At 36.9% G+C, this 144,179-nt stretch overlaps 4 protein-coding genes across 9 annotated transcripts in view; 2 read left to right on the plus strand and 2 right to left on the minus strand.

Moving 5' to 3' along the window:
* Positions 1–8,442: 8,442 nt before the first annotated feature.
* Positions 8,443–27,126, minus strand: LOC140149236 (uncharacterized). Of its 2 annotated transcripts, none has more exons than XM_072171464.1 (14): positions 26,964–27,126; positions 22,567–22,853; positions 21,787–21,957; positions 21,223–21,313; positions 20,531–20,614; positions 20,067–20,168; positions 19,566–19,703; positions 18,733–18,951; positions 18,198–18,269; positions 17,449–17,523; positions 16,786–17,007; positions 15,684–15,971; positions 14,066–14,288; positions 8,443–13,361 (listed from the first exon to the last, which is right to left on the minus strand). In XM_072171464.1, exons 2-14 carry the CDS (start codon positions 22,815–22,817, stop codon positions 11,200–11,202), a joined length of 4,098 nt encoding a protein of 1,365 aa, XP_072027565.1. In that variant the 5' UTR covers positions 22,818–22,853; positions 26,964–27,126; the 3' UTR covers positions 8,443–11,199. The 2 variants fall into 2 exon arrangements, with proteins under 2 accessions (XP_072027565.1, XP_072027564.1); XM_072171463.1 differs by having other exon boundaries at positions 8,443–13,364.
* Positions 27,127–27,665: 539 nt separating this feature from the next.
* LOC140149237 (uncharacterized) lies at positions 27,666–50,932 on the plus strand. Of its 2 annotated transcripts, none has more exons than XM_072171465.1 (13): positions 27,666–27,838; positions 36,137–36,246; positions 39,279–39,509; positions 39,692–40,443; positions 40,848–41,466; positions 42,396–42,585; positions 43,783–43,948; positions 44,376–44,445; positions 45,079–45,213; positions 46,085–46,155; positions 46,499–46,663; positions 48,181–48,314; positions 48,971–50,932. In XM_072171465.1, the coding sequence occupies exons 2-13, from the start codon at positions 36,144–36,146 to the stop codon at positions 50,928–50,930; spliced, it is 4,596 nt and encodes a 1,531-aa protein (XP_072027566.1). In that variant the 5' UTR covers positions 27,666–27,838; positions 36,137–36,143; the 3' UTR covers positions 50,931–50,932. The 2 variants fall into 2 exon arrangements, with proteins under 2 accessions (XP_072027566.1, XP_072027567.1); XM_072171466.1 differs by having other exon boundaries at positions 42,420–42,585.
* A 12,562-nt stretch (positions 50,933–63,494) lies between these two features.
* Positions 63,495–114,495, minus strand: LOC140149238 (exocyst complex component 6B-like). Of its 4 annotated transcripts, none has more exons than XM_072171468.1 (19): positions 114,356–114,495; positions 110,970–111,135; positions 98,844–98,982; positions 96,399–96,444; positions 94,444–94,648; positions 86,509–86,628; positions 85,771–85,923; positions 85,150–85,196; positions 84,801–84,921; positions 84,402–84,473; positions 83,703–83,800; positions 82,984–83,004; positions 79,770–79,875; positions 79,285–79,506; positions 78,657–78,736; positions 76,461–76,695; positions 72,802–72,943; positions 70,794–70,980; positions 63,495–68,855 (listed from the first exon to the last, which is right to left on the minus strand). In XM_072171468.1, the coding sequence occupies exons 1-19, from the start codon at positions 114,493–114,495 to the stop codon at positions 68,714–68,716; spliced, it is 2,442 nt and encodes an 813-aa protein (XP_072027569.1). In that variant the 3' UTR covers positions 63,495–68,713. The 4 variants fall into 4 exon arrangements, with proteins under 4 accessions (XP_072027569.1, XP_072027568.1, XP_072027571.1 ...); XM_072171467.1 differs by lacking the exon at positions 114,356–114,495 and adding an exon at positions 113,048–113,938; XM_072171470.1 differs by lacking the exon at positions 82,984–83,004.
* A 4,269-nt stretch (positions 114,496–118,764) lies between these two features.
* The window catches only part of LOC140149240 (adipose-secreted signaling protein-like), a 148,943-nt gene continuing 123,528 nt past the window's right edge, over positions 118,765–144,179 (plus strand). Inside the window, exons 1-2 of the mRNA XM_072171471.1 lie at positions 118,765–119,181; positions 120,408–120,662. Coding sequence (XP_072027572.1) covers positions 118,893–119,181; positions 120,408–120,662 — 544 coding nt within the window. The 5' untranslated portion in view covers positions 118,765–118,892. The remainder of the gene's footprint in view (positions 119,182–120,407; positions 120,663–144,179) is intronic.

Consider the following 144,179-nt stretch of genomic DNA (forward strand, 5'->3'; position numbering starts at 1 on the left):
TATCTACTGAAGATCGTAGCGCATAAAGATGCTATCTACTGAGGAGAGTAGTACATACAAATGATATGTACTGAAAATAGTAGCACATAGAGATGCTATCTACAGAAGACAGTAGTGCATAAAGATGCTATCTACTGAAGATCGTAGCGCATAAAGATGCTATCCACTGAAGATAGTAGCGTATAAAGATGCTATCTACAGAAGAGAGTAGTGCATAAAGATGCTATCTACTGAAGATAGTAGTGCATCTACTGAAGATAGAAGTGCATTAAGAGCATGTATACCCCATACACACAACAAGGCAATCATATAGAACTATATTGAAGTATTATTGAAACACCTAAACTGTTTTAGATTTTACCACGTTTTGCTCTACCAACATTTATTATAATAATAATAGTACCACATGTGTTTTTTTTTTTTTTTTCAATAATAATCTTTTACATAATAGGTACCACTTGTTTACATTTTCAGTATAAGTAATTAAACACTCAGCAGTGTTAACCATTTGAAACTTCTCTGGCATTTTTGATCATATAACTGAAGTAACAGACACACCTGTAAGGCAATAAGTCAAAGAAAACCAGTGCTTTTAAGAAAGCAGGTATATCTGTCAGATTTAATTTATTTGAATCCATCAAAATGTGCTGAAATCCCTCCTAACGATGTTGATGGCTCAACCATTTATGTTTTAATCTGAAGCAATCATCACAATTATGAATAGCAGGAATTTAAATACAATTGGAGCAGTTATAGCTGAATATATATCTTGCTACCATGCTATATTTTACGTTTTTAACCAGATGTTACCATTAGAATGGGTTTATGAAACGGGAGCGGATTATTACAGAAAATAGAACTTATTTCCGAGAATTATATTGCTAGTCAATTCATATGTTACCAAAGCCTCCCTAAGATATGTGTTTCACGATTTAGCCCTCCTATCATGATCCTAACTTTACCATCCATCCGTCGTTTTATAATAGATTTTCGTATCATATTCAAGCAAATCGGTTGTGTCGAGTCTAGAGTATCACATCTATATTATAAAGCTTCTAAGCAATTCTCAAAGCGATAGGTTTTGCTGTCAGCAAGCCAGCGCATCTTCTTGTCCCTTAGAGAAATATTTCCATCGTACTATGTTCCTGATTATGGCACTTTTATTAGTTTGTAGGGGGTACTCTGCATGTTAACACACCTAAAGATGCACTGGTGACATTAAAAACAGAATTCTAGCGAACTCAAGTGAAGCAGTCTCTAAGTAACATGAAATCCTTTAAGATGTATTACATTATCCATATTACGATAGGCGATGCGACTCGAAAAATGTCGTTATTACTATTTGATAAAAATGCTGTCGATAATATACATATTTCATATTGAATAATTTAAAAGCCGGTGTCAAATTGAAAGCATTTTTCGATCACTTCTAAGTCATTCCTTTAATATCTCTGAGGCATGTATCCCCAAACAAAATAGCACGAAACACCCATGTTTCAATCGGGTTTCCGTGTGCTGACACTCACAGTTTCAAAACACTTACCCTCTGAAGAAGCCACCAAATTTGCAGGTGAGTTTATATTCGAGGAAATATTATATAGACGCTCGGAGAAGAAATATTTGCTCTGCTCCTCTGGAGTAAGCCTCTAGGCCACCAGTGGCCCAGATAAAGCTATTGACTAGATGCTAAGGAAACATTGAGGAACCAAAATGCTATCATGTGTGCACATATCACCTCATATTTACCACTAATGAGACGAGTACCTAATAAACTCTGCCCTACTTATTTAAAACAAAGTGAGCTTATACACCTTTGCTTTCTAATCTAATCATCCTGGTAAAGATATGATTGTCAAACAATTGAGTTCATTCACTTCACGCTGTAAGAAACGAATTTTCTTGACTCAATTATGTATAATGTAATGATAATTGTATGCCTCGTAGATTATGCAAGGTTGTCACGATGCCAGTGGATGACAGCAAGCTTGCTTGTTTCTTCTAGTATATATAGGCCTATTATTTCCATAAAATCATAACAAAAAACAGCAAAAGACATCATAAATAGTTTTTAACAAAAATGTACCATCGCGTTACGGATGGTATGGCTGGAAGGCAAAAGTGGCCAGAAAGTTAGCCGTCCCCTAAAACTCATATATGAAGTTTTCAAGAAAATGAAACACAACCAAAACACGACAAGAACATCGAATACACAGTGCTGTCACCCATATACCACGTACACATATTAAACTCACAACCCCATACTCCTAACCCAGAAACCGCGTATGCCGGGAACCGCGAAAGCCGAGAACCGCGAAAGTTTAGAGAAGATTTTGAAGTTTTCCTATTTTTGCTGAACCATGAAATGGTATCAGCCTATATGAGTGAATGTTACTAGCTTACTTACTAGCTTACTTACTAGCTTACTTACTAGCTTACTAACTAACCATTTGGTCTTAAATGGACATATCTCTAAATGCCACGAAGGTATGACCCCATGAGTGGTGTCATATGAAAGAGGAAAACATAAAGAATATAATAAAAATATTTCCAAACGTCAGAGGTCATCCTGGGGTCACAGGGGTCAAAAAAGGTCATTTTAACCGAAAATGCTCCGATTGAGCTCAAATTTAAATGCAATGATCCTTATGACATTCTAAACATGTTTAAAACATTTAAAAATTTATTTAAGGTCATTAAGGGGTTATAAAGGGGTCAAAGGTCACGGTTTTCAAAATGCTCCAATTGAGCTGAAATTTAAATGCAATGATCCTTATGACATTGTAAACATTTAAAAATATTTTAAAATTCATTTAAGGTCATTAAGGGGTCACAAAGGGGTCAAAGGTCAAGTTTTTCAAAATGCTCCAATTGAGCTGAAATTTATATGCAATGATCCTTATGACATTCTAAACATTTTAAAATATTTTGAAATTCATTTAAGGTCATTAAGGGCCAATAAAGGGGTCAAATGTCAAGTTTTAAAAATGCTTCAATTGAGCTGAAATTTAAATGCAATGATGACAGTGGTATAGGCCTACCACGATATACTGCCGAAGCCACATGGTTCAGCTATGGTGCGGTTATCGCTCTAGTTATCTAAAGAAGTTAGAGTATGGGACCACGAATGACACGTGCGGCTTTCTTGTTTTTGGTTTAAGAGTCGCTTCCGTGTCTTTTCTTGTAGTCAAGAATATCAGAACGTTTGATAGAATAATTAACCAATGAAGAAGACATCTCATTTACGAACGTACCTATTTCTCATGTGTGCTTGTATACCAGTTAAAACGATATAATTAGCAAACAATGACCCTATGTAATTATTATAACGGGTAGGCCTATTTGCTATTATAAGCCCATTTTTAAAGTTTTACCGTTTTGGTAAGTTTTACAAGCATTTCTCGTAGGCCTAAAAGAATTCAAGTAGGGCGAGATTAAATCAATTCGAGTAATTTAGATGCAGTGGTTATATCATTGACAAATAGCGTAAAAACAAGTGGGTCAAAAATCGAACCTTGCGATACACCGCGTAAAATATCTCTTGGTTTTGGTTCTGAGATATAAAAAAAACACCCAAAAAGCACATTATTTTCTGTTGCTTAGATAATTTCGGAACCAGTCTAACACAATACCGCGAAAGCCATTGATAGTGCTCTAATTTATGTAGGAGTATATCATGATCGATTGTATCAAAGGCTTTAGGCAAGTCCAGGAATATTCCAATGGTCGTTTCATTTTTTTCCTACTGCAGCAGTAATTTTGTCTCCTATTTGCTGGAGAGGAAAGACGAGGACGTTTCCTTAACTTTTAAATCTTGACGATTACGTTTCCCTCATACAGTTGTTATTTGTATTTCTATATTTCGATAAACTTCCTCCTTAGCTCCTCTTGACAGTGTTTTATATATGGCTGGTGTGCTGGTGCAACAGTCACACTTATAAAGTATTTCTCAAGGATATCCTATTGCTTACATTACAACCTTCCCAGCAGGATGTTGTTTTAACACAGATGAAACCCTCCAGCTAGTTTACCTAAAACAAATGGTAAAATAAACCTCGACGTACACAGGTGATTTGTAACACACGATGTCTTGATTAGTTTATGACGTGGCCTTAATTGGCGTGTCTGCTGCAACCCCTCTCTCTTTGCAACCATGTCTTTCATTTGATTCGCTTGTAGGATTGGTTTGTAGGACTAGTGTTGTCCTGCACGTGTATAACGCTCCACCACAATAACTTGCTACGTTTAGATTCGGATCCGAACGGCCCCAGGAAGCTCCAGGAACCGGCTTTACATCGATCGAATCATGCACACAGTCCAATTTACTGTCCCGATTGCTATCATTCGGATTTTTCTTCTGGACCCAAATTAGCTTTTTCGATATTTAAAGCGTAGGTAAAACCCGGCAAATTCAAAAGACTTGACCCACTTCGTGCAGCGATTGCGTCCGACATGCCTCTAAAACGCTAATCCAATTTTGGGTATATATACCATTGATTGATCTGTAATCAAGAACTACATCAAGTTTAATATTGGACAGAATGGCACCTAATTTATGTGACAACTATATGTTAAAGATTTATACTCTTACTTAAGATAGACTTCTAAAACAATTAAGATTCCTTCAATTGTTTGACTACGAGCATTCATAGGATGTGCATGGGTCAGCATGAAGAGCCCAAATCTAAATGTTTGCTTCTTGTCGGCTGCCGATCATATGAATATTACCGTGGCTGTATATGACATTTGGACGAAGCCTAATTGGATTCAGAATGGAGTGCAAAACATGAATTCATGAATAGCTTGATATCAGCACAGCAATAGCCATGATCACAGCTGGTACGCTTGTGCATAATAGCAATGGTAAACAATAATCGCAGAACCTAGATAAAATTAACCATTACATTGCTTTAAGGATTGATAAAAAATTGATTTGCATGCTTTATACGAGTGAGACTATTTTCCTCCAGTGACATCGCCATGATAATGCATTAGTAAAATATGTATCTAGACTAAATTATTACAAAAACATGTGTCATGTATCAAAAAGATGCAAATCAGAAATCAGAATGATCTAACATGTCAAAGACGTAGAGTGAGCAAATAAGTGTTATCTTAGGTAGATAGCAAATGCAAACGTAATAACGCAACGGACATCCCGAGCTATTCCGCTCATAAAAACCGCGTTAACCATGCTACCGAGTTTATAAAAGCTCATCAACCACCAGAAAAGATACGAGTCATCAGATTTACCCATGTTATGAATATGTAGACTTATGGTGTATGTTGTCTTTAGAACATTTTTTCTTCTGGTGCGTTGGTTTCTTTAGTAAAGATGGCAACTTCTAACCTTGCTCCTCCGTTGAGATCATAAATCTATGTTGCTTGTACCCGGCGATTGTACTATTACATTTTGACACTGCCTTACGGGGAGGATTTTAACCAATCTTAAGTGTGATGATCAGATGGTGGATTATAGTAATCTGTATTCGTCATATTATGCCGAAATCATGATTTATGATAATTATGATCGCATCATTTAATATGTTACTGGAGAGCACTGTAGTCAGCAATTGTGTGAAAATTGAATTATTCAACCATTTTTATGTTTATCTTTTATCAGATAAAATAAGAGCTGATTTTGGTCTGACAAGATAAGATTAGATTAGATTAGATTTGATAAGATAACGGAACATATACTCGCAGCACGTCATTTACGCAAAATAACGTTAACTAAAACTTTAAAACCATCGATGTTGATAAAGCATTATAAGCGGACAGATAGTCAACAGTATACACTTATCCAAGAGAAAAACTGTACAACTGTGTACAATGACGACGTCAGGTGTTTTCAGTCCAGGCATGCTGGTATGAGTTTTGCAACAAATCTCTCTATTTTGGTTGGACGGCGGGCGGGTAGGCCTGCGGGCACAAGTGAACTTTAACTGACAGTGGTGGAAGCTTACTCATTCGCTCGATTTGTCAGAGAGGCGTTTGCCCTTTTATATCACTGTTAAAATGCCACGAAATCGCTCAGATCGTGTATATTTCCTAATCTAAAACTAAATCTATTGTCGAATTTAAATAGACTTAGGGAAAAACACCCCGAGATTTGACTGGTAAACGTTAAAAGCGACTTGATGACAAGATCATAAAAATACAGTTTCATGAAAGTAATACTTGCAGCATTTCAAAGTTATTATTTCTGTTAGATCGTGAAACTCGCAAAATAATATATATGAAGCTATTTATTTTTAACAAATCAGGCATTACAAAGATTCATATCTCGTAAATTTTGCATACCATGAATGCGCAATATTTAGTAATTCTCATTAGGGCGTTAAAACATCAGCCCCAGCCACACCCTTGCACATCAAACGACTTGCTCTTGCAATGCTATACAATCAACTTAATTTTATTTTTTCAATCAAATCGACTAGCAATACATCAGCTCGCAATCAACCATTTTGACTTTGTTAATGCATGGTTAATGATGACATTTGCATGGTATGTAAGAAATCGTAGCTTATATTGCAGCGAGCTAGTTGAATAGCTGGCACGCTAGCTAGCACGTCTGATTGAGCCAATGAGCAATAGGTCAAGGTGTATTGGATGTATTGATTGCAGTCGGTACAGGTGTTTGTACAGAATTGGCTGCAAAACAATATTCACAACAGCTACAAGCTTTGCTAGAAAACACAAATCAATTATACGGGGTGCTGTTGACGATGCAATTTATGTATTAATATTTAATTGAATAAGTGTTGTGAATAAGCGTTCGAGCAACCTATCACCACAACAAACTAAAAACAGAAACAGTCGCATCTCGTCATCAATAATTGCACCCTTTGTCTTTGTTGCTAAAGACATGCTTCTCGATGTAGTCCTATTTTTATTTAGTTTCCAGCGCCTTTTTACGCTGATAGCACCGATATTGTGATTCGTGAAACATTGATCAATTGACGCCAGAATTGAATGACTGTATTCAAGATTACAACTTTTCATTCACATCAGCAAATGTAAGCTTTAACCGGGCTTAAAAACATCATTAGTTCGTTAAATTATGAAATATAACATAAATGACATAACCAAGTACTATTCACAAGCACGAGAGGAACTTTGGAGAAGACACAAGTCTTTCGTTACACGCACCACCTTGTATTATGTTCTCACATCGAATCAAAACACTTGCCTTTGTTACACACCTGGAGAACATCGTTTTCTTTTTTATTGTGTGTCAAACCAAAAATGTCATCATGCAAGTATGGAGGGAGTTAAGAAAAACATAACCCAGGGGTTTTAATTATCAAATTGAAACATGTCTTTTCCTGTGGATATATCTTGGGAATGGACCACCCTAGATATTATTAGCCAAAACAGCCGGTGGATATTCAGAGCCTGTAGCGAGTTTTTCGCCCCAACTCATTTGAATTCCAAATCGTCAAGCTATTATTCATCACTGGCAAAAAAATTATAGATCGAAAAATAATTTAAGAACGAGTTGGCGATAGCTTGTCTCATCTTTTGTTAGCTTTCATAGTGCTTTCTATCACGTGATTTGATGTGAATAATGATGCACAGTTTATAGAGAGTTGATATCAGTCGTGTAGCATTGGAATATGATGAAAAATATTGTAGTCATGTTTCATGAGTTTTAATTCCCATGTTATTCGCACATCTGACGTCTTTTGTCTCGCTTTACAATTTAATGATCAAAACAAGTCTCACATAATGCAATTATTATATTCAGATTTCATAATGCAGCTTCATCAAATATCCAAAACGTGACATGAAAAATATCATATCCACTATGATAATAGATTTCACAGTGATTGATCACAATTTACAATACTTCCTTCAAATTCCAAAACGAAACGCTACCATGTTTAAAATAAATGATGTAAAAAATAAGCTTGCATATTTGAAAAGGCAGTGTGCTACAAGCTGTATTAAAATGATTGGTACCCATCAATTTCAAGTAATTATGGGCAAGACTGATTAAAATGCAACATAAGATCAACCAAATATACACATAAATATTAGAAAAAGTGATAAAACTGTCAATTATGGTTATTTCAAGAGTATCCAATGTTACATTGGGAAAAAGCAGGTTTGTTCAAGAAACATTAACACAGACAGGTACCAATCATTTTGATACAGCCTGTACTATATATGTAGAATCCTTCAAGTTTGTACGTCTTGTCCAAAGTAAAACTTAGAATGTCTTATTTGTGTGAAATGTGTGCAGGTGTGTGGGTGTCTGGGTGTTTTCACAATTTTCGGTACTCATTCATTTTTTCCTTGTATAACAGTCTCATATTGCCATCATGACTACTAGAGTGCATGTAATAAAGGTGGGGCTAAATAGGTACAATATGGTAAAAAAAACACCCCCACTGAGCACAACAGAATAACTGATTTGAGAGAAGTACACACACAAGTGGCTATTTGTCTCCTCATAGAGGAAAGTATCTTCATCATGAACAAACCAACATTTACAGAATCATACTGTACAGTTTCTGAAACACTTCAAATTCCATTAAATTGTGAACTGATTTTTCCAAATTAATATTTTATGATGGAATTTTGAAATTCTACTCATAATTATTTCAGGTTTAGAAAGATGTTGAGAAAATGTCCTGAAGTACATTTTCTTACAGTTTTTATACAGGTGCACCAGTTTAATTCCTATTTATGTAAAAAAAGGTTCTTAATCTTTTTCCAAGTTCAAAATGTACATATAAAAAAGTAATATTTCTTTCCCTGTAATGTGCTGGGTAATAGAATAGCAAAATTCATAATCAACATTTACTCATGTATAAAATTCCACACAAATAAAACACCTTTGGTGATTATTTGCATGTTTTAGAATATTATTGTCTGTTTATTCTCAGCTAGGAGTGAAATAAGAATTAACATTTAGCAACATATTAAATTTTTCTAGCTTTTTTCATTCACACTTTTCCAATATAGGTTCTTGCCCCTTGATATGTAGTACACAAGTGGGCAAAATGACAATGTTATATCAAAGCTGCTGAACGATGCAGTTACAAACATGACATTTACAGTGCTTTATTTGCACAATTATTACTTGATATAACTGAAGTTACTCCATTACCAGTGAAAAGAACTGCAAGTCATGACATAAACATTATACAATGAGGGTTTTTTTCACCAGAATAATAGAAAAATTTCTGCTAATGTAATTATAAGTCAAATTGACAACCATGTTTAGTGTGTTAAGTCAGATATCACAAAATCAAACCAATATAAAAAGGCAAAAATAGCAAGTGGATTTTTTCCACACAATTCACAGAAAAAAAGTCGTCTTATTACATATACTGCGCCAATAAAGTATCCTTACACTTAGAAAAATAATCACAATTTTAAAACTGAACAATATTGGGGTAAATTTGTTTTTTTAATAGATGCACTATTTAATCCTGCACATTATGACACCACATTGAATCCAATGTGACCTCAAGAAGTAAAGTTATAAGCAATTGAATAGACAAAGTGTTATTTAAAGCAGTTTTTACCTCTCTGTACTTTTCATAACTTATATTTTATTTGTCAGTTCTTTTGTTTCAGTTTTCTTTTGTTCCTTTTGTTTTAAATTAAAGCCACGCATAAATTAGCCATTCACCACTCTCAAACCAGATGTCTAGTCTGTGGAGTTTTGAATAGGCCAGTTTGTCACTTTTAAAACAAGACCTTCGTCTAATCAAATGCTTGTAACTTTGCTTCTGGAAGTCATATTGGATTCAATGTGGTGGCATAATGTGCAGGATTAGATAGTGCATCTACTAAAAAAAACAAATTTACCCCAATATTGTTCAGTTTGGAAATTGCGATTATTTTTTCAAGTGTAAGGATACTTTATTGGTGCAGTATATATCCAACTTGATAATGGGTGTTGTTGTTTTTGTTTCAATTACTTAAACTTCCTTGTCCAATTTCAACTTTAATGCAATACAAGTTCATCCCTTCCTATTTGCCAATGTTTCTTTTAAAAATGCCTGCACACTGCACTTATCATAGTAATTTGAAAGGTGTGAAAGTAAAAAAGGATAAAAAGATATTCATGTATTCTCACAACAGATTAGACAAAAATAAATTCAATTCAAATGCAATCTCAATGCTAATAGAAAGCAACTTAAACTTCTACGATACTAAAATTTGGTACACTCACTGGAGCGCTTCCATCGGCTCAAACAGCATCTTCAGTGGATGTTATTGCTCTGAAGATTTGTTGTTGCTAGTGATGTTTAGATACCTGATGACCTCAAAGGTCTAGATAACATTAAACAAGATGTTGTGGTGCCCCATGATTGGAGGAGGGGTAGGAGGTTATCCCAGACATGGTCAATGTCAAACCCTTTGTCACGGTTTAGTCCAGGTATTTTGGACTCCCTCTCCAACACCTATACAATTTACCAATCAATCTGGTGTCCTTTGCCCAACAACTTCTTGTTTGATGTCATCAACACGTGTGACATCATCCACGGTACCTCAACATCACTAGCAACAACAAATTTTCAGAGTAATAACATTTAGCTGAAACATCCGATTGACCTGGTGAAAGCCCTCTGGTGAGTGCACTAAATGTTAGTAGCATAGAAGTTAAATTTGCTTTCTATTTACATTTCATATCACTACATATGAATATACATCATTATAATTTCAATGCTGTTTGCAAGGCAAACACAAAACCCATTTCAGCCACATCAGGGTAAACAATGGTACAGATGTGGTCCTGTTAATAAGTTGTGGATGAAATATGTTATGTTGTAGAATGCTCATTCTCAATGATGACACTAGTACATACTATAAAAATTATGTAGTATACAAAAACTATGCCATAAAATGACAAGTAGTCTAGTATAGAACTCTTCCTAGGATCGTATTATCTACATATAACTTCTGTCTTGACAACTGTGCTTGGTTTGTACAGTGATCTCTTCACATGACATAATGGTGACAATGTTTTATAATCTTGCATAATAATGTTTGAACATAAACCTTTTGTAAATATGGTAGAGCAGTATACAGGTATGGCAATTGTACACTTACCCCATCCAAGCTGGAAAATGGGTTAAGAAAACCAATTACTTCACACAAAGTAGGAAATTCAATCAGAATATAATACAGTCATAATATACAAGTTTGACAGTCTAATGTTGACAATGTGTAGTCTAGAGTTTACTCTGTGTAGTCCGAGTATTGCTTAGGAGCTCTCACTCTCCTCGTTCTTGTTGATGTAAATGGTGACAGAGAGGGCAGATTAGTTTTACTTGCCACACTTGAGGCAGGATTTTTAGCATCAACATTGATAGCATCATCACCTGATGTACCAGCCTCATCTGATGCAGAGGTGACAGGGGTTGCTGGTGAAGATGCTGTTACCGTCGTAGATGGTGATTTACCAGAGTCACTCCCTGGGGATGAGTCTTGTGTGAGATCAATCACAGGAGTAGGTGTACGAGGTGTGGGTGAGCTTTGCTCCAGTTCTTTTCGTACCATCTTGGAAATCAATGTCTCTGGTTCACGACGTAATGTTACCATCCTGACCCCAGGAACCTGTTTGCCCATGCCCCCTGTGCTTACTGTTGGTGTTTTAATAAAAGTGCTACCAGAAGCTACAGCTGGTTTAACAGCACTTTGTGTTGATGTTAGGATACCAGTCCTTGATGGTGTACTACCTGACTGAGAGGATTTGGTGCTTACTGCTTGTGGACTTTGTGTGGTTATGACAATATTGGAAGAATTACCAGACATTGCTAAAGCACTCTTTATAGCTGCCAGGGTATTGGCTAGATTCTGTGTTCCACTTGTGCTTCCCCCTGTTGTATAGATCACTCCAGGTTTTTTGCTTGACATTGCGATGCGTAACGCAGTGGCGTCACTTCTACCACTTGTTGTTGTCTGGGTGGGACCCTTAGTCATTGGTGATGTGGTAGTAGCAGCACTTAGCTTGCCCAGGCCAGGCATGGTTGCAGAGGTGCTCTTTTCAGTGCCTGATGTTGGTTTGGTTGTAACTGTTCCCGTTTTCAGCTTTTGTTGTCCCGCTTGAGTCCTTGCCAGTAAATTCTGTTCTAAACTGGTCAAGTTTATTCCGGAGATTTTAGCTTTCTCTAAATCTTTCAGGATTTTGGCCTGAGTGACCTTGACACCACTTGGGGTAACATTGGACACAGAAATAGTTGTCAATGGGAAGTCATGATACTGAAGTTTCTGTATAGCCTGCACTTGGGCCTCTCGTTCTTGTTCCAACTTCCTCGCAGATAATGCAGTTTGGGAACTACCTCTTTGTTCTCGAGTTAATTGTTGCTGCGCAGCAACAAAGCGTTGGAAATTAATATCTGCAGACATTTTTCCTCCCGACGACGTTTGACCTGCCTGTGCTCGTACATACCCAACAGTAGTAGGTCCTTTAGTGCTTGGTATACTCTTGGTATTAGGAATGCTTTTTGGAACAGGTAGTGGTATGGTGATCCCCCGACTACTAGTAGTGGTAGTAGTAGGAGACACCATCCTAGCATCTGTTGACAAAGGTGGTGGCTGAGACTTTGACACTGTGTATGTAGTTGTTCCTTGTGCAGCCCTTACTTGAGATGCCTTTGATGCATTAGCACTAGCACCAAGCAGTAAGCTTGACACTGTTGGTGCCAAACTTGCTACAGATGGGCTGAGACCCGAGGAAGATGATACAGCTGTAGATGGAGTGGACACATTTGCACCTGTAGTGCTCTGTGGGTGTGTGGTATGTACAGTGTATCTTGTTCCTTTCCCACTACTTGTGAATACTGAAGAAGATGCTGCTAAGCTTTGTACAGCTGATAACTGTGCTGGTGTCAACCCACCTGTGTAAATCAACCCTTTTCCTTGTCCAGGAGCTTTGGCTATTTCTTTAGCTAAAATCCCTTCCAACATACCACTGATAGTCGGGCTCAGGGGACTAGTGACGGGCTCTGATGGGTTCCCACGCTGCACATTAAAACTTAATCCTTGCAAAAGTCCACTGTGAGAGATGTGAGATGGCAACACACCAAGCTGCTGAAGCTGGGCTAAGGTCTTGCTACTGCTCAGCAATGTTGGACTACTTGATGACCCCATCACTGTCGGGGCAATACTACCTGGCGTTAGGATGCCGGATGTGTTAGTTCCTGATAAGGCAATCATACCAGGAAGTTGACCCATCCCGATGGTGCCAGTGGGAGTAGTAGGAGATGGAGTGCTTGGTTTAGGTGTTGGCAGGTCAGAGTCTGCTGCAGGTGCATTAGTTGAGAGACGAATGTGCTTGGAAATTGGACCTGGTGATGGGCTGGAACTATGGCGACGCTTTAGAGCAAGACCATGGCTCACTGCTGGGAAATGAATAAAAACAAAATACTCATGGTCAAGAATACAGATTAAGATTTGCTATAAAGAGTACAATGATATAGTAAACAAAAGTAAACAACCTCCCTTCCACATTGAAAGTCACATTTTGAAAGTCAAATATTAGAGATTGATTTCATACATATGCACCATCAACATTATTCAGCTATTAATCCAATGAAGAATCATACATACAGAAGGGTTCAAGGGACTGTACATATCTTGGATGATTTGGGAATGAGAACACACCGACACAATGCAGTCATGAATACTGGTCTTGAAAAAGTAACGCTGAAACAGGTTGACCAATGCAAAGCCAAAGCGTAGTGAGCATAATTCTCGCAGATCACGGCGAGGTTTTTTTAAATACGAAAACACAGGAAATAAAAACACTGAAATACGCAGAAAGGCTGAGAATTTTCATGCCTGACAATAAGGAAGAAACGTAAATCCTCTGAAATCATCGGAAACAAGAGTCCTATACCTATTACTCCCTCTAGCTACCATCCTCTGAGTACTGACCTTTTGAGGACTTATTCTGAATAACTGATTTTATGCAGCCTTGGTATGAAAACAGATGACTTTTAGACTTCAAACATTTTCATCATTTTCCAGGTCCTCAGAAATATATGCAATGCAAGGTGTGTGGGTGTACACGTGTGGGGGTGTGTGGGTGTGATCATCTTACCTTCCATAGGTGTCTTTGTACCCTCCTTTGGTTCTCCTATAACAGGTGCATGACCCACCATAGATGCCAAATAATGAGCATATTGACTGCTGAATGCTGCTGCACTGCCTTTAGTTGTCTTAATCATACCTGGTCTGATTGCAGGTGGTGGTGATATGGCACCAATACTATCGGGATGAGGTTCTTTTGGAGTCTTAGGTGTACTTGGTAAGCTGGATACACCCTGTAAGACAGCAAATTTAACCAACTGTATTAATGACAATGATGTGTTACTTGTTGAAAGGGTTACATGTTGACAGGCTGTGGACAAAAGCCACATTTCATACAGAGTTCTATTGTGCATCAGCACCTGGTTACATAAAGTGTAGATGGATATTATATTAATACCTGATGGTTCACGTATTACTCATAAATATTAAATTACAAACCACATCCACACTCTGGTTTGAATGTGGAGGCCTTGCGCTTGCCTGCTAATACATATTGTATCCTGTCACTTGATGCCTGTTATGACAAGCATCACCATGTAGTGGTTTGACACTTACGGCTAAATATAACTTGTAGTGAAGCTAACACCTGTACAATATAAAGAGGGTCATTTCACATGCACAATGTTTTGCCATTATACTTGTCACATTTCCCATCACAACTTTCAGAAATCCATCAGATAGGTTCCAAAGTATACATTTAATATCCACCAGACATTCAACCAATGATATAAAAGTCAATAATGAAATTGAGATATAGACAAAATATGATTTATAAAAGTTGGTACCTTTGCAACTAAGTATGTCACGACTGTGAGGATTTTGACATCAGTAAGAGAAGGTACTGGGCAAGTTAGTAATGGTATAATGAAAGACAAAGATAAAGACAATTTATCACGTCTGACGTCATTTGTCAATCAAACTCAAGCACGGTTTGTTTACAAGTGTCGTGATGATGACTTGCTGAACGCGGGTTTATAACCGGGCGCCGTATTGTTAATTTTGCACCTTGAAACATGCAAACCATCTCAAAAGTTAGGTCTTTATAGTAGGAAACTTTCTTAACCGAAGGCACCATGTCCACAATGCCTAGAAAAGCTGCTTTTTGCCTTGTAAAAGTACATAATTTTTTGCCATTTGCTGCTATTCCTTTTCTCCGATCAGCACCAGATAGATCGGTCTTCCTTTTACACGCTGATTAACCTGTGTAAACCAATCTTGGATCGTAATTGACAGTGACATCAGACGCGATAAATTGTTTTTATCTCTGTCTTTAATTATAATAATTCAATTTTCACAATGTCTGACTTTGGTGTGATTGGATCAGATCTTGTCACATATGTATCACTTCAAACCAATTCCTTGTTGAACAACGGACTGTAAATTAAACTTTGTTCAACCTGTAAATTGGCAATATTTTGCGTTTTTGTTACTGCATGCGTCAATAAAGTCCAATTTTACGCTCACCTATATTCACAAAAGCGGGCACCAGTCACACATTCCGCAAAGGGCACTTAGCATAGGTGTGCTGCACCCAACTGCGTGCATGCCTTTCAATATCAATCCACAATATTTTGAGTCTCCCAACTTACAGGTTGTACAGAGTATAGCTAAAGTCCCTAGTGACCTACCTCAAGTGAAGGTGTCGCCGGCCTTGATTTCTTACTGCTGCTTGATCTAGGTGATTTCTTATCTTTTGATGACTTGCTAGTCTGTTTGCCAGGAGGCCTACCGATGGGTCTACCAGTTGCTCTCCCTTTGCTCTTCATCTCTGATGACAAGTCTCGTGAGACTTTTCGCTTCTTATCCTTATCTTTTTCCTTCTTCTTACGAGAATGATCTGCGGATGTGGGTTGTGGATCTGGGGTCGGGTTCATATGTGCTGTCATGACATTACACAGGAAGTCATTGATTTCATCCTGAAATGTACATAGTATAACATTAATGGTACAGATTATGGCTTCATTATATTGTGATCATATCTGTCAGAGGTTTGAACCAAAAGAACACATAAATGTTTCTGGAACTCAAAACCATTCTCTCACATATTTTGACATTTGTAGACAAATTTTTGATTCCATAATTTACCATACTCAAAACAAAATGACATCAGCTACGAATACACCAGACTCATTATAATTTGAGATGAATATAAGAAATTCTTTATCTCAACACTCTTTGTGATATCAAGGCTTCAGGTCAATATTGTTAAACTATTCACTCCATACTAGTTATGTTTTATTGTATTATTAGGACCCATGTGCTAAAACAAGATGATTGCAAGTAAAATGATAGACTTAAGTTTTGGCTTAATTTATTGGGCTTCATCCAGCAACTGCAGAATGAAGAGAAAGTCATCACTGGTGGGCAAATTTAGAAGCTATCTCTTATATGAGGGACCTGCGATTTCAATTATCGCATGAATGGGACTCATCAATAATCATCATATGAATAAACGTATGAATGGGACTCATCAATAATCACATACCTCGCACATTGACAAGCAACCAGTTTACAATATTCACTGACTTTCATATTATAAGTAAAAATATCATTCCAGCTCTTCACCAATCATAATTTGTAGCAGAATAAACACATCTTCTCATCATCCCTCATACCAAGTGGGCTACTAGTGACATGGCTTTCTATGCAGCCACCTGCATTTCTGGAACTCTCTAGCTGCTCATATTCGTCTCTCAAATGAGTTCCTTTTAATATGTTTGCCATACATACCTGTAAACACCTGTCCACCATACTCTGTGTAACACCTTCCATCATCTTCTTACTCTTAGTCATCCTGAGATTCTCATCAGCTCCTCCTACAATCACCATACTAGTCTCTGCTTTCATGCGTTCTCTCAGATTCTCTATATCATCTGGATTGCCAACGGTTGAATCTTGTCCAACAACAAACAAGGTAGGTGTCTTGCTTTCAAACAGCGGCTCTTCTACACCCTGTGGTATTCATGTACAGAATCATTAAACAACTACACCTTTCCATCAAATAGAAACAACATATTCTAAAGTTCTCTTGATCAAAGGTCCCCTCAGAAGATATATACACAATTCCAGGGGTACTCAACTTCAAGGGCATTGGGCAAGGCCAAACAATGGCACAGAGGACACCAAATTCTAAATACTGGTTAGAGGTTAATGGCCATGCACCAAGGCCTTCAAGTTGTGGCCCCTTAAAAATTGTATTCCCAATATACCAATAATACCAATATATGACCAATTTGAAGTTCAAAAGAATCATTTCTTACTTGCTATCAATAGGTAAAAAATCATGAGGGCCTTTGGGCATATTGTGGTTAGGTTCCTTGACACAATGTCTCCCCCCCCCCACTCACACTTTCATAAATACAAGCCCCACACAAATCATACTATGTATCTTACCCCTCTTCCTCCATCCACCCCAGTGAAAGGGAATCCAAGACATATCACAGCTGCTATGTGCTCAGTCAATGCAACCTGAGAAGGAAAGAACAGCAAATAAATAGTAACTCACTCTGGAATCAACAGTGCAAATGTCTCTAAAGTAAAAATACAATGCTTCAATTTATCTGAGTTATGTTGGCATTGTTGGCAAATTTGGTGCTGATAGCAGCCCTCCTAGTGCAAAGTGGTTCCTGACCTATGCTTGTCAATGTCTCATTATAATGATCATAATCCTTACCCAGTATGATGCAGCACTCTCTCTTCTGAATTGATTCAAGCTTGTACCACATATCAGAGTGCCATACTGGAACAGTATATTCAAGGACAGGTCTAATAATTACCCATGGACAATATGGTTAAATCTTCACTTGTGAGACCAGCTTGTTTGAGTTTTCTGACTATGAAAAATTTCTTATTGGCCTTGATAATTGTGTCATTGACATAGACATCCAATATGAGACAGACCATTTTGGAATGTAACCCAAGAAACTAGGGTTATACACTGTAATCAGTGTATAATATATAGCCCCAAGCCATCTGATTTGTGTGATAAAGTACAATACATGCTGGATGCAATGTCACAAAGTGCAGTGCAATATTTTATTGCCAGTTTTATTTTAATCATAAAAATAAATAATAGGTATGGTAATTTTATTCCTTTACTGCATTTAATCCTCACTTCACTGGATCTGTTGACAAATACTTACATGTGTACCAACCAATGCTCCTGTAGACCAGCCTATCAGCACAATAGGGCGGCTTGGAAAATGACTTTTCAGCTGAAAGTTAAACAAATAAAAAGACAGAAATGTAACATATCCTACACCAGAATCAACAGAGCATGGAAAGGTTTTAAATACAAAGGATTTTCAATACAAAAATAGTCAAACTCATTCCAACAGCTGGTGGCCAGTGGGTTCAAAGATTTCCCAATGGGTCCCGGAGGCAATCTACTGGATGCAATCAAATTGATGGGCCTAAATATGAACTTGGCCAATGGAATAAAATCTGATGACATCATGCCAATCTTAAGATTTGGATCAGGGCAGTGACAGCAGCTGATGATGCCTGAACTGAGGACAGTGACAGCAGCTGATGATGCCTAACTCAACGGAAGTATAGAATATTCTATAATCAACTAGTTTTTAGTAGAAGATTAGTTTCATATAATCCTGGTAAGTCACAACTGATTTCACATCAAATCTAGTCTTAACTAACCTCACTCTTACATCTTGTACCTACCTCAAGAACTTTAGTTTTGACAGCTCCAATCATATGTTCTAAACACTGTGCTACACTCATCCCAGCCCCTGCATTGGGTATGGGTACAGATACTGGTACCACTTTACCCAGATTAGATAACTGTGTTGTCCAAAACTTCATTCTACGTGACTGGGCAGCACCTGGCATGGCTGGACCACTTGGGGTCATCACTAGTATTGGAGCACCAGGCAACTTTTTCTGAAACAAAATAAGAATTGCAATTTTATTGTAAATTACATACTCATTATGGACATTTATAGGGCCAGGCCGGGGAAACAAAAGATGAAGTCAGGAAGTACAGGATATTATCATTAATCATTTTATTGAAATTTCAACAGTTCATTCATCCAATTTGTGCAAATTCACCTGAGATCAAAGGAAAAGGTCATGGTTAATGTTAAATGGTGATCGTCGGGTTTGCTCACACAGGGACACTCTCTACACTTCCTTATTTCTATTCTCACAGCATGCAACTAAATGTTAAACTGTCAAAAAAGTTAGTTAAGGAAAGCTTAGACTCTACCCTGGTTTTGTGTGCACCTCATGGAGGAACAAGTACTACCAGATTACACCACAAAGCTACACAACAAACCGTGATTCCTTTACTATACTTTCTTTCGGCAAGTCAGTGAGATCAATGCATTGATATAGCTGTTCGCATGGGTATCTTTATACACCTGGCTGTGTAGGGGTGCACTTGCTTCAAGCTAATGAAATGCGTACTGATGTCACATACTCACCGAAAGTAAACTTTTCTACAAATTGTTGAAGACTTCATGATTTGTTCTTACTACAGACAAGTTAAGACTTACCAGTTTATGCTGTGTAAGAACACCGACAGCAGGATCCCAAGGTCGTTTTAAAAGAAGTGTAAGAGCCTCAGAGCTGGCTTGGTTGCTATGGCGACTGGATGTAGACAAACTTATCATCTTATCAATCAGGGCTGGCACCTGTTAGAGGTAAACAAAAATACTATAAAGCCTATGTAACACTGAAATATTTTTGAACAGTGCCCTTCCCTCCGGCGATCCTTTCAACTAATCAGACTTCATTAGCATCTAGGGAATGTCTGTCAAGAACTCCATAAATTTTGCTAATAATTGATGGGCCTTGCAATGGCCACTCTACTGTTTGTTGGGGTAGTGCTACATAAGTACAACAGTGTCACATAGTCTTAATTTGATAATAATAAATCATTTTTTTAGTTGAACAAAGTCGGGCTACACAGCCTTTTTAACTTACTGTTTGTAAAGTTTCAGTTATTTTGTTAGGCACTAGGCTTGTGTCATTAGTGGTCATACTTAAAAAGTTACCTGTGATCGAAGAGTCTGTAGAATGTCCAGATAAATTGACAACATGTAAGAGCTTAAGTTTTCCACTAACACTCCATGCAACCATTGGGTGAGCTTCGGATCCTATAAATAGAAACATATTACATATTAATTAGTTATTGAGTTTAACTAGAGATTGGCATTAAGCTCAAAACTAAAGATTGTGACTTGTGTATCAGTATATCCAATTATTTTTCTTTTCTTTTCTTAAATATGTCTCACTCAAGATAGCAAATATAAATGATTTTAAAATAATGGAAACTGTAAGATAAAAAAATACAGATCTATTTATAAATGCTTTCAAGTCTAATAATACCTTTGAGTTTGAGACAAAAACCTTGAGCAACAAAGCAATCTAAGTAATGTTACTTGCTACTTTGGTAATATATGTTGCAAGTATAAACTCAACCTAATGGTGGACAGTCCATCTTGAATGCAATACCTACCCATCCAATAGAAGCCATTGTTCTCCTCACTTTCTTTGCACATTTGTCCAGATGAATTCTTCTGATGACAGGTTCATTAGGGTTCTGTGAAACAAGCAAAAATGATATTAAGATTTAAAAATTTCTGACAAACCAGATGTTGCTCAAAAAAATAATCTGAAGGATAATCAGTGGTTGCATGTGAACACAAACAAATCGTTGAAGGCTTAATCCATGGTTATGTGAAAAGGGATACCTAAATATCAAATACAAGTGAATAACGGTAAAAGGAACACTTATACAATGGAGACACTACTCCTGTCAAATGCCTTCCAATTCATTGAAGAACAGTGCATCATACAGTGAATCCAGCACAGCTCGTAAACCTTATTGTAAACCTAGCCCAATCAAATTGTACGGATTGTATCAAAATGATTGTTTACCCAACCATGTTTTGTTTTTTTAAAAGCCTGCCTTGTCCAAATTCCCCATTAGATCCCCTTGAAATGCTCAGACTTTTATGTATAAAGTATAATATCTGATCATTTCAAGCGAACCTTATGTGCATTTGAAGAGGCATGCTTTTCAAAAACACCAAAAAACAGATGGGTAAAAATCATTTTGATACAGCCTGTATGGTAGGGGCTCCTGATTTGTGCAATTCATTCTAATTCATAAACAATAAAACTCTTGTCTGGTTTCATCTTACTTACCCCTGCATTTGCCAGTCTTGCCAGCTTATCTGTTTCCAAGTGTTTCACCATCTTATTAAAGAGTTTACTCTGCTGTGCTGTCCAGCCAAATCTACATATTTTAAAAACAACAACAAGTCTAGTGTTAGCATTTGAGACTTTACCTTCAACCATCCAAGCTATATTGGACCATCAAAGAAAAGTTTGCATTATAATTGATCATGAAAAAGTCTATAAACTTATGAAAAGCATTTGCAAATAAAATCAAGCAAACTGTCTACTACTTTCAAACTTCGACAAACCAAATGGCACAAGTAAGAAAGTACAAATTTACACCCCTCTGGGTAAGTTGGTAACATATTTCCAAGGTTTATGTGCGAGTGTTTTTTTCTCCATGTCCTGTGTATGACCTTTGTCATGCTTTTATCCAGGATGTAGGGAAAATGACCTCCACAGGAACAGATCCTGGACACGCCGGTGGTTATGAAATTGCTTATTTGCAGTTTGCATGCACTTTTATTAAAATGAAATATTGTTTAATTCAGCAAGTTTGCATAATTCATAATCTGGCCTGTGCAGACATACCTTGTAACATTTTCCTCCCAATCCTCTTCACTCCTTTCTTCATCAGGATTTGCTCGTGCAAATGTGACGTGTCTCTCACATTCATTCATCACTGACTGGGCTCGCTGTATATCATATGCTATGGAGGTAGGTGGTAGCAAGGAAACAACATCTATGGGCATATCAGGCTCTCTGTAATAGTGTTATAAAAGCAACATTAATTTACCTCTGAGATATTTTCAACTTGATTTGGTGACAGGATACCATAATACATGTTAGTTTTGTTTGAAATATATTGAAAGGTTTGGAATTCGAGATGTCATCAATTAAAAAGAGACTGAACATTCAATGTCTTCATCTTGTCTTGTTCTGATTTTCAATTTTAATGCTTTTTAAAGGAGAGATATTATTTTGGCAAATTTTATAGTTTGAAACATTGCACATGAAAAGACATGCTTTGAATTGTACCAGGCAGACATGCACTAGACTTATACTGAATTACAAGTTTTGATGGGATACCACTATTTTGACATGTGAATTCTTCATCTGAGAGTAAATGATTTATTTTACATAAATTTGTTGAATAAGGTTGTATTTTCACTATGAAAATGGGAAAAATTAGTTCAACGAAAAAAAAGAAAAAAATAAGCAGTTGATTTTTAATTTTTTTAGGTCGGTCGAATGAGGCCAAACATGCACTTTTTATTGCCTTATAATCTATATTCACTTGAACATGTTTAATGGTATGTACTTTGTATTGACTACGGTAGAGATCTTTTACTTAATTTGAATATTGCTTACATCACATGCTGTCTCTCTGGTTTTAATCTCAATGTCCTTGGAACAAATAAAGTTCTTGCTGGTTTGGCATGACTAGCATCAGGATGTGCACACCATGGTCGTGAGTAGCTATGATCTAACATAACCACATCAAGTTCCCTATCACCAGCAGACAGTTGAAACAGGAATGACGATGTCATGCGTGAGCGTACACCTACGGCCTCAGGGCTAGAGCCCACAGGAGACCGGCCTGGTTTCTGTCGGCTAGCCATTGTATATTCTTCTCTGCCTTACACAGACAGTAAGATCTGGGAATAAATTGTAAACATAATTTGATTAGTGATTATTCCTTACAACTAAGTAAAGTTGTGATTTTAATTCTCCACCAGGTCGAAGGTCTGCTTTTCGCTATTACCTTGGGCAACATAACATTTATTGATGAGTGTGAAAAGAACGGGGGAAAAAAATTCAAAATTTATTTCTTTTCTATCAAAACACATTAAAAAACACCAAGATATATCAAATTAAAATAACAACAGGATGGAGGAAGTGCAACAAAAACTAAAAGCCTGAAACTGTTGCACCTCCTGTACAATACAAAAACATTAATTTTACAATAATGGCTACATTGATATCAATTTTCATATTTTTGAGATTAACAAGCAGACCGCCTAACGTGACTTATGCTATTTTGTGCAATTTGTATTGAAAGGCGATCAGTGCCAGTGGCTTGTGCGATGCTATATTGTGCGGATTACATTGCAAGGAGATCACTGGCTAGCGAGTTCACTGGCTAGCAGGGTTCACAGTTTGCTCTCAAATAAGGTTCTAGGTAACAAAAGGGTTGGGGATCTCATTTCTAACTCATAAACTATCACTAAATGTTTCGGAATTGAGGTCGGCTAAAAAGTAGACCGTTAGTTACATGTAGTACTTCCGGCGTGGTCTGTGCTGTGCAACTACATGACCTAGCGTACAACTAGGCAAGGAGAGCTAAAAATCAGTCTCCTAATATCAGACGCAAGTGTAAACACACAAGGTGACAAACAATCGCGCTGATTAGTAGGGAGTCCGGTGGATTTTTGAATTAATAAAACCCCAACAAATCACTGGTATCACTGTAAAGAGCATCAAAAAAGTAATGCAATGGTGCAAGAAGGAGATCACTGGCTTGCGTGACATTTTCTTGCAGTTTCTATTGCAAGCAGGGTTCACAGTTTGCTCTCAAATAAGGTTCTAGGTAACAAAAGGGTTGGGGATCTCATTTTTAACTCATGAACTATCACTAAATGTTTCGGAATTGAGGTCGGCTAAAAAGTAGACCGTTTCAGGGATTGTAATAATTGGTGTACATGTCACATTTTGAATAGTGTGTGAGAAGTGACCAAATTGGCTGTCAGCACGAGTGTTGGGTCTTACTCAGAAGATGTCACTGTCAGTGATGCCAACGCCGAGCCTTAGGCGCACAATTTGGCTACTTGGCGATCACTTGCCGCTACTCAAAAAGCATGCCGCTACTTGCCTAAAATTAGGCTACTTTTGCAAGTCTCAGGCCGCAGCTGTAATTTGATGTATTTTCCTTTCAATTTTATAGCCGATTTATAAAGGTTTTGTGTCTCTGAAGCTCCAATTTGCAATTACAATGGGTTTTGTGACCATTTATTGATCGGTCAGTAACTCCCCAGTAAGTACCGGAAGTTTCAAGGTCAAGTGCTTTTCCGCCCAATTGGGTGTTTTGCATTCTAAATTTGGGTAAATCCGCCCAAATATATATCCGGTATTGGGCGCCTTTTTGACAGCTTTAAAAATTGGGCTACTTGAGAATCCTTTACCGCAGCCTGGCGAGTCTATATACGTCGAACAACTGAATACATGCACAACGTACGGACCAATATATTTTTGTAAATATTTTAGGCCTATAACAAAATGTATATTTTCGTACAATTGTACAACTATCGTTTCTACCTATGACCTATAAAAGTTACCTGTTATCAAAGTGTCCGCAAAAAACTGGTCATCGCAAGTATCTTTGATGCTGAAAAGTCACGATATTCATGCAGGGACAGGCCGAAAACCTTACCTCGATCGTAAAATCCAGCCCATGCATGTCATAAATAATTCATTATTGTATTGTGTAAATGTCACTGATTGTGTCGACGTTGTTATTGCACCTGTTACAGCAGAAGTCATGCTGAATTTATACTCGATCGCTGGATCACCATGTGAATTCGCTTATTAAAAAAAAAAACCTCTACGACCAGGTTGTTAAGCATCGAGCACGCTGACTGGCTTAGCAAATATCCATTAATTCATACCGTAAAAGGCCGTCGCCTTCATTGATTGGCTAACGATTGCGATGAATGGTGTTTGCAACCAATCACAAAACGGGTTACAAATAAATAAAGGCGCCCATCGGAAATTTTGTGTGACGTCATGCCACGAGGTAGCGGAGGCTTCGCTTTTCTGCTAGCTTTAAAAGCGGCGAGTGGTATAAAGTCAGTTTCACAGCTGTGATTTATGGAGCATATCATAAAATCTCTGAGCACATACACAGTGGATTTGACAGATAAAAATGACATTTGCAATTCTGAGCAATGGGATTCCATGAAATTGAAGATTATGTAAGTTATTCTACAGGATCGGTAATAATTAACAGCTGGTCTGCAGTATTTGAAGTGCATATTGAGGTTTGTAAGTTTGTGACTTCGTACGTTATGTGCAATAGATATTACAGGAAGCTTAAATTGGCACGCTTTCCTGCAATTTGTCTGTCGCTTACGAAAGTTATTGGGAGTTCAGGGCACGTCACACCGAGTGTGACGTGACCTCGCTGGGCATAGCGAGTCTATGCGCCGCGCCTTGACACTGAAAAGTTTTGGCAACACTGGTCACTGTGTGTGTGTGAGTGTGACGAATGACCAATGACGTAGAAAAACATAGATCGCTGAGCTCGAACTGGTACGTTGCCGTTTCATTGACAATCACACACTGAATAAGCCATTATGAAATGAAGGGACCTAACAAAATCAGCATCAAATGCAACTAAAATGGGAACTGAATTTACCGTAGCATGTATGGATTAATAAAATTAAATAAATTACTTGTTTTAGCATATTCAACTTTACTGTGTACCATTTTTTTATCAAAAAATTGCTGAATAACAAAGGCAAGCACGCTCCTAAATCTAGTTCATTCGCCCGTTGCCATGAGGGCTCTACAGGAACGGCGATTGAAGGCGAAATTTCGAAAAGTGGTAGAGTTGTTTAGCGTGGCAACACTGGTGATATACCAGATTCAGGCGTGCTTGCCTTTATAATTCAGCAATTTTTTGATAAAATCAATGGTATACTGGGAAATTTAATGCGTTTTAATACAGGATTTGTTCAACTTTGTGTATTTATACAGCACCCAAACCGGGACCTAAACCGGCTTCACAAATTCGGCGAGCAGGGCACTCTATCCTTTCTACCTCATTGCGAATGACATAAACGTACACATGTCATGCTAGACACAGACTTTAAGGTACATATTTCGAGGTGCATAACAAACACCAAATTGGTGTCATAACAAACACCAAATTGGTGTCGATGACCTGACATGCATGCATTCTTTTGTCGAGAGTTCACACAGTGATGCCAACGCCGCGCCTTAGGCGCACAATTGGGCTACTTGGCGATCACTTGCCGCTACTCAAAAAAGCATGCCGCTACTTGTCTAAAATTGGGCTACTTTTGCCAGTCTCAGGCCGCGGCACTAATTTGAAGTATTTTCCTTTCAATTTAGCCGATTTAAAAGGTTTTGAGTCTTTGAAGCTCCAAATTGAAATTACAATGGGTTTTGTGACCATTTATTGATCGGTCAGTAACTTCCCAGTAAGTACCGGAAGTTTCAAAGTCAAGTGCTTTTCCGCCCAATTGGGTGTTTTGCGTTCTAAATTGGGTAAATCCGCCCAAATATCCGGTATTGGGCGCTTTTTTTGATGCTTAAAAATTGGGCTACTTGAGAATCCTTTACCGCGGCCTGGCGAGTCAATGCGCCGCGCCTTGACGCTGAAAAGTTTTGGCAACACTGAGTTCACATGGTCTTTCAATTTGTGCCGAGTGTCCTTGGCAGGCTTGACTATGCTTCACTTCAGTGGTCATGAAAGGATTCAATAGATAACCTCTGCCCCACTAATCCCCAGCTATTGTCTGAAATTGCACCTCGGAAGATATATTATAACAACTCAGTCCCTCAAATGATAGTCATATAACGACCAAAAGATAAATGACTGACTATCATTGAGGACCGAGTTCCGCAGTCTAATGTCATGCATGTATTGTATACAAAATAAATAACAACATGAACAAGTGAGTACCAATGGCCGATTCTAGTACTATAAATTCTAATTGTTTAGCCTTTATTTTGACAACTCTTACCTCAGTTGAGAACAGAAGTCTTCCTTGGCTTGTTAAGTTTTTAATTCAGTGATATACCAATAATTTTGACACGAATTAAAAGCTTCATAGCGTTTTTAATGTTCCCTTTCGGTAGGCTACTGTATGATAAACATGATCAACATTGCAATACACACATGTGATGACGCCTTGCAACACCTAATAAACCACCGCAACATAAAAAATAATTCTTATTCTTTGCATCTTTTTTCGCATATTTTTGACTAAACTCAGTAAAAAATATTCTTATTATTTTTAAAGTGCATTAAAATAGTGAAATTTAAAGCAGATTTTGCTCAAATATGATTTTTAGTTCTAGCGGATGAATAATCGTATTGTGAACATAATGGATCGAGGAGGTCAACAAACTATTACAGATTTACCATTTTTGCATGTGTATATGAATAATTTTGGTTCAATAAATATTTCATCTATAAGTTATATATAAAAAATATTACGCAATAAAAGACATATTCATAAAACATATAGCTATTTTGCCGAACCAATTAACATTATTTATGGTTAATATCTGTAAAATATAGAATGTTAAAAAAAAAAATCACCCCACCCCTCCTAAACCAACCTATACCTATAATGGAGTAATCCAGATACGCGGCTTTCATTTTTAATGAATATGACCCCGGAACCGATTAAAATTGACATGTGTGGAGTGAACCTGAGGTCGACGTCGAGTTGCAGAAATCGTGTGTGATTTGTGTCTGATTTTCTAAGTGAGGCAGCGTAAATGTCCACAAAATGCAGCATGATTTGTGTTCATGTTTTGTGTGTGTGAAAAGTGGAATTTGTTGGCTTACTCGATGAAGCTACCAGTAATTTTTCTGTGATACAGAAGACGGGTAAGCTTATCTTTTAAGTTTTCTGTTTAATATCATGCATCATCATGCAACATTCATAACCTCATTAATAAACGCGATGTGTGCGATCCAATTACATTTAGTTATTTGTGAAAACGCGAACGCAAATCGAGGTCATTAATATCTCACAATTGACCGCAAATTGCGTAATAGTTCCAATGTCGCACACAATTGACCGGCGTTTGCGTGTTGTTGTCGCGTCGAACAAACTGCTTGCGCTGCGCTGGCTGCCGTATTTGGATTAAGCGCTACCATATTTGCACAGATTGTGATACGCACTTTTGTTATTGGTCGTCATGTTTTCGCCTGATAGATTTCCGGAAAGGGAAGATGTAAAAATCATCTATTTTTATAAACTTTTGAGCAAAATTTTGTCTTATTTTGTAAGGTGAAGAGATTAAAGTGAGCGGTTATGAATGAGGTTAATAACTTTGCATCGGTAATATATGGGCATTGTGAAAATCTAAACATTTTGCTTTGGACCTCGGAATATCCTCGGGGCTCCGCCCTCGGGATATTCCTCGGTTCCAAAGGCAAAATGTTTAGATTTTTCACAATGCCTCCAAATAACCGATGCGCGCAGTTATTAACCTCTAAATCAACATGAGTCATGAGTTAATAAAATGCAACACATGAACTTCAACATGTGCATGTCGTGCATGCATGCATTTATGACATAGGCCCAGAGGAGAAAGAAAACAGAGCACGTACATCCAGTCAAAGTCTCAGCATCACCCGATAATGAGGGCCGATTGTTCCATGAGGTCGAAATGCGACAGGCAGGACTGCTACGCAATTACCGCGTATTTTCACTGTCTATCGCGTAATCGCGAAAGCATGCAATGATCTATTGCATATACGCGAAGGCACGCAGCGCAGGCGTGATTGTTAGACATGGCAATCGGCCCTCATGAACATGCAGAACTTACATCATACAATACACGGCACAGGGACTTTAACTGGCATGACTGGTGGTACGCTCTCTGTTTTCTTTCTCCTGGGTGAGGCTCTGTGGACAATTATCGATTGTCATGATTCTTATGTTTATATATAAATCATCTTTATTCAACATAAAGAAAAACACATATAAAGCCCAGATCTACTGCAACCCATTCCGGTTGCAGGCAAGGCAGGACAAAAATACAGACATTTAAATAAATAAACAAAGTTGGAAATACTCATGGCGGGAAGAAAAAGTTAAATAATTTCATTTACATTCCAAGATGTTTCATATCTGGCGATGAAAATGGAATAAGATGACATTAGCGCCGATTTAATCAACTGGGTCTTGAGATCAGAATACTTTGTGGGAAGATTGAGATCTTTTGACAGACGAGTCAGACTATTCTTGTTGTCGGCGTCAATGAAGCCTCTTGAGCCTACTTCAACAGCAACAAGTGAGCAACAGTACCCGGCGTTAGTGATGTCGGCAACCAGGGAAGAATAGCGATCAAGTTTGGTGTAATGAGCTTTACTGATGTTTGGTTCAAATGGTACAGACAACTCAAAGAGAATGACTCGCTTGGCAGAAGGCCAGTATAACACAATGTCCGGTTTTTGAGACGTGGAAATGATATTGGGTGGTATGGTCCCCCCTCCTATGGTATAATTTTCCAGATCGGCATAGATTTTAATATGAGAATTACGAAATGCCTCCGACTGTTGAAATGTGGAAAGAAAAATACGGATGAGGTTGTTGTGTCTCCATAGATACCTGTCCAGCATATTTTGGCAATTATTTAAAATGTGCAGGAGAGTACCTTTCCCCTGACAAAGGGGACAGCTGTCCGTAAGCCTTTTTCCCCATCTTTTCAAATTGGTGAATGATGGCAAGGAGTCTATGGAGGCATTGATTGCAAATTTAAGCACACCCTTTGGTAATGAAAACATAATGGATTTCCAAGACAGATCGGAATTACATGTTTCAAGCAGTTTCGGAAACTCCCCCTGGCTCAAGAGGGGCTCAACTACAGATTTCCAGCGGTTATCCGTCTCTTCCTTCAGGATCTTTTTAACATCAGGTTTGACCTTATTCCAAGGGGGGTTGACCCGGGCTCTAATAGCAAGTGCATGAACGTTTTCACACTGGTTGGTTATGGAAATTTTACGAGACCACGTAGATTCTCTGTTGAGCTTGAGGTCAAGAGCCAGGTTAGTAACTTCATCAGCTTTGCACCTAGATCTACTATATGATGCGGAATGAGCCTGGCGATAAACATCAGAAATGCGCTGGATGTTAAGCCCTCGGGACATATGGACCAGGGCAGTATTTGCACCATGTTTTGGAATCCCAAGCCATTTCTTAACATACTGCTCGGACATACGGTCTAAAAGCACAAGATTAGAATGGGTCAGGTCATGCACCGTAAGACAGAATCTCATGGAGGGGAGGCAGTAACGGGTATATATTGCCAGTTTATACTCATTGCGAATTAAAGTGGAGTCGAGTCAATATTATTTAATTTACTATAGAGCTGTGCATAGACATAATCATAAATTTCTTGTTCCTTTCCATGAAACGTTATCAGCGACCCGAGGAATTTTTGTGGGTCCTCATTAACGGTTTTCACGACATTTTCACCGATATGGAAATCAATCAGAGTTGGTTTGCCACCACATAAAGAGAGTGAAACGACATTTGGATGGTTTTAATGTGAGACCCATGCTGGTAGCCTTCGTATGAAGTTCGTTCATTATTTTTTGGTGTTGAATTTTGTTATTGGTGATGAGATTGAAATCGTCGGCATATGGGGTAGTGATGATTTTGGTTGTGTCCAAACAAAAGCCGGTCTTCTCACGCATGGTTTCCAGGTATTCGAGCAATGGGTTGAAACACATGAGAAAAATAACGGGGGACAAAGGATCGCCTTGGATGTCCCCTCTTGAATTTAAATGGTAAAGAATTCCAGTTGGGGCCTTGGACGTGGCCGTTAAGGTTGGAATAGAGATTAGTAACATAGGACTGGACATTCTCGGGAGCTGACAGCGTTCCCATGGAGTGAGTAATGAGATCATGGCTTACACTGCGAAGGCATCAGCCAAATCGAAAAAAGCGTAATATGTACAGTCTTCTTCCGGTTTTGGCATAAGAGATTGTTTCTTGCAATACTTGATTATGTTCAATACATCCGCTTACTCCTGAAGAAACGCTTTCTGGATCAAGGGGTCTATGTACAGGTTAGTAGTCAGATATGAGCCTAATCGCTCAGCTGACGACTTGGTGGAAAACCTTCGCAATGCAAGAAGTAAGCGAAATCATCCGGAAATTTTCCGGTTTGTCAGTTCGCCCGGCTTTATGAATAAGCACTACCTTGGATTGAGACCAAGACTCGGAGGAAGAGGGTCAACCAGAAGCATTTTGGTAACAATGGTGGCCAAAAGATGGTGAGTAGACGGGAGATGCTTGAGCATCCCATACATAAGACCATCATCACCGGGTGCTGAGGTTTTCTTCGTCCGGAGAATGTTTTTGACATCCTTAGGTTTGATAACAGACATATTGAATGAAATGTACGAGTCATCTTTAACTGGAAGGTTCGGGAACCATGAAAGTTGGGTAAGGTCGAGTGTCACTTGTTGAGAATATTTATTTGGGAAGTATGTGTCGGCAACATCTTTGGTAAAAGTTGGTCGGGCGTTTTCCGGACGAAAAAAACGTTTTGAAAGAATTTTGTTAGTACTTCCGGCTTGGTCTGTGCTGTGCAACTACATGACCTAGCGTACAACTAGGCAAGGAGAGCTAAAAATCAGTCTCCTAATATCAGACGCAAGTGTAAACACACAAGTTGACAAACAATAATAGGGAGTCCGGTGGATTTTTGAATTTTTAATAAACCCCCAACAAATCACTGGTATCACTGTAAAGAGCATCAAAAAAGAAATGCAATGGTGCAAAAATGAGCTCAATAGGCCAAGAAATGGGGGAGTTATGATTTTGTTAATTTTTCAAAGTCGGTTTTTTTGTCTGTCAAACATTTCATGGCACCACAACCCGGGACCACAACAAGACCAGTCTGGTGGAAGTGGAAAAAAAATCAAAGTATAAATACCTTTGTACTTCAAGTTCAAAACTATAAAATTAAAAATCAGAAGGTATCATATCGAGGGTTGACAAACAGAAGGTCTTAACTCAAAAAGTGCCGAAAAATGAGTAAAAATAATATTTTGCATTGAGATGTGACCAAGTATTATTGTGCTATAGATGCAATAGGAAGTTGAATTGAGTTAAGGCTTATGATTTTAAGAATCTGTGGGTATTACAGATAATTTTGGTACCAAAATCTCAAAATGGCCAAAAGTGAGTTAAGGGGGTACTACACCCCTGGCCAATTTTGTGCCTATTTTTGCATTTTTCTCAAAAATTATAGCGCATAGTTGACAAGTAAGATATGTATATTATAGGGGCAAGGACTACAACTATATTGCACTGAAAATTCAGCAACTCAAGGCAAGTACGGGCTAGTAGTTATTTATTTATTGATCAAATATTGGTTTTCCCTCATTTTTGACTGTAACTCCACAACTGTTGTCTGTGCTGAAATAAAATTTCCATTGCAGTAGTTGTAGTCCTTGCCCCTATAATATACATATCTTATTTGTCACCAATGCGCTATAATTTTTGAGAAAAATGCAAAAATAGGCACAAAATTGGCCAGGGGTGTAGTACCCCCTCAATAAGGGTAGACGAGGTATTGTCGAAGCAACCTAAAAATCGATTTTCATTATCTAGATCAATATATTATTGAAAAATAACACCTTGATCTTTTGCAAAAGTTCATTCTACAAATCGTATACTCTGCAAACTTGCTTAATTTATTGTTGTTAATTAGTTATGTACGTTTTAAAAAGTGTTGTTGTTTCAGCCCTCTTCACAACGTAACTCAAGAACCGCAGCACCTATAAAAGTATATCTGTGATATTTTAATTCTTCTACACGCCGCTATGAATTGAGCAATGCAATTTTTGCCAAAGCTCACTACCATTAAGTAAGATGCTGTGAACTACCAAATCACAACAGTTTAAAATAATGAATAACCTTTTAAGGTTATTAAAAGAAGGCCTTAAAAGGCCTTCTGTTTGTCAACCCTCGATATAATTATTATTAATTAAAGTTGGAACAAAAATTAAATCTTGCTGTGTAACGCACATAATCTGTTTTAGCTAAGCAATTCCTCCCCGTTCCGATGCTAAAATTACTACCTAGCGCAGCCGGCGAATACAGCTGGGTTTAGCTCACGACACCGTGCACCATGCCGTGTAGTAGCAGAACTATTTATTTTATCGCTTGTTCTCGCTAGCTCCTGTCTGCTTGAAACTTCGTCAACTTGTGCAGAAAACTGCCTAGTTTTTCACTATACCCAGGCCTAATGAAATGAAATGATTAGCTTCCCACCACATTTTTTTCAGTGAAATATGAGGTCATGATTTCATTACAGACATTTTTGCAACAGATTGAGAAAATATTTGGATTTGTTTTTATTAAAATGAAAAAAAAATCACTGGAAACATGATGAGGTAATCTAGGCCTTCTAAGAATACGCGATTTTGGAGGCCAAAAAACGCACCCCGATTTTCCAAAAAACGCAAAAATCTGCGATTTCCGCCAAAAAAGCAAAATCTATTTTTATTATGATTAAAAAAAAAAAATTCATGGATTTGGAGAGTCCCTGGACCTACATGTAACATCAAGTGCTGCCATCAAAAATAAAAAAATAAAAAATTGTGTTTAAAAAAGATTTTGCGGATTTAGAGAGTCCCTTGACCTAGAGTAAAAGTACTGCAATCATTTGTGGTTGATTTTAGAGGGGTACTACACCCCTGCCCAATTTGTGCCTATTTTTGCATTTTTCTCAAAATTATAAGCGCATTAGGGACAAGTAAGATATGTATATTATAGGGGCAAGGACTACAACTACTGCAATGGAAATTTTATTTCAGCACAGACAACAGTTGTGGAGTTACAGTCAAAAATGAGGGAAAACCAATATTTGATCAATAAATAAATAACTACTTGCCTTGAGTTGCTGAATTTTCAGTGCAGTAGTCGTAGTCCTTGCCCTATAATATACATATCTTACTTGTCACCAATGAGCTATAATTTTTGAGAAAAAATGCAAAAATAGTCACAAAATTGGCCAGGGGTGTAGTACCCCCTTAAAAAATTTGGAAATTTTTGTTTTGTTTTGTTTTTGAGATTTTTAATTTTTTTCGCGAATTTGGAGAGTCCCTGGACCTGACATCAAGTGCTACCATCATTAAAAAATTTTTTAAAAATTGGGAAAAAGTTACCAAAAAATTACAAGTTTGTATCCAGATGGGACCGATTTGTAACTTGTGTTCACTGCATAGTCTATTGAAGATATAAAAATGCATTGGTTTTGTACACAAGTCTATATCTTAAATAGATTTTGAAGTGAACACAAGTTACAAGCCGGTCTAGCCAAGTCATTATGAAATGCGTCCACATCAATTCAGAGTTCCGAATACCGATTTAGCCTAAGTCTCCTATCCTGTACATCACAAATTCACTCATCTTGTAATCCGGGGCGATCCTGACTTTCAGACCACCCGAGCTATATATACGTTGTGTAAGATTAAAATGGCTAGTGCACTCGGAGTTCAGCACACTTTCTACAGTATTAAGTGTTTGAAAAAAGGGCGGGCCGGCGGGGTTAAAATTTTGCTGTAAGGGTGGGTTTCTAAAAAGCGTGGGAACAAAATATAAAGCATACATTGGTAAAGCTACCAATTGGGAAAAAAATTATGGTAATTCTTGGTCAATTTCCAATGAAAATATGGAAATTAATTTGCTGAGATTTGCAACTGGTACGACACCACCCTATCTGGGCATGAGTGTATGTATGCATGTGTTGTTTACTGTAAAACCACTTAATTTCGCTAGGGATTTAATTTCGCTAATTTCGCTGGAAGCCTTAATTCGTGAAATTAAATACCCGCAAATTGAACAGTTTTACATTGAATTGTACACATAAATTGCTGGATTAGCGAAATTAAATACCCACAAAAATGGTGGTCATTGGCAATTAGCGAAATTAAGTACTAGCGAAATTAAATAGCTTTACAGTATATATATCCAACAAAACAAAAGGATTCATGATGATGATGATAGACAAATGATTGTTCATTTATACCCAGAGGATGATTTAAGTACTATCCACCACCCCACTGTATTTACTGTGCAGCAGGCGAGCAGTGTGAGTAATATGACACCACTGCTTTGCTATGCTACAGAAGTGCATGGCTAAATTTGAATTTGTACAGTTATATTTACATAAAAAACGCTGTGAAGATGCTGGTCGATTTCACATTTTATGTTATCTACAGAAGGGGTGAATTATCCTTTAAACACACATCACTTTTGTTCTGAAATCGACCAAGTAATAATGACACACGCCCAATTCTAAAACAACATCTTTGGCACAGAGTTCGATGGGATTTGAAAAGTAAAGTGGCAGTTGAAACTCTAGTGATAACCAAGGTCTTAGCTAGCCACCCGTCTGGCCGTCATTTCAGACGGCCAGTTTGCTCCTGGGACGGGCAAAATTAATGCCTTTGACAGATGCTATATCATAAATTGTATGTTTTGAAAAGCTAATTGTCCTTTTTAGTAGACCCAAATTGTAGAACTAGGCCATATCAGCACATATTTGAACTCTTTGAACCCTCCCAATGGGCTATAGATGTCTGGTAAATATTTTAAAGGTCAAATTAGGACAGGCAAATTTATTTGAATGACGGGCAACCCTCAATTTCTAGCTAAGACCCTGGTGATAACACTTTCGCAGTGCATGATGGGGCTTCCTTAAATCATCCTCTGATTTATACCCCTACTTTCCCCAGAGCAGCCAGTGCACATAAACGTTGAAAAAAAAATAAGTGCATTTGGCCAGATATGAACCAGTGACCTTCATAATAGTAGCCAACTGAGCCACAGAGACGCACTGAAGAAGAGCGGAAGATATAAATCTATAGGTATTAGTTTCAAATGATGTGACTTTGTGTATTTGTTTTAAATATGCAGTTCTGAACTTCTGATGCCTTCCGATAGGAATGCGACAAAAATCAGATGCACTGGGTTTTCTCCTTCAACGTTTATGAATCTGCGCTGGCTGCTCTGGGGAAAGATTAAAATTTGTTCATCCTATCAACCCAGAGAACTAAATATAATAATTTTCGATGTTTATCAATATTCTATATCATTTTGCTTGATCACATCACATATTTATATATGCTTTGAATTGTTTTTGCTTCCTACCATAGATCCAATATGGCTGGAATGCTAGGACGAGGAAGAGGGTTGACTGTAGACACACTAGAAGATACTCCAGTACCTGGTATAGTAACACAACCACCACCACCTCCAAGATCAAGTGAGTAGAGGAAAAAAACAGTAAATAACAGGAGCTAGGGTGTATCTCATTTTGCAATTTCATCATTTTCTTGTACAGAAATACAAATAGACCTTTTTCCTCAATCACCATACATGTACTAGCTTGCAGGGTAGAAATAACACAATCTGATGCTCAAGTTCATCTTTTCCCAAGAATGTTTTGATTCTCTTACATCAGCAGGGTTAAAGTTAAAGCCTCTGTTTCCTACAACCTTGGCAGAAATTTGTTGCCACACCTGCACGTTCTGGTGTTAAAAGCACGCAATCGGAGCCAAATATGTGATAGTTCCGTATTATTTTGTATAATAGTTGCAAATGTACATGCAGCTTACACTCGCCCCTTCCCCACCCCCCATTTTTCAATGTTGGGAGACTGTAATGTTGAAATGATGACGATTTTGTCCAAATCAACATTGCAATAGGGGAGCGGGGAAGGATGTTGGTCAATTAACGCTCAGGTGTGGCAACCTTTTCCGCCAAGGTTGTAGTTAACAGAATTCAGTAAATTTGGGAACCATGTAACAACATTGCGACCCACCCAATACATGATTACAATATGACTTGCAATGTTAATATGGCATATTTAAACAATTCTGCTTTAAAGTGATACTGAGACTGATTACATTATCATTTACTTTAGAGCTGCTAAGAAAACGCAATTGCGTTATTTGCGGCGCAATTTGCCTATTTTGGCTTCAAATGCGTTTTTTTGACATTTTTTTGGACCTAATATCAAGTGCTACCATCATTAAAAAAAAAATTTAAAAATTAAAAAATTAAGAAAATTAAAAATTGCGTTTTTTAACAAATCCCTTGACCTAGAGTGAAGTACTGCAATCATTTGTGGCTGATTTTATCATCAATAAATTCATATATTGTGCCGGATTTTATGCTTAAAAGCATCAGAATTCATTCTTTTCAAGAAGTCAAAAGATGTAAACATCTCCATTGATCAAGTATCTCATTCTCATTAATTATTCATGAGCTCATTGGGATGACAAAATGGGTATTTTGAAACTAATTATTTTTTATGCACATCAGGGTATAGCTTCAGGGGTCTTGAAGCTTAAAAGCTTTGGTCATGATTTCTTCTGAACATTTCAAGCCAAGGTGACACCAATATTTAAGTCAGGTGATAAAACAGATGTAGGGAACTTTAGGCCCATTTCAGTATTGTCAATTCTGTCTAAAATTATGGAAAGGGCTGTGCATGATCAATTGTATATGTATTTAACTAATGCAAGCCTACTGTCTAATGCTCAATCAGGTTTTCGTGCAAATCATTCCACTTCCACCACACTACTTGATGTTCAAGATTTCATTCTAAATAATATGGATGATGGATATGCTACAGGTGTAATATTTCTTGATTTAAAGAAAGCGTTTGATACAGTGAGCCATGAAATTCTTATTAACAAACTTCAGAAGTATGGCATAGAGAACAGTGAACTTTTATGGTTTAAATCGTATTTGAGTAACAGATCGCAGACTGTTAGTGTAAACTCAACACTTTCTGATTTTCAATCTGTCAACATAGGAATTCCTCAAGGCTCTATACTAGGCCCATTATTATTCATAATTTTGTCAATTGCCTGCCTGATGTTGTTGGTTGTAATTGTAAAACTGTTATGTATGCTGATGACACATCATTAATGTGCAAAGCTAAGACTGTTTCTGATCTTCAAATGCAATTAGAGTCATGTCTAAGTAAAGTAGCTGATTGGTTCAAAGCTAACAAACTCACTTTAAATGTTGACAAAACTAAATTTATGATATTTGGCACAAAACATAAGCTTGAAAGGTTCAGTGAAATTCAACTTATCTATAATAGTAACATTATTGAAAGAGTTGATGAATTTAAGTATCTAGGTGTAAAATTTGACTGTAACTTGTCCTGGTCAGCTCATGTTGATTATATGTGTAAGAATGTTTCAAAAGAACTGGTATTATAAGGCGTGTAAAACACTTTCTTCCATTCCATACCACTGTAATGTTATCAAATGCCCTTGTTCTTCCTCACCTTGACTATGGAAGCACAGTTTGGTCAAATTTTTCAATTGAATTTCAAAACAAATTACAGGTTCTTCATAATAATTTGGCCAGATCAATACTTTCTGCAGATATTAGAACACCAATAAATGAATTGATGGAAACACTTCAGTGGCTTAAACTAGATAATAGATGGCATAATCAATTATTATTGCTCATTTTAAATGCTTAAGGAACTTAAGTCCATCATACTTATCTTCTCAATTTAACTTTGTACATGATATCCATACCCACCAAACTAGAAATCATAGTACAAATACATTGATTGTGCCAAAATTTAAATCAAATTCAGGGCTACGTTACATTTCATGTGAGAGCAGCCTATGCATGGAATAATTTATCTCCGTAGTTAGAGCAGAGTTGGAGAATATTTCAATAGGCCAATTCAAATCAAAAGTTTACCAAGCTCCTGTTTGAAAAGTTTATCCTTGAGTATATTGTAATTTTCATTCAATTTCATTATTATCACATAACTTTTTTGTTGTATTTCTAGTAACTTGATACTTTTTATTTTTTATTTTTTAATGTGTACATCTTGTGTAAATTTTAATTATGTCTGTATATATTATAATGTACTTTGTATGAGGGCCTGCTTGGAAAGCAGTGCTTGTCACTGAAGCTGTTTTACCCTCAATAAAGAAAGACTTCTATCTATGCAATGCATTTTATGTTAAGCTTACTCTGTAACATTGCTTGGTACATATTTTTATGGTTGTCCCTCGGACAACTGCCGTCAGCATTTTGGATTTTCCGACGTTCATTGTGGTTGTTCCGGACAACCACTTATTTCGAACGCAGCTGACTGATGCCTTCCATCCTATTGCTTAAATTCTCATTGTTGTTTTTTGCTTTACTTTGTGTACAATGTAATTCGGCCTCCGGGCCGCGATTTTGTGCCAATAAAATCATATCATTGAGTCAAATAGCTCAATATAATGGGTTGTTTTTGTTATAATTATGTAGGTTCTCCAGTACCCGGAAATAAGACCAAGTCACAAACTGAAACTTTGCCCATGGAATCATATACATCACTTCCATCCCCATCAGCCACAACACAACTACCAACCCAGCCATTGGAAACCCAGCCATCTGGCAATATACAAGCGCAATCCCAACCATTGGGAGAGATAGCAAACAGCCAAGCCAGTGATGTGAAGCCAAATGAGACAGAGAATAAAACTAAGCCAGATGAAGGTAGGATTTTATTATAGTGTGGATGGGTGTTGTAAACCCTGTCAATTAGGGACAAACGCTTGAGAAAACGATATGCAAGAATATGATTGCGCATTGGGGAAAATGTGCATTTTGAGATGAAATATTAATTTGTATTGTGAAATTTGATCATTTCCAACTTCATGTGTTTCTCTTGGACACAGGTATTGTACCATCTGCAGCCCAAGACATTAGCCAAGGTACACAACAGCAGATTCCAGGTTTGTTGCATGTACAACACACATTAACCGGACATTCTCCAGGTGGTAATGAACAAAATGAAGGTATCGGTCATCAACATGGTGGCCAACATCACTCGCATAAAAAAGGAGAGCATCATGGGAAGCATGGAAAGGGTGATGGTCAGCGTAAGAAATCTGGGCATCATGGGGGTAATGCTACTCACAGCAAACATAAATCAAGACATTCTCCTGTTGACAACCAGAACATGTACCACAGTGGTAATATGAACAATCCACCCCCAAACCGACAACCATATGTGCCTGTATTGCAACAATACCAGCAACAGCAGCAACACCAACAAGTTGATTTACAGCAGTTGCAAATGAAGGAACAGCAGCTGAAAGATCAGCAACTTCAATTGATGCAGATGTTACAGTCACAGCAAGATAGTTTGACATCCATGGAACCTTCACAACAAGAGGAAATCTTGAAAAGACAGATGCAGCTCCATCGTTTACAAGACCGTCAGATTAAAATTGTGCAGGTGCAACAAGCACAACTGCAGCTAGAGAGTGTCCAACCTCAGAATGAGGAGCAGTTTATACAGAAACAGCAACAAATGATGCAATTACAAGAAGAGCATATAAAGCTGCAGCAGGCGCAACAACAATATGTGAAGGAAAGGGAGCAACAGCAGCAGATTGATGAGGAACAACGGCAAGTCACAAAACAGGTAGGATTATTGAAACTGTTCAGCCAATATTTATAATTAAATATGTGGAGGGAGAATCATGCACAACACTTGCCATTGAATTGATAATCAGGGATCAACAATTTTTTTACTTGAATTTTGTAAATTTTGACAATCAAAGTAAGGAGCATTATGTATATTGGCAAGGTGCATTTCTTTGGTTGAAGTTGAGCTAACAGAAATCCCATTTTAAGAATCTTGCTTGGAAGTTTGTTTGTTTGTTTGTTTGTTTATTTTACATTGATAACAAAAAAAAAGGCATTATGATAAAAAGGATTATAATGCATACTTTAGGAATTGTAGATCGTCATTAATATTTACCTCAATTCCCAGGTAAGGTTATATTTTTGCCAACCTTGTTTGATGATTTATTTTGTATTTGACAGGTGTCTGATTTCTATAAATCTCAGTCATTATCAGCAGAACAAATCTTGCAGCAGTTTGGCCCCCAACAGGGTGTCATATGTGGACGAGGAAAACGTCTTGAAGAGCTTACAAAGCGGACTCAAGAAATGGCAAGACAAAGACCTAGTGGACCTCAACAACTCCAAGCAAGGCAGCAAGCAGGGCAGATCCCTCCTGGAGGATATGGGATGCGTATGTCTCAGCCGGGCTATATGGCCAAAGAAGAGATGGGTAGGCAAAGGCTATCAAGTCCAGAAGGCCAGCATGCTGGCAAATCTCCATATGAGTATGCCTTTGATAACGCACACTTTGAGGACAGAAAATGGGAAGAGGATAATCAGCATGGAAACATGTATGGTATAAAGCGCCCTCAATCCACATCGCCTACTCACAGGACTTCTCCTCAAATGGCCAGTCCACGTGTAGCTAATCCTAGTATACCAGCTGGTAAAGGGAGTATGGATATGATTGATGATATTGATCTACCACCAGGTATACCAACACATCTACCACCACCATCATTGGCTGGAGTCATGGGACCTGGAATGGGACCACTAGATCATATAGGTCTTGGTGGAGGATACTCAACTGCTGATATGGGTAAGATCAATATGAGCTACTATACATAAGTCAGTGACATAGGACTGATCACATTACACTGCACTGACTGCAGTGTGTAACTTAATTAACTGTGAAATATTCCCATCAGTGGAAACTGATTATCCTTTGTACATGTACATGGAAAAAGGAAAGGAAATCATATTTTTATAGAGCTTAGCGGATACATGCAAGCTTCAAGAACATAGTGCCGCTGTTACATGTCACGTTGTCCATGACCCCAGCCTTAGGTCTGTACTTGCTTAAATGATGACCTTAACAGCACTGCCTATAGTCTATTTGGCCTCCTCAAGACAGTAGCGTCCATGCATGATGCACTTGTGATCAAAGGCAGTTTATCTGTATGACACAGTCACTTTGTGTCGCATCACACATGCTACCAATCCACTGCCTTTATTCGGCCATATATCACATACCGGATGCTAAGTCTTGCATGCTTGAGGAAGCCAAATGGACAATAGGTACACAGTACCTGTTAAGGAATTAAATTAAGATAAAATGATAAGTGGATGGAGAGAGGTTAGGGTGGGCAGAAGGAAATAAAGATGCAGTCACTTTGTGCCGCATCACACACGCTGCAAATGCACTGTCTTTGATCGTGCACATATCACATACCGGATGCTGAGTTTCGAGGAAGCCAATTGGACAATAGTTACACAGCACTTGTTAAAGGAACTAAATTGAGATAGAATGATACGTGAATGAAGAGAGATTAGGGTGGGTAGAAGGAAATAAAGAAGAGAGAAAGACTGATTAGTTGCATAGCTAGATTGATAGATGCCAGAATAGTCAATGTTACAGTCATTATTCCTAAAATTGAATTATGCCCAATTTATGTGTTATGTTGTATATGTAATTGCACTGTGTGGTAAACTAGTATTGCATGTGTGTGTTTATGTATGCATATCTAGGTCCAGGTCCTTTTCCTGCTTCAGGTCCTCAAAAACAGCAGCGAAGTGGCGGAGGCAATCAATACAAGTATCCAGCAGTACCAGATGGCCAAGGCATGTATTATAACAAGAAGGGACCACTGAAGAGTGTACATCAACTGCAGCAACAGCAGGGCCAGAAACCTTCCAAGGGACAACAAGGACAAAAAGGGTATGTATGCAACAGACTGTTACAATAGTCAGATATAATGCTATGTATACTACCATTGTTATCTACTTGTGTTGTTGATTCCAATGCATTGTCATAGTACATTTCTTCCAATTGAACTAATCTCAATTGACAACAACAATACTGCCGGCACAATCTGATAAAATGGTAGATCTCATGCATTATTCATTGCAGAAAAACAGAGTGTCACCCTCCTACAATTCTTGATTATAACAGGTTGGTCCATAGATCCTTTGTTGTAGCTGCAAAAATCCCACCATTGTAACCATCTTAGACCTGCATCTTAGACCTGCTAGCCGCAATATGTATACAAATATAAAAGAAGATGCTCTGACCTGATATTTGAAGATCATCTTCTTGTGGTTGTATACCCAGCCCATAACCTGATGCTTCAGCAATAGGTAAAGCTATGCAACCTGCCATTACATATCCTTGAATATTGGCACTAAGGGGTGATTTTTGAGTTGGCATCTAGTTTTCCTACATTAGAGGAACCAATGTGTTTTGGCATCCTTACACCTCAAATAGAATTGGTTCAATTTTTTTCTATACCCCCAATTCTTCCCACAAGGGGTCGAAGGTCATAATAGGGCCAACATTTAATATTTATTCTATCATGTTGTAATAGGGGGCTTAGAAAAAATGGAACCAATCAAATCTTTATCATTTCAGGTTTAAGGATGCAAAAAAACATTGGTTCCACTAATGTATGAATATAAAACCCCAAACCCATAACGCTATGCACTATTATATATGTTATGCTTGAACACATATTTTATGCATTATTATGTTTTGATGAATCCAAGTGTGTGAAAATATTGGATCCAAAATATAATAATGATAAAATTGGATGCTTTACGCCCAATATTTATCGGTCTCGCTATGAGTTTTAAAATATTTTTAAACTCATAGCTCGACCAATAAATATGGGCTCAATCGATCCAATTTGATATCATTATTGATCACATAGTATGCTGTAGTAACACTTCTTAGCACCTTTCAGCACCCCAATGGTAACCCCCATGTGTGTACCAAGTTGCAATACTTGGCGTGTTATTTTTATTCAGGCTATATAGTATGCAAAGGATCACCAGTCAAGTCCAGTCAGGGTCCTGGTGTACCCTTCAGTCAAATATTAGGAAATAACAAGTGTTTTTTTATCTTTTGAATTCTGATTAGACAAGCTGGTGCCAAGCCACATAAGAAGCAACAACAGCAGCAAGCATTACAGAAGCAACAGCAGCCAGCAACAAGTTCCACACCTCCTAAGGCTTCTTTGTCAAATGAGGAGCGGAAGAATGAGTATGAATGGCAGAAGTTCAAGATCATCAGAAAAGTGAAAAAGGTATTTTATTAGTGTTATTGCTGTTATAGTCAAGTACATGTAATACTTCACATGTGTATATTATTGATGATGTACAAGTACCTGTCAGGAGTGTACTTTTTCAGATATAAAAGTAATAAAAGTATTGTTTTGAGACCCAGCCGTGTCTCTCTCACCTGATATGACATAGGAGATTGCATTACATTAAGTGGAACAAGGTGGCATGCTGAATTGTTCCACATATGCATATCTTGTTATCTGCAATGCAAATGTTTTATACGCAACTGCACAGTTCAATATGCACCCAACTGTGCTCTGTTTTATCATGTGACACGGACAAGAACCAATGAAATTAAAAAATGGTAACTGTTTAAGAATAAAATAAATGTTAAAAAAGTGTCCATTATAAAACCATTTTCAATGTTCATGAAATGTTGTTCATTTGAAGGCACTGGAAGACATCAAAGAAGATGAGGAAGAAGAAACTGCTAAAGCTGTCATCACAGTTATGAAAGAAGGTACGGTACATAATACTAGCTTGTTTCACATTTATGTTGCGTCGTAATATCTAGCATGTAGCCATACTTTTCATTTGATTGCATTTTTCTCAGCAGATGAATGCTAACATTTTGTAAGTGTATTATACAATCAAACCAATAAATGTTATGTTTGTTTCCACAATGTTATGTTTAGTTCTCACAATATTTGTTTACAACTACAAATGGCAAACAAACGCATGTGCACACATCTGTACACCATCAAACCACCCTCCTCCCCCAACACAAACACTGTTTTCATAAGGTAGTGGGCAAAGTTTGTTGCTGCACGAAAAGGAAGTAAACAATATACATCGTATCGTTTCCCATGCCATCCGAAAAGTAGAGTTGTAACAAGTCGTGACTTGTGACTCAAGGTATCATGAGGTGACTGACTCAATTATTCAGTGGCTCAACCCCATTGAATTTGTACAGTGACTTAAGTGATTTGACTTGTTGACTTGACTCAAGCTAAAAATGAGGTCAAATGACTTGACTCAACCTGAACTTTTGGTGACCCATTACACCCTTGCCACAAAGAGTGCTACAGTGAAGTGTGGATTTTGCAGTTGGCAATTTACCTATGAGTAACTTGTCATTTCTTTCACCCAACAGAGGTTCAAAGATTGGCTAATTTCCCATGGCCTAAGGAGCAGTATGTAGCATTAGCTGAAGTATTTGTTAAAGCAGTGGATTCCTGCAAGGAGGAAACATGTAAATTGATGGTTAAACTACTTCTACTTCTACACAGTAAGTCATTTACATCGTTCAAATCGAAATGATAGCAGTCTGATTGGAACTGTACAGCCTTGTGTCTAATATATCACTGGTATAGGGCGAGTTAGCGCAGCGGTAGTTCCTCGCTTTGCACCACTGAGGTCCCGGGTTCAAGCGGCGCGCTGCACAAGGACTCATGTGCACTTGGTTTATCCCGATTCCATGCTCGCTCTCGCAGGTTTTCTCCGGGATCTCCGGTTTCCTCCTGTACCGCAAAAATCGGTGATTAGTTGTTTGGTTATCAAAAAACTTCCTTCACCCAATGGAATTTGGGGAGCTGCACAGATAATTGGTGGATGTTACAATCTAAATGCGGATAGGTGTGCGCTGCTCGGCAGCAACCTAGTTGATGCGATCTGATTGTGATGATTCACCATTGCAGCGAAAATTACAGCGCTTTGAGTCCTCTAAGATCTGGAGAAAGGCGCTTTATAAATCCAAAATTTATTTTATTTTATTATTTGGTATATTTAATAAGGGTTACCCATGCATCATGACAATCAATCATAGATATCAATGCATAAATTACGCTGTCATTGCATATTCTGGAACAATCCGTAACGTACATCATATTCTGGAACAATCCGTAACATACATCACATAGGAATGCGCTGTACCCAAGCATATTGTATTGCGGGAAGGCAATTGTGTGAAACTGATTTCTGGTAGAGAAACCCAGGATACACATATTGAAACCCTCCTTCTGAAAAATGATTAAATGGAAGTATAGACAAAATCTAATCTTAACCCTAGCCCACAAAGTAATATGCAATGCAACCCTAATTCCTAGTAAGTTTGAGACAACTTAAATCATACCAATATTGTTACCTTTTTTATTTGTCAGAACTTCATCCGGATAACTTCTTTGCTGACCTGAAGAAAGCCATAATAGATAAACACCAATTATATGTTAAAGTAAGTATATGATTTAACCACAGTATCTTAACCTTTCTTCTGTGGTTATTGTTTTGTAACTCCACTTCTTTGAGAATAAAAGCTCCAAATGAAGATTGTTCATTATGTGTTGAAAATAAGCATTTGCTCTGAAAGATCAGACCCTGTTCGTGTACACATGCATCTTGTGCCATTAGCCAGAATCTTAAATCTTGGTTAATTAATGATTTGTGCCCAGTATTGAGATTAGTATGTGATTGTAGAATGTTGTTGTTACTTCAAGCCTTTTTTTCTTTCTGAGCCAACCTTTTTCCTAATAAGTCATTTATGTATTAATATCCATATTACCTACCTACCCACCCAGGTCTCACCAGCAACCAATGCTAAGAAACTGTGTGATTCGTGTGTGTCCTTCTTATTGGAGTTATACTTCACTGCACAGAAGGCAGAGGAACAGGTGGAATTCAAGGAAACAATCACAAAGTTTGTGTTTTCCCTAATAACAAGATGGATTTCATATGATGATGAGGTATGTATATATGAGATATAATTTTCAATATCAAGATGCAATATTTTTTATGCTTTCAAGGAGTAGCCTACAATATATAGCAGTTTTTGTATTCCTGAACTTACCTCCCAGTAATGCATTGCACAAGTCCCATAATGCAATGCACCACCATGGAAATGACAATTTCAACATTGCGACTTACTATCTGTGATTGCAAGTTTGAAGCAAAATTTAACTTACATAACTGTATATCCAAGTAAATTTGTTAGAATCTGAAATAATATTTGTGTAAAACTTGCTTTCATGTACTACTATAAATAATATTGTTGCGATAGTTTCAAAATTGAGTAGTTTTTGAAAGTCAAATTTTGCATCCTCAAGCTGTTTTCTCACCCTATATAAAAGCATCAACCTGCAGTTTCTTATTTTTAAAGCATGAACCAAACCAAGTTGCAGTGGAGATATTTAATCAATTTCCTTTTAAAGGAGCAAGAAAATGTGGAATTTTCTCTTAAACATGTTATATGCAGTATATCGTCGGCCGTATCACATACTGACGTATTCGACATTTTTAACATTTTTGAGAAAATTGGTACATTAGTTTGTTATGTTCTACTCTATATATTCTCCAAAAATCATGCCTCAAAGTGGCTTAAGGGGGTACTACACCCCTGGCCAATTTAGTGCCTATTTTTGTTTTTCTCAAAAATTATAGCTCATTGGTGACAAGTAAGATATGTATATTATAGGGGCAAGAACTACAACTACTGTACTGAAAATTCAGCAACTCAAAGCAAGTAGTTATTGATTTATTGATCAAATATTGGTTTTCCCTCATTTTTGACTGTAACCCCACAACTGTTGTCTGTGCTGAAATAAAATTTACAGTGCATTACTTGTAGTCCTTGCCCCTATAATATACATATCTTACTTGTCCCTAATGCGCTATCATTTTAAAGAAAAATGCAAAAAATAGGCACAAATTTGGGCAGGGGTGTAGTACCCCCTTAATTAGTAAGATATTAATTGATTTAATTATGTCGTATTTACAAAACCTTGAAATGTCTGCATCACATAACGACGTATTTGCCGATCGCCTATACTGCGCAAGCCCAGTATATCGTATCTGCAATTTGAAGAATTTGCCGTTTCACATACTGACGTATTTGCGCTATGTATTTGCGCGACTCTACCAATGTACGGCAAAATTGCTGTTTTGTCCTTTTCACATACTGACGTATTTGCGCAACTGTTTCACATACTGACGTATTTGTGTGACGTATTTGTCATTTAAACGGCGAAATTAACATTAGTCCTTTTCACATAGTGCGTACGAGTATTGCATCGACACGCACGCGCTAAGGTGTGTGATATCATGTCATATCACAAGGGTAAGAAACAATAAGATTGCAAGAACATTCGCAAGTGTTTAAGAATCAACAACATGTGCGCTGGCTGCTATGGGTAAAGATTAAATCTTGTTTATCCTATCAACCCAGAGAACTAAGTATATTATTCTCAATGTCACTGCTTTACAGGACACTGAACTTGGAGAAGTCTATAGCTATTGCTTGATGGTGTTCTTCAGAGTGTTAGGACCACAGTTTGATGAAGAGACTGATAAGAAGTTTTATGCAGTCATAAGAGAAAATCAACTCAAAGGCAAAAACAGGTGAGTTTATTATAAGTAGCTAAAAGCAAGTGAAATCCAGTATAAATCGGGTTAGATTGGTAGAACACGAGTTAAAACTTGTACATAAGTTACCTGTGTAACAATTAAGATTAAAGATTTATAAGTTGTCCTCTATATTCATAACATAACTCTAGCCCTAATCCAAATCTCTTGTGGTGGTGGTGGCAGTCATTCTATAGTCTTGTCAAATAATGGTATTTTGTTCAGGTTAAGTGAATGCAATTGGTGGTAATTGACAAGCAAAATCAGTCAGTAAATAATGTGGATATTATATTCTACGTTGTTACTTATTTTACACAATCAATTATGGAATAGAAAATAAAGCAGCCCCATATATATGTTGAACTCAAAAGAGATTGGACTTGAAGAGCCCAGGCTCTGCCATGTTTACATGTGTCAATTGGAGGGCAAAATAGTGAGTATCTTGAATATTTCAACATACATCTGGCAAACTCTGAATTCAAGTAGCTGCATGTTTGCATTGTGCATGTAATGTATTGTGCAATGTGACCATAGCATTAGTGCCAGACTATTACGAGTCCAGACTCTCAAATCTAAATGTGTTTGGTCAAACTAGGCAGTTAACTGAATAAGGTAAATAGACATTTATCCACCTGCATGTGTTTTTCTTTCAGGGCAATGAGGGAAGGACTCTTGGATCTTCTGTTATATCAAAATACAGGTTGGAAAATAGAACCAATAAGACCAGAGAAGCCTGCTGACCTTACTACTGAAGCTGACAAAACTAACCAAGAAGAAAATAATTCAATGGATGTGTCAGAGGACACCACAACAGAACCTGTGGCAGAAAACACTAAGGCAGAACTTGTTAAGAATGAGGATGATAAAGACAGTACTTCCAATCAAGATATAACAGAACAAAGTGTTGAAAAACAAAAGGAATCTCAAGAAACTGGAGATATCCCTTCTGAAGGTGATGCAACTCAGAAAAGTCCAGAGGAGGTTTCTGTTACAAATCAAACAGAAGGTAAAGAAAATGTACAAAGGCAAGATACAAAAGTGTCTAATGAAGGTCCTATATCAGCTATTCCTGAGACTAATGAGGTTATAAATGTAGCACAAAGGGAAGATAAATCTGTCAGGAATATCAGTAGTTTGCCTGTCAATGAAGGCCCTGGCAATAATAATATGTATGTAGGTGTGCCACTGATGGACCAACAGGAATCGCATGTGGTGTCTACAGCATCAGGATTTCCACAATATCACCAGGGGAATGTTGGTGGTATTCCTCCATTTGACAGTATTACTATGTTGCAGCAGCAACAACTCCAGCAGCAGCAACAACTCCAGCAGCAGCAACAACTTCAGCAGCAGCTACAACAGCAGCAGCAGCTACAACAGCAGCAACAACATCAGCAGCAGCAGAAACAACAGCAGCAACAACAACAGCAGCAGCTACAACAGCAGCAGCTACAACAGCAGCAGCAACAACAACAACAACAGCAGCAGCAGCAACAACTACAGAATAGGAAGAATGCAAGACAGTCGCCAGCTCAGCAAACATTGTATGATCAGGGTAATGTTGGTGGTGTTCCTCCATTTGACAGTATTAATCTGTTGCAACAACAGCAACAACAACGAAATGCTAAGAATTCAATACAGTCACCACCTCAGCAAACATTGAATGATCAATTTCCAAGACAACAGAATGTGGCAAAGCCAAATATGGGATCTCTGGAGTCTGTTTATGGTCAATTTCAAGCCCAGAACAACCTTGCCAACTCTTCTACATTTGGTGGCATGGATCCCTCTCAATTACAAGGGCCAAATCTAAGGAATACAAAGCAGTCCCCACCACAGTTCACAAATCAACCACGTCATCAGACACCTGTAGTAGCTAATGAGTCAAGCTATGCACAATTCCAAGCAGGAAACAACCTTATGAACCCAGCTGCGTTTGGTGGCATTAACTTGTCCCAATTACAAGGACAAAATTTACGACATTTGACACAATCACCACCACAACAAAGGCCTGATGAACAGTTTCCATATGTAGGTATGTCAGAATCTTTTCCCCAGTTATCACAAGCTCAGATGGAGAGAATATTAACACCTCAAGAACACACAACCCAGGCGCAGACTATTCATAGTGGTATGTCAGCGAATCCACCTAATCAGACTAGTTTGCAGTCAGGCTTCCAGTCTGTACCAGGTGTTCGGCCATCAATATTAACACCACCTCAAGGACACACAACCCAGGCGCAGACTATTCAGAGTGGTATGTCAGCGAATCCGCCTAATCAGACTGGTTTGCAATCGGGTTTCCAGTCTGTACCAGGTGTTCAGCCATCAATATTAACCCCTCCTCAAGAACACACAACCCACGCGCAGACTATTCATAGTGGTATGTCAGCGAATCCGCCTAATCAGACTGGTTTGCAATCAGGCTTCCAGTCTGTACCAGGTGTTCGGCCATCAGTATCCAACACATCTGTCGGAGGTAATAGGCCAACAATGTCTAGTCCTGATTTTTTACCAAGAGTACCATCTCATTCTCCACCAACATTTCCACCACCTCAGGAGGTGCCTAATCTTGTCCAATCATCAAACATGCCTATACCGCTTTGCTTCTAATGCCAGCTATGCAATCACAAGTGCCCAATATACAACCAATGTGGATGGGACAGTTTTCATCGCCTCCAAATCAGTCGCCAGAATTGATCCAAATGATGCAAAGTGGATTACCCCACCACAATCCATTCCACCGCCGTATCCAATGTACCTACTGAATGGTCAAGAGGATATCAGCCTTCACCTCCACTTTCCCAAGATTTGATTGAAGGTCAGTCTTCGATACCAAGCTCTCAAGCACCACAGCAGGTGCAAAACATTGCACCCACCATCCCACTGTCTCAGCCACCACCGGTTAGCAATATGACAGTTTCTATAACACCAGAGATGTTACAGCAGATGCAGGCGCTACACTTGCGGGATGTAGCACCACCAGTAACACAGGAGCCACATGATTTACAAGGGAAAATACAAATGAATCCTAATGCCAGTGCCTTTGAACCACATATGTATTTGCCTGCCAACCCTCCACCTGTTAGCCAGCATTCCAGCAATGTACAACCCGTTCAGATTGACACCTTCCAATCGGAACCATTAGCTAATGAAATGACTTCACCAGGAAAACAAGCCAGTGATTCCAGCTTACACTCAAGTGACAGCGGAAACTTGAGTCCTGCATTATTGAGTCAAGTTGGTCAGATTACTGATCTGTGTCAACCAGGCATCATATTTGGTTCTAATGTATCCACAGCAGGTGTCACATCATCTCGTTTCCCTATAGTCAATAGCATAAAGGAAGAAACTACCCCCATATCACCAGCTACTGCAGCGGGAAAAGATGAGGAAGAGACAATGCCAGAATTGGATGAACTTTCATTAGTGTCATCTACAGATCCCAATGAAAGTGTAGATGACAAGAATTCTAGACCATCTACTCCTGAAGTAAAAGAAACTACAACAACTGATCAAAAACAGGCTGTGTTGAGTGTCGATGTATCTCAGGCAAATAGGCAAGCTTTCAGTCCATCCCCTACTAATGAGTCAGAGGGTAGTCTATCGCCAAATAAAGAAAGAGAATTGGAAATCAGGGCACTTATTGAGATGGGTTTGAGTAATGATGAACCTAAAGAAAGCAAGTGGGATTCAAGTGCCTCCAAATTTGATGGCATGGAATCAAACCCCAAACCTTCTGGCACTGCTGCTAGTTCTGCTATACCAAATGATAGTAACCTTGTTCCAGATAAGCAAATGAATACCAGACCTGCTCAATCAGGATATTCTGCATTAAAACTTGCGTCATCCCAAGAGGGAGACACACTGATGTCTCCACAGCAGTTCTCTGGAGGGCGTGGTCGCATATCTAGAGCTAAAGGTGTTATTACTGGCAAATCGCCACAGAGAGCAGGTAACAGTAATAATAATGGCTTCACTCAAGACAACAAAGATTTAAGAACACCACAGGAGTTTCAAAAAGTGTTTACTCCAATAGGGAATAATGGATGGAATTCAAAGCAGGACATGGGTAGGTCTCAACAAGGATATCACAAAGGAAACCAGAGTCACTCTTCTCAGCATCAGATGGCCTCTTCTCATCACAAAGTTGATGGAGATGAAGAAGATTGGGGTTAATGTGCTAGATACTCCATAGTCCCTGTACCTTGTATCAAAATATCAGATGCAAGACTTGTTGAATGTAAAATGTAAGTCAAAGTATGTCTACTAATGTGAATGCTAAATACACTTTATTTTATCTGTGAAGAAGTTGAATTCATATCAATCAGAGCTGTTGAGAAGAATTTAATCTTTCCTTAGAGAAATCCTTATCAATCAGAGTGCTGAGCTTCAATATATGCTAGCAGGTGTCAAACTCAACCTGGTAAGGAATTGGCAAAGATTAAATTTTACTCATCATATCTAGAGTACCAAGTAGTTTTCAAATCTAATCAAAGCTGTTGTTTAAGCCATTACATTAATTCTAAGAAAGTATGCTGCAAGTTTTTTGTTACTAACATTTAATAAATTACAAATAGATAGTTTCAACTGTATGTGATGGTTGTATTCTTAAAACCAAAACTTGTGTTAGCATTGGAGTAATGTCATGTGGTATATATATTGGAATTAAGATATTTGTTCTTACAAAGTTATTATCTGCCGATAATTGGTGCTTGTGGAAAACTACAGACAAAGAGGCTGTTACTCCTTTGCCAACACATTGAGAGAGAAAAGGGTTTTACAGTGTGTAGTATTAAGCTGTACATTTGAATAACATAGACATGTAAATAGGTAGCAACATTATGTGATGTTGACGTATGTCGGATTGTCGGTACATGATTAAGTGAAAATAAATAAACATGCATTGCACAGTAGGAGATGTCAAGCTTGCCAAGCAATCTACTGCAGTGTTCTATTTTTGTGTGTCTTTATCAGATGTTTTGTTAGTTCAGGCAAGTTCAGCCATTTGTTGCCAAACTTAATTTTGACAGCTGAAAGAATTTCAGGAAGCATGAGTTGGGATAGCATGTCAAATGTTAAGGCATATCATACAAAAAAACTCTTGCTTGGTCACATCCTGTATGGCTCTGTAGCATTCATAAGCTGACAAAAGGTTAAATTGATGTATTAAAACTTGTGTGTGATGAAAGCAATAGTGTTTACTACTCATCTTTTGACATTTTGAGTTGTCAGATATGGGTCACAATCATTTACAATGATTTGGAATGGTTTTTATGTGCCCAAACCCTACATGTATGTCATTTGTTACGATTACAAGCATTGGAAGTGAGTGCATTGTAAGTCTTTCATAAACATATTGTCTCCTGATGAAGATTCTGTTTTTTGTTAAAATTTGCTGTAATTTTGAAATTTACAAGCTTTAATCAAATTTGTGAAATATTTGCAAATCACTATTGCGTCTCAATAAGGCTAAGAAAAAATAAAGAGTTGTCTCTCAATTTTACATGCATGGCTATGTGAAATCAATTTTACCTATGTGACAAACCCATTTTGGAAATTGGGGGTTGTCAGAAAAAAATGAAAAGGAAAAAAGAAGCGGGCTAAAAAAAAAGTGGGATAAAACAATCAAATATGATATCCCACCACATTTTGCATAGGAATGAAAAGCATGGCATATACTTTATTGACAAATATTTGAGAGGCAATTCTTTTCTTTTCTTGGCCTAATAATTGACTGTTGTTAAATATATTTTGTACTTCGTTGTTTTAACTATAATTTATGTTAATATGTTTATTGTAAGTTTTAACAAGTATTTATGTTTTTGTAGAGGTATTAGTTTCAAATATCCATGTATCAATGAATAGTTAGTTCATCCGTGTTTTATGTTGCTTAAATACAATCAGTTTGTTATTTTACTACATTTTGTACATACAGACTGTCCCAAAGCTATCAACCATTTTCACCCTGATGTGGCAGTGAAGTCAGTGCACCTTTCATTTAGGCGCAACTTCAAATAGCTAACTTTTGCTCAAAACGCTAGCAATATGCATGCGCATGCTTAAGGACGCCCACATATATACGTGTGTGAAACAGCTGCCTCAATGTGTTGACGTTACTGCCACATCAGGGTGAAATATGGTAGAGTACCCATCAGTGCGACAGTTTCCATTGACAAAATTGGACATACATATACCATAAGGTTTTTAAACAGCAACTGTTGTGATATGTCCTGATACTAGTCATTTTGAGACAGTATGTATAGCATACACTGAATGTTCAAGTTTAATTAATGGTGTTTGTAAAATGGCTCAAAATATGCACATGCTATAATTGAAGACCGTATTAAAAAGACTAGTTTGCGTCTGACATCAGGGCAAAGGCGCGGCATGATTGGTTGCTGACTTGCACAGTACAGCATTATTGGTTTGGTTGACAGGATGTCATACGTTATAGACATTGTGTAAAGTAAAGACTCAAATTAACATGTGAAGCAAGTTGTGTTAAATATACATTTTGGGGGGTTTTAACTTATTGTTTAGTAGATTCTTTAGTAGTTAACAATTTAGATTTATTCACTACATACCAACTTTACTAAACAAAAGGAAATAAGTAGCTTTTAATGAGGATGCAACATATTTTGATGTATTGTAATATTATGAACCATGTTGTAGATTAGACAACTTATATTTTAATTAGTAGCTGTTAGTAGTAATTGATAACTTTCACACCAAAAGTAAGGATTCTTCACATGGGTTACTAATCATTGTCATTGTGTAGCAGTTAATTTGTTCCACATGTCTTCAAGGCACAGAAGCTATTAATTTGGTTTCTGTAAAATGTGTTGTAAGAGCAAAGTAGATATTCACAAGAACTTGCCCATTAAAGACATGATGAGAACTAATTGGTCATTGGGAATGAAATGTTTTTTAAAACAAAAGTTTGATCACTCTAAAAACTAACATTAAATTAGTTTCTGCATGTTGTATACCTACCTACATGAAGTCTTCATTTAGTGACATACAGGTTTTGTGTTACTTGATCCATAGCACCCACTGGAGCTGAGAGTAACACTAGTGACATGGAATCCTTGGACAAAAGACACACTGAGCCAACCAGTGAACAAGGTGCTTCCAAGAAGGATTCTCAGGTCAGTATTGATGCGGAACTGATAAGCAAACATACTGTTGTGAAGTCTTATAGCCAAGCTGACAATGATGAACAATTGTTGGATGATAGCAGCAGTATGGATTTGTACAACATTACCAATGATGAGTCGGTTAAAGATATCAAAGATCATGAGAACGTAGTACAATCTGAGTCCACATTTGAGTCCCAACCAGAAGATAGCAAAGATCATGAGAACATAGTACAATCCGAGTTAACATGCGAGTCACAACTAGAAGGTAGCAAAGATCATGAGAACGTAGTACAATCTGAGTCCACATATGAGTCGGAACCAGAAGATGGCAAAGATCATGAGAACATAGTACAATCCGAGTCAACATGTGAATCACAACCAGAAGATAGCAAAGATCATAAGAACATAGTACAATCTGAGTCCACATTTGAGTTGCAACCAGAAGATAGCAAAGATCCTGAGAACATAGTACAATCTGAGTCTACATGTGAGTTACAACCTGAAGATAGCAAAGATCATGTGAACATAGTACAATCTGAGTCTACATGTGAGTTACAACCTGAAGATAGCAGAGATCATGAGAACATAGTACAATCTGAGTCTACATTTGAGTCACAACCAGAAAATAGCAAAGATCATGAGAACGTAGTACAATTTGAGTCCACATTTGAGTCACAAACGGAAGATAACAAAGATCATGAAAACATAGTACAATCCGAGTCAACATGTGAGTCGCAACCTGAAGATAGCAAAGATCATGAGAACATAGTACAATCCGAGTTAACATGTGAGTCACAACCAGAAGATAGCAAAGATCATGAGAACATGGTACAATCCGAGTCCACATTTGAGTTGCAACCAGAAGATAGCAAAGATCCTGAGAACATAGTACAATCTGAGTCTACATGTGAGTTACAACCTGAAGATAGCAAAGATCATGTGAACATAGTACAATCTGAGTCTACATGTGAGTTACAACCTGAAGATAGCAGAGATCATGAGAACATAGTACAATCTGAGTCTACATTTGAGTCACAACCAGAAAATAGCAAAGATCATGAGAACGTAGTACAATTTGAGTCCACATTTGAGTCACAAACGGAAGATAACAAAGATCATGAAAACATAGTACAATCCGAGTCAACATGTGAGTCGCAACCTGAAGATAGCAAAGATCATGAGAACATAGTACAATCCGAGTTAACATGTGAGTCACAACCAGAAGATAGCAAAGATCATGAGAACATGGTACAATCCGAGTCAACATGTGAGTCGCAACCTGAAGATAGCAAAGATCATGAGAACATAGTACAATCTGAGTCAACATGCGAGTCGCAACCTGAAGATAGCAAAGATCACGAGAACATATTACAATCTGAGTCAACATGTGAGTCAGAACCAGAAGTTTGGAATCCAATGTATATGGATGATGAAACTTACTCTGAAAGTACTGACTGGGCTGATGATGTTTCGGTTGAAGCAGAAGTGACGTCTGAGAACCAAGAGGCTTATAATATAGCTATTGCAGACCTTGGTGGTGAAGGCTATGGAGAAGCTACTACTGATGACTATACTATACATACAACTCAACCACCAGGTGCTTATCCAAAACATTCCCCAAGTCTTGAAGATAAACTTCTGGATTTGAAAATAACTGTTCACCAAAGTACTCAATCATCAAATGAGCAAGAAAGGAAAGTTATTATGCAGCCTAATTCTGACTTACATTGTGCTGGCGATAGCTTAAATGCAAGATATAGTCCAAGACAGTCCACTGGCATGTATGATTATGGTGATGCACCATATGCTACAGAAGTCACCATGAGTAAAGAAATGGGTCTACAGCAGGAACATCATAGACCTCCAGATGCATATGATAGGACTCAATATGGCTATGACATGTATGAGGATGGTGGTGGTGAAGAATGGGTCCAGTATAATACTTCACCTGAAGAAGGCAAAGAAGCTGCACCTCCAGATCCAACTGCATGGTTTGATGAAAAAATAGATCCTATGCTTGTCAGGCATACATACTGTGGTCCCCCTCCCCAGTTCAAGTCAAGTAAGCCTCGAGGGGCAAGAGATTCCCAAAACCCTGGCCCAGGCTCAGTAGTAAGCTGTGTATTTTGTGGCAGTATTCAGCACCGCAGCAGAGAATGTAAAACTGTCAAGAAGTATGCACCATCTCTGCATGTGGAGCCTAAACCTCCAGAGCAAAAGGAGGACATACAACCAAAGCTAGAATCCAAATTTGGGGAGCTTGTTCATTGCACTCATTGTGGCAAAGTTGGGCATGTTAGTTACAACTGCCCTGAAAGAGACAAGAGGCCTTACAATTTCTTTAACAGAAACTATAATTACTAGTTGCTTTGTAAAATGTTGACGTAACAAGCAGAAGCGTTTTATTTGGTTTTGTTTTTACTTTCTTTGTTGTATTAAGTTGCATCTTTTCGTAGTTTTCATACTCTTTCATTTCATAATTAACCACCACCAAATTACTTAATTGTTTAATAGCAGACAAAAAACTTGCCTGCAATCCTGTTTCCTTGTGAATGGTATTGTTTGATTTTGGGATGTTCCAGTACTTAACTCTACTTTTAACAAGTGTAATATCGGCAGCAATGTTTTAATAATGAGGTCACCGTCAGAGTAATAAGTAATGTAACTTTTAAAATATCATTTTTGTACAACAATCTGGTATGTATCAGTCTTCAAATGTTGCAAAATTTGTTTTGTTTACAAGACAAAAAAAGTTAAATATTAGGTTTCTGTGATTTGCAATGAGGAAAATATTTGTGTGCATTAGTTACAGGTTTGATACATATTTGATTGGTATCAGTATAGAATGTGACATTTGTCAGAAGTGAAGATTTATTATTATTTGAGGTTGTAAAAGGCAAAATGATAGGCAACATTAGTAGCTTCAGATTAACAGAGTCTTTATTGCTTGTAAAGTACTGCTCATGCAGTGTTATGCAGATTTTAGTTTGTGTGTATTTTACAACAGAACCTTTGAGAAAATAATTTGTTTATACTACATTCCATGCATCAAGCAGCTTGTTGGTTCATATATTGAGTCATTTGTGAAGTCAATGTGAGAATGTATGGTATACAGATAGCTAGCAATAAAGTAGTTTGATGTACTGAAATGGTAACTTGGAAGTAATGTAGGGATTATTGAAACTATTGTGAAATGGAAGGTTTAAAAGTGAACCCATTTTGTATCTGAAGTTTTTTTGAGGTAAATTATCTCAAATAGGAGATACATGTAAAGTAGTATGGAAACTTTTATGTTTAAAAAGACTTAATACACAATTCTGGTTAAATTTTAATTTGGTTATTCTTTGTCAAATATTATAAAATATTATTCTGGTCATTTAAGCTAGACTAATGAGGTAAAATGAAAGAAAACTCAATTCTATCTTAGCCACTTAACTGCGGTGTTCTATGGGGGATTTTAAAGTCATAATATGACTTTAATTCAAACTTGCTCTGTTGTTCTAAAACACATCAATTTGACTGAATCCTATTTGGAATAAGTTGAAACATGGTAAACATTACAAATATGCCAAAAAATCAGGTGTGAAAAACTCATTTTAAAATATTGTACACATAGCTCTAAGGATGATCTGCATGATATTGACTTACTGAGTTGTAAAATGAGTATGTGGACATTTGTAATACAATGAAGTCAACAGGTATTCCAACATGTATCACGTATATTCCTTAAACAGATAGCCAACCTTTTTGGAACTGAGAGCTACTGTGCAAAGTTCACATAGTTTGAAGGACCACATACAGTATTATTACCAATATTTGTAAGGATGCTTTGTAGGCCACATTGGATATTTTTGAGAGCCACGTGTGGCACGTTGGTCACCCATGCCGTAAATGTTTCTATGACTTATGACTTACAATACAACATGGATTATGTTGGAGAATGTTACTTCCAGTGAGTGTTTTGATATAATTTGTTAAAGGATTGAAACAAGTAATTGTATTACAAGAGCAATGTGTGATGTAACAGGTTGACATGGCCAGTATTATTTCTCTTTTATAAGTAATTGATGTATCCATATGTGTATTATCAACATAGTAAAATGCAATTGAGCATTTCTATGAAAATCAATGTCAGTTTAATTAAGGCATGGCTTTAGGCATGCAGGCAATAAGAGTTAAAATTTGAGCTGAAAGTAGGAACAAATTTATCTTGAATAAAGGAGAAAGTAGATGAGTTAGCAGGACATTAAATGAGATATATGATTTATGAAACTGTTTTAGATAGAATGCTACAAGGTTGGGTGGTATTTAAACATGGAACTAACAGGTCCAAATGTTATTTGTAAAAGTTAGGTAATTTAGAAATATTTTAAACTGACTATAATGTGTCTTTGCTTGTTTTTGTCATCTTATATTCTTTATTGATAAGAGCAAGAATTAAACTGTTTTTTAATTTTGACAAATTTGATGATTAATTATTAAGAAGTTTTGTAATTTCAGGTGCTAAAAGAAATGTTTTTATACTAGTAACTCTGCCTAACTAAAAAATGAGTAGGTATTTGAATTTTTCATAATTTGCATTATTACTTTGATAGGTGTATTATGACTGATGATTAAAGACAGTGTTTTTGTGTTGATGTTTTCTAAATCAAACTTGAAACCATATCAAAGATTATCAGAGAGCTTTCAGTAAAAATGATTGAGGTGATAAAAGATGCAAAATAGTAAATTGCTAATCCTGCTCTAAATCTAAAACTATGTAATCAAGAAATACTATTTTGAGACCATGTAAAAGTAAGATGAGACAAATTTTTTGTGGCAAAAACACAATTGTCACAATTTTGAGTTTTCAGTAATGAGGTAGATCCAAAGGGTACCTACTCCGCCATGTTTGTGTGTTGCTTATGCAGGGCAAGTAATGTACCTCCAGGCAGTTTCGCTAAGCACCCAATAAACTTGAGTACATAAACCTCTGTAATACTCAATATTAAAGATGCAAATTATTATTGCAGTTTTTGGGGCTCATGCTAAAAAACGCATATGGTATTGCCTTCCATGAGTGACAAACCAAAATGGCAGCTTTACCATGACATTACACACAGCAATTTTGAGTTGGTACTCTTTGGGTATATTCTCTTTTTTTCAGTATTATATTATGTCACTGAAATTTAAAGTGCCCAAAGATCATTTCTGATTTGTTATGGGTTGTCATGGTGAAATAGTAAGACATCTGGTGTGATACTTGGAAGATGTATCATACCATAAAACTTGTCAAATCAGTTGGGAAACTTAGATTATGTAGAGGCCTTGTTATAAACAGTGGTTATGTAAAAATGTTTGTTTTAACCATTCCAATTTATTTTGTTAACAATAAAACATAATAAGTAAACCGTCCAAACATAGTGTAGTTGATGTGTTCATTTAATTGTGTTCAACTAGTAAATCTGCAGCAAAGGTTCCCAACCTGTAGGGCCTGACCCAAAAAGGGTCGCAAGCTAAAGAATTGGGGTACTAGTACATGGCAGGTGGAAAGTACAAATGACTGTCTAATGCCACCTTGGTTTGATTTTACAGTATTGATAATTTGGGATTTCAACATCGTCTGTTGAGATTTTGAGTAACAACTTTCAAATGGGAAGCCATCTATAGGTCCCCAAATACTTTTTAAAAGAAATAAAAAATATTTGATGAAATGCAAACACGTAAAAAGATCTCTAATCTTTTTACATTTTGTAAGATATTTTTGACTTCAATTTTAAAAAGTATTAGGGGGAACTTTGAAGTTGTGGACTCTATATTTTACCGTAAAGATTCGTTTAATAGGGCATGTGGGCTCCTTTGTCTTGGGGTAAATTTCATATACCAATAGAGAGCTCCCTCTGAAAATCCCAACAACAATAAAGAACCTGTGCCCTTATTTGCTGGTGGGATTTTTATGGGAGGCTCTTTTAGTTTGTGCCTAATATTCCAGTTATGTCAAGGGAGCTTGTGTGCGCCATTAGGTGAATCTTTACGGTATATTCATGTGTATCCTATTTGGTCACAATATTGCTTTATTCTGTAAAGCTTGGATGTTTGGTTAGTCTCGCATCATCTATCACTGGTCTAGTTTACAACATTCAACTTGCAATAACATCCTGGGATCGACTCTGGGTGTTCCTGCATTTGAAAACTAAGTTAAGGCCAGAGTAATGGAAGACACATTCGTTCACGCCCGAATTTGAGATTTCTTGATATTTATCAACACTAAGATGTATTCTTTCACTTGAAACTGATAAAATACAACTTGCTAACATGTACTCGTATTTTTGCTTGATTTGTTTCACTCTTTTCAACTCTAAAAAGTCACATGGCTCATGACAGCTTAGTAAATTGGCGGGAAATAATGAGTCAGAAATGCGCGAATGCGAAATATTTTGATTACACGCGCGATTCGCTTAGCGTGACGCAACGCAACTCTGCGCGTATGTCCAACGCAGTCTAGGCGCATTCGGTTTGTTGTTCACGCCAGCAAATGTGGTGTAAACAAAACAAAAATTTGCAGTCAAAATGCCACTTAGATTTTTTAATTATTTTGAATTTTGGCGCACTGAAAGCAGACATTATAGATTTATTGGTGCAAAAAGATGCATATTTAGACCATGCACCAGATACAGCTTTTACAAGCGTGAAAGTCTTACCGTTTTAAAATATAAGGACGCTTTTGTGCATAATTTTGACATTTTTTACTAAAACGTCGATTTCTCAGAGTTCACTTTTGACAATATTGCACGATTTTTGTGACAAGATAACTCAAAAATATGCAAGCAAAAGGTAAACTTTTGCACTCTCGCTTTAGAGTACATCAAAGCCTAGGGAAGGTTTTCATTTTTTCAAAATATTTGTTTTAAACAAAAATATACACCATTCTGTCTGTGCAATTTTTAGCTTAATAGAGTGACAAAATTGCTTTTTTCACATGTTTTTTTCAATATTTCGAAAAAAGAGACAAATTTCAAAAAAATAAAAAACCTTCCCTAAGTTCATGTCTCTTCTTTATGAAAAGCTAACTGAATTTTTTTTACTCCGAACGGATTTTTTTCCAAGTTGTCACAAAAAAATTGGGGTAAAAAAGTGAATTTTTGAGATTTAAAAAAAAAACTCGAGATTTTTGAACAAATCTGACGTCACCATGAAATTCCTTGACTCATTTCCTTTCCAAAAATGTATAGTTTTACATACTTTTGACATACAATTCAGAAATAATGATGCTCAAAAAAGTCCATGTTCTCTCCCATTACACTGGCCTTAAGCAAGTCTCCAAGTAAGTCTAGTTCTAAGATCTAATGTTTAGAATAGCGCAAAGAATATGTAAGTATGACACAAAGTTAATCCCGGGTGTACACCGCTACTCAAGAAGGTCCTTTTATCAGGCAATCCACTATTCAGAAAACCGCCATATTTTGTTCAGATTATAATTGGCAAAGATTTACATTGTGAATTGATATAGAATCTTTAAGAATGCTATGCATGCATGTTGGGCATAGCACCTGCGCTAGTTGCACTTTATGTAATGCGCGACTTGAGTGCACCTATGTGAATTTACACAAGAGTAAATTGGGGAATTAATGTGTGTAGTAACTCTAACACTAACCCCAACTTGGGAGTGGACTGGATTCTGCAATTAAGCTTAATTTGACTGACAGGCCTTCTGACTATACCATTTTTCACCCCGATGTGGCAGTGACGCAAGTGCTTGTATCATTCGAAGTGTTGGCTTACACACACAATTGTTTTAAGATGACGCATAAAAATGCATACAAAACAGTTGCCTCAACATGTTGACATCACTGCCACATCGGGGTGAAAAATGGTATGGCAGGCCTCCTGAGTATCAAGTCATCTTAAAATTCAAGCCCACTAGTCAAACTAGTTCCAACCAGCGATTCTCTTAATTGTGGGCCTTCTGTATAACAAGTTTTCTGACTGAGGAGTGCCCCCTATCTTATGTCACATAATACACAAGAGGAAATGAAAAAGAACAAACAAGAGCATCTTAGAAGTTTTAAAATTTATTTTGTCATTCCATGTATACAAAAGGAACAACCTCCAATATATATAATATTGCACATAATTACCGTAATCATACAAATTAAATGTTAATGTTGTTCAGCGTTTTTGACACATTCAAGCAGATAACTGCAAAAAAATATGTTCAGTGTACAAAAAAAATAAAAACAAAATGTTACAAAACTTAATCAAACTCTGTCATCAACACAATACTCTATCAACCCTGCTCATTGCTACTGTGATAGCCTAAACAGACCCAAGCCAAGTAAGTAGTTAGTATTTGAATGCCATGGTATAATTCTGATCTCAGAAGAAATTGAAGCAAGCAAATCAAGACAAGTCCATGTGTGTGTTATTATTTCCCTGATAAAGATCTTGATATTCAGAGTGACAGTGAGCAAGCTGATCTTGATTCAAAAAGTAATAGAGTTATGGCACTTCCATGATTGTTAAATTATGTACACTTGACATAACTAATCAAATAAACCTAGTTGATATAACTGTGAGTATACTCTGGTATGCAAATATATGGGTACATATGTGTTGGATATGTTAAATTGGTAAATATTATGAATACTCAAGTAGAATTTGATAGAGCTGCCAAATCATATGCTATATCCTGTGTCCATTAGAAACCATTGTTCATTTCATTAGGAGAATGCAAGAATGTTGCAAGTGACATGGGGGAAAAAAAGGCACTAACAATGGTCTCAAATCCTGCTCATGGTTTGTGTTTCTTTGCTAAATAAGTTCCAACCAGAGGAGAATCTTAACTCCCTCTATATATACTGGCCCTGTATATTGGCGCCATCGGCTAAAGTTTCGGTTTATATAAGGCGGAAAAAATAAAGACTCATAACACTGTGTATTGATATAGAATGACATGCACGCAGTTGGGCGCAATGCCTACGCCAGTTGTGCGTTGCGTATTGCATGACTGGCGTACGCTTATGTGAATTTACACGAGCGTGAGTTGGGACTTAATTGACGCGCGCAGTAGCAAAGGCCAAATAATTTCCGCCTTATAAAACCCGAACAAACTGAAGCCAACAGCACTTGGAAACATGAAACGATTCTGTGTCAAATTTAATGATAAATACATCTTTGTGTCGCTCCTTTGACATAACCAATGTCGATCAATGAAGCATAACTTCGAATAGGGCAAACTGTGAGTGTCACGCACAGCCCTAATAAAGATGGTGGGTAGTCCTGATTTTCTTTCCCAATTCCTGTGTTATTGCAATACACTAACTTTAACCAGGTCTTGTCTTCTTAAAAGTGTACTCTTGTTTAGCATTTAATTGTTCTATTACCCAAAAAGTGCATTAGTAATTGACCGATTGGTTGGTCCAGCATGTTTTGTTTCATGCATAAGTTTTACAAATTTAACTTTATAACAGGATGCATGTTAAATATATATTTTAAAATTTTGTCTCAACAGTAAGCTTCGTTTCAGTCACTATTCTGGCAAAATAACATCCAGCAACTGATCAAGTTTATTTTTTTAATAAATCAAAAAATTCAAAACAATTATTGAAATAATGAATTTGGCACTTGGCAATCCAGAGTTGTTAATACCAATGGGAGAGTTGATGTGTTAGTAGGCTAGCTGTAAACACAGTAGCTGGTACAACCCTAACTAACTGGCATGTATGTTGCCAACCGTAAATATTTTCTGTGAAACATGTATGTGTATGCTGGTACAACCCTTACTAACTGGCATGTATGTTCCCAGCATACACATACATGTTTCACAGAAAATGTTTAAATGTCAGGTTATATAAAGGGTATAAAATGTTTTAATGCCATTCACAAAACGTTTTTGAAAACTCATATTTTGCAATGATGTTTGCCAAAAATAATTTGTAATAACATTTCGACAACACATGTAGTTGCATTATATTTTCAAATAAAACGTTTTTAGATGGAATGTTTTCTTGACTGTTATATAACCCAACATTTAAATGTTATTAAAAACGTTTTGACCATAAGTAAAACCAAACATGTTTATAACATGTTGTTTATAACGTTAATACTATTTTGTGTTGCTGGGTTGAAGAGATCAATGTCTGAGACAAGTTTAATGTTCGGTTGCCATGAATTCTGAAGATCAAAGACTGAACTAAAGAAGCTAAATATTTAGGTTACAAATGCATGCCTACAAGGTTCAGTTGTCCTTAAAGGAAATGAAGTTGCCAACATTTTCTTAAATATAATGCCCAAGATATATAACAAATCATACGCAAGCCATATCAGGGATATATTGCATGTACTTTTCTATGAATAGCCTACATTAAACCCCTTGTTGCAAGAGGTGGAAACCAGACAGCAGTATATCCCTCCTTGACTGTAGTATTTGTCAATTATGCTAGTCTTATATTACTGCATCCTTCATACATGTTCATACAAAAACTCATTTTGCGTAGACAAGAAAATAAATATTTGTTAGGCCACGTAATAAAATCATGTTTCTTGTACAGATAAAATAGGAACAAAATGGGACGGGCTTACTATTAACTTGTCCTACTTTCATGTTCATCAACTGGGGGTGCAGATAACTGTCAATCCCAGAGATTACTACAGACCGTGCATTAATAGTCAAAGTCCCTGTGCATTGTATGCTGTGAATTCTCGCATAAGGGCCGATTGTTCGATTGTGCCGTGTCCAACAATCCTTCACACCAGCATTTTGTGCCTTCACATTTACGCAATAGAGCGTTGCGTGTCTTTGCGATTACGCGATAGATCATAAAAATACACGGTAAATGCGTAGCAGTTTTGCCTATCGCATTTTATGGAACAATTAGCCCTCATTATTGGGTGATGCTGAGCCTTTGACTGCTTGTGCATGGGTTGTTATCTTTTTCCTCCATGGTCAATCCACAGTGAATCATAGTGAGCTCAATAAAGACCTTTTTAGGTTGTTTTTTGCTAGTTGTTTCTATTCCTAAATATTGTTATTTCTAGACCCTATCACAATTGTAAACAGCAGTAACAATGTTGCACCCCATGAAGCAGGTCGGTACAAGAAACATGATATATTTTAGTTGACCTTATGTAATGAACAGAATAGGAGACCAGACTTCAGGTTGCTTGTGTGCAGGTATTTACACATGCACAAACAAAGATAGCACACTTTACACCATAGGGAACACTTTGACAACACAGACTCTTTGAAGCCACGCATGTGTAAGCCTACAATATAACACAGCCTAACCCATCTGCCAAACAGACATAGACAATGCTAGACAAAACTCATGACAGCACATCTTATGACAAAATAATATAGCATAGTATCAAAGAATATTGTTCTATTAGATGCAATGATAAATATTGCAATTATATATTTGTGATATTTAAGTATGAAATATATCACACACATTACAAATGTCATTAACATAAATGCAACAACATAACAAAACTAAATTCAGTAAGTGCTGTTTACTGTTTGTACTCCATTTCAACCAGTGTTTTAACAAATGCAAGCAGATGCAACCTCACACCAAGAACATTTCCTATTTATTGTGAATCAATCATCATTTCTCTGCTTACCAAACAGACAACAGCTATGCAACTCCCAAATAGTGGGCTATTCCATTTGAAACCCAAATACCCCTATGGAACACATGACCTTAATCTCTCACACAAGGAGTGTGAATTTGAATTGGGTTACCTGAATGGGTGACTCCATTTGAAATCTACACCCCCTGTGTAGGAGATTAAGGCCATGCCCATTCATGGTAGATGTTAGAGATTCTGTGAGTTGTCCCATAAACTAACAAAAGAGTATTTTCCCAGAACCAACATGCACCAGAAAAAGTTTTTAAAAATCCTGCACAGTCTTTAAATGTTTGTTTTGTCTGTTTGATTAAAGTGTGCAGAATTTGATGAGATCTGCATCAATCACAGACAATGTTGTTCATGATTCTATATAATGAATGAAACACTCATCTCAATTGAAGGTATTATCTACTAGCACAATTTTTACCAAACCCTGTGTGATATTGGAGAAACATTGAGTTGTCATATAATCTAACATTCAATGACACATGCTATTGCCACTCATAGAATTCAATCCTGATTTGTCATTTTGGAACTAAAATTTACTTTCACATGATTTCACAATGATTCTAAGTGAGAGGATGTCATCAACCTTAGCCTTCAAACTTCCTATATGCTTTCTAAAATGCCAGTTATTGTTCACTTTAAAAAACGTGCCTATACTGTTTAGTCTAGACTGAAATTTTGTGTCCAACTTCAGCCATAAATCTGGATGTACCATTTTTGCCCACTTGTGTCCAAATTAACCTTTTGGCCGCATCTGTTTTGAAACATATTTTTAAGAACATCCAATGTGTAATCCTGTCACAATGGGACAGCAAGACACAGGGAGCTTGAGATTTACGCTATGGTCCATTACAAAATTTGCACACACATATTTTCCTGAATCTGGCACTTTTAGAATGCGATGTTTTTTCCAGCATCATGCAATAAACAATTAAACATGGGCAGTTTGTAGACAATATTTAGTCTATCCCCTGTGGGTATCCAAGATTTCTTGTGGCTATAAGACGTCTACCACTCTTATTTGAATTCTTTAGAATCAATTGAGTCTATAGTTTTCGGCAAGGTTCTTCAGCGGTGTCGATTTGGAGCTGTTTGTAGCGTAAACATGAAACTGGGGTTCCGATTGGAAAATAGAATCAACATCATCATCACACAGGCACCTCATTCATTGATCAAGCTGTGCAATATTGCACAGGCGTGACCTTTTTCTTTTGCTCGATAATCAGGAAGAGCAGTCGGACATAGCTCAGGGACCTTCCTGAATATTATAATTAGAAATTGGCCTCATAGCCTCCTTCAAATTGGTGCATATCAGTTTGTTCAGTAGTACAGGTACAGCAAACTTGCCATTCAGGTTATTTACTGCGTTGTAATTTATAAATTCTTTTTATTTTATTACATAAAATTTTAGCTTTATGTCATTGACGCTGCTGATTGACCCTCATAATAACTTCCAGCTGTATTTTTCTTTAGTAACATAAATTCTTCTGTAACAACCTTAACTGTCTGCTCCATCTATTTAGAGCCTTCTCTATTCCACAATCCTATGGAATAAGTCACACATCCATTCCGTTTTAGAGTTGCATGCTGATTTCTGTTGCTGTCTGTGCTCATGTCCATGCAATAATAGTAGAGTTTTTAATGTGCTTGCGCTTTACTTGTTGGCCCTGTAACAAGTGCTTTGAGTTGTTTGAGAACCATGTCCATCAACTTCTTGCGATCTCTTTCATTCTTCTTGAAGGTTGGCAAGAATGTCTTCTTCTTTTCTGTGTCTTTCATCCTGGTAGTACAAAATATAGAAAGGAAAATGATACTGATTCTGGCTATGAAACATCATTTCATAACTTAAAAAAGAAATCTTTCCAATACATATTTTCCTTAACAGTCACCCTTGTATTGTCTAAACAAAGAACTGGGCAGTTGGAAAAAGTGCACACGTTTTATATGTCCAGGCCTGCTGACATGGAAGGGTTTGTCCTAATATTAGGCTTATTTCTCTAGCTTGGGTCTATGGTTATAAAAATATCTTATTCACAGTGAATAAGCTATAGTGCTAAAGCTCTCAAGTGAACAACATATGTGATACGATCAAGCAAAATGAGTCAGATGTCGGGAATACTGATTTTGAGATAATAGCCATTATAGTATTCAATTTTCTTTGTATTTTATTGTTCTGAGCAACACTAAACTGGTCATATCTCCAGAACCATATGTCTAATTATAATGGGATGTTCAGTAAAACGAAAATGGCCCATGCAATGAAATTGAAATATGACCTTAATCTTCTATACAGGGGGTGAGAATTTCAAAAGGGGTTACCTGAATGGGTGATCCATTTGAAATCTACACCCCCTGTGTAGGAGATTAAGGTCATTTCTTCCATATAGGGTGTATGGATTTCTAATGTGTATATTATACGGTGTGCAAAAAGTTCGTTCCGCCCTTATGCCTGGTTTGCCCCAAGCATATCATCACTATTATTGTTAGAGGGCCATCAGCTTTTGCCCTCAGGATTACTTGCTATGAATGTTCTTAAGGCACACATGGTATAACAATTCTCCAAGCATTTTGCATTTCTTGTAGTGTGGACAAACGTCTGTTTTGAGGAATTTAAAGGACCACAAACCTCAGATAATTTAAAGATGGTGTCCAAGAAAACCTGACAGTGGCTTGTCCAAGGAAAGAGAAATTGATCATATTGATAGAGAATGGAGGAAGAAAGGTCTTAACCCTATAGGGAAATTGTGGTCTATTCTAAAAGAAAGGTTTTTGTGAAACTTCTTATTGCAAAATCATAGCACAAATTGCAGAAAGAATCCAGAATGTATGGCCAAGCCTAGACAAGAATTTAAGGAATTTCTTGTGCCATTAGTGAACAGTATCTTGGGAAAGCGTGATTTGAAGGTGATCATGTGATTGACCACCAAGGGTACCATGACTTCAAATAATTTGGTTAAACATCTCTACTAATGTACCAAAATAACAAATAACAAAATATATCCTAAAATGTATAGAGGCTGTCAGCGTGACGTCACATGCCGCCATGTTGTGGGTACACGCTGTGATAGTCGTTCGATCTCCATGCGTGAACAGCAAAATCATCGCGTTGATGCGTGGTAACAACTGCGTGGCAAGCTGCGACCTGCGTGTAGTATCAGACGCATGAACACGCGTATCATTTGTACCCACAAGATGGCGAAAGGCTGACGGCCTCTATTGTGTAAGTTTAATTTTGAATACATTATAAATGCTTGGGGGTAGGGGCGGAACGAACTTATTGCACACGGTATATATGCAGAGAATAGTAATAACAATAACAATAATAATGGAATGGCCAATTTCACTTAACACATCTTATACTTCTAGACATTTTGAATTGTTACATTGCTTATAGGAATAAAGGAATGAAACATGCACTGGCTGAAAGAAAATTATTGAGAAGATTATGGGTTTTAGTTTAGTTAAGTTTCTATAGTGTAAATAAGAACTGTTTGTGTACCACAACTGATTAAGAAACAAAGCTTTATGCAGTCAGTGATGTCAGAGCCAATTTCATTGGGTGCAGCTTCATATTAAAAGTTTTCACTCAAAATGCTTTGCACACTCCTACACGTTTTTTAAGACGCTGCATAAATGTGCGCATAGAAACAGGTGCCTCAATGCATTGATATGACTGACTGCACTGGGCAATAAACACATTAGTATCAAATCGACTTACTTTTCCAAGATCGCAATAGCTGTGTGTGGATTGACCCTAGAGTACTTGCTGGTGCTCTGTCCATAATCAGCCAGATATGATGACCAATCCCACGCCATAAACAGGTCCAACAGCTGTCTCAACTCAAGGAATGTCATCTGAAGGGCACCCTCACGGAATCCTGGCACTGGCTCCGAGTTAGCAAACACTGAGAAAGACAGAACCAGTATTGATAGATGCACAAGTTCCACTACCAGTGATAAAACATTGATAAAATGGCAGTTAGAATGTTTCAGAAATTTCATCAGATCAAATATTTTGGTCATGCCTGCATGGATCCGCCCGCCACATGCAGCTAGCCAGCTTGCTCATTCCAACAGTCTGTCAAAGCGATTCAAAGAGCAGCTCAGGCAGAAACTTCACAATCATTTGTAATTGATCCAAACATTTCTGAAAACTTCTAACCCTTTTATCTAAGGGTTTTCCTTACAAAATTAACTCGAATAAGTCCGGGAATCTTGTATTATACTATATGTTATGTGATACAATCACAGAGTAAAGCTGTACACTACTGTAATAGTTGTATTTATTCAGTTAGCTTACCTGTCACAAGTGGCAAATACAAGATTGCCCAATTCCCTTGGATACAAACATGAAGGTAGTTTTAAAAGAACTAAAAGGATTTTGCTTTTTGAAGTAGTGATGTCATTACTTTATACCATCTCACCAATAGCAAGTATTTGTACTGTACAGAGTGGATTCACTATGTGTATATCATATGCAGAGAACAGTTGTTGTGCAATAGTTGTTCTCTGCTTATGACGATTACATAACTCCACATAGTGCATTGACACTGCACTTTAACAAAAATATACATGCAAGTGAAGGTTGCATGGCAATGCCATTTCGTGCAATTATTTGTGGTACCATCATTACAACGTTACACAGGCCTAATATTCAATACAGTGTTATCATTAGAGAGCTGTACCTTAATATTTGCACACAAAAAATTCAGCCCTGGTAAGATATTGTTAATCACTTGTGTGTATTAGTTAGAATAGCTAGCAAACACTTGTTAGTTTTTAAACTATCATTTTACAAGAAGCAAACTTATCAAGTTATAAAATTGCACTGGTAATTTTTGTTCATGACAAAGACATTAATCTGGCAGGCTGGCAAGATGCAAACCCTCAAAGTAGGACCTCTTATAATCTATGATATATCATGGCACACATTTAGTTAAATTTAGTTAAATTTGTCACATTTGCTCACCTTTTGACAGATTGAAATTATTGCTTCCCAACAAAATTTAATTTATTAGCCATGTTGGTTTGCTCTTTTCATAAACATGCCAGGCTTTACTGCCTTGCTGATAATGGCCAGTAAGAACTGCTTCTTCTCTACTTTGAACATAGCTTTGAAATAAGTCACATTGTCATGTGTGTATGACAGAATTCTATTCTATACCGATTTCCCTGATGTGGCAGTGATGTCAGTGAGCATTAAATTGAGGCGCAGCTTGAAATAGCAGGCGTTTGCTCTGGGGTATGCATGCACATGCTTAAAGATGCAGCTTGAAATAGCAGGCGTTTGCTCTGGGGTATGCATGCACATGCTTAAAGACGCCGCATAGACATGATAGATGCGCAAGAGAAACAACTGCCTCAATGCACTGAGGTCGCTGCCACATCAGGGTGAAAAATGGTATATAATTGTTGCATTTTGTTGCTTAAATTATGTGTCACATCTCTGAGATGTGGGGTTTTGTTATAGAATCTGTTGATAGTGCTTCTTTTGCAACTTTTGACTCCTGAGGGACCACATGCAATATCTGTCTCAAGAGTTTAAAACACTCCTAGGTTCTTTTGCATTCATTGAAAATCTACCAGTGGTTGCTGATACAACTTGGTTGGCCTCACATAACAACATTTGTCACTCAGTCTTAAATAGGCAGACAATATTGAATTACCAAGAGACACATGTACAGATGCAACTGAATGCAATGCAACATTGCATTATGATGACTTACATTCACACTGTATGACATCTAGACTGAACTGTTGAATAGCTCCCATTGATATGAACCTGACATTGTCATCCAGTAGGAATTCCATCAGTGATTGGGCTAGATGTTTGCAGGTTGATAGGCAGGCTGTCTGGGCTACTTTACCCTGAAAACAATACACAATAAAATAAGTTAATGGATCATGTAAAAAACAATATTAACTTTGTCTTTGTCATGGTCTTTATTAAATATCCATAAATTGATAAAGTACATGTACACAAAAAACGGAAGTGCTGCAATGAACTTGTCTTAATTTTATATTTTTATTTTGAAGATTTTTAAATTGGCCAACCTCATCTTGCATCCCATCTGTTTAAAACTATAACATTTAACAGATCCATTGACATTTGCAAACTTATCTTTACGTCTTTTAGCAGTATCAACCTGACTAAATGGCATGATCATAGACAGTTGTGATATTGAGCATCTTCAGATCTAACTTTGTTGACACTTGTTCAAGTACAACATTCCTTCAATCTGGAAGCTAATATTGGAAACCTTATGATATGTCTTATGTAATTTACTTGAATGAAACAATAACAATCATAATCAATACTTTCAATGAAAGTGAATGGAAAGATGAGTTTATTTTGCATTCAATTTGGGATGTCTATTTTTTCATCCAATTCCCAATTTGAAATGAGACAGAAGGAACACATGAATGAAGAACTCCTCTTGAATGGTGGGTATACATGTTTGTATCAGATGATGGCATTGAGCTCCAAGAAGAACTCCTCCTGAATGGTATACATGTTTGTACCAGATGATAGAATTGAGCTCCAAGAAGATGACAGCCTCTTCAGACACATAACCATTTGAACTTTGTTAAAATATCAAACACCAAAACTTTCAAGTATACTTTCAAAATGGATAGCAACAGTATGAAAAGTGCCACATGGATCTTTTCTGAGAAATATTCCCAGGAATTCAAGCATTTGAAATGTAGATCAAGACATGAAGGAAAAGCTACTTTGGTGTTAATGTCTCACAAGCCATGTGTGTGATATCATATGATATTTTTATAGTGTGACAGGTGAACAATGTAGCACATCAGGACTATGGGTTATTTCACCTGAAATACATACACCCCCATCCCCCTATGGAAGACATGACCTTAATCTCCCACACAGGGAGTGTGAATTTCACACAGTGTTGCCAAAACTTTTCAGAGCAGAGGAGCGGCATATTGGCCCACCAGGCCGCAGTAAGGAGTCTCAAGTAGCCCAATTTCTAAGCTTCCAACAAAAGGGCCTGGATAAATACTGGATATTTGGGCGGATTTACTCAAATTTAGAACCCAAATCACCCAATTGGGCGCAAATGCACTTCTAATGGGAAGCTACGAACCGATCAATAAATGGTTCCAAAACCCTTTGTAATTGCAATTTGGAGCTTCTTAGAATGACTTTTGCAAAGTAGTCCAATTTTAGGTAAGTAGCGGCACATTTTTTTGAGTACCGGCAAGTGATTGCCAAGTAGCCCAATTGTGCGCCTAAGGCACGGCGTTGGCATCACTGATTTCAAATGGAATTAGCTGAATGCCACTCCTTTTGAAATCTATACAATGGATAATTCAAATATTGTCTTTCTTCAAGGACAAGTTGACACAAAATTTCAGCGATCCTGTTGCTGTGTGATGTAATGGCTTTGTGAAGTACATGTAACCGTTTTGAAATGATTCTGTTAGTAAACCAACAAAATGAGGATATGATGGGAAATATTTTTGGCGATATGATTGTAAATGGGATGATTTTTGTGTGAACAGTCACTGACCTTATACATATTACTCAATTCAACACTCTTATTCTGAACCTGTAGGTGAAAGCAAACTATTATATATCTAAAAATATTGCATTATCAACTTAAGATATATAATCTATATTATTCCAAGTATGTAGTGCTTCTCACTACTTCACACATCCCGCTACTAAGAAACACTAACAATCCATTTCCATAACTGAATAAATGGGAGCTTATCAATTCTACTAATAGTGATAGGCTGTATAAGGGTGTAGTTGCAAATAGCTTAGGGTACCAGCTTATTTGATGCACCTTGTTGTTCTGAGTAATTTGACACCAATTTTATTGAAATCGGCCAAAAATTGAGACAGTGCCGGCCAAATAACGACACACAAGGGGGGGGGGCAGATTTGACCTTTATTTTCTAGTTTTAGGGGGATTTTCTCACATTAAGGATTATGTAGTGCATTTTTGGTATCTACTTACATAGTTTTAGGTCCAGGAAGGTCATTTATGCACTTTTGTCAAATGAAATTTTTTAGTGTCCTTAAAATTAACGGTTTTGGGTAAAATTAGGCCGTGAGGGAGCAATACCTTTTAGCGCCCCCTTTCGCAACCATTTTTTATTTTTAAGTCAATCATACTAGAGATAATCATCAATCATCCATATTCTGAAATTTTCAGCCATTTATCACATTTGGTGTGGCTGTGGCGCTAATTTTTAATACAGGGATAACCTGTCCATAGCAATATACAGGGGTCAACGAACTTTGTATCACATGTAAGTCAATGGAAGCGTCTCTACACATTTTCAAATGGGTACCACGTGCAAGTGAAATAAGGTTGAGAGTTCAAATTTGGACACATGCTGTTATTTATTAGTAACTTTGATTTGATAATAAGAAATTATAACATTTTAGTGGGGGGGGGATACATAACAGCTATTATGCTGAACAGCACCCTCACATCCTAAATTGGCTCTTAAACTTGCATCAAAACATATGATTTGTGTAAAAATTGCATAAATATATCCAGGGGACCCAAAATCAAGTAAATAATCATTAGAATCCAACAAACAACAAAGAAAATGACCATAATTGTCAAAATAGTGAAAAATAGGGGGTCCCAAGAAATCCCCCTTATGCGTAGTTTTTTGGCCGGCACTGTCTCATTTTTCAACCGATTTTTTTTTAAAGGTGTCAAAATGCTCAGGAGGATTAGCTGCTTCAATTCAGCTGGTACCCTAAGCTTTTTGAAACATCACCCTTTTTTTTGGGCAGTACAGCCTATCACTACTACTAACCAGAAGTTTGCCAGGACTGTCTTTTCAAAAATCCAATCCATTTCCATAACTGAATAAATGGGAGCTTATCAATTCTACTAACCAGAATTTTGCCAGGACTAATCTAAACTTGTTGAGCTTACAATAAATCTGCAAATGTGTACCACAATACAAAAACACAATATAAATATATTTCAAATAACCACAATAGTACAAAGCCAACCATGAGTTGAGATATTGTTTGCACAGACAAAAATAAAAGTTCTTTGCTGTTGGTTATTACTTTTCTAACTACAATGAAGAATTTTTTACTAAATATTGTTTGCTGTTGACTATAAAAGCAAGTATGTAGCAGTGGCTAGGACACAATGACATTAAAGATTAAAAAAACATGGTTGTACCAACATTTTTGTTGTCAAAGTACAGGAAGAATGTTGAAGATACAGGAAACTAGCTTCACACTGTGTATTTAGACTTTGAAGCACAAACTTGATATTTGATAGCTTAATCATATCTTCTGCTACAAATAGTGAAGAACGGTGTAAAACATTTCAACATATTTTTGGGTCACAATTCTTTGATTAACTTGATTATATCTTACCGGTAAATGTTTGAATGCTTTGAAGCTTCCTTCTAAGAAGCTAATAACATCTTGTATGTAGCCACTAGCATGTCCTTTGCTTTCATCTAGTGTCCAATCATAGGATGCTAACTCAAGGAATTCATCCACCTTGGCATTCAAACGCTTGTAGATCTCTAGCTCAGCTTCACTCCTGGCATCACGGAAGATGTTGGTACTCTGTAAGCCTTGGGCATGGATATTGTCACCAGTGGTTCTGTAAAGCATACCAACAACAACAACAATAGTAAATACAAAATACATTTAAACAGTACAATTTTGCAGCTCAAAATGAAAATCTAGTTTAAGAAAACAGAGAATGAAATTAACAAAAATACAAAAATTCCTCTTGTTCTATACATGTTCAGCTAAGGGAGTGTTCATAAATACTATGGTGGGGGTTGGAAATATAAATTGGATCAAAAATAATTTGGGGTCCTAAAAGGGGGGAATTAAAAAAAATTCAGTCCTTAAAAGGGGGGATCAAAAATATTTGAGGGTTTATGTCCGGGGTAAAGTGTACGACAAGGCATGCACATTCCAAATTTTTTGTGCGCTCTGGGTGCATGAATGTTAAATATTTAACAAAATGTGTGCACTTTACAATTTGGATGTACCATTATGACTCCTATAAGTAATAACTCCAAACAGTCATTAATTTTTAACTAATGAGTTAAAAACATATATTTTTGGCTTCTTTTTAGGATATGAAGGGGGATCAAAAAATATCCATCCTTTTTTAGGGGAAATCAAGAAATATTTGATGTCCAAAGTTCCAACTTATCCACCCCCCCCCCAAAGTATTTATGAACACTCCCCAAATCATGAATTAGAAAGCAAGGGCTGGTTTGTGAACACAATTAAGTTTATCATAGGTTTGTAATAACTTAAATTGTAAGAGTTGCTTGCGTTTGTGAAACTAGTTCCAAATGTAAGTGAAATTTAAGATTGTCAGAGCTTACTCTTACAACACATAACAGATTTATCGCGTTTGCCAAAGTCAAACTTGTATTAAGCCAGCAAAACGAAACATAAGTCTGCAGAGAGAGTAGACCTAAATTTGGTCATAGAAAAGTTGTAACATCTCTGTAGGTGTAAAATATATTAATATTCTACATATACCGTACTGACGCGAGTATAGTCCCACCTTCGAGTAAAGTCCCACCCCCAAATTTTCGAAAAATTTCAGAAATTAAAAAAAAAAAAAAAAAAAAATTTCAAGATATTTTGTATTTTTAATATGAAAATTGATACTTTGTATTCATGTCATAATCTATTAATGATTTCAAAATGCATTCAAATTCAATGCATTTTGAAATCATTAATATACTATGACATGAATACAAATTATCAATTTTCATATTAAAAATACAAAATATCTTGAAATTTTTTTTTTTTTTTAGGTCAACCATGAATGATCCTAGCATTTAGGTCTAGGTCTAGGGACACTACAAAACCGAAAAAATAAGAAACTTACAAACTGGGACTATACTCGCGTCAGTACGGTAGTATAAAAACTTAATAACAGCAACAACAATAATAACAAAAAAAACCAAAACAATAATAACAACAACAACAACAACAACAACAACAACAACAACAACAATAACAATTGATTAGTCATAATAATAACAATAACTACAACATAAAGAAGAAAAAACACTTATCAACTTCAACAATTAAAATGGCATGAAATATGCTCTATGATTTCTTACTCTAAATTGATAAAAGGTTAATAAAAAAAATGATTTGGAACAAAATATACAGGGCTACAGACCTACCTATAAATAGACATTGAGATACATCTGTATATATAAACATAATAACAATACTTTGACTTTAAATATAATGTGCATGGAAGAAAAAATGGAAAAAAAAGAAAATAAAGAGAAAAAGAAAGAAAGAAAGAAAGAAAGAAAGAAAGAAGGACTAGTGTCATGTGCAGTTGTATAAAAACCTATATATCAACATTTACAGTACCACATTGAAGAGTACATACGGGGGGTAAGATGAAATTGTAATCACAAAAAAAAACACATTCACCTAAATTTGTCTTATGATTACGTTTCCTGAATGTACGAAAGTCATACATGCTAAACATATTAAGACACTCTTACACAAGTGCTTTTTCACCCAACCTGTTGTTTACTTCTCACACATTTCATAGAATGTACTTACCCAGTTATATTTGAGATGAAAGCCTCCAGGAATTTACAGGCATTCTCTAAATGAATTGTGTTCACTGTTACTTGCACCAACTACAAACAAAAGTTCAAATGTATTTATTTAGTATTATGACAAAATATGACAATCATTTTCAGAGTTGTTTGTAACTTTTATTTTTGTCAAGTTGACTTATACCAATATCATACTAGTAAATGCAGCATGCGATTAAAAAGTCACTAGTGATCAAATGCCAGTAAAAAATGTAAAATACCTAGCATGTAGTGTCAAAGTTGGAAGTCAACTGGTTGCGATTTGATGCTACTGAATGCTAGTGATTTAAGATTGATACATCAACGATCGCTTTTTAAAGCAAATTCAAAAAAACTAAAACACCTAATTTCTTGTGATTTCTTTGTATGATATGGGCATTAGTATTCTACACAGCATATTCAATCATTTTAATTGGTGCAGGTTCTAATTTTTTTTCGTAGCTTGACAAGACCCACACAATGTTTTGGGAAAGAGTGCTATTGGTTGGACAACAGCTGCTCCAGAGATGGCATCAAAACATGTTTTCCCATCAATTACATTCATGTTTTGAAATAACCAAATATGAAATATATGACATTATGATGCGTACCTCTGTTAGACCAAGTGAGTCCCTCTTGATAAGTTCACTTAGACAACCACTTAACGTCCTTGTCAGCAAGATGTTGGTAGATTTGCGGATCATGTCATCCCTCTCTGTTTGTGCCAGATGTAAGTCTTGTGAGAACTTGTGACATGCATAGATGAACTCTTTGATCTGGTGGTAGACTTTGGGGACAAACTCTGAGAATGGTAGTCTCCTGGGGTAGGGCGGCTATGAATAAAAACAACATTACATAATGGTTAAGCGTTTCCTTACTCTTCAAAGTTGGTAAAACTTACAAGGAGTATATGGTATGTATAAACTGTACTTTTAGAACTGAGAAAATCATCACATCATGTAGCATCCATTATTTGTTAGCACAAGTTTTGGTACTATTAACCACATATATGTGTGAAAACACTGTCATGCAATAATAAGCATTGAATTTGGTTAATTTAATATTTCAATAATGAGCTAAGTAAAATGCCACTTACCTTTTCTATAGTTTCATCTGTGAATGGGAATGTTCTCATCAAATTGTTGTACTCCTGCTCACTCTGTACCACAATAGCTGTGTAGTTGTCAGAGTCAAAGATGTCACTGCAAGATCAATATGCAAAAGTCTATCAAATGGGAACACTGCGATAGCAACGGAATGCTGTACCAGCAATACAATTGGAAATTTTGATTTACTAATTTGTGGCTAGAACTACATGCTTTGGATATGTAATCACATAAGTAATGACCTAATGTACCTCAACTGCATCACTTTAAAGGTAACTTGACAAATTGGCGAAGCATATTGGTTGCAATTTTCATTACTACTTCGTATCAACCACCTCATCAAGTTTACAGTAGGAATGGGTCAATTAGGGGATGTTCCCTTCCTTCAACCGATATTTGTAATTTTCAATAAGGAGGCCATTTGTTCAATTCATACATGTATGACCTTAGTTTCCAAAACCACAATGATATGGTAGGCCTTGAGACTGTAGTATTCACAATACTGTGACACACAGATAAGAACCAAACTCTACTACAGCAATTGTGCAGGGTTGCTAACGTGATCTATATCTGAAGTGCAGATATCAAGCTACTATACAACACATACATCACTCATTTGATGCCTAAAATCTCTAGTGATTCCAAACCCAATGGTAGCAATTCAGTTGCAACATTTGTCAATGGTACCTGATGTGGTCATTCCCCCTGTATTTACTGGAGTGTAATAATATTTTACTTGCTTTATTCAAGGATCTAAACTTGTTATCCAGATTATCTATATACACCAAGATATTATTTCTTACCCATCACCTAAAAAGCAAGGACTAAATAGTTGCGTTAACATTATTAGTCATAGATACATACTGTATCAAAAAGATTGGTACCAATCAGTTTCCGATGCTTATGGTCTTTTCCAAATCAATATGGAATGGAATCCATGACTTCCCAATTCACAAAACCTTGCAATCAATCTTACAGTTGATTTGCATCACATAAACCCCTATTAAATCAACTGTAAGCTTGATTGCAAGTCTTTGTTAAATGGGGCCTTAGGATTTGTAGTTTTTAAGTTTCCACCACAATATGAACATTTTAAGTGTATCAGAGGTTAAATTTAGATGTGTCAAGTCTTGTCTGTTAGAAAGTTTGTGGAATTCAATTAGCACCAATCATTTAGATCTAGGTTGTACCAATCAACAGAACCATTGAACTTTTCCAGTTGAAACCCATACACCTCTAACAGAAGGCATCACCTTAATCTCCAACACAGGGAGTGTGAATTTCAAATGGTGGACTCCATTTGAAATCTACACCCCCTGTGTGGGAGATTAAGATTGTTCCTTCTAAGTTCTATAGGTGTATGGATTTCAACTTGAATAGCACATTTTTGTTTACTTCTCACTCTTTAGTTTGATACATCATAATAGAAACCTTCCTGGTAGATGAGTACACCTGTAAACCACTATATAAGCTTCATAGCTTTATAATGTTGGGGGTTGTGAAAGGGTCAAAGTAGTATGTCCTATTTACATTGTGCAGCAACTGATTAGTACACACCACCTTCAGGCCATGGCCTTATTTATGATGAACTGTAAATACAAGCACTCATGGTAAGGTAATGACTTGGAATAAGGCATCCATGGATATAACACTGTCTACTGCCTTCTTCTAACAAGCTCTAACTTATTCTGAATAAAAAATCAATATCTAGAAAAGAACCAGAAACATGTTAAATTGCACGCCTCTTGTGACTTTGCTAGATAAATCTTAAATGAGTGGTTGTATTTGTCAGTACCTGTTAGATGGCTACAGGTGTGATCTATTACTACAGTTACACACAAAATGATCAAATACAGTGGGCCTATCTTTCAATCAATTACTACAGTGAAATTTATTTATGCCTCTACTACTACCGTCTGTTGTTATAAGATTAGTTATGGCAACATCACAATGAAAATGAATGAATGAGTATTGTAGTGATCAGGCAATAAAGTAGAGAGTAATTGCTTGAATTTATTTATGTCTAATTAGTGCACATCAAGAATTGGTAGAATAAAAATGAAGCATCTGTCATCTTCCTTATCGCCTGCTTCAACCAAATCACTTCATTTTTTATTGTTCAACTGAGATAAGGTGTTGAATTAGTAGGAAATGATTTTAACTGCTCAAACTTACATTAACATTACATGATGTATTGGGTAGCAGGACACTACTTCTGCTAATGTTACAGTTTTCCCCACAATAGTAAAATACAGATTTTATTAATTTTCTTTCTACAGCAGGTTAAGATATTTTCCTCTCATGAAACCTCAAGCCAAGTTGTGTTGAAACAATCTGGGTCAATAGGACACAGACAGCCTAAAGTAAACCCAATTGGAATAAATTAAAGCACTATTTTAGTGCAAAATATGAATTGTTGGTCGTCTGGCCCTGGTCAATTTCCATGGATATAATTGTCCATTCCTACCTGACCTTCTCAGTTTGATATACATTGAGTCAGCATCAAAATCAATCCTAACTAATTCCGGCTGCTCTCTTATTGTTTTGACAGATGTGCAACCGAGGTAATAACTTAAATTAGTTAAAAGGAGTCACTTAATGTTACAGGTTGAAATTTACTCTATGACAAAGGAACTACTTCCCACACTAACACTAACTTTCTGTCATAGGCTTTGAATACATATAATAGCAGTCAATTTACATATATACCTGGGACATGCAGGACTGTAAGCAGGTAGCTTGTTAGCAGCAAGTACACCAACAGCCATATAGAGGGGGATTGGAATTGTATAAATATACGGATTTCATGCTAATATGCATTAGCAATCAGCTGTATCAAATATACACTAGAATATGATGCTTATTTCATGTAACTCCCTTGGCTCCCAGTTTCAAGAAAATGGAAAGATATTAAAGAATTCCAATAATGCAATTTAATGTTCATGTATACCAAACATAAAAATAGTGTTTGGCGTTACAAAAAATGAAGCAAATACATATTTTATCTGCAGATGAAATAAGAAAATCCAGGCCTTTACCAACTTAACTTGACACCCTTACCATAATAAGCTAAATGTTCTACAATGAATAGCGCAGCTAGATACTAAATGGAAGTGATTTGGTTAATCAAGGAAGGCTGGCTTACAGATGCCAAATTTTAATCTGGATTTGAAAATCTGGATAGAAATAGTATATTAAACCTACCTTCTTGGATCAGTGTATAACCTGTAAAAATATTATTGGCAACTCATTCATTCATTTTGCACTCAAAATAATCATTTCAAGAAACGCTACGCTACAGCAAACCCTTCACACTATCTATAGCCATGATCTAGTTATAGGCAATGTGATTGAACAAAGCCTAACCTAGGTACTTTCTAATAATAGTATTAATTCTACTTTTTCTCCACTTTTTAAGGGTAATATTCACAAAAACAAGTTCAAAGCAATAGAATGATCTCTTTGCATGTTCATCTGAAGTAGTTGTAAACATAACCCTAAATATCAACTACAATGCAAATAAAGCTCTAACAAAGCATTCTCACATGATGAGTGCATGCATGTTACACCTCCACCTCTAACTGTTGAATATATCATGTCCAAGGCACTACACTGTCATCTAGAGTGAAATTAGTACCATCTTACAGTAAACATTCTTTATCCAATTCACAAACAGCAATTACTCATTGATCAATCAAAGGCAGCTAAATAACGACGACTTTGGATCAAATATTCCAAACATGGTGTAACAGAAATGCCCCAGAAGTTGTCGGTATTCCATAAATTGGCTGGATGCTAATGAACACATCGGTAGGTGTTTCTTTCAGATACACATAAAAAGGAGTAAAACACAATTAAATAAAAATCCACAGGTAAAGTATACATATGCCATGAAACTGTCTCTAAATCGTAAATAATCCTACCTGAATATTTGCACCCATTTCTTCATCAAGATTTCATTATACTGGTCTTTCAGTTCAAACAAGAGTTCATAAACTGGTATGGTACCAAACCCATAGCTCTGAAAATAAAACCCCAAAGTTTAATGTCAAGTATCATAAGTGTACTTTGAATCTCTATCATGTGGTTTGATTTCACAGAGACGATAATTGTGACACAATAATTGCATATATTAGTATAAACACAATTATTGAACACAATTCCAATGTCATGCCAGAACAATGCTGACAGGTCAAAGTGCCCATCTCTTGGCATTTGGGCTGGACTCACTCCAGTTTTATTTCTTATGTGGGGGTTTACCGCTTCTTCCATACAACAAGTCTGTTTTACCGTTGCAGCATTATATACAGGTAACCAGCCTCATCTAAGTGCACAAATATGCAATGACACACAGTGCTCAAATATGCAAGTATTGTGATCATGAGTAGATGTTCGGACTACTATGCCAATGTGCCTTCTATGCTGTATAATTGAACAATAATTATGAAGAGATTGGTATTTCTTTCATCTACATTTACTGCCACTGCCACTTATATCAATTAAATATCTATCACAGTTGAGTGATTTTTAAAAGGTATATCTATATATGTGTAGAAATGAGTGTTGACATAAGAAATCTGAAATTGCAAATTAAGGACGTATTTACTAGTAGTATTACTTACATTCAATGTCTGTGAGAAGAGTACAACCTGGTCTTTGACTTGTAATAGTAATGTTGCATCTGTACAGTATGCCTGCAATAAGAAATGAAATCATCCTCAATATACTAAACACTATGCAGCATACAAATACCTGAAATCATCAAGCCAAGAATTCATAGCATACAATTAACTATCATGATATAGTATTGAAGTATTCAATTGCATCCAAAAAAGGTGTGTCAAACCAAGCTATTAGTGGTTGGTCAAGATGCAGATTAGGTTGAAAAAAAGCTAAGTTGTCAAGAAATTGGACATTCCAAAAATACCATCTTAAAATGGACAAACTTTGAATTTAAATTTACAGAAACCATAAGTACCTCAGAATATTGTCTATTTTTATTGACACATCGGCTAACTTACTGAATTGTTTCTAAGCACTGATGTGATTTTGGCAAGAGATGTATTCCATAAGTCATCCAGATATTCTCTGGTCACTAGGCCTTCTGTTGTGTTCATTATGTGATCCTCTACAACAAAGAATCTGAAATAAATACAATCAAGGGTGAAATAATTATATCAAATATACATCATTCTCATTAACTTGTTTAGCTGCCTGTGTCCCTGTTACAGTCCAATTAAGAAATAAAGGGTACTGCAGAATCCTTTACACCCAAATCAAGTGTCAAATATTTTATTTATTAGGTCACATTGTGCTGTGACAAGTGGCATATCTTCTCTGGATGATACCAGTAAGACACCAAATACTCACCCTAAAATTTGATAGAAGAACTTCTGGTAATGTTGTAATTTTTCATACTGTAAAAACAACAAGATATGATACAGTTATATTATAAAGTTTATATACAATAATGTTCCTAGGCAGAGATAATTAAATATTTTACACCACATATTAGCTTACCAATGCCAGCAGGTTTTTGAGTGCTGGGTGGCATTTCCAAAAACCAAAGGTAATAAATTAAGAGTTCAATGACCATGCAGTTGTTTCATTATTGATAATTTATTGCTAAAAACATTTTTCTGGCATTGAACCTTTAATACATCAGTGATGTACACATGTTTTGTTTTGGGAATTGGTGGGCAGCAACACTGAAATCACTGTTTAGTGGTTGATGGCATTAGTGAGTACTAGGCAGCACCTCCCACCATAGCTACAACCCTGTTACCAACATTTTGATTCAATTGGCTTGCTAAACTTACTTGTGATAAGATAGATAGGACTTTAGCTAACTTTGTACCACCCACCTGAGCCAGTTTACTAATATCTTGACCAACATGCTCATATTTATCTGTCTATCACTATTCCTCACAATTGGCGGCTTATTTCTACAACTTGAGCCAATTCATTATCATTTTGTCCCAATCTGCTTACCATATTTCCCTGTGGTTGTATGGCTAGTTTAGACTGTTTGGCCCTTTGTTTTCTATAGTATGTTTCAAACACATCCCTTTCACCTAACACTGAATAGATATGAAGACATCTGTAGACTGGGGAGAAGTCTACTTTATCCTGTGCATTGACTTCCTGTAGGTAACATAAGATACAACATGAGATTATGAACAAGGTTAATAACTGCACATTTGAGTCTTTTTCACTTTACCGTGGATGTGGTAAAGTTTTCACTATCCAAATGTGGACTGACCATACTGTGGCAACTGTAGTCAATGGCTACTTGTATGTGTTCTTCTCCTGTTTAGGGTCTTGAAACACAACACTGTCTGCTGATCATGTGTGTCTGCAGGAACACTAAGATTTCTCATGTATGTGCCGGCATTTACAAATGCACACACCCCCACACCAACAAACACCCCCTCCCTGGTATTTGCTATCAAACAGGGCATGTGATCTGGATAATGAACATGGACCTGTTTTTTTCTGAGTCTGACTGCCCAACCGGGGAAGTTGGGAACTTTACATATGTTCTACAAAATGTATACATACTTTTTAATAACATCTGACCTATCCACTGATTTTTATATATCCCCAATAGGGATTCCCAGTTTCAGGAACGTCCTTGGTTGGAATGTTAACTATAATAACAACATCCGCATTTGAGAGTGTTTTACATATGCACACCCCCATACACAAACTATCTATGAGCCTATATACCTCTTCTTCTTCTTCTGTAATTTCTTCTGTAAATGGATTGGTATCAGCCTCTACAAGAGTTGATTCATTTTGACCATTCTTCTGGAAGACAGATGTTTCTATATTACTTCTTCTCTGGACCTAAGAACACAAAACCAATGTAAAAGTTAAATATTTCTCACAAATGGTGATATCATGTTTGCTGGTTGTAATGATTAAACAGAATCATACACTGCATTCAACTAAGTGCATATATTAAAGAAATATCCCCTGAAGTAGTTTTATTTTCTTTAGCAACTACAATGTAGATGCTTTGTATTAGGTTTGCGTCTGTGCATAAGTGGTTGCTCATGTTACTCATTTACTATAGTAATCATTTCCAGAATCAATAACTATTACACACCCGTTTCTACATTTTCACAGGTTTAACAACATTTTGCAGGTCACTCACAGTAGGTCAGCTGAGTGGAAGAAGGTCATAATCGCATAGTAATAGCAATGCATGCTCCGCTGACGTCTACAGATATTCACTTTTTGCATTCTCAATTTCTTACTATTACTATTATTACCATTGTTCATTGGTTCAAATTGATATCATAATACTTTTGCTGTACTTCTGTTTATGGGATGAAACTTTCCGATTCATTCACTTGATATAATTTAATGGTTTGAAATACATGTATGCAGGAAAAGACAATGTTCAGAGTAGAATGCATCATGTAAGAATGACAGTTGACCACATTCAATGAGCTGTTGCATGTTCTGTAATGCTAGGACATACTGCAACTGGGACAAACTTTCTGAGGGGATATAAAGACTATGTTGAATGGTCTTTTTGTGTACAATCAATGTATATGACAGGGTGATAAAGTTACATTCTTTATTCATGTATCTCCTTCTGATGGCCTTGCTGCTATCCACTTGCACGTCTGCAAACACACACACACTCACACATTTTCCCACTGCTCTTTTATTATACTGGCTTAAAAAATATAAAAGGAAAATTTAGGAAAAACAACCAGAAATCATTTCCAAACTAACAGTTATTATAATGGCCAGCATCACTTTAAAATCTTTAACTACAATTCAGTGTCTAATCAATTAGCAAATTACAGTAATTATCAAATTAAATCATTCCTGTCAATGACTAATGCCCCTTAAATACAAATTTGATGAGCCTTGTACATAATTAGTTCATAATAGTTCATATATGAAACAAATGTATGAAACAAATGTTGATATCAATGTAATAATAGCACTTACAGCTGATAAATTATATGGGCGAGTTCTGAAATTACTCAAACAGGGAACCAACGAGTGGTGAGAGATAACTTGCTGTATCATAAAGGATATGTCAGTACACTACCAGATTCTTATTGCAATTGTAAAAACAGAAATAAATATTGCTTTAAATAAAGCTTCATTGCAGAAACTGTGTAGTCTCTTTGTTGCGCTGGTTGGAATCTTTTTGCGCCTCGTATACACCAATTTGTCACTTTTAAAACTGGACCTTCGTCTATTCAACTGCTTGTAACTTTACTTCTTGAGGTCACATTGGATTCAATAACTTGCTGTATCATAAAGGATATGTCAGTACACTACCAGATTCTTATTGCAATTGTTTGCATAGGTACACCAGTATTATACAGTAGCAGGGGAGGATCAGTGTGGTACCAATGCAGTACCACTGCTAGTGGGTCCTGTGCAGTAGCAGCATTGGTCCTGTGTAGGTACTCTGTGTGTACCCGTTAGCAACAGCGTACCTGTGCAGATGGCCACAATAGAAATCTTGTAGCGTAATTGTAATAAACAGAAAAACAATTCTGAAGATTTTTTCCATATTCAAAACAAACACCTTGCATCCATACTTGATATATACTACCATCTATTGTTATCAATACAAATTTATACAAGGGGAAAGTGACTGCCAAAAAAATATCCCTTAAAAAGAATATGTGTTATTCAAACTTTTTTTCATTTCCATTTGGACATATATTGCCCAAGCATTGTTCTTTTATCAATTTTTTATTTCCTGTCAAATTAAAGCAATTCCACTTTATTTGAAGTCCATTTCAATGTGTTCTATTCGGGAGAAAACTCTTATCATCATCAGATAGCCACTAGTTTCAACAATATCTCATATGGGTATCACAGCAGACAACCCACTTTACTTTTAACCCTAACACTGGACCCTGCTTTTTGGGATCGGAAGTCAAAGAAGATCCGAAAAAGTCAAGGAGAAGAAATATTTTTGACTTGGCACCCCGGGATTCGAACCTTTGACCCCCCGCATGCCAACCACACGATCACGAACCGATAGCTACACGGGTTATTGCTGCCCGGCCAGCAATTCTGTGTGCATATAACACTTAGGTTGATTGCGTCATCGCAGACATCGCAGACCCTGGGATTCATGCATGCGCAGAATTTTTCATCGTAAGATTTTGTAAGATTTTTGTGTGTTAGGGTTAACATAGGCTCTAATCTGGAAAAATACATCTTAGTTAACCCTAACACTGGACCCTGCTTTTTGGGATCGGAAGTCAAAGAAGATCCGAAAAAGTCAAGGAGAAGAAGAATTTTTGACTTGGCACCCCGGATTGAACCTTTGACCCCCGCATGTCAACCACACGATCACGGACCGGTAGCTACACAGGTTATTGCTGCCCGCCAGCAATTCCGTCGCGATATAACACTTAGGGTGATTGCGTCATCGCAGACCCTGGGATTCATGCATGCGCAGAACTTTTCATTGTAAGATTTTTGGGTGTTAGGGTTAACAAGATCAAGAAAGTAAACGTGCCTTTGATTTAAAACAAAAGGAACAAAAGAAAACTGAAACAAAAGAGCTGACAAATAAAATGCAAGTTATGAAAAGTACAGAGAAGTAAAAACTGAAATAAATATTGCTTTAAATAAAGCTTCATTGCAGAAACTGTGTAGTCTCTTTGTTGCGCTGGTTGGAATCTTTTTGCGCCTCGTATACACCAATTTGTCACTTTTAAAACTGGACCTTCGTCTATTCAACTGCTTGTAACTTTACTTCTTGAGGTCACATTGGATTCAATGTGGTGTCATAATGTGCGCGATTAAATAGTGCATCTATTACAAAAACAAATTTACCCCAATATGGTTCAGTTTTGAAATTGTGATTGTTTTTCCAAGTGTAAGGATACTTTCTTGGCGCAGTATATAATAACATGCATAAATAATTGTAGCACTTTCCCTGCTGAAATTTAGTAGAGTATTACATCTATGTAAATATATAATATATCTTCTAAATGTCATTTTTCTATGTGCTATGCTGTGAGTTATGACCAAATCCAGCTCATTTCATAATGTGGCACCAGCATAGTCACAATCACAAAGTTTTGCTATTATGTTGCACACCCACACCAAGTCATTACTTCATATTCAAGTAAACAAAGTGCTTTTATTTTTATGCCATACTGAATGAACACAATCAGTATCAAATGTATGTATCAAATAAGGAAGGAAATGAAACAATTTGGTTATTGAGGAAGCGGCCTTGGAAATATCATGGGTTTGGAGGAGGTTCACATTTCACCAATGATAGCAAAATTGGAACCAGTGCAGACTAGGCTAGCCCACCAGTCCTTGCTAACTGCTGGCCACGGCTTGAGCTGAAAACTTATTCTAACTAGATTGCTTCATTGGGAAAATTGGATCAAAATGATAGAAGCCTCAGTTCTGTTAACTTATTTATGTATCATTATATGGGGTAACATAACAATATTCCATTAGGTCAGGGGCGTAAATCCATTTTTGAAAGTGGGGGGGACACAATGAAAATTATTAGTCATTGATACTTGGTAGCGACAGCGCCAGTCGTCGTCGCCTTGGACGCAGGGGGTGCCTGAGGGGATGTGCCCCCTCAGAAGTAAGAAACTTTTGCAAAATGAAGACCTAATTGAAGCCATTTGGACCATTTTGGCACTATTATTGTGTAAAAATTTAGCTTGAAACAGCTGAAAATTTGTGAAATGACGGCCTAATAAGCCATTCGTGGACAAGTCTTCACTAAAACAGAAGCGAAAGCGACCCCTTGTTTATGTATATGCAGGGGGGTGTCTGAGGGGGGATGTTCCCCCCTGAGAAGTAAGAACCTTTTGCAAAATGAAGACCTAATTGAAGCCATTTGGTGGACCATTTTGGCACTATTATTGTGTAAAAATTTAGCTTGAAACAGCTGAAAAATTGTGAAATGACGGCCTAGTAAGCCATTCGTGGACAAGTCTTCACTAAAACAGAAGCGAAAGTGACCCCTTGTTTATGTATATGCAGGGGGGTGTCTGAGGGGGGATGTTCCGCCCTCAGACGTTGGAAAATTTTGCAAAATGAAGGTCCAATTGAAGTCATTTGGTGCATAATTTTTACACTGTTATCATAAAAAAAAATTTAAAAAAAGGGACTTAACTCAATTTGCAAAATTTTACTTGAGATTTGAGATTCGAATTATTACTAAAGCATGCATGGATTGATGTTGAAGTCAGCATTGAGTCCGTCTTAAAACTGACTTTGGTGATAAAATGTGACGGGCCCTGCATATCGACGGGCCCGCAGTACAGGCTTTTGGGCCGAGGACCCGCCTTCTAGCAATGCCCAAAATAATCACAGGTCTATAATATATTATACTTACGATCGACCCGGCTGTGCGGATTTTTAGGTATGGGCAGTGATGGGCCTACTCAATTATGTGCAATTTAACCTTTTTTCTTCTCTTTTTCTCCCTTTTCTCTTCTCTTTTTCTCCCTTTCTCTTCTCTTTTTCTCCTTTTCTCCCTTTCTCTTCTCTCTTTTCCTTTTTTTTTTTTTTTGGGAACAAAAAAGTGGGGGGGACATTTGATATTGTGTCCCCCCACTTTGAAAAATGAGGGGACGTGTCCCCTGTCCCCCACCGATTCACGCCTTGCATTAGGTGTAAATGAACAGTAAAAGTAAGGGTGGTTAAATTACGTACTTTGGTATACACAATGCAACAATGTGGAAAACTTTGTGTTTTCAAATAGGGTTTACAAATATTTATTTATATGATTTTGGTATGAACATGTTGCATTTATTTGAGACTGTGAGAAAAATGTTTGAATCAGAATTGAGCGAGGATATGATTGAAACAATACAGGGACAACATGAAACACTAAAACCAGCAACTTCTGACAAGTAAACACAAGCTTGCAGCAATATGAAGTATTCAAAGTTCAAACTAAAACTTTATGTGGATTCAGTGCCCTGTTTTAGTACAAAAGAAAAGAATTCTTGTCAGAAACATTGTTTTCAATCAATCAATCAATCAATCAATCACCTCAAATACTTAACAATTTAAACTTTGACAATTAATTTTTCCCTGTCATTGATGAGCAAAAAAGCTATTAATAAGATGAATTGTTATGAATATGTCAAATGAACAATATTGCCAATGTGTCTATGAAGACTGGTCCATCTTTAGCAGTTTGTATGCAGAGAAGATGGTGAACAAAGTGGCACACAGATCTGCATGGTTCATTTGTGTAACATGTTTATGCATTTGTTTGGATGATGTGTATGTTATATAGGAAGTACTGACGGATAAGGTAGAAGTGTTGGACCTATTTGGTTTTGCATATAAGCAGCGTTCGAATTAAGAAATATTTTGAGGTTGTCCGCCGGACAACCTGAAAAAATTGTTTGGTTGTCCGAACATATTTTTGGTTGTCCGAAATTTATATGAACTTTTTGAGCCGCAAAAAATTAAGTTGCAAGTTTAAAAAACACACTGCCCCAGTATTCACATGTCACGCACCTTTCCCAAACTCACCTTGTTGCTATTATAAAACATCAAAATATATCCAAGAAAATACATGTTTAATGTGTCCATCATATTTATCATCAATAAATTCATATTTGAGCCGGATTTTATGCTTAAAAGCCATCAGAATTCATCCTTTTCAAGAAGTCAAAAGACGTAAACGTATCTCATTAATTATTCATGAGCTCATTGGGTTTTCCCCGGATGACAAAATGGGTATTTTGAAACTAATTTTTTTTAATGCACAGTCTGCAGTGTATAGCTTCAGGGGGTCTTGAAACTAAAACTGATGTCAGAGACTTGGAGTCAGAGGTCAAGTCACTCTGGTCAGGTTTTTCTACCAGGGGCCAGGTGCTAGCTTGTGTACCGATCGATACTGCACACCTGCTAAGGCAAAGGTTAGAATTGAGTACCGGTACGCATTTTATCATGATGTTTATAAAATACTTGCTAAATTTATGGGAAAACAACATTTTTGGTCATGATTTCTTCTGAACATTTCACGTTTTATGCAATGCATTTTATGTTAAGCTTACTTGGTAACATTGCTACACATTTTTATGGTTGTCCCTCGGACAACTGCCGTCAGCATTTTGGGTTGTCCGACGTTCATTGTGGGTGTCCCGGACAACCGGACAACCACTTATTTCGAACGCTGCATATAAGGAGTGATTGTTTGAATATCGATTTATTTTTAAAGCAAAATAAGAGGTTATGATATTGAAGTGAATGTTGATTTGTTATGAATGCTCAGGGGTTATGTTTTCAGGCATTTGCATTAGTAATCACCACTTTGCATGAATGAGGTAGGCAGGAGAGCTGAAATGCTTGATGCCGATCTGTTGATGCTGTGAAGATATTTGGATAACAATGCAGACATTGCTTTGTGATGAAGATTGGGATGAAGATGTCACCATGGAATTACCTCAGTCATGCCATCTGTGTGAGGGCTGTCTTTATCACCATCATCATCAAATGGATTGGTGCCACCATCAGTGGTATCATCTTCTTCATCATCAAAAGGGTTACTACTATGTGAGGTAGATGCAGGGGAAAGCATTTCACCCTCTTCAAGAGAAGACTCATCGACAGTGACACCTTCCAAGGTCAATGATAATTGGGGATCTAACTTCAACAATCGTTTGCCTGAGTCTGTTGCAGGATAGCTCTCACTGAATGGATTTGAGGCATCAGCTTCATCGCCATCATCTTCAGCAAATGGATTTGTATCGTCAAGGCCTTGATACTCATTCCCATTATCTACGCCATTTGTATCATCAGTGAATGGGTTAGTTTCATCTCCTGAGAATGAATCTGTGCTTTCATCAAAGAATGGATTGCTATCTTCCCTAGTCAGAGTAATCGTCTGTGACTGACCACCATTTCCCAACATTGTAGTACCCTTTTGTACATTATGTTGAGATGTTGCAGCTATGTCTGATTCATCCTCCATGTCGGAAGCAAATGGATTGGAATCATCTTCTGTTTGAGAGGATGTTGTGAATGCTTCATCTTGAATTTGTCTCCCATCACTTGCATCATTTCTCCCACTGTCCTCATTAGCATCATTCTCTTCCATTTTCTTGTCATTCTCTTCAGGTGTCAGTGAAGACCTCCCAAAATCAGCTTCAACATTTTCCATTTTTGCTTCATCAGGCTCATCATGGTTGATTACAGGCCTTGTGTATACCACCAATCTTTTCGGAGTGTTGAATTTCCCTGAGCGTTTGAGGAAGATTACTTCTAAGCTTATGACCTTATGCACCTGTCATAAAAGCAACAAAAACTATAACATGCAAACATGCGCTAAGGTTACCTATATATTTCACCATTACTGTATTGCAAAGTCAGAGAGAACATTAAGGTACATTAATGTCTTAACATTTCTTAATCAGACAGTTTGTCTATTCCATTCATATCAAATGTACATTTAATGTGTTATATGGACCCATTACAAGATATCAGGAACAAAATTGCAAAATAATAGATACTATGAAACTATCTTTGAAAGTTAATGGCTTTGTTGTCTTTTTACCTTTTTTTTCAGTTTTCTTCCCTTCAGTCTTCAGACCTTCACTGTTCATAGACTTTGTATATTTTTTTCTTAATGATTTTATAAATACAGGATAAACTAAGGAAATCCTTATGTACCTGTTTCATAGCCTCTTCTCCAATCCAATCTGAATGTTTGCGTATACTTTCTAAGAAATCTTTGAGATCTGACATGGATGCGTCCTTAATTCCCTCCCTGAGTTTGGGGATGTTTTCTGCCATCTCTTCACAGAATCTATACCGCTTCACTCTCGGTAAATATGTGTGTTCTAGCTGCTCTAGTGTTTTCAAAGCTGGATAATATCTAGGAAAAAAATATGTCAATGTTTAATCTTTGCTATATGATTCACAGACCAAGGTTCAGTTTTAAGGTGGTATTGGATGCATTTTCTAGAAACTAGAAAATGCTTTGAGCATGTTTTAAACAGATTAATTGAGTAGGGTAAAGTACAATGATCAATATGCCTTTTGTTTGAAGCAAATCGGACATACGGTTTCCATAATACATCAATTTAGATTTTCTTTGTATCCTATTGTTTTTGTCAATAATCAATATAGTTAATGAGCTAAAAGCACTGGAAAGGCTCATTAATATGTAATTTTTGCCAATATTTTGCTAAAAATCAATGCATAAATGTTCAGGATACTTTTATTTTACATACTTTTGCCCTGAAACTTGGTCAAAGTGTTTCTAATATGTTCTAATGTACTATATAGTGAAGCCGCCCCCTAATTTGCATATTTGCATAATTAATGAGCTAATTTGCAAATTAGGGGGCGGCTTCACTATATAATACATTAGAACATATTAGAAAAACTTTGACCAAGTTTCAGGGCAAAAGTATGTAAAAGTACCCTGAACATTTATGCATGGATTTTTGGCAAAATATTGGTAAATATTATATGTTAATGACTGAGCTTCTCCAGTCATTTTAGCTCATTAACTTTATTGATTATTGATAAAAAACAATAAGATACAAAGAAAATATAAACTGACATATTTTGAAAACGTATGTCCGATTTACTCTAAACAAAAGGCATATTGATCAGTGTACTTTGCTCTATTCAATTAATCTGTTTAAAACATGCTAGCACTTCCATAATGCCTCCATAACCACCTTAATCTGTTCAGCAATTCTTTAATCTTATAACTTTCAGCAAAATGAAGTGTACAAAACAGAACAAAAACACCATGGCAGTGCTCTAGGGCATTTGTACTGAAGTCAAATATGCAAGAAAACAGCTGTAAAAAGGATTTACTCTTGTGCATAATACATACATTTCTGACTTGTTTTTGCGAAAATATATAAGAGTATCTCGTACAAAATGTTCCATGGAACTTAAACAGCATTAGAATTCCATTGATATAATGGTGCTTTATCCATCAGATATCGATCATCATATATATTTCCAGCTTTACTTAAGATATTCATGACTGATGACATTCTCAAATAAAATATTTGAGCTCCCTACAACATCTGCATTAAGATGAATATATTTGAACACAAATTAGTTTTGAAGAAAATAAATCAAAATATAAAGCTACATATAAATGCAGCTCACAGTACTGAAAAATCTTATGATTTAATTGTGATAGAAAACCTCTCACAGTCAGTAATAACACTTTTGTATCCTATATGTGCCAATTTTAAGGGGGTACTACACCCCTGCCCAACTTTGTGTCACTTTTTGCATTTTTCTCAAAAATTACAGTGCATTGGGGACAATCAAGATATGCATATTATAGGGGCAAGGACTACAACTACTGCACTGGAAATTTAATTTCAACACAGACAACATTTGTGGAGTTACAGTCAAAAATGAGGGAAAACCAATATTTGATAAATAAATCAATAACTACTTGCTTTGAGTTGCTGAATTTTCAGTACAGTAGTTGTAGTCCTTGCCCTATAATATACTTTCCTGTCATCAATGTGCTATAATTTGTGAGAAAAATGCAAAAATAGGCACAAAATTGACCAGGGGTGTAGTACCCCCTTATTGAATTATATTTATATAATTTTTTGCGACAATAAAAAATGCTTTGAACTCACCTTTTGTTATCCATTTGTTCATTCAGCTTACAATACATTTCTAACACTGCAAAAAACAAATATGGAGAATATTTTATTAGGAAAATACACAGTAAAAACAAGCATTTTCCAAGGAAAATTGTTTTTATTAAAAATAAATGAGAAGCCGAACAAGATGCAACTGCCACATTTAATTCAATTTCTAGATAATTTCCTTGTAATTTTATTTGCATGTTTACAGTTTTCAGATAATAAGTGCACCATACTAGTAAACTTGTAACCTGTGAAGATAGATTCAGTTTGATACTTTCAACGTGTCTATCTAAATATAGTATGATATGTCAATCATACAGATAACATGAGATGATGTTGTTGCTAGTTGTCATACAACAGATAAGCTATTAGAAACATACAGTCTGCCTACATCATGGATACTGAAGAATATTTAAGGAATTACAGTATGAAACCAGTATAAAATTCAAATGTTAGAAAATTTAATATACACTTCAATGCCCTTTACCAACCCCTTCCCTAGTAATTCCTTAAATCTTTTATCCTTAATTACAACTTTTTCACTGGGAAAAATGTCCAGCTAGACAAAACAATATTTAGTGCAATAGTCAGCCAGCAATTCATGTGTTATTGTATGTGGTTTCAATGCACAGCACATGATGTTGAGGTTGTGTTGTGTTGTGGCTTTGTTGTGTTGTGCTGTGATGTGTTGCCTTGTGTTTGTGTTGTGTTATGTTGTTATGTGTTGTGATATGTTTGTGCTTATGTGTTATGTTACAGTTGAGTGATGTTATGTATGTGTTTGTATTTGCAGTTGTGTTTGTGTTGTTCTCTGATCGGTTTCTCAACCAAGTGCACTAACTGCACTTTAACTTGCACGCTCTAATAACTGAATAAAACAAGTGCATGCTCTTGGCATGGCAACCACATCCACATACTCCTGCCATGATGTCATAAGTAGTTTAATAATAATGGCATGGAGTAATGATGTTGATGTCACTAAGGTGTTTCTCAAGAGGTTTCCATCATTCAAACTAGTTCAAATTGAGCCATTATGTACACTAAACTGACCAACACAAGTATAAATGACAGATGGACAGAGAGATAAACAGGTTACCAAAGATTGTACACATGTATGTATCTATGATGATACCCAGGTGATGATCTCTTGCATATTTCTGATTCAGCACAAATTATTAATATTTTTTCACATTTGCAGTCCTCCACAATATCGCATCTAAAATGATGCTATCATACTGCATGAAAATTTGACATGAAATTTAAAATTCAAAACATTTCTTCTGATATTTTAAAATCATAATTTTGCCACTATTGCCACTAAAATGGCACTATTGAAGAATATATTAAGAAGTATACAACTGTCCACTTTGACAGTCGTGTGATGTATGGGATAGCAGAGTATTTATATTGCTTGGAGCTGTGACTGATAAATAATACTTCTTATCTACAATAACCATCAGGATTCGGCCGGTCGATGAAAAAATAAATTAATGTGTCAAACTGCTAGTTTCAATAGGCTGGTAAATGATATTGGTTGCAACACTTTTAATTAAAATTATTTAGTTTTCAAGCACAATACATAATACACATTACGGTAAATTACAACTTTTCATGTTTCAAAAAATGTACATAAGCCCCAAAGTCTGTTATGCAATTCAAATTTTGTCCTTTTTATATCCATTATAGGAATCTTTTCCAAGCATATCACTAACAAATATCCGCATGGGAAACTGTGAACAATGGATCATTCAAATAGTTACTGTTAAGGTTCACTGACACTGCAAAAACTAGATATTTTGAACAGAACATCAGTCTTAATGGCTGCAACTACACATTTTTACATCTAAATTATTTAAAACATTGATGATTATGACAAACACTTTCCTAATTTGATGGAAATGCATAATATATCAAAGAAAAAGAAATTGTTCAAAGGAATTAAGTATGTGAGCCATTTCTCTTTAACATCTTATTGCAAGCACTGTGAGGATATTTCAGGATGAGAAAGATGTAAGATAAGCAAACCTCAGCACACCTTGACATTTGCAACACACAGCCACAACTCTGTATTTCAACAGTCCTGTTTTCCCTTAAAATATGATCAATCTAATTATCCAGTATTGAGTAGGTGTTTGCATTCGTTTACAACAAAACTATCACTTCTATTTTCTATTCATATGGGTACATGTATATTTGCAAGAACTAAATATGCAACCATGTAATTTCAACAGTTTACAAAACTTCACAAAATAAAAACACTAATTTCAAGTAAATTACAGTACTATGCAATGATGTCAAAAACTTGATTTGTTCAGGATAATAAAGGTATTCAATTCTGAAAATGGAATCACAAATTATTGATGGAAAAAACAAGTTTCCCCTAAATTTGAAAATATCATGTCACATAAATTTCTTGTTTTGCCTTCTACCCACCTGGTAAGCATAACTGTAGATTTTCTACGGTAGCTACGATATTACGTTGCGTCCTTCTTGTTTTATCCAATTCATCAGCCTGCTGTATAACTGGTTGACCCGATCTCTGTAAGGCTTTATTGGTACTCAATACACCCTCCTGCAAGAGAAATAAAATCATTTAAATCAACAAAATAAATATGTACCAAGGAAGGATTGTGGCATTTTATTATCATGATATTTTTCATTTCTTTTTTTTTTCATTTATTAAATCTTTTGTAAATAAACAGGTCTGACATTCTGCTAGATATAAAATATTTACACATGAAGGTAAAAAGTTATTTCAAGAGCATCTACACAATTATATAGGAGTCAGGTGAATGAAGCTGCTCTAATATTCATCTTTTCATTTCTATAAAACATTGAAATCAATCCACATAACAATAACATGCATGCATTTACATGAGTTGGTGGGGAAATTGTTGAGTCAGTTTACAGATCCTGAGATCAGTTCAAATACTGCTATAGTCTAATGAAGAATAGCAACATTTGAAGCAAGCAACTTTTTTTTACATTTAAATTATTTGAAAACAGCAGTGCTTTTAATATCATACATTTCATCATTTTTTGTTTTTTTTTTTTTTTTTTTTTGCCAATCATAAGCTAGTACTAGCATGCTACTGGAAACAGTCTTGTTCAGTCTTGAAATATTTTAAAACGAAGCTTCATTATTATTCACTCTTGGATTTCAGATGGTTTTTATCTTTAATATTTAACACACGCTTACCAGGAGGATAAAAGAACATATGCAAATATGTACTAAATATTAAATTGAAACAAAAATTATTATCGGATTTAAATGTCAATAATTAACTCAACTGATTAACATGCACAAATTACTCAAGTTGTTATCAAAACTTATATCCAATTATTTAAAATATCACTTCCTTTTCAAACTACAAATTTCCCAATATCTAAATCATAAATTTGTCAATTTTGATCAATCTAACTCTGATTGGGGTGTAGGATACTAGGATTAAAGATCTAATTTAGAAATTAACAATTAAAATGTAATTTGTTTTACACCTTCAATTTGAATGTGGTTTTCACCTGCTTTAGTGAATACATTTTGAGTTCAATCTTGTTTCTGGCTTTCATATGTTGTGTAGTGCAGCAACACATGGATTGGAGTCACTTCATCTCTAAAATATTAACTTGCTTCTTGCTTGCCCCTTTGCTTGCTTGCTTGCTTGCTTGCTTGCTTCTTGCTTGCTTGCTTCTTGATTGCTTGCTTGCTTCCTTGCCTACTTGCTTGCTTGCAAGCCTGACTGTCACATTTCAGCAAACCGACAAGGGTTGTGACTACATATAGGTTTTACAATCTGGTACCCCACCCAAGCTTTATTCTGTGTATGATATGATTGGTAAGGGACTTCAGAGGGTGTTAGACAGGGCAGTGTTATCAGATTCTAAAATTGCAACAACTTTTCCTCCAAGACTTTGAAAGAGGTCATATGCAACAAACAACCTTACATGTTGCTCATTTTCCCACCTTGTTAATTTATTTATCTCTCGTTTCTACTGTTTTTACCTGTAAGTGCCATGCTACCTTTAAGGGGTGGTGCAATAATTATGTGTACCCGGGGTGAATTCTCAAAATGGTCTGCCAAAATCGCTTGCCCCCCCCTTTGGCCGTGCCAAAAACCTTTGCCCCCCCTTCGACGTGCCAAAAACCTGTGCCCCCCCCTTTTGACGTGCCAAAAAATCTTTGCCCCCCCTTACACATGCAAGATTTTTGGGAACCCGAATTTAAAACCTTAAATTGTCTTAAAGGCCCTTTCAGTGATTTCACAGGAACATTAAAAAAAATGGAAATTTGTCAGAGTTGCTTAGAAATAAAGAATAAGTCTACAGAATTTCATTAAACCACTTTTCCCTGAATACATCGACAAATTAGTCAAAAACAGAAGTTTTAGAAAGGTTTTCTACTTCAACTCTGAGAAAATCGAGATTTTTACAGTACAGTGCGCCACCAATCGACTGGAAAAACTTCCTAGTCCAGTGTTTCTAACACGGGGAAGTAGAGTCTAAATTGATTTAAAACAGACGCTTTTAAGCTACAATTTTGTAGTAGAAAACAAAATAAGCAATTAAAGATCACCGAGGCAAACTAACGGTCAATTCAAATATGAAAAACAGTTAAAATTGTGTATTTTGTTTAAAATAGTAGCTACTGATGTAATAAGTAGTAGAAACAATACATAACGCGTGTTGGTGCGTGGAGAGTGAGCTTCTTTCGATCTCGAGTCGGACTTTTGTACTGTCAGTATCAAAAGTCCAGAATCATCAAATGCTTTATTTTGACTAAAATACACGGCTTTCGACCTAACCACTAGCAGGCTATGTTAGCACATCTATGCCAATTACAAAGGTACCAAAATCTGATTTTTGATGATTTTTACGATCGTCCGGATGAGCAAATCACTGAATGGGCCTTTAACATATAATGCGAGCGCAGCGAGCAGGAAATTTTGCATATTTGAACGTGTTCGTAATGTTTTCCTACGCCTTTTTAGGGCGTATATAGAAACGGTGCCCAAAATATCTGTGCCAAAAATTGCTTGGCCCCCTTTCGACCTGCCAAAAATCGCTTGACCCCCCTTTCGACCTGCCAAAAAATGCTTGCCCCCCCTTTTGGCCTGCCAAAAAATCTTTGCCCCCCCTATAATTCACCCCGGGTACACATAATTATTGCACCACCTAATTTAATATGTATGTACCTCATTTAATTTATCTGCTTCACTTGCTTTCAATTTCATCTATTCAAACCCATTCAACTGCAATCATGGTAAATTGAGCCATTTATTGCAATGACAAGAATACTCATATTACCGTAACCACTCGGGTATAAGCCCCCCCCCCCCCCAGATGGCAGATTTCAAAGCTTCAAAAATGGGGGTGGGCTTATAACCGGGATGGCTAGTGCATGAATTTAAAAATGAGAACAATCATCCCCATTTGTATATGCCCAATGTACCAGTAATTTCTATCATCTATGTCAATTTCTTAAAATTCTAAGTGTGGAATGTTAATTATCAACTGATAATTTTTTTTTATTTGTTCTTAAGAACTTACACCCCTGCCCAATTTTATGCCTATTTTTGCATTTTTCTCAAAAATATAGCACATTGGGGACAAGTATAAAGATATGTATATTATAGGGGCAAGGAATACAACTACTGCACTTGAAATTTTATTTCAGCAGTTGTGGAGTTACAGTCAAAATGAGGAAAACCAATATTTGATCGATAAATCAATAACTACCGGTACTTGCTTTGAGTTGCTGAATTTTCAGTACAGTAGTTGTAGTCCTTGCCCCAATAATATACATATCTTACTTATCACCAATGTGCTATAATTGTTGAGAAAAATGCAAAAATAGGCATAAATTGACCAGGGGTGTAGTACCCCCTTAAATATGAGAGCAAAGCATTGATTTGATTTAAGAACTTTACTACTGGGCTTTACCTGAGTGCACCCTTGTTCCCAGAATGTTTTGAAAAATAGGGGACTGGGCTTATAGCCGAAGGTGGGCTTATACCGGGTGGTTATGGTAATTGTTTACATAAAACTGTAAAATGTCTCTCACTTCCTTCAGTTCTTGTTCAACTCTCATGGTAAAGTCAACCAGCCATAACAAACAAAATCAGTCAAAAAAGTTTGTTTTTTGTATGCTCACTTGTTTACTTGATTGTCTTCATATCCAAGCATGCATTAGAACTGGATTTAAATTTATGCATTTACATGTATGCAGTCATTGGAAGTGCAATATTTACAAAGTCAATAACAACAATGTGCTGGCAATTAACACAAAAACTTTAAATCACAAAAATATCAAGTGCAAAAATAAGAATCCCTGCTTCAATGGAGTCAAGCCCAAACTTGACCTTCAACTCTGTAGCTTGACTTGGGAACTGACAGCTATGACAAAAGGTGGGAAGCATCAATGCAAACATGCAATATTGAGAAATCACTTCCCATGTATACTGTGTATAATAGAACCTGTATGTAAATTAAAACTATGCAAAAACAATTTATTTTATTTGTCGAAATTGCTTATCCTAAAACAATATAGCCTAAGAATGCACATTTATAAACTCAGACTCAGATCTTTTGATTATGACACAAGATCCTAGGAACAAAAAGCTAGTCACTAATCAAACTTGTTCATGTAGTAAAGTCTTGCTTATACAGTTTAAACATGCACATAAGGTATCCAAAGAGTGTACAAAAGGAAAGTGGGAGGGGCAGAAGGAAAACCAAAAGGAAAGAGGAGAGATAGGGAGACCACATACCCTGGATATGCCAAGCATTCCATCGGCGACCAGTATCCATGGGTGTTTCACTAGCCTCGCCGATGAAACCATGTTTATATATGAGTTCAGGTAATTGCGTCATCGCATCACATGGGATGCATGCATGGGCAGTGGTTTTGCTAATAAGATTTTGTTAGGGTTAATGTAGGCCTCAATGCAGAGAAATATGGGCTAATTGACCCTGATGCTAAAAGTGGTTTTTGGCTATCGGAAAGGAAAAAAGGAACAATAAGGGAGAGAAGATGAACAAAGAAGTTGGTGTTTTCCAACGGTATTCGACCCCAAGACCCCTCACGTACCAATCACTCCATTTACGACCAGTAGCCACGGGTGTTTCCCTGGCCCGGCCTACAAAACCGTGGATATATTAGTTAGGGTGGTTGCGTCATCGCATCACATACATGCATGCCCTCCCCCTTTCAGATTCATCAAAATTGCCCCTCCCCTTTGGATTGCCAAGAAATTCTTGCCCCACTGGCTCTAATTTTAACCTCTCCAAGGCTAATAATTATTATTGCAAGCAGCCACTTAAGTCCCCAGTTAGTTTTTTATGGGGAGGCAAACTTTCAATTTTTTTAGACACCCAAAAAACATGACTCCAAGAGAATTTAAATACTGTAAGTTATTATGTAATGACCTTTGATGTCAAATTCATAAACACCTACATTACCACTTACCAAAATCATCAAAATTAATCTTATAAACTTTAATACTCTACATAAGCCACTTTTGACAACACATTTCTTGACATTACAGGTGTTATTTACCCAATGGTTACTATGTTCAAGCCCAATCAAAATCCATCAAAGCATGTGGGACAAATGACCAAACGTTGGCCTTTTGAGACCTAAATCAACAACAGCCTCACCCTCACTTGACCCCTAAATGACCGTTGCCCTCAATAACCTAAACACCCTATATATTACTGATAACTATTCCTCACCATCACTCCATGCAAGTGTTAACAAAGGTCATCAACTTCTTGAACCAGTTTAAGGACCTCAAATGACCTGAATCTAGAATGACCTTTGATGTTACATAATTATCACCCCAGACCTCTTCCAATTAGGCGAAGTCCAGCATCATCTGTTAATGAGGGTCAATCCTTCCATGAAGTGCAAGAGATGGAATTGTTATTACAGACTGACCAATCAGACCGATCGGTAACTTCAGAATCGGACCGATTATTAGCTTATCGGTAGTTATCTGCATCGGCCGATTTTTCCTTCATCCACCGTACGCGTAATGCACCGATCACCCAGTATCATGAAAGTAATAGAGGCCGTCAGCCTTTCGCCATCTTGTGGGTACAAATGCTACGCGTGTTCATGCATCGGACACTACGCGCAGGGCGCAGCTTGCCACGCAGCTGCTAGCTGTTATCACTTGTCATCACGTATGGAGATCGAACGACCATCGCAGCGTGTACCCACAAGATGGCGGCATATGACGTCACGCTGACGGCCTCTATTGTTGAAGCTTAACAAGTTTTCATTTATTGATATATTTCTTCGAATTAGACTAGTTAAATCAAGCGAAATTTAGCAAAAGAACAAGCTTTGTAGGCAATAAACTTATATTCATACCGTGATTCAGGCACGCAGCTGAGATAATCACCCCGCATGCACATGTACGTACGCCGTACGGCCAACAGATGAACATGTACATTATATAATTATTGTAGTTCGTACTTCCGGGTCAAACATGTGCGTGTCAGTTTGGAGAGAGCTACGGGCCGTGTGCAAAACTCATGTACTGACTTGAACGAAAACACAATATTAAAATGGGGCGATCGAATGATTCGACAGACTCGGACATTAGGGGGAAAAGGTAAATTTTGTGTGTGTGTTTTTGGTGCTCAGAGCATGCATTACAAGTACCCTTTCAACATACGGGTGAAATTTACTTGGCGATGGCAGCCATTGTTTACATTTGGGGGATTGATTGGTAATCGGTGGTCGGTGAAAGAATCGGCAGATCAAAGAGGGAATTGATCGGTCAATCGGCCGATTCAGATAAGGATCTGATCGGTCAGACACTAATTGTTATGCCCACTCTACATCTATATTTTTCAAAGCACTGTCATGATAGCTTTTGCAATTTTAATTTAAAAATGCAATGTTTTATGCATGTTGCATAGTTGATCGACAGAGACAGAAGAACAGACTGTTCTATGGGCGGATGGATCTTCATATAGCAGTCATGCTCTCATGTTAACAATTGAGATAGCTTGAAATTCTCCTGGGCAAGGAACTTACTGCTAAATTGTCTTGTTGCAACCCATATGAAACTCAGAGAGCTGACCCTGTCTGTCTGCAATTATTGTGGACTGTCTACGGTGTGTACTTCTAAGCGGAAAGTCCCTGTGTTGTTGTTTTAAAATGGTTTATGGCATATGGGGCCACAGTAGTCGGCGGCAACAGTGTGCTGAGGTTTTACAATCTGGTACCCCACCCACAAGCTTTATTCTGTGTATGATATGATTGGTAAGGGACTTCAGAGGGTGTTAGACAGGGCAGTGTTATCAGATTCTAAAATTGCAACAACTTTTCCTCCCAAGACTTTGAAAGAGGTCATATGCAACAAACAACCTTACATGTTGCTCATTTTCCCACCTTGTTAATTTATTTATCTCTCGTTTCTACTGTTTTTACCTGTAAGTGCCATGCTACCTTTAAGGGTGGTGCAATAATTATGTGTACCCGGGGTGAATTCTCAAAATGGTCTGCCAAAAATCGCTTGTCCCCCCTTTGGCCGTGCTAAAAACCTTTGCCCCCCCCTTTCGACTTGCCAAAAAACCTTTGCCCCCCCCCCCTTACACATGCAAGATTTTTGGGAACCCGAATTTAAAACCTTAAATTGTCTTAACATATATGCGAACGCAGCGAGCAGGAAATTTTGCATATTTGAACGTGTTCGTAATGTTTTCCTACGCCTTTTTAGGGCGTAATATAGAAACGGTGCCCAAAATATCTGTGCCAAAAATTGCTTGCCCCCCCCCCCTTTCGACCTGCCAAAATCGCTTGACCCCCCCTTTCGACCTGCCAAAAAATGCTTGCCCCCCCCTTTGGCCTGCCAAAAAATCTTTGCCCCCCCCCCCTATAATTCACCCCGGGTACACATAATTATTGCACCACCCCTAATTTAATATGTATGTACCTCATTTAATTTATCTGCTTCACTTGCTTTCAATTTCATCTATTCAAACCCATTCAACTGCAATCATGGTAAATTGAGCCATTTATTGCAATGACAAGAATACTCATATTATCAGAATTCACTGGGTATAAGCCCCCCAGATGGCAGATTTCACTTCAAAAATGGGGGTGGGCTTATAACCGGGGATGGGCTAGTGCATGAATTTAAAAATGAGAACAATCATCCCCATTTGTATATGCCCAATGTACCAGTAATTTCTATCATCTATGTCAATTTCTTAAAATTCTAAGTGTGGAATGTTAATTATCAACTGATAATTTTTTTTTATTTGTTCTTAAGGGGGTACTACACCCCTGCCCAATTTTGCGCCTATTTTTGCATTTTTCTCAAAAAATATAGCACATTGGGGACAAGTATAAAGATATGTATATTATAGGGGCAAGGAATACAACTACTGCACTTGAAATTTTATTTCAGCAGTTGTGGAGTTACAGTCAAAAATGAGGGAAAACCAATATTTGATCGATAAATCAATAACTACCGGTACTTGCTTTGAGTTGCTGAATTTTCAGTACAGTAGTTGTAGTCCTTGCCCCAATAATATACATATCTTACTTATCACCAATGTGCTATAATTGTTGAGAAAAATGCAAAAATAGGCATAAAATTGACCAGGGGTGTAGTACCCCCTTAAATATGAGAGCAAAGCATTGATTTGATTTAAGAACTTTACTACTGGGCTTTACCTGAGTGCACCCTTGTTCCCAGAATGTTTTGAAAAATAGGGGACTGGGCTTATAGCCGAAGGTGGGCTTATACCGGTGGTTATGGTAATTGTTTACATAAAACTGTAAAATGTCTCTCACTTCCTTCAGTTCTTGTTCAACTCTCATGGTAAAGTCAACCAGCCATAACAAACAAAATCAGTCAAAAAAGTTTGTTTTTTGTATGCTCACTTGTTTACTTGATTGTCTTCATATCCAAGCATGCATTAGAACTGGATTTAAATTTATGCACTTACATGTATGCAGTCATTGGAAGTGCAATATTTACAAAGTCAATAACAACAATGTGCTGGCAATTAACACAAAAACTTTAAATCACAAAAATATCAAGTGCAAAAATAAGAATCCCTGCTTCAATGGAGTCAAGCCCAAACTTGACCTTCAACTCTGTAGCTTGCCTTGGGAACTGACAGCTATGACAAAAGGTGGGAAGCATCAATGCAAACATGCAATATTGAGAAATCACTTCCCATGTATACTGTGTATAATAGAACCTGTATGTAAATTAAAACTATGCAAAAACAATTTATTTTATTTGTCGAAATTGCTTATCCTAAAACAATATAGCCTAAGAATGCACATTTATAAACTCAGACTCAGATCTTTTGATTATGACACAAGATCCTAGGAACAAAAAGCTAGTCACTAATCAAACTTGTTCATGTAGTAAAGTCTTGCTTATACAGTTTAAACATGCACATAAGGTATCCAAAGAGTGTACAAAAGGAAAGTGGGAGGGGCAGAAGGAAAACCAAAAGGGAAAGAGGGAGAGATAGGGAGACCACATACCCTGGATATGCCAAGCATTCCATCGGCGACCAGTATCCATGGGTGTTTCACTAGCCTCGCCGATGAAACCATGTTTATATATGAGTTCAGGTAATTGCATCATCGCATCACATGGGATGCATGCATGGGCAGTGGTTTTGCTAATAAGATTTTGTTAGGGTTAATGTAGGCCTCAATGCAGAGAAATATGGGCTAATTGACCCTGATGCTAAAAGTGGTTTTTGGCTATCGGAAAGGAAAAAAAGGAACAATAAGGGAGAGAAGATGAACAAAGAAGTTGGTGTTTTCCAACGGTATTCGACCCCAAGACCCCTCACGCACCAATCACTCCATTTACGACCAGTAGCCACGGGTGTTTCCTGGCCCGCCTACAAAACCGTGGATATATTAGTTAGGGTGGTTGCGCCATCGCATCACATACATGCATGCCCTCCCCCTTTCAGATTCATCAAAATTGCCCCTCCCTTTGGATTGCCAAGAAATTCTTGCCCCACTGGCTCTAATTTTAACCTCTCCAAGGCTAATAATTATTGCGCAGCCACTTAAGTCCCCAGTTAGTTTTTATGGGGGAGGCAAACTTTCAATTTTTTTAGACACCCAAAAAACATGACTCCAAGAGAATTTAAATACTGTAAGTTATTATGTAATGACCTTTGATGTCAAATTCATAAACACCTACATTACCACTTACCAAAATCATCAAAATTAATCTTATAAACTTTAATACTCTACATAAGCCACTTTTGACAACACATTTCTTGACATTACAGGTGTTATTTACCCAATGGTTACTATGTTCAAGCCCAATCAAAATCCATCAAAGCATGTGGGACAAATGACCAAACGTTGGCCTTTTGAGACCTAAATCAACAACAGCCTCACCCTCACTTGACCCCTAAATGACCGTTGCCCTCAATAACCTAAACACCCTATATATTACTGATAACTATTCCTCACCATCACTCCATGCAAGTGTTAACAAAGGTCATCAACTTCTTGAACCAGTTTAAGGACCTCAAATGACCTGAATCTAGAATGACCTTTGATGTTACATAATTATCACCCCAGACCTCTTCCAATTAGGCGAAGTCCAGCATCATCTGTTAATGAGGGTTAATCCTTCCATGAAGTGCAAGAGATGGAATTGTTATTACAGACTGACCAATCAGACCGATCGGTAACTTCAGAATCGGACCGATTATTAGCTTATCGGTAGTTATCTGCATCGGCCGATTTTTCCTTCATCCACCGTACGCGTAATGCACCGATCACCCAGTATCATGAAAGTAATAGAGGCCGTCAGCCTTTCGCCATCTTGTGGGTACAAATGCTACGCGTGTTCATGCATCGGACACTACGCGCAGGGCGCAGCTTGCCACGCAGCTGCTAGCTGTTATCACTTGTCATCACGTATGGAGATCGAACGACCATCGCAGCGTGTACCCACAAGATGGCGGCATATGACGTCACGCTGACGGCCTCTATTGTTGAAGCTTAACAAGTTTTCATTTATTGATATATTTCTTCGAATTAGACTAGTTAAATCAAGCGAAATTTAGCAAAAGAACAAGCTTTGTAGGCAATAAACTTATATTCATACCGTGATTCAGGCACGCAGCTGAGATAATCACCCTGCATGCACATGTACGTACGCCGTACGGCCAACAGATGAACATGTACATTATATAATTATTGTAGTTCGTACTTCCGGGTCAAACATGTGCGTGTCAGTTTGGAGAGAGCTACGGGCCGTGTGCAAAACTCATGTACTGACTTGAACGAAAACACAATATTAAAATGGGGCGATCGAATGATTCGACAGACTCGGACATTAGGGGAAAAGGTAAATTTTGTGTGTGTGTTTTGGTGCTCAGAGCATGCATTACAAGTACCCTTTCAACATACGGGTGAAATTTACTTGGCGATGGCAGCCATTGTTTACATTTGGGGGATTGATTGGTAATCGGTGGTCGGTGAAAGAATCGGCAGATCAAAGAGGGAATTGATCGGTCAATCGGCCGATTCAGATAAGGATCTGATCGGTCAGACACTAATTGTTATGCCCACTCTACATCTATATTTTTCAAAGCACTGTCATGATAGCTTTTGCAATTTTAATTTAAAAATGCAATGTTTTATGCATGTTGCATAGTTGATCGACAGAGACAGAAGAACAGACTGTTCTATGGGCGGATGGATCTTCATATAGCAGTCATGCTCTCATGTTAACAATTGAGATAGCTTGAAATTCTCCTGGGCAAGGAACTTACTGCTAAATTGTCTTGTTGCAACCCATATGAAACTCAGAGAGCTGACCCTGTCTGTCTGCAATTATTGTGGACTGTCTACGGTGTGTACTTCTAAGCGGAAAGTCCCTGTGTTGTTGTTTTAAAATGGTTTATGGCATATGGGGCCACAGTAGTCGGCGGCAACAGTGTGCTGAGGTTTGTGGATCAATGTCTAGGCATTGTGCATGCGTAGCACACTATAAATCACCTTTTTTCTTTCTTTTTTTTCAGTATAGTTGTTTCATTTTGTATTGTCCTTTACAATCTAATGACCCAAAAAATCTAATGACCCAAAAAATCCCACAAAATATTGTGAATTTTTTCAATCGCTCCCTCACTTTTTTGAGTCAAATTCAGTCCACTTTGCCATGTGTGATCCTCAACAACAGGCTTCTTATTCTAGTCTCCAAATTCAAAGGCAGGGATTCAGCATTTTGAGATCAAGGGTGGATACCACATCGCTCCATTTTTTTCAGTCAAAATTTAATTGAAATAAAATAAAAACCACCAAAATGCAAAAACCTCTGTTAAACCTGGGTTCGTCACCTTAGCTCAATTTTGACAATGCATTGTTGAATTAAGCCAGATTTTCAGACCCAACTTGTGTTTTCATTAGTTCAATACTGATTCACTGTGTCCGAGGTGTATGATACCAAACCCTCATTTCTCATTTTTTATAGATTGACCTTACAAAACTCATCCACAGGTCAGTCCATGTGCCAAAGAATGTTCTTGCTGTAGAATTCTTACCTTGAGTTTCTCAGCATGTTTCCGAACTTTAAGCAGCTCACCAATGCTATCTACAAATCCTTGATAGTGAAAATTACACATGCGTTCTATATCCCTATCATGTTCAGCTATACGGGAATTAAGATGTTCCATAAAACGCTGTTGGTCCTCGCCATCTTGAATAGCTCTGTAAAGAAGGGAGAAATAATACAATTAAAAGACAATATTGTATAGATTCAGGGTCAGAATTCTGTTTGCCAGAATCCACTTGGATATTGTTTGAATCCATATGAATTCTGGCAAAACAATTTGGATTATTACATTATTCCCAATAACTGATCTAGTATTACGCCAAGAAAAGAAAAAGGTTTTTCTCTCTAACTTGTGCATGCACATACACATGTATTTATGTGAAATCAGTTACCCTTAGACAGGCAAAACAAAGACAGGCAATGACATAAAATTTTGCTAATCATTGGATGGCAATCAAACAAGTCACCTTTTATTAATAATAAAAGGTGACTTGTTTGATTGCCATCTCATGATTAGCAAAATTCGTTTGGAATTTTCCCGATGCTAACTTGTTTGATCGACAATCAACAATGTCAAACCAAAACACAATCGCGCCAAAAGTCCTCTTGAGTCGGTGACTTCCATTGCAATACTTCCGGGCCATACCAACAACAACAACTGTCCAGCAATGACCTGACCCGAAACAACGCAGAACAAAAGAATCATCCATTTTATCAGCATGGGTAAAGTAAGATTACCTTTATGCGTTGCATCGTAAAAACTTTGCAGCGTGTGGCAATGTGTCTACCATTTTGGGCCTTTTCTTGGTTTTTCAGTTGTCATTTGTCAGAACAAAATTTAAAAAGCTAAAAACCAATAAAAATAGCTTTGTTTTTACTAAATAAAAGCATAGCACATGCAGCACAGCTTTTGCCACGCCTACATGTTTTAGAGACAAACCTTGAATTTTTCTTGGCCTTAGATACAAGACTCACAAACCTAGTAGTAAGAGGAATCTTTGCGAAAATTGATTCTCGGATTCTGAAAAAAATGCTGCTTTCTCATATGTAATCGCATGGCTGACCAATTGTTTCATTGTACAAACAAATTAAACATGGCACTACATGCCCTTACCTGAAAGACTAGATTGTACTACTGGGATGCAAAGTGAACTTTGTGAGGATTATAATGGCCCCTCCTTTTCCCCAAACAAAATCTCCCAGACAAATTCTTCTCTCATGTTTTATAAATGCTTTTTTTTTTTTTGCTTACCGTATTCGTCCGAGTATAGTCCCACGTTTGAGTATAATCCCATCCCCCATTGTATTTCAGAAATTGTAACAAAAATACTCTATTAATGATTTCAAAATGAATTGAATTTGAATGCATTTTGAAATCATTAATAGAGTATGACATGAAAACAAAGTATCAATTTTCATATTAAAAAATATCTTGAAATTTTTTTTTTTTTTTAGGTCAACCATGAATGATCCTAGCATCTAGAAATTGAGTATAATCCCACCCCCAATTGTGAAAAATTTTCACATAAAAAACGGGTGGGACTATACTTGGACCAATACGGTATTTGTAATGTAAGTTCTGTAGTTTAAGATTGATTTTGTAAAGCGCTGATGTCGTGTTTAATCATGTAGCGGCTCTATATAAAAGCCACATTGTTGTTGTTGTTATATCTACACATAACAAGTGCAGCCAGTGTGCGCATGTGCAGGTCCCCCACCATCGAGTTGGTGGCCCTGGGTTGTGGGCCCGCCACTTGTGCAAAGGGGAAAATGTTCCCAGATATCTGACCGAATGAAAGTATTTATTTATCAATGTCCATGTCATTACCTGTTGTTTATTTGCGAGTCTCAAGTCTTTACAAATTGCCACAAATGTGTCACATTCACCACTGTGATACTAAAGTTTTACAATATGAGTTCTGACCTGTTAAAATTGATGAAGGTCTATCGATTTCAAATCCAATGACCCAAATGGCCCTTGCAGGTTCAACGCCCGATACTAGATTGGTTTACACTACAATCATATGACAAGGATTAAAGGTTCATGTATTGTAACAAATTTCATACCTGAATATTTGACCAACTGATGTAGAATCTGACTCTTCAATAATGTGAATAAGTCTATCAAACTCTGTATAAGACTCTCCTACTAAACTGGCAGTAGTGGTTGAGGGTTGGGGTGAAGAGTTCTCACTCATATTCACATAATCCGACATGTTAGTAGACTTTATAACTGATTACCAAATTAAATTCTAGTTCAATACCGCTCAAGGATTGGCAATGGTATATGATTATCCAAGGTGTTACAACTGATCATAATACATAAATAAACTAACGCCGCTGGTATATTTATGTATTTCTGCAATTCAGCATCCCCCGTTCTGAATCCTCAATGCAATTTTATAGACATTCAGAGTCAGTGGTAGTCACATTCTTCATTTGGCCCGGCCATTTGGCTTGTGTACAACAAGTGAGTAAATCACGAAGTTTTGTTTACACTGTGAAAGCACCTATTTATGATACCATACATGAATAAATGTAAAGCTTCCAAGTTAGAAGTTAGAATTGCTAATCTGCTAATTTTGTTTCCACCGCACAATCAGCTGCAATACAACATTCACTGTACTACTACTAGACATGCTAGATAGATATGCAGATACATTTTGTAGGCTAGCTCATGAGCTTCTTTCAAATACAACCATCATAATTCCAATCCCAAGCATCATCCACTAGGGCCCACTAGATGTTGTCATCATGTCGAAGCTGACAATCTCAGTATAATTAGAAGTTTTATACTGAATCTGTTTACAAGCACAGTCCAGTGTTTATTGTCCAATGTGTCAGTAAGAAAAAGTTAATGATCATCAAACAAAATAATTCATTTCCAATTGAATTGTATTATGACCTCTGTAAATGCTCTGAGTGATGTACCAGATGTATATTGCATCCTTATCTGTGGATACTACATCATATACATGACCTTAGTAAGTATATGCAGCCATGCCTAGTGCCTTCTTTCAACTGATGAGGGCCTCAACACAAATTTCTTCCAAGTCCAAGTGTGTGCATTCAGGTATCTTTAATTTTTGAACACAATCGGTAGACCCCGGAAGTGGCATTTATGTGGTTTTAAAAACCACCAAGGACTTATTTTCCCACTTAATGTATCAAAACGAGTTGTATACCCTATACCTTAATATTATGGGTGACTAGCAATGTCATTTTGACCCTTGAATTGTACTGCATGCATGAAATCCGAATCAAAACACACTGTGGCTGTGCTATTTTCGATTGCAGATAGGCGAATTTCAGGGCAGCAATCGCTAGAGCAACCAAATACAGCGTTGTATTTCGGGATCAGCCGTACAAACATACCTCAAAGTAGGACCAATGGGCTCTTCACTTGCTTCTATTTCTTTTATTAAATTATCTGTTCGAGTATTTGCAGCATCTTCGCTTACAATTGTAGTAAACGAGACGGCTAACGCAAGTTTTCTCCAACTACTTTCAGCCATATTTATTTTACTAAACGAATCGCGGAAGTCCGAAGGGGGCGTGCTTTAACTTTTTCCTACTCTCAGGCAGGACCGGACACGAGTTGTTACGAAATTATGTGTTTATGAGCTCAAATTTAGTGCAAAAAATTTTTTTAATCAAATTAAATAAGGGAGTGTTCAGAAATACTTTGGTGGGAGGGGGGAAGGCTGGAAAATATTTTCTTTCATGTCAAAAAACTTTTACCCCCCAAAAACCTATTTGACCCCCCCCTCTTAATGGACCTAAAAGTAACCCCCCCCCCCCCATTATAATGTAATTAGACTATTTTAGCCCAAAATACAGGGGCGTTGCCAGTTTTCTTGTTCGGGGGGCAAAATAAAATTTCGGGCACAGACAAAAAAAATGCACAGTTGCAAATACATGTAGGGGACTCTCTCTCTGTGTCAGGTCACTCAGGTGGCGCTGGAGTGCAGCGCTGCTGTGGTCTTCACAGGAGTACGCCATATATCTCACTCGATCTGATGCCAAGTGCGTTGCACCTTGCATTCCGTGGTTAGAAACCAGCTTCACGTCATTAGTCCAAGATTTTGGTTGACGTCCTCGTCGGCCTTCCATAGCCCCTTCCAAAATCTACTACACCTCCTTGTCTCCTGACAATATGGCCAAAGTATACTCCAATACTCCATTATGCCGCTTCTGATGGTTAGACTTGTACCAAAGCTTACCAATCTTGTCGAGGATCCAGGAATTTGTTCTCCTGTCTTTCCATGTCACTTGTAGAAGCCTCCTGTAACACCACATCTCAAAAGCATCTACTCTTTTCCTATCATTCTTGGTCATAACCCAAGACACGCATCCATAAGTGGTAATGGAAAACACAGTTGCACGAAGTAGGCGTACCTTGAGGTCAATGGATAGGCCTCTGCTTTTCCATATGATTGACATGCCCTGCACAGTTGTCCTTGCAATAGCCAGTCTTCTCTTAATTTCAGTTGTGCTGTCACCACTGTTGTTAATCATTGAACCCAGATATTCAAATTGTGGCGATCCTGACTTTTAGACCACCCGAGCTATATAAGGTACAGTTTCACCTCCTCAATCTGCTGTCCATCTATCACAAACCATTATTTATGTCTTCTTTGTGTTCAGGAGAAAGTGTTTTTCTTCGCTGGCCTCTTTGATGCGCTTCAAAAGATCAATCGGCTCTACTCTGCTGCTACAAATATAAGAGTGGTATCATCCGCGTACCTCAGGTTAGTAATTCGACGTAAATCTTGTACCGCCAAACTTCACTCCACCTTCAAACCCCTCCAAAGCTGTTCATTATGTCTTCAGAGTAGATGTTAAATAGGTTTGGTGATAACACACAGCCCTGTCATGAGCCTCTTCCAATCTTGAACCAATCTGTGTTCCCACTACTTGTTCTGACTGCCGATTCTTGGTCTTCATATAAAGCAGCTGATCAGATCCACAAGATGACTTGGGAAACCCATCTTTTTCATAGTTTCCCACGTACATCTGATGGTGGCTAACACAGTCAAAAGCTTTACTGTAATCTATATATGAAGCACATGTAAAGAGGAAGTCTATGCTCTCTGCATTTCTCAATCACATTCCTGATATTGACAATTTGGTCCCTACTCTAGTCCCCCTTCCTTCACGAAATCCTGCCTGCTCTTCAGATATTTCTTGCTCCATTTTGTTCTTCATTCTCTTGATGATGATCTTCAGAAGCACTTTACTTGCATGACAAATCAGGCTGATGGTCCGGTGATTGGCACACTCTTTCAAATTTCCCTTCTTTGGCAGTGGAATAAATACTGCCCTGCACCAGTCTCTCGGCCATTTCTTCTCTTTCCAGATGATAGACGCCACATTATGTCTATCCAGATCTTTCCCAGTTGCCGGCTTCCACACTCAGAAGCTACATTATCAATGCCAGGTGACTTAGCATTTTTCATTTGTTCCATGGCAAGCTCAACTTCAGATCTCAATGGTGGAGGTTCTTCCTCACTCGGTTCACACTGTACATACACCTTGTCATCTTGTGCCTCAAACAGCTGGGAACTATAATACCGAACCCATCGCCTCTTGATGTCTTCACTTTAATTTCGGTAAGAGTGTATACCTTTCTCATCATTTATAACATCCATCCTGGGGGTCCACTTCTTAGTATGTTCTTTGGCAATACCAAAAGCTATTTTTGAGTCACCCTTACATCTTTCCATTTCCACACAGCACACACTTCCTTTCGATGTAGTTTCTTTTGTCCTCCTTAACACTTTTGGAGACCTCTTTGTTTAAGGGGTGGGGTATGAACGTTTTATAGCCTAAATCTGATGATTTATACTTAAAGTGTATGTGGTTGGGATGAAAAGCCGACGATCAATGGAAAATTTTGACCTTTCGTATTGAAGATATGGATTTTTATTTCCAAAACACCAACAAAAAAATCCATAACTTCAAAATGAAAAGTCAAAATTTTCAATTGATCGTCGGCTTTTCCTCCCAGCTACATACACTTTAAGAATATGTCATTAGATTTATAAAATTTACTTCGAGGACTGTTATATATCAAAATGTGAAAAATATCAAATTTTAATAATTTGTCATAAAATTTGTATTCTATCGTGAATTTCAAAAAATTATTTGATATCAGAAAGACATTCTTCGTATTCAGAATGCAATTCGATATGTCTGATGTGCTGATCATGTTCCACAAAAGATACTGTCGAAACGCTCAACGCTCATTCCAGATCCCTTAAGCGTGCCCATTCTTCCTTACCGGAAGAATCGGCTTCCTCAAAATCAGGCATTTCATCAGTTGAGTTGAAACTACTATAAGATGCCCGGTGGGAGGGCACTCCAACTTTGGAGGTGACGCGTATGTAGGGCTGTTATTATTTAAGACCCCCTTTTTCAGCATCGCTGTCACCCAAAGACCCCATATTTTTTTTACGAACACATGCATGCTCTGTCACCCGAAGACCCTTATTTTTCCATTTGATCTGTCACCCAAAGACCCTTACAAGTCCAATTTGAACAGCAACTTTCATGTATCACTGATTTTGTTACTTATTTTGAAAAAACAAGGAAATTTGAAGCTATTTTAAACTAGATACTCGATTTTCGAGGTTTCTGTGGCGCTTTTTCGGCTCTCACCCACTGAGATTCCCTTTAAAAAAAGTCATCATGTTCTCACCCAATGACCCCATATTGTTCACATTTTGCTCTCACCGAATGCCAAAAATCATGCTCTCACCCAATGACCCCATATTTTCTACATTTTGCTCTCACCGAATGCCCCTTAGTGCGAAAGTGCCAGCAGCCCTACACCTAGGCCTATATCCATTTCATATTGAAGTGCCCCCCCCCCGATAAGTTGTGAAAAGTTGATTGATCTGGTTGGATATTATATCTTGATCCAGGCTGTTTAGAATTGTGAAGACCTCGATCAGGTCACCTCTCAGTTAGAGTCCCGGGGAGGGGACATCTATAGTACTTTTGGAACCATCAATCCATGTCTCCTCTTTGCGAACGTCTTAAGTTTCAATCAGCCTGGCAAAAATCAGGCCTGGCACAGGGATTTTTATTGTTAACTAGTAACAAACGCACGGCGCATGCGCGAGCCGGGAAATTCAGTTTTGGTTTTGAAACGTAAACAAAGCCAAATATCAAAACAACTCCATGCAGAAAATCACTTCTTTTTATAAAACTAAGCAAAATGACAACAATTACTTCAGGGAATATAAACACCAAAGTCATATCTACCACATATGTCAAAAAGAAGTTGAAAATTCATCAGATAAGCGAGAAAGAGTCGAATTTTCGGTCAAAAAAAATTGCGAAAAAAACCACATTTTTTGGCCTAAAACTTGGCCATAACAAAATTCCCGTACACCACCAATTTCATGATTTTTGTCCTCAAAAATTAACTGAGTAATCCTCATAGTGTTTTCAAGTCAATTCCCCGGGAGACGGAAAAACGGACATATAGAAAAAAGATATTTAATTTTATTTAATTTTATCCACAAATTGACACCTGAGTTAGGGCGTTGCAAACGTGCCATATATGTGTAGGGACCGAGTCTACAGCAAGCTTCAACTTCCCGGCTCGCGCATGCGCCGTGCGTTTGTTACTAGTTAATTTTATTGTTGATGTACCCCTCACAGTCTTTGATAGCCATCCCTGTCTGGGAGCGGGAATTTCCTTTTACGCGCCATCTAGTGTTTACCCGTGATTCCTGTCAAATGCAATGTTATATGCATTTTGCACGTACGTGCCGTAGTTCAGTTGTAAACTTCACAGTGTCACTGACTCTGTTTGTGGTAGAAGTTACGGATTAATTCTTCAGATTTCAGCAGAATTGTGATCTGTCATTATTTTAAAAGGATTTTTACACGTATCAACCTAATGGCAGCAGCTGTTCAGTCAGGTAAAAGCGACAGCGGAACTCCTGGTTCCAAAGATTCGTGCTTGAAACGCGGCGGCTGCTCGGACCCGGAAGCCCCAGCAGCTTCCAGTAAACAAGACAGTCTGATGCCTGAAATCCAGGAGTCTGAGGATAGTAGCTGTAGTAGTGTCAAGAGACAAGCAGACCAACTTGCGGACGATATTAGACATACATTGAGTACGAGTAAACAACACATCTTACAAACCAGACCTAGTCCTAGTGATGGAGGAGGCAGTGTTGACTCAGATCGTAAGTTTGTATGTAAAACAGACATGACAGAATAGTTCAGAAAGAAGTAAGCTTAAAACTGTCACTGATCGGTGTGAGCTGGACTTGAGAACCCTTCAGCCCCATTTAATTCCAGATGAAGTAAAAACTGTGATCAAATACCAGAAAAATTATTAATATCAGTTTTTACCTATTTTTGGCCAAATTTTCTGCATCCTGGGATACCCCCCCCCCCCCTTACATGGTTTGAATAATGGGTTTCTATAGTATAGGGCCGATGACACACATTCAATGGGTGTATCACCTATCCCCCCACCCCCACCCCAACCCAACCCCGGTCACTCCCACAATAGGTTAACAAAAACAGGATTTTGTTAGTGCCAATGTTGAAAATCTTCTGGAACCACTGATCAGCCTCATCAAAAACTTACTGTCAAAAGTGGGGGGATATATCCCAAGGATTTATGACCATGCCCTGTGATATACTGTTATACATGGCTGTGTTAAGATTGGCTGTTTCACCTGGTTCCTCTTAGTCTCATCAATCTGGTCATCAATAATATTTTAGGAAGTAGAGTATATCCTTCTTCCAATTAGCCCCTATCCATTAGCAATAGATCACTATTTATAGCATGTTCAACAAAATCAAGGAAGTGGCAAAATTATGCTTTTATCTTACAGTTTATATAAAAATGCACCATGCTATTTAATTTAGCCAACATCATATCTATACATTATTGAGAGTGGTATGGTATCAACAAATTTGCAGAATTATTCAGAATGTTTTTCTAGAAGTAGGTCAGTGACAATTTATAAATATTAAGATGTGCTTACATAAAGTACATGTATTGTTATGATATTTTGTTTATTTATTATTTCTACCCGTCTCAAATGAGACAGCCCAACCCAATCAAATACAATCAAGTTTACAAAGAACAACGCCCCAAAACAAAAGGAAACAAAAGAAAATATATCCTTTGTTTGGCTATATCTCAAAATCAATATTTCCGAGTTCGGACTGATTTTGCTTGATCGCATCACATGTGTTTAATGTGCATTCACGTACATACAAAAATGGGTTGTTAATTATTGTCAATATTAATATTTTGCGACATTTATAATGAAAACAATTAACACTGAAGACACCCTATGGCACCTGCTACAACTTGAGAACAAGTCCTCAAACATTCAAAATTTGTAATACTACAACTGGTATTTTGGTATAAATTGTCTTGTTTTATTTGCAGCACCAGACACACCTCCCAGGCCTAGACGACAACGTATCAGTTCAAGGGTTCACTTTCCAGAGGATGTACATGACCCAGAGATCCACGTATCTCGTGAACGTGATGGTGGTGTTGACGTCAATCTAGGCTTCTTACAAGTCAATCATAGATATAAATGCTGCTTTACTGTCATCAATAGTGTAGGAGGTGCAGTGCATATTCCAGAAGTGAAGTCTGCAATGATTCACAGTGTAACATCATATGTTAATCAAGATGGTAAGTAAGGAATAAGTACCAGAGTCTACTCTAATCAACTATCCAATAAAGCGATATCGCTGATATCACTTTCTGAAGAAAATCAAAATATACAAGTAGCCGATAATGAAAAAAAAGTATCAAATATTGGGTATATGCAGTGTGTTCGCCGCCGCTATTACACCAAAACAGACACATTTTGAAATGTCAAAACCTATGGAATCAATTCATTCATTCATTCATTCATTCATTCATTCATTCATTCATTCATTCATTTCATTCAGCTGCAAAGCAGGCGACTACAAAGTTTTTTAATCCTGACATTGACAGTCCTTAGCAGAGTCAATTCATTTGTGTGTCAACTTGGGATCACTGCATATTTCTAGATTGATACTTTATTGATTGTAAGCCCTAAAAAGTTTGCATTGGCCTTTTCCAACCAACCCAAAAATCTGAAAAAAATAGGGCCCGATTTTTCCCCCCACATTTTAATTTTCATTTATTTGGTATAAAATGGCACAAAATGGTTTGTCTGTATGTATGGTATAAAAACTTAGTGCATGTCCTTTTTCCCATGCTCATCTTGGGCTTTGTTGCCCTCACTCAATCCCCTCATCAAACCAAACATGAAAAATGTTTAGCCCAAAAGACCCCCCCTCCATTTACTTTGCTTCCACTCCAGCCACCTCCCCTAAAACAATTCTGTTGCTGCCACTGGATGCAGGTTCCTAAAAAGGAAATCCTTCTGTAAAAAAACTCAGAAATCAATGTTTGTCTTTAGAACTGACATTTTGTAAATGATATTGCCAGGGAGAAAATTAAATTGAGAAAAATCTGAAATTGCTTCAGAATTGTATCAACACAGACTAGCAATTTAATTGTAAGATGTTGAAAAGAGGAGATTATAAAGTAACTGTATCCAGAGTGACCATATAATATGAAGTGTGAAGCAGTAGGAGGATAGCTGCTCTTTCTATTAGTCTTGTCAATAAAATATTATCAGGTGAATGAACCTTCATTCATGAAATATAATTGATGATGAAATTGAGTTTAGTGGTAGAGTCTTAACAACTAAAACACAAGTATTCCAATTTCACTTTATTTGCTTTTTTAGTAAGAGCTAGGTAAAGTCATAGAGTTTATACATGATTATTGGATCAGTTAGATGGATTAAATCATATTATGGAAGCTCATCAGTTTCTTTGGTTTTCCCCTTAAAACACATGGCAGATACTAGTTAGCATGGGTGCTAAATTTGACAGCTTGACTTGCTCAAGAGTAATGTTCAGAACATACTTGAATCATATAACTTATCAGATTTGGTTGAATATTATTATATATCGATTATTTGTGCAGTTTGCAAAGAATGATTATTCAAAAAATTTGAATTTTGATTATATTTAGTGTGTACTTTGGTCCCAACTGGTGGATTCAAATATGAACATGAGGCAGCAATGAAGGGTCAGTATATCTATCTTACAGATGCACACAATAATACCAGCTCAGGTGACTATCACTGTCATATTGTATGCTTTGTGAAAAGGTTACCCTAGCAAAAGTAGACAAAAGCTCTGCAATCTGATTGGATATGTTGCTCTGGGAAATACTCCATTCTTGACTTGACACTTAATCTGTCATGTTTTCATTAACTTGGACCAGGATTGTGCCATCATCTATATACTATGTTTGGGGAGAGTCTGAGTACCTGTGAAAGCATATATCCCTGTGTTAAAGTTAACCATTTCTCTGCTTCAGTAATATAGTGTATTATACACAGGTGGATTCCTTTATGTGTGTCGTGTAGAGTTGCGCTGCAAATCTGTAGGATGTACCTGTGTAAATACCCTTAGTACCTATTGTTTGTATGGTTACATGGTAATAAACTTGTTAAATAATCTTTGCTGTGTTCAGGGGAATTGCTTCGGAGCTGTAGCCCTTCCTTGTGCTTGTACCTAATATTGCATAATGAGTCTGTACAAGTATTTACAGGTCCCTTCTTTTCTAACCAGGGATGTAGGATTCTGACCAATTGTGGTAATGTGGCTGAAATTGGTAATTAGTCCTGACTGTTAAAACACTAACTGACAGGGAGACAGAGTGGAATTGGTAGTTACAAGCAGTGTGATAAATGGTGGCATGAGACTTGTAATGTGTTAGAATTGGATATCGGTTTGGCGTCAGCTGAAATTGCTTTTTGACAGGGAATAAACAAAAAGACTCTTAGCTAATACTGCAAAGTTACTGTCAGCCTCAATTTAAAAGTCACAAGTGTTGTTACATGATGTGCTTGATCATAGTTCAATATGTGTGCTAAGTATGCAATTTTGAAATTTCCATACTGTTATATTTGTAGGCTGGGAAGAATTTACTTGTCAGCAAATCTCTAGCCACAAGTAGATTTAATTTGGTTTAAATACACACATTGTGTTAATTTGGTTTATATGCAGGCTTATCAGTAGCCTAATATAAATACATGTTAGTCTTTCAGAGGCAGAAATAGTCAAAAGACATTTCCAGTTTCCTCATTTCCCAATTAATTGGGATCTGTGCAATGCTAGCAATGCTAGTGAGGACATAACTTAGTGTAAGAGAGCACGAAATACTAATATGATTAGAGTTAGGGTTAGGGTAAAGGTTAGGGTAAAGGTTAGGGTAAAGGTTAGGGTTAGGGTTAGGGTTAGGATTAGAGTTGGGATTTGTTTGTTTTTTCTCTTACACGAAGGATACACCCATTTCACATGGTTTGCTTTATGCTCCTCTTTCTTTGCATGTTGAGTGTTTTAATACATGTGTGTAGTCAATGAACACTTTGTCTAAAGCTAGTCTGGATTTATGTACACTATACAAGCTTCAGGCAGTTAATTGTGTAAGAATACAGCCTGTCTGGGTGAGTTTGGACAAAAAGTAACTAAGTATAAGCCAGAATTCAAGCTTTGCACTCAAATTTATTCCCTAGACACACAGTTCCGACAAGCTGCGGAAATAACATTGTCCATTAAATAGGTCATGCAACAAATTTGAGCCAGGAGAGCGCTTCAAGCTAACGCTGCTTGCGTTCAAAGATTGATAACAACATTATTCTGCTCTAGGTTTAGTGTGGTCAGCATAGAAAACACAACATGTCAGGGGTGTTAGGTATTGATGAATGTGTCTAAGTGGTAGAGGAAGCTCCGTTCTATCAGTCTCCCTGGAGGATCTTCACTTTCATCTTGATTCTACTTTGACCATCTTATCATCCTACCATCATACAGACAGTCCTGACAACATTAGTTGTAAGGTTGCACAAACCTAGTTGCTGTTATATTTATGAGCTTTTTAAACCCTTGGTCATGTGAAGCACAGTTTTTGATATGGTATGAATTAGTGTACAACATGCTGTCTTCAGAAGATAGTAATTACTAATTCAATTGTAATTGTAAGAAATTGTGTATTTTGGGCCATTTCCCCTTAAATTGCAAAAATATTGAAATTAGACTTTTATTGCCAGTTAGTACCAACTACAGGATTAGGATTTAGCCATGTTTCATTTGGTAAAAGAGGATAATATGTTCATATAGTTCAAAACAATTGTGGAAATTGGGAGTATTTCAAGTTAAATACAGTCTTATTAAAGTTACTGAATTCTATTTCTATGTTTTAAGAAAATATATTGAACTATTATTTTTGATTTCATATTGAATTCATACTAGGTGTAGTTTTACCCGACTTATCATTTCCATGAGCACTGATTCTGAATTGGGCTGTAATTTACCTCCACCCCCAGCATTTTGAGGTGAAAAATGCACAATTTTGTAATAATTTTCCAGATCATAAACTTTATTCCACAACAAATCTCAACAGCAGATAGCTCAATTGCAGCGCTCACAAGATGCATCTTATTTTCAATATTACAGATTTTGTCTCTAAATTTCTGCTCAATAGGCTCTCGAAGTATTCAATTTTATAAAAATAAGGCAATGTTTCTTTGGTTTTCTCATTTGAGGTTTTTTTTTTCAAAATCTCCCAGGGCCCTTTTAAATACATGTTATATAAATATTATTATATATTTGCATTGATCTTTTTTTTTTCCAATTACAAACAAACAATTTGGTTTTCATTTACAAACCTTCAACCATTTTGAATCCTATTATAATGTACCGTGTCATCAATAATTTACAAAATAAGCAAAATAGAAAAAACAGGAAATTAAAACTATAAAATAGACTGTCTGCTATTAAACTGTTCTGAGTAATACATCAATGTCAATTAATGTTGCTCAAGTTATGAGTGCTAAATATGGCAATTGGAGAGGGTGGAAAGAATTGCACCATTGGGCTTTTATACTAGGGTAGTCTTATAGTAAAAACTGTTTGGGTGGAAAATGTTAGCACCCATATTAGAAGCTGTATTATTTTCAATGTGGTGGAAACAAAGTGACTCTGTCACATTACATTTGTTATAGGTTATTCAGTACAAGAGTTGAATGGAACATCATTCAAAATGTAGAAATATTCCAATTTTTATCATTAGGTTGCCCTTCCTGCTCAACAAACAAGTCCCCCAATTGGGTGTTTTGTCTGATGTGTAAGGAATACTGAAATAAATAACAGCTAATTCTAATTTAACATGTGATATTATGCAGGATATAGTATCAGGAAGAATGTAATTAGTTGCCTGTATTAATAATATCTTATATTTTACTCTCTTTTTTTCATCATAAATGTTTAGTGTTGTACTACATGTATACTAGTTTATGACATACATGTGATAATTGCAGGTACTATGTGGATTTTGCAGATCTATGAAAACTGAAACTAGGAAATGGCATGTATATAAAAATATATAAGTACCTACCTGCTGGAGCATGAATGAAACACAAAACCTAAAAACACCTTCAGTAATTATGTCAGCCAGTTTGTTTTGATTCATTTGGATCTATATTTCCCTTCTCAATTGTGTCTAAAAATAACATGGGGGAACAAAATTCCATATGAAAATTACAATTTGCAGCAAAAAAACTGAATTGATTTTGTCTTGGATATATTTTTCCATGTTTGCACACACCACTACTAGTCTCCAACATACTGCCATTGCCACATTGTATCTATTCATGTTGAAATCATAGAAGGAAATTCATGGCTCATTACATTATTGTGTGTAGCATCAGAGCAGGTGTTTGTTTTCTAGTTGTCAGGAAGCTGCTGGTTTAATTGCTTACCATGCTTACTGGGATATGGAAGGTCTTTGCTTGAGCAGTCAACGCAAGCTGGATCTAGACTTCTCATGATTTTTGCGGTAGAAAACTTTCACAATTGGGAAACAAACAAATGTATGCAAACTACTTTTCTGTAGCTTGAAAGTACAAAACTTTTTTATAAAAAGTTGACTTGCCTATAAAATAAAATATTTAGCAAATTTTTGCCAGTTGCAAATGTGTAAGCTATTCAAGGGAATCTCAAATTTTCAATTTTAAGTTGTTCCATTTACTAGCCCTTTAAAAATGCTACCTTTTGATGCCAAGTCATTGAAAATTAAACTTGCGGTTACCAAGTTATTAGAAGATTTTGACCGTGTCATGGTTGTGAAATTTGAATAGAGGCAAACGTTTCATGGTTGACATCAGTAATTGGTATGGTAACATGCTTACAGGTGCTTACATCAGGTGAGTGAAAATTAATATGTTACCAGTACCAGTTTGACTCCTATATTGCTCTCTCTCTTTTATTGCTCTATTTCTTATTGATTTGTCTCTCCACCTCTCTCTATTATGGAAATGTTTGCCCGGGTGACATTCTAAATCATATAAATTATGATTCATGTATTTTGGTAAATCTTTTAGGGTGGTACTACACCCCCTACTAAATTTTGTGAGTAAAAAATAACTACAAACTGGTAACAACAGTTATGTGTATTATAGGGGCAAGGAATCCAATTACCGTATTTCGTCAAATAGTCCCCCCCCCCTTCAACCAAGATGTTTCAAAAATGCCGATATTTCCATGCTATCTTGTGTAGTAAGCTTACCAAGTTAGCATATGGTCGATAATAATAGCGTCAATAATTGGCGAAAATCTGGATCAGAAACCCGAAGTGAGCCAGAAGTCAGTGTTTCTAGTTCATAGTTCGTCATTTTAGCGTGTGTTTTAGTTTACCTAATGATTTTAACGGAATTATCATTCTAAAATTGACCTTTGATAAACGCCTCTTGGGAAAATGTAACGCCTGGGCGCGTTATTTGATTTAAATATGGTACTTCACTGAAATTTCAGTAATTCAAGACAAGCAGTTCATTATGTTAACAAATGAGGTACATTCTAGCGGTACCTCTTTTCTTATCATACATAATGTACCGCTTGTCTTGAGTCACTGAAATTCCAGTGTAGTAACTGGATTCCTTGCCCCTATAATATGCATATTTTTGTTACCAGTGTGTTATTTTTTGAGAAAAATGCAAAAATAGTCACAAATTTATCAAGGGGTGTAGTACCACCTTAAGGAAGGTACTTCAACAACAATATGAACTGCTAAACAACAAAATCATTTGCAGCATCAACAGTATGCAGAAGTTGTTGTTGCATTCACAATAAAGCCAGGTATGTTTATTCTACATGGTACCTGAATCATAAAAACAAGATGGTATGCATTATTCCCCTCTTCACCTATGAATGCCACGGTATTATGAAGTTGCAACTCATCAAATGGCTTCCTGCTTTATTTGAGAGTCGTTTATTTTAGCATGTACTTGAAGTCAGAAGTGATGTCTGAAAGCAAATTGAGACATCTTAGAGGAGGAGAATAGATGAGATACGTGCGTAGAATCTAATTTCACTGGCTTGTCCTATCACATAGTAAAAGATCTATCCAGGGGAGCTGATTGATAACTAAAGGCATCAAGGGTTCCAAAAACCAACTGGGTTATTGTTTTAAAAGCAATCGGGCCTTGTATTGCAACTTCTGTTCTATAGTTTCATGTATGTATTACTGGATAGGCTAGATAGGCAGTGCTGCAGTTAGCATCATTGTTATTGAGCATAATACTGCTATCATAAATATGAATCAAACACATTTCTTTTTTGTTCATAGAAACTGACTAAAATACGAAGTGATTCCAGAGAGAATAGTGTCATATAGGAGGTAGAATAAGCACAAAATGTTTAAATTTGTTTGTCTGGATTGTGTAAATGATGATGGTTCATGTGCTTTACAAGCTGAAATAAAATGTCAATGAACAGTGACATTCTGTGTGAAGACAGCAAACAGTGACATATTGTCAGTTGCAGCATGGGGGTACATGACAGGTTAATGCTCCCAGTCAGAACTCTTGCCTCCTAGTCAGAGCTCTTGCCCCCCCCCCCCCCTAAAATCCCCAAATTCAATGTTCTGTGGCTGTTCAGTGTGGATGTGCAGTGAAATTCTGTATGTCTGACCTGTGGAATGCTATCTACTGAAGATAGCAAACAAAACATTCAGGGTGACTGGCTTGGGGAATGCTATCTATTGAAGATAGCAAACAAAACATTCTGGGTGACTGACTTGGGGAATGTTATCTACTGAAGATAGCAAACAAAACATTCTGGGTGACTGACTTGGGGAATGCTATCTATTGAAGATAGCAAACAGAAACATTCAGGGTGACTGACCTGGGGAATGCTATCTGCTGACGATAGCAAACAAATCATTCTGGGTGACTGACTTGGGGAATGTTATCTACTGAAGATAGCAAACAAAACATTCTGGGTGACTGACTTGGGGAATGCTATCTACTGAAGATAGCAAACAGAAACATTCAGGGTGACTGACTTGGGGAATGATATCTACTGAAGATAGCAAACAAAACATTCTGGGTGACTGAAATGCTATCTACTGAAGATAGCAAACAGAAACATTCAGGGTGACTGACTTGGGGAATGCTATCTACTGAAGATAGCAAACAAAACATTCAGGGTGACTGGCTTGGGGAATGCTATCTATTGAAGATAGCAAACAAAACATTCTGGGTGACTGACTTGGGGAATGCTATCTACTGAAGATAGCAAACAAAACATTCTGGGTGACTGACTTGGGGAATGCTATCTACTGAAGATAGCAAACAGAAACATTCAGGGTGACTGACTTGGGGAATGATATCTACTGAAGATAGCAAACAAAACATTCTGGGTGACTGACTTGGGGAATGCTATCTACTGAAGATAGCAAACAGAAACATTCAGGGTGACTGACTTGGGGAATGCTATCTACTGAAGATAGCAAACAAAACATTCAGGGTGACTGGCTTGGGGAATGCTATCTATTGAAGATAGCAAACAAAACATTCTGGGTGACTGACTTGGGGAATGCTATCTACTGAAGATAGCAAACAAAACATTCAGGGTGACTGGCTTGGGGAATGCTATCTATTGAAGATAGCAAACAAAACATTCTGGGTGACTGACTTGGGGAATGTTATCTACTGAAGATAGCAAACAAAACATTCTGGGTGACTGACTTGGGGAATGCTATCTACTGACAATAGCAAACAAAACATTCTGGGTGACTGACTTGGGGAATGCTATCTACTGAAGATAGCAAACAAAAACATTCAGGGTGACTGACTTGGGGAGTGCTATCTACTGAAGATAGCAAACAGTAACATTTTGTGTGACTGAGCTGGGGAATGCTATCTGCTGACGATAGCAAACAAAACATTCAGGGTGACTGACTTGGGGAATGCTATCTACTGAAGATAGCAAACAAAACATTCAGGGTGACTGACTTGGGGAATGCTATCTACTGAAGATAGCAAACAAAACATTCAGGGTGACTGACTTGGGGAATGCTATCTACTGAAGATAGCAAACAGTAACATTTTGTGTGACTGACCTGGGGAATGCTATCTGCTGACGATAGCAAACAAAACATTCTGGGTGACTGACTTGGGGGAATGCTATCTACTGAAGATAGCAAACAGAAACATTCAGGGTGACTGACTTGGGGAATGATATCTACTGAAGATAGTAAACAGTAACATTCAGGGTGACTGAGGGGAATGCTACCTACTTAAGACAGAAAACAATATTTTGTGTGGCTGACCTAGGGAATGATATATACTGAAAATAGCAATCAGTAGATTTCATGTGCTATAGATTGACATGTGGAATGCCATCTAATGAAGATAGTAAAAAGTGGATTTCTTATGTTTGCAGACTGACCAGGGAAAATGTTATCTATTGAAGATAGCAAAATTGTGGATTCCATGAGCTACATGCTAACCTGGAGATTGCTAGCTACCGAAGATAGCAAACTGTAGATTTCATGTGCTATACATGCTGACCTGGAGAATGCTATCTACTGAAGATTATAGCAAACAGTAGATTTCATGTGCTACATGCTGACCGGGAGAATGCTATCTACTGAAGATAGCAAACAGTAGATTTCATGCACTTCAAGCTTGCCTGGAGAACGCTATCTACTGAAGATAGCAAACAGTATATTTCATGCAGTACATAATGACATGGAGAATGCTATCTACAAAATATAGCAAACAGTAGATTTCTTGCACTACATGATGACTTGGAGAATCTTATCTACTGAATATAGTAAATAGTAGACCTCATGCGCTACATGCTGACCGGGAGAATGCTATCTACTGAAGATAGCAAATAGTAGATTTCATGCACTTCAAGCTTGCCTGGAGAACGCTATCTACTGAAGATAGCAAACAGTATATTTCATGCAGTACATAATGACATGGAGAATGCTATCTACAAAATATAGCAAACAGTAGATTTCTTGCACTACATGATGACTTGGAGAATCCTATCTACTGAATATAGCAAATAGTAGACCTCATGCGCTACATGCTTGCCTGGAGAATGCTATCTACTGAAGATAGCTAACAGTATATTTCATGCGGTACATAATGACATGGAGAATGTTATCTACAAAAGATAGCAAACAGTAGATTTCATGCGCTTCATGCTGACCTGGAGAATGCTATCTACTGAAGATAGCAAACAGTAGATTTCATTTACTATACATTGGCATGTAGAATAATGTCAATATGCTAATGTGGAACTTTATTGTCATTTTTATCATGGCTGAAAGCAGAAACAGCCATACTCTAAATTCAGTAGCAGCAGAGTCGTATAGGATTACTCATTTACTGTGTGTATTTTGAAGATGGTATATTTGTACATGTAAGACAACAATGCCATTGTCCATTTACAGATCCAAACCAAGTACTCAAATTCAGATTCAAATGTTTGTTTTAGTTTAGTATGTTCTGTTTTAAAAAGATCTGCTTCTTAATGTGAATTGTGAAGTAATATATTTAGTATTCGCCTGACCCTCTAGTCATCAACAACATGGAAGTCATGCAAAGTGTTTTGTATTTAATATGACTTACTGTTTCTATACATATTCAGCAAAAGTCGGGTACTATAGCTGTGGAGAGAAACATATTTGACACATTAACTGAATGAAGAAGTGATCTATTTGAAAAGGGTTAGCAAGTAAATGATATGTTCCATCCAGCGTAGTATTATAGTCATGTAGGCTCAAATATGGACCATGTCAACATTCTTTCTCCAATAATGGATAGAAACCAAAATATTTTTCATGGTGCAAACCATGTTGAGAATGGACTAGGATTGTGTCAAGTATGTCAAATCATAGGCAGACACTAGCTTCAGAGTTGTCCCTGTCATAATACAACTCTACTCGCTACAATAATAATGATGGTGACTGATGCCGTGTAGAGAAAACAAACCTACAGTCAGAAAAGTTTTCCTAGAATTTCATTTTACAGAGATGTGGTTGTTATGCTAAGTGCTTAATGTATGGAATAATAAGTATAAATGATATACTTGAGAATCTAGCCTTTTTAAATTTTCACATTAGATTTTACAGGATTTGAGTTTTACTTCATCCATTTTAAAGGCTCATTCAAGTTTAAAAAATATAAATTTGGTTGTCCAGAATGAACATTGCACATTATTCCTGCTGTAATTGTAACAAAAATATGATAATCTAGTGTCAAAATTAAAGGTGAACATGTCAAAGTAAAACAACAACGCAAAAATAACTTGACCATTAGTATCTTTGAGTACATGGTGTTTTAGTGTCTATGGTCTATACTCTGGCCAGGGGTGCAAATTGTGGTTTCTTCCTCAGGAGCAAGGTTTTTAGGCTCAAGATTTCCTCAATCATAACCAGATATAAAATATCTTTATTCTACACTTTGAAAGACGATAATGGTAAGATAGTATTTTTTCAGATAGACTCTACATGTTAAGTCTGCGAGCTTTCAAACTAGGGGTTATTTGGGACAATGTGCGCGCGTAGCGCGCAAAAATTCGATATTTCACAATAGTTTGGCACATAATTTTGGTGGGACACAGTCTCCTTTCCCCTTTACTTTCCCTTCCCCCTCCCCCGATTTTCTCTTTCATTTTTTGCCAGAGTGAGCACATTTCTCTTTCATATTAATTATTTTGTCAGGGGGCTCTGCCCTGCAGGGCATTGCTTCATTGCCAGAAAGCCACCCTTTCCAACTTTTTCCCAAATTTGATGTCAGAACGTACATCTGATCTTAGTTTGATAGACTTGATAACAAAATCTTGGGAGCATTGTGTTTTGTACTACTCTTTTGTCCTGCATCTCGAAATCTTTCTCAGCTAGTTGCATTCGGTGTGCAAAATCACGTGTAAAGTGAGCTCTGTGTAGACCAGTGGCGTAGATTTCTTTTTGACATGGGGGGTATAGTGCATCAAGCACCTTTTAGCGACAGAATAAGGTAATGGTACAAATGTGCGCGAAGCGCGCGAAAATTTTCGCCATAACTAAGCTAAATTGATGAAATATAGTGCAAAAGTGGAATAAATTCGTGCTAAAGCGTGGAAAAATTTGCACTTTTGGAGCTAAAATGGCCAAATATGAGGTTAATTTGGTCAGAAACCCACATAGAAGCGTCAACATTGTGGGTGGGGGAATGATTGTATGGACCATTCCCCCCTGGCAAAATATTGGGGGAATTTGGGTCCATTTCCTTACTTTTACAACTTGTTCAGTGCTTTACGTTTCTTCTTTTTAAATTTATTTCCTCAAGATTTTCCAGGTTGTTTACTCCTCACTGGCACTTCTGATTTTTTAGAATTGATACACTGAATTTCCTTAATGACTACAATTTTTCAATAAATTCCTAATTGCTACGTTGTGTAAATTTCCTCAAATATGTGTCCATTTCCACCTGCATTCACGCATCTTCCTTTTTCCTCTTGAATTACATTGAATACCTAGTCTTGTGATGAATTGCAAATTTCCTCAACCATTGTCAACCATTTCCATATTCTAACACAACACCTTCCTCTTTTAAGGCTCTTATTTTTTGAACAATCATGTGAATTCCTCAAAAAAATTTTCGCCATAACTAAGCTAAATTGATGAAATATAGTGCAAAAGTGGAATAAATTCGTGCTAAAGCGTGGAAAAAGTTGCACTTTTGGAGCTAAAATGGCCAAATATGAGGTTAATTTGGTCAGAAACCCACATAGAAGATATAGCAATTCCTCAAATTTTTGCTCAACCAGTCTTGAGATTTACTCTATAGCTTCACTGCCGTCAATTAGTTGATTATTATTAACTTGTTCTTTAGCTGAGATATGTTTCCCTCTATGTTATCTTCTACCTCACTCCCCTCCTTTTCTTCCTCTTTCCTCTTCCCCTTCTTTCCTTTTCTTTCCTCTTTCCCTCTCCCCTTCCTTTCTTTTTCTTCTCCCTTCCTCTTTTTTCCTCTCTTTTTTCTGCTCAAGGCATTATTTCCTCAATTTTGACTCTCATTTCCTAGGAGCGGTGCTCCCCGCTCCCGCACAATTTGCATCCCTGACTCTGGCATCACAAAAACGCCCACAAGCCAGTTGTAATATTTGTGGAAATTTCAAGGTCATTTTATAAGATACGTTTTGCTTATTTCTGTATGATTTAGTACAAGGGTCATTCAAAAAGTATTGCTTCCATCCAATTCAACCCTTTCCCCAAATGTAAGCTCACTGATATTTTCCAATGTTATAGTAGAGGTGAACTGATAAGCAGATTGGATACCAGATGGGACTGAATTTGAGTGATATTTGTTTATTTTCTGTATTCTCTTAAAAAAAGAAAATCACCAGAATTATTCAATTAGGACCCTACTTCAAAATTAATGGATGGAACCTATTTACTTGCCAATCTCTTGTCTCTGATTTAAGGCACAGAAATATTTAAAAATCTTATATTAGTGTGTTCTCATTTTTTTCAAAGGCCATCGTTCACCAAATGGTGTTTATAAATAATGTTTAAGACCGCACTTAATAACCCTCATATATATGAGGAAATTGAGAAAGTATGGCCAGTTGATATGCTGTCAAGTAAGCAGGCTGCAAATAATTCATGGTATGAATGAATGGATGGCAGATTGGAAAATCAAAATACCACAGGTTCAATTATCTATTGTAAGCTAATAATAGTTCAATTTGATTGCTGCTATTGACAATAATTATTTGATTTCATTTTGATGGTCACTTAGGACATATTATTGATTTTATTTCTATCAAATTTCAACCAATTTATGTTTACAGCAATTATATATAATGACCAAGGACATTTTAATAAAAGAATACAATAGAATGTTGATAATTTAATTGCTTTTCACAATGAAAATTTTACTACATGTATGGGCTTCTTCACACCATCCAATTTGTCCATATTTTAGTGGCTTTGTCAATTTTTTTGAATTAAAATGCCCTAAAATGTAACAAAATTCACAGTTGTGGCATTTGTTATTTTGTTGTTGAAAATTAATAAACCAAATGGCAATTTGAAAAGAATCTAAATTATGTAATAAAACAAAAACAAAATGTGACATATAAGATGGATTTAAAAATAAAATAGGTACTACATTTTTTAAGCAAGCAAGCCAATCAAATTCTTTTAAGAACCATTCTTAACACATGCAAGCAGTAGACAAGGAGATCACCTTCAACATTCATGAACATAATGTTTGTGAAAAAGTATTCGGCTGTTAGAAAAGTATTATTTCAATAATTTTTGACCGATATATCTGCTAATTTAGCAATTTGCCATTGAGCAGAACTTCTATGCAAGACATTGTCTGTCAGGAAATGAATGAATTTGTCTTATCACACTTTAAGAAAAACCACAAGATTTACAATATAATCTATATTTATTGTAAGATTTATGGTCAGTTTACCCCTTATTTTTGCCCCTTTACGTGAGACAAATTCTCCTAGCTGCCCCTTTATTGGAGACAGTTGTCCTAGCTGCCCCTTTAATGCAGTCAGTTGTCTAGAATACCCGGCTAATACACAACATGAGGTTGAATCTAACTATGACATAGACTTCTGTAATGAAATATAGAGAATGAGTAATTATATTAAACATGACACTTTCAGACAAAATTAATTAAGCTTAGGCCTATACCTAATGTTGAGGTACAATTCTGGTCACATTGCTTGTTAGTAAGTGTGGTCAGTTTTACATAAGTCTTAGTTGAATGTATTTTATTTCATCTAGTATCATGAGGCACACTCAGGAGTCACGAAGTCAAAGAAGTTGATCAATAGAAGGAGATAGGAATTGTTTGACATCTTCAAAATGGTTCCTTTTGATGAAGTCATTGCATGCAGACACATTGGCTGAATAATGATTGATGACACCTCGGCAGACTACACATCAGCTGTTTTAATTTGTAATACCAATCACACCGATAATCAGCGGTCAGTTAGGTAACTGACTGATTGATCATGTTTGAAATGAGCACTTTATATATAAATGTTACCATTTTGACATATTTCATCTTCACAAGTTATTTCCACTTACAAAATTTGAGTTGATTTGATTTCCAAGGATTTGATTTATCAAATTGAAATAAAATGTATGACCAAACATGAAATTGAACTTTACATCATGGAATTCATTTGTTACAATTTTATAAGGGAAAACCTGTTATCCCTTTAGCTTTTATACATAGGTGTTCCTTTTCAATCAACAAGAGAATAAAAAATAATATTGTGAATATTGCGTAATGTACATTTTGTGTAATACTTTAGAGTACTACAGTGGAAACTCGTTAATACGAGATCGCCGGGGTCGGCATGTTTAGCTCGTATTAAGCGGAGTTCGTTTTAAAAGTCAGGTACAAAATATGTGTCGGAAGACTGCATGTGTTTAAGCCTAAAGTCGGCTCAGTGGGCTGTACAAGCAAAACTTCACTGGTTGAGTCTGCATAGCTGTCTTCATTATTTTATACTAGATTTGCCACCTCCGAGCAATGTCACAGTTCGAAATTCCCTAAATCGGTATGATAGGCTAATAATTGTTTTTGATTTTCGGTCAGAGGCATTTTTCTCACAGCTTTCTGATGAAATTCAGATGATTTTCTCAAGCTGATTATCGTAAACAAATAAAACAATTATACGGCGATATCGGGATTTCCCCTACTTAGCTAGTAAACATGCCTTGAAGGGTTTCCCACTTTCGATCCAAGGCGGACTTCCGCTTTTGCGATTAGCTAGATCTGATATGTCGTCAGCAATAATTGGCCTTATATGGCAAATTTCGTCATGACTTGATTTTATAACATCTAAAAATAGAAAAGGGAATCCTCATTTGCCGCTGAAGTGATGTCTCGAGCGAGTATTTTGTCAACTTCTCACATGATTTACATCATAAATTTACCTTGGGAAATTAGCTCGTTTTATCCATCATAAAAACAATAGAAAACAAAAGCTTTGACTGACAGCAAGTGCTCAGTATTATGCGGATTTCAGTATTATTTACCTCGTATTAAACAGTTTATTTTGTACAGTAAATAATAGGGGGAAATCGGGACCACGAGTTTCTGTTCGTAGTAAGCGGTTTCTCGCATTAAGCGATCTCGTATTAACGAGTTTCCACTGTAGTACAATAATTGTCCCAGATAAGATCTACAAAAATATGGAAATAATAAAATTGCATAAATACTTTACTCATTGGACTTCTTTAGAACAACATATTAACCAGGTAACCAATCAAGAAAACAAACGTAATAAATATAATAATTGCTCATATTAACATTGGCCAATATATCTAAAAAGGGAATCCTATTGCAAATTGTCCATTGATTACATACATGTCTGAGTTTGTACACATAAAAAGATGCTGACAGCCAACAGAAAATCAGCTGCCAGACCTATCCTGGGTCAATGTCTAAAAATACAATTTGTGTGAGTGAACATAGCACATAAACAATAAATTTAATTATTTATGAGCTACTAGGGAAGATGTCCTGGTTATTGATGCTGAAGAAGGAGGCTAGATGGAGGTATTTATAGTTGCTTTTTTTTACCTTGAAAATTGCAAAGAAATTGATTTTCTTGTAGTAGGATGATCTGAAGTGTGGTGTGTGAAGCTCTGGGAATGAATTGACAATTTATTTTTGTAAGAAGATGTAGTTTCTAGGCAAGAGACTCTGAAAAAATAAGCCCGAGTGATGTGATTGTATATTGTATGCCTTTAGGCAATGTGTAGAAAGTAGAAATAATTTCTGACATGAATACATTAGTTTTACAGTGAAGCAAATGTCAGCTATGTAGTGATGTTTTAGGCTATTCTAACTTAATAATTCATATCATGAAATTTGTGTTTGCCTGGGAGGAAAAAGAGATATGATAGAAGTTTCAATGAGAAATGAGAAATGAGGAAGTTGTGAGTATTATATGGCAGGAACTTCACAGCAGGAAGGTTTTAGCATGGTATAGTGGGGAAGGCTCCTTTATATAAAGATCCTGTGAATGTGTTGTGCACTTGTGCATGTTCTTTAATTGGCTTATCTCATGACACAAGTGTAATGGGGATGAGCTGTAAGGACAGCATCCCAATTGAATAGCCAACGGAGCCTATGCTTCCAGCAGACCAGGATGCCACCATAACTCATCTTGGTTTGCTTATCAAAATGTACATCAGTTACTAATGGCAGCAATTTAGTGTTTGGTAATTGGTATAGAGCTCATTGACCTTTTCACATGCCATTTATGTATGCAATATTCATGGTAGATTATACTAAGATTTAAATATATATGCTCAGTTCACACTTAATGATGTGTGTAATGCATAGATGTAGAAAATTAAATTGCATTTATTTCCTCTCATTATTTACTCTGATTGACACACCTAAAAGTCAGCTACCTAGAGGCAATGACATCATGAGAAAAGTAAAATTTGACGGCACGGATGAGATAAGACATGAATTGGTCAATCTCTTCATTATTGGTGTGGATGATGCTCAGATGAACAGATCTTTAGAGAGCTGATGTAAACAATGCATACCTAGATTTTGCTTGAGAGAACTATTCTACCCCAAGACAGTGATTCTACCTCACCTCACCTCACCAGGCTGTGTTTGACCATTGTTGGACGTAGCCCACTTCATGATTCTTCCACTGTTCTCTGTCTCTTGCATTTCTTGTCCATGTAGGTCCCATGTAGGCAGTAATGTCATCACGCCACCTCCTCTTCTGTCTTCCTCTTGATCTTTTCCCTGTTCTTGGTTGCCATTCTGTAAGTCGTTTAGTCCATCTGTTATCTTCCCTTCGTACAAGGTGACCTGCCCATCTCCATTTCGCTTCTTTGAGTTTCACCATAATGTCTTTGACTTGAGTTTGACATCTTATTTCAGTGTTCATAATTTTATCCCTTAAGGTAATGTGTAGCATCTTCCTTTCCATTGCTCTTTGAGCTGTTTGTAGTTTCTGTTCCAGGTACTTGGTTGTTGTCCATATTTTAGCCCCATATGTCATTGTTGGCAATACACACTGGTTAAACATTCTACTTCTCAGATGCATTGGTAACTTTTTCACCAACCTTCACAGATAATACTTAGGACAATGTGGTCCTTGGAAAATAGCTATTTTGGAAGGCTAGATGAAGTTTCTAAACTGTTAATACCTGAGATATGAGAGAAAGGGCAAGAAACCGCTATTGCTAGAATGCATTAGGTAATTATGAAACCAGGCCAAACTTGTGATTTGAAAATAGTCTCAGTTTAATATCAAATGATTTAATTGATTAAATCTGTATATCAGTATTATCACAGCCAAGGTAGTTTGCTGTTCAGGGTGCACACCGTTAAATAGTCCCATTGACTTTCTGTACAAACAGGGCTTCCAGGGAAACATCATTTTCTTGACTTCAGAGCAACTCATCTCTTCAAAACTTACACTTTCTGCAAGTTGAAGGTCAGATAAAGACATCCAGTGCAGAGAAATCATACAGAGTCCAGTGACATTTCGCAGAAAATCAGCTCACAAATAGCTTGGTGTTTCTGAAATGTAACAGATTTGGAAAGTTTAGCCAAATCTTCACAAAAAGTCGGATCCTGCTCATTTTTCATGGACAATCTATTACCCAGGCCTAAATGAGGAATAAATATGAATCAGGGCCTAAATGTTTGTTTTTAAGCCTTTCCAGATGTATTACATTAAGTTCCAATGCATTTTCCCTCATTTGAAACACTGTTTTTTCCTGTAAGGGTATAGGAGATTCCTATTTACTGCTGTGCACTCTTCAAGGGTGATTACATTAAACGCAATATGTGTGCAATCAAAACGGGGAAGTTGGAAAAATAACCAGATACAACCATATCATAGTTCAATTCATAATAACTTGATAAAATTGCATCATAGTTTCATAATAACTTATGTATGTGGACCTGCATATAAAGCTATATCAGTAGCTATGTACCTAACAATGATTGAGTGGTGCAGATAACACAATATTTATTTAGTGTGCCATCTGTTCCATATGGAAGTTTATATCAGTGCAAGCTACTTTTGTCAGTATTGGATTTTGAAGTGACATGTGTGTTATATTATAACTCGGCATTGTGAATGGTAGTTCGTAGCGCACACTAACCGAGTGTATCTAACCTAAATAATATATTCTTATTAAAAATTAAAGATGTTTTGCTTCAGTTTGAAATTGTTGATGGATTTGAGCAAACCCAGATGAAGACAAATGTGTTATTGCTTACACAGAAAGTGTCACACAAGTGTCTTGTATAATGTAGTCCTTGCAATTCCTGTCAGATCTATCCTGGGCTGAGCATCTAAAATACAATTTGTGTGAGTGAACATTGAACAAATTCAATTATTTATGACCCTAAAGTAACTATAAATACATCCATCTAGCCTCCTTCCCTAGCATCAATAACCAGGATATCTCCCCTAGTAGCTACCTTGAAAATTACAACGAAATTGATTTTTGTGAAGTAGGATGATCTGAAGTGTGATGTGTGAAGCTGTGGGAATGAATTGACAATTTATTTTTGTAAGATGTAGTTTCAGGCAAGAATCTGAAAAAATAAGCCTGTGTGATTATATGTCTTTAGGGAATGTGTGGAAAATTATTTCTGACATGAGTACATTAGTTTTGCAGTATTAGTAAGTGTCAGCTGTGTACTGAAGTTTGGGCTATTCTAACTTAACATATAATTCCTATCATGAATTTTGCGTTGCAAAGATAGGTTTTGCCTGGGAGGAAAAAGAAATATGATAGAATTTTCAATGAGGAATGAGGAAATTGTGCTGAACTACACGATGGCAAGTTTAATGTGGCATAGTGGGGAAGGCTCCTTTATATCTTTATCCAGATCCTGTGGACTGTGTTTTGCACTTGTGGACTTGGTACTTTAATTGGCTTACCTCACCACACCCAATTGTATTGGGGATGAGCTCTAAGAAGAGCATCCCAATTGAAGAGCCAATGAAACCTACACTACCAGCAGATCAGAATGCTACCATTGCAGATATTGTTGAACCAAGTGATTCTGCTGGTATGAATCAGTGAAGCAGTAATTTATTTATTTAATAAAGACATGAAATACAGTATGGTGTCTATGGTAATTTTGAAAAATAAAGATCACATTTTGTGCTCAATTTCATTAATGACCCCACAAACTGACAATTGTGAGATAACTTTAAACTCATCTTGATTCACTTATCAAAATGTACATCAGTTACTAATGGCAGCAATTTTGTTCATGGTAATTGGTATAGAGCTCACTGACCTTTTCACAGGCCATTTATGTATGCAATATTCATGCTAGATTATACTAGGATCATTCAGGCCATATGGGATGACAAATTGATGGATACACATATGCTCAGATTACACTAAATGATGTGTGTAATGCATAGATGTAGAGAATTAAATTGCATTTATTTCCTCTCATTATTTACCCTGATTGACACACCTAAAAGTCAGCTACCTAGAGGCAATGACATCGTGAGAAAAGTCAAATTTGACGGCACGGATGAGATAAGATATGAATTGGTCAAGCTCTGCATTATTGGTGTGGATGGCAACTCATAGGTAACTCTGGCTTGAGAGAACTATTCTATCCCAAGACAGTAATTCTACCTTTGGGTAGTGTGGTTCTTGGAAAATAATTATTTTGGAAGGTTAGAGGAAGTTTGTAGACTTTTAATACCTGGGATATGAGAGAAACGGTAAAAAAAGGCTATCGGCTATCTCTAGATTGCACGGGATAAATATGAAACCAGGCTAGACTTGTGATTTGAGAATGGCATTAGTTATCACATGATTTTTAGAATTAGAATCTATATCACAGTCAAGCAGCTCGCTGTTCAAGGGTGATTGTATTAAACACAGTTTGTGTGCAGTCCAAACAGGGAAGTTGGAAAGATAACCCAGATACAACCATATCATAGTTCATAATAACGTGTGTGTGTGGACCTACATATCAGTAGCCATGCATTTAACAATGATTGAGTCCGGCAGATAACACAATATTTATTTAGTGTGCCATCCCTTTCATGTGGAAGTTTATATCAGTTCAAGTTATTTTTGTCAGTATTGGATTCTGAAGCGACATACCTATATACTATATTATAACTCAGGAGGCAGTATTGTGAATGGTAGTTCACAGCTCACCGTAACAGAGTGTATCTAACCTAAATGACATAGTCTCTTTTAAGAATTAAAGGTGCTTTGATTAAATTTGAAATAATATTGTTGATGTACTTGAGCAAACCCAGATGAAGACAAGTGTGTTATTGCTTACACAGAAAGTGCCACACAAGTGTTTTGTATAATGTAGTCCTTGCAATTCCTGCCAGACCAATCTTGGGTCAACGTCTAAAAATACAATTTGTGTGAGTGAACATAGCGCATAAACAATAAATTCAATTATTTATGAGCTACTAGGAAAGATGTCCTAGACATTGATGCTGAGGAAGGAGACTAGTTGGGGGTATTTATAGTTGCTTTAGGGGTTGACAATTGCAAAGAAATAGATTTTCTTGTAGTAGGATGAGACTGAAGTGTGAAGCTGGGGATTGAATAGACAATTTCTGAAGTAAGAAGATGTAGTAGTTTCTAGGCAAGAGACTCTGAAAAAAATAAGCCTGTGTATGCTGTCAGGCAATGTATAGAAAGTAGAAATAATTTTTGACATAAGTTTTGCAGTGAAGCAAATGTCACCTGTGTACTAAAGTTTAGGTTATTGTAATGTAATTATTTCCTATCATGAACTTTGTGTTGCAAAGATAGGTTTTTTGTGAAAGGAAAAAGAAATATGATGGAATTTCAATAAGGAATGAGGAAGACTGGAATCACATGATAGCAAGTTGGTAACACAGCATTGCAGGGAAGGCTTCTTGTCATGATATGATCCTGAGGTACTGTAGTTCAACCACTGCAGTGTGGATGTGATGCATGTGCACCTGTGGACTGGCTGCTCTTATTGGCTTACCTTACCATACCTAAGTGTAATGAGCTGTAAGGAGATCATCACAATTGAAGAGCCAACAGAACCTATGCTACCATTTCAAATCTTGGGTCATTCAAAATGATCGTCTTGCTGGTATGAATTGGTTAATCAGTAAAATAAGGAAACTTAATACACTATCTATAATACATTGAAAGGCTGCTTGGAGCACAGAAATATTAACTGCTAATGTTCAACATAAGCAGTAAACCTCTTTGTGCTGCAAGCAGCCTTAATAGTTAAAGGTTTTGTGCTTGAAGAAGTTGATAGTCTCGATATGAATGTTGTGACCGACTGAAGCTGAAAGTTGAGGAGATAATTAACTCATGATGGTTTGCTATTCACAATGAACATGAGTTACTAACATTGGCAGCAATTTAGGTTATGGTAGTTCAATGGCTTGATCACAGGTCATTTATTCTGTAGTAAGTATTCTTGGTAGATTACACTAAGAACACCCAGGCTGTATGGGATGATGTAAAAACATATGCTCACACTAAATGATGTGTGTAATGCATAATGTAGAGAATTGAATTGCATTTATTTCATCTCATTATTAACACCGATAGAAACACCTAAAAGTCAGCTACCTAGAGGTGATGACATTAAGCTTGTGTTAAATTGACAAAACTGTGATGAAGTAGTCAATCTCTTCAATGTGGATGATGCTCAGATGTACAGATCTTATCAACAACTCTGTTACACCTTTTCTCTAGTGCAGTCACTGATGTTAGTGTGCATTTCACTGGGTTCAGCTTCAATTTTGAGGGTTCCCTTATATCGCTTATGTACACAAGTGCGAGTTTAAAAAGCCAAAATGTACGTAAAAAGTACGAAAAAGCTACCTCAGCGCATTGATATCTGACTGCATTCTAGAGAATAAGCATTGTAGAAAAACTTGTACATTAAACCAGGCTTGCATTAGTACTTGACAAGTCATGAATGGTCTTGTTTTGTTACATAATTTTACCAATAGAATAGAAGTTGTACAAATATCAGCTTGCTGTATGAACTTGAACAAAGTACATCCAACTTTTGTATCCAGATCAAGCAGAGCAGTTGTAAAGATAAACCAGATACAATGCTCTCATAGTAATTCACAGTGTGTGTGGACCTACATATCAGTAGCCATCTCACCCTGATTGAGTCCAGCAGATAACATCATATTTATTTACTGTGCCATCCCTTCCATGTGCAAGTTCATCACTGAGTTCAAATTACTTTTGTCAATATAGGATTCTGGCAACCTATATTATATGTTGGCATTTTGAATGATAGATCACAGTAAGTGTGTAGGACTTAGATAAAATAAAAGTCTTATTACAAAATTTTGCTTAGAGTTATTTGAGCAAAACCAGATCAACAGAAACAGTCGGTGATGTATTTTATACTTATCCTTGCAATTCCTTCATTTTTACAAACAGAACCCCTGCACTATGGCCCTTGCAATCCTGCATTTATTTGGCCATGGCTGTATAACACACTCTGTAACACACCGAAGCACATCAATCTAGAACTAAACCTGCACACCTTATGCTTAACCCTTTCCCAAATGCTAACCCTGGAATTGTATACTAACCCTAACCGTATCCTTATAAAACAAGTTGTGAAGGCTATTCTAGATATTTGCCTTTACAGGGTTTACCAGAATATGTCATGTTTGCACAATTTTCATCTGTTAATTCTTCTGGAAAGTTTGTGATTATTATTATTTTTTTAATTATTCAGGATTTTCAATCTGCTTTTGTGACATTTTGACA

This window comes from Amphiura filiformis, chromosome 3, assembly GCF_039555335.1.
Source record: "Amphiura filiformis chromosome 3, Afil_fr2py, whole genome shotgun sequence".
NCBI lineage: Eukaryota > Metazoa > Echinodermata > Ophiuroidea > Amphilepidida > Amphiuridae > Amphiura > Amphiura filiformis.

Coding starts and splice junctions, on each gene's coding strand:
- LOC140149237 (XM_072171465.1), top strand. CDS start 36,144: ATGGCTGGAATGCTAGGACGAGGAAGAGGGTTGACTGTAGACACACTA. Junction 39,510..39,691: donor TAAAACTAAGCCAGATGAAG/GTAGGATTTTAT, acceptor TCTTGGACACAG/GTATTGTACCATCTGCAGCC. Junction 48,315..48,970: donor CAACTCAAAGGCAAAAACAG/GTGAGTTTATTA, acceptor TTTTTCTTTCAG/GGCAATGAGGGAAGGACTCT.
- LOC140149236 (XM_072171463.1), bottom strand. CDS start 22,817: ATGGCTAGCCGACAGAAACCAGGCCGGTCTCCTGTGGGCTCTAGCCCT. Junction 18,270..18,732: donor TCAAAACTAAAGTTCTTGAG/GTAGGTACAAGA, acceptor TTTAACTTTCAG/CTGAAAAGTCATTTTCCAAG. Junction 15,972..16,785: donor TGGTGGACAGGTGTTTACAG/GTATGTATGGCA, acceptor TGTACATTTCAG/GATGAAATCAATGACTTCCT.
- LOC140149238 (XM_072171467.1), bottom strand. CDS start 113,196: ATGTCGGATTATGTGAATATGAGTGAGAACTCTTCACCCCAACCCTCA. Junction 111,136..113,047: donor TCAGTTGGTCAAATATTCAG/GTATGAAATTTG, acceptor CCTTCTTTACAG/AGCTATTCAAGATGGCGAGG. Junction 72,944..76,460: donor AAGCATTCAAACATTTACCG/GTAAGATATAAT, acceptor TATTGTTTTCAG/GGTAAAGTAGCCCAGACAGC.